This window comes from Punica granatum, chromosome 7, assembly GCF_007655135.1.
Source record: "Punica granatum isolate Tunisia-2019 chromosome 7, ASM765513v2, whole genome shotgun sequence".
NCBI lineage: Eukaryota > Viridiplantae > Streptophyta > Magnoliopsida > Myrtales > Lythraceae > Punica > Punica granatum.
This window is the reverse complement of record NC_045133.1, coordinates 9557205-9701383: the sequence shown is the minus strand read 5'-3', so window position 1 is coordinate 9701383 and position 144179 is coordinate 9557205. Positions and strand designations below refer to the sequence as shown.

At 38.4% G+C, this 144179-nt stretch overlaps 6 protein-coding genes and 1 pseudogene across 7 annotated transcripts; 3 read left to right on the top strand and 4 right to left on the bottom strand.

The window, feature by feature from the left end:
* Nucleotides 1-33015: 33015 nt before the first annotated feature.
* On the top strand, nt 33016-33768 carry LOC116214381 (secreted RxLR effector protein 161-like). Its single transcript, XM_031549795.1, has 2 exons — nt 33016-33180; nt 33298-33768. The coding sequence occupies exons 1-2, from the start codon at nt 33016-33018 to the stop codon at nt 33766-33768; spliced, it is 636 nt and encodes a 211-aa protein (XP_031405655.1).
* A 12056-nt stretch (nt 33769-45824) lies between these two features.
* LOC116214380 lies at nt 45825-48488 on the bottom strand (annotated as a pseudogene).
* A 34132-nt stretch (nt 48489-82620) lies between these two features.
* On the bottom strand, nt 82621-83052 carry LOC116214378 (antifungal protein ginkbilobin-like protein). The gene has a single exon (XM_031549794.1). It carries the CDS (start codon nt 83050-83052, stop codon nt 82621-82623), a length of 432 nt encoding a protein of 143 aa, XP_031405654.1.
* A 2842-nt stretch (nt 83053-85894) lies between these two features.
* On the top strand, nt 85895-88974 carry LOC116212776 (pentatricopeptide repeat-containing protein At1g06140, mitochondrial-like). Its single transcript, XM_031547463.1, has 2 exons — nt 85895-88374; nt 88459-88974. The coding sequence occupies exon 1, from the start codon at nt 85973-85975 to the stop codon at nt 88160-88162; it is 2190 nt and encodes a 729-aa protein (XP_031403323.1). The 5' UTR covers nt 85895-85972; the 3' UTR covers nt 88163-88374; nt 88459-88974.
* A 1514-nt stretch (nt 88975-90488) lies between these two features.
* Nucleotides 90489-93606, top strand: LOC116214245. 2 transcript variants are annotated; one of them, XM_031549621.1, is made up of 4 exons: nt 90489-90691; nt 92925-93037; nt 93189-93270; nt 93364-93606. In XM_031549621.1, the coding sequence occupies exons 1-3, from the start codon at nt 90565-90567 to the stop codon at nt 93267-93269; spliced, it is 321 nt and encodes a 106-aa protein (XP_031405481.1). In that variant the 5' UTR covers nt 90489-90564; the 3' UTR covers nt 93270; nt 93364-93606. The 2 variants fall into 2 exon arrangements, with proteins under 2 accessions (XP_031405481.1, XP_031405480.1); XM_031549620.1 differs by having other exon boundaries at nt 90490-90691; nt 93189-93606.
* A 542-nt stretch (nt 93607-94148) lies between these two features.
* LOC116214244 (endoplasmic reticulum oxidoreductin-2-like) lies at nt 94149-98015 on the bottom strand. Its single transcript, XM_031549619.1, has 9 exons — nt 97409-98015; nt 96787-96918; nt 96362-96620; nt 95959-96069; nt 95703-95821; nt 95465-95569; nt 95153-95355; nt 94850-94973; nt 94149-94593 (listed from the first exon to the last, which is right to left on the bottom strand). Exons 1-9 carry the CDS (start codon nt 97625-97627, stop codon nt 94408-94410), a joined length of 1458 nt encoding a protein of 485 aa, XP_031405479.1. The 5' UTR covers nt 97628-98015; the 3' UTR covers nt 94149-94407.
* A 12611-nt stretch (nt 98016-110626) lies between these two features.
* LOC116215328 (glutaredoxin-C9-like) lies at nt 110627-111376 on the bottom strand. Its single transcript, XM_031550999.1, has one exon. The coding sequence runs from the start codon at nt 111225-111227 to the stop codon at nt 110805-110807; it is 423 nt and encodes a 140-aa protein (XP_031406859.1). The 5' UTR covers nt 111228-111376; the 3' UTR covers nt 110627-110804.
* Nucleotides 111377-144179: the final 32803 nt, after the last annotated feature.

Below are 144179 nucleotides of genomic sequence, written 5' to 3'. Positions count from 1 at the left end.
AAATAAATGAAATACAAATTATAACAATTGGATCCCGGTCGGTTCGCATTCGGTTATTATTCCACTCGTGCTCACCGTGTGGTTTGAAAAGACTGAAATTGAAATTAAAGTGCGCACTCGGTGTATAAGGGCATTGGACCCCGTGATCGACGGTTATGGGCGTTGGACCCAATGTGAATCGAGTCCTAAAGGATCGGGCTCGATCCGCATAACAATCAAGTGCAAAAGATGTAACAAGCAAGCTCAAATAAACAATCAATGGGGTTTTGTTATCACCAAATTTACGTGGATTAATTGATTATTAACCGAGGTATCTTGGCATACAAATCCTACCCTAAAACAAGCAAAAAGCAAGAGGGGAATGGCATGTAGCATTCAGCATCATTTACCGGACCTGACAGACTGTGTGTGTCCGTGATCAAGTCTCGAATGTGTGGGTTGATTTTAAAATGTTATGTATCGTGACACTTTGATTATGATAGGTTATTATAGAATGTGGATTTTGACACGAGAATCCTACAGCCTAGTGCCTAGCCCGCTATCCCCATTCCGTTTTCTATTAGGCCGAGTATGCGATTAAGTCAAATGTTGGTATCTTAAACCGTTATTCCCGATCTAACTACCCAAGATCATGCATAGATAACAATAAATTGTAAATGCGCCTTTTTTGCCTTTGTATAGAAAATTTATTTTTGGAAAGAGAGAGACTGCGCAATGCGGGCCACCTCGACCTGTGACCGGCGTTGACTGATTCCCTGATTCTTCTAGGGTTATGCGAGAACCCCAAAAAGTCAAAGAAACGGTCAATCTATCCGGAAGTGATCTAAAAAGAACTTCCACACCCCGACTTGAGTTACCTAAAATTAGGAGGCCTCGAGACAAAACATGCAAGTTCTTCCCAGACGTCCATGTCACATCGGATCACGAGTCTCAGATTTTAGTATGAAATTTGCGAATTTTGAAAAGAAGGCGTCAACACGTATTTGCAATTTATCGACGCGTATTTTCGATTAATTACCAATTCGTGCAAAATTATTAAGGTCGAGTGAATTAATTAGTCAAATGAACGTCCCGTTTACCCGATTGGTGAAATCATTAAGTTTAATTAAAATCTGCTGAATGCTTTATTTTATTTTTTTTGGGTTTCAAGCCGTCGAAACGATCAATAATAGATCTCCCGATAAACTCTAATTTCCAGTCATCTCGAAAAATTTGCATAAAGATCGAACAACATAATGTAGAATAATAAAGACTGATAAAGTAACGGAAAAATGTCTCAAGGACTAAACTGAAACAAATCAAAAAATTTGGAGAATGATTTTTCTAAATTCTATAAAATTTAGAGAATGTTCGGGAAAGTATAAAATGGGCTAGGGTTTATTTAAAATTAATTTTTTTTTTGAAATTCAAGGCTGGTTTTAAAATGAATAAATGTTGCAGGGACAAAATTGAAAAGTTTACCGGGGTGATTTTAAATTCTGAAAAATTCGGAGGATGTGCTAGAAATAATGAAATAGCCCAGATTATGTTTGAAATGAATTTTGAAATTTAGGGCTGATTTTAAAAAATTAATAAATGCTCCAGGGACTGAATTGAAACAAATGCAAAAGTTTGCTGGAGCAGTATTTGATTCTGAAAAAATTAGGGACGTGATGAAAATATCGAAAATGTCATGGGACTGGTTTAAAATTGATTTGGGAATTTGGGCAGGATTGAAAAATATGAAAATTCGTTGCAGGACTAGAATGGAACATATTAGAAAGTTAGAATAATCGGATTCGGCATAATTTTGATAATCTATGCAACCAACATGCAATTATTTCATGTCATCATCATTCAAGCAAGCATGATATTTAATATAAAGCCCTAAACATGCCGCTAAGTTGAGATTTTACCTAACCCAAAAGTTTGGGGGCGTTTCTGTAATATACGAAAGCTGCCGGACGAACGGTCGGATCGGATCGGATCGGTCGGCCGGTCCGAAGGAGAAACCGCCCGAAAGGAGTGGGCTGGTCTGGAGCAACTCGGGCCGGACGAAGGCTTGGGCTGCGGAAGGATAGCTGGGCCGAGGTTGGCGGACTGGGTCGACTGGGCTGGTCCTGCAACAGAGAAATAATGGGCCGAAACCCGTCAGTGAGGAGCTCCGGAGGAGGGTGGTGCTGGCGGTGCCGATCGGCTGCGAGCAGCGGTTCCGGCTGTTGGATGCCGCGACGACGACGAGAAAAGGATCGGGTGAGGGGTCTGAGCACCGCCTGGGTCACGCCGGCTCCAATCTGGGCTTCACTGATGGCCGGGACGGTCGGAATCAAGGCGATTTCACAGTTTTCCGGCGTTGTTCCTATCGGGCAACGATTTGCCAAAATCCCGAAACGAGAGCCAATTTCTCCTTTTTTCTCCGTGGGTTCTGTTGTGTCCCTCCCGAATTCGATTTCTCCCCCTTTAATTGCAATTTTTGGTTGAGATTTCGGCCAATTTGGGGAGGAAATCGCGGAAATCCGCGATTTCCTGTTCTGGGCGGCCAGCCAGATCACGGGCAGTCGGTTGCCGTTGCCCGGCCTGCCCGGACTGCCCGGAACAGTAATTTTTTTTTTTTCAAATTAGGGCCGGTGGGTCACGGGCAGCCGGTCAACGCTGCCCGGCCCTGCCCGAGATTTTTTCTTTTCTTTCCTTCTTTCTTTTATTTATTTATTTATTTATTTATTTAATATTATTAATTAATTAATTAATTAATTAATTAATTTAATTTTTTTTTAAAAAAGGTGATAAATAGAAAAATGACAATTTTGCCCCCCCTGGAGCCGATGGACCGAAATTGGGTGCTGACAGCTTGCCCCTCTTTGGTTGCGTGCTCGGATAGAGGATGCAGCCAAAGACTATGAGAAGCACCTCGTTTGATCCTAGCGATCGTCTGGCCTGTTGCAAAATAGTACAAACCATAAATTAGTAAATGTAGACGCATACTTGAAGGACATTAAATGCGGACACGAAGTCTGAAAAGCAGTATATGCGGACACGAAATCCGGAAAGCAGTAAATGAGGACACGATGTCCGAAAAGCAGTAAATGATGACACAAAGTCCGGAATGCAGTGGACACGGACACGAAGTCCGGATTGCAATGAATGTGGATACGAAGTCCAAAATGCAATAGATGCGGACGCGAAGTCCAAAATGCAGTGAATGCGGACACGAAGTCCGGAAAGCAGTAAATGAGGACACAAAGTCCGGAATGCAGTAGACACGGACACGAAGTCCGGAATGCAATGAATGTGGACACAAAGCCCAAAAAGCAGTAAATGAGGACACGAAGTTCGGAATGCAGTAGACACGGACACGAAGTCCGGAATGCAATGAATGTGGACACGATGTCCAAAATGCAATAAGAGGCGGACGCGAAGTCCGAAAAGCAGTAAAGATGGACACGAAGTCCTGGACGCGAAGACCGAAAAGCGGTAAAGATGGACACGAAGTCCTGGACGCGGAGTCCGAAAAGTAGTAAATGTGGACACGAAATCCTGGACGCGAAGTCCGAAAAGCAATAAAGATGGACACTAAGTCCTGGACGCGAAGTCCGAAAAGCGGTAAAGATGGACACGAAGTCCTGGACGCGAAGTCCGAAAAGCGGTAAAGATGGACACGAAGTCCTGGACGCGAAGTCCAAAAAGCAGTAAATGTGGACACAAAGTCCTGGACGCGAAGTCCGAAAAACGGTAAAGGTGGACACGAAATCCTGGAGGCGAAGTCCGAAAAGCAGTAAATGTGGACATGAAGTCCTGGACGCGAAGTCCGAAAAGCGATAAAGATGGACACGAAGTCCGAAAAGCGTTAAAGATGGACACGAAGTCCTGGACGCGAAGTCCGAAAAGCAGTAAATGTGGACACGAAGTCCAGAATGCAGTAGATGCGGACACGAAGTCCGGAAAACAGTAAATAAGGACACGAAGTCCAAAGAACGGTGAATGCGAGAGTAAGAATCACTGTTATGAGGTAGCGTAGGGCTATCTGTTCGGTGTTAAGCCGGTATTGTGCTGAAATAATGCAGTGATAACTGCGCCCTGTCGCTGGTCATGCGCCCATGGGTTTGTCTGGCGGAGTTGACGTGTGCTCCTTTTTGGGTCCTTCACCCGAATAGGGACTGCGGCTTGTCGAACGAGACAGACATACGCCCGCTCGGGGGACACCTCCCGGGATCTATACACTCAGACCTGTATGCAGGAAAACGATAACCAACGATCGTTGTCAGTCGGGCAAAACTTGCTGAAATTGCGATATGTAAAGAAATCTATGTAATGATATTCCGGGAATTTAGATTCAGTGGCCGTTTGAGGGGTGACCGCGTCCCCGAGTATGACATGTATTTGACTTGAAGGAATGGCCTTTGCAAGACGGGCATGACCCGCAGAGTTTTTGCATGAAGGTAAAAGGAAGGATCTTTAGGAATCCTCTAAATCAAGGATACGACGATTCGAACTCATTTCGAGGCATGTCTTGAACCCGTAGAGTCGAAGAGAGTTTGCTTGCGCTGAAAACCGCTAAACCACTACTTGTCATAGCTCCACACGAGGTGTCGCAGCTCTTCGTGGTTGAACCGACAATTTCCCCTAATTTTTGCCCAGGCCGCAAAACGCGCAACGACCTGACGGGGTATTTTATTTTGACTTTTCTCTCATGAATGCTCTCCTTTTGCTACGACTGCCCAAGATAGGGTCCGATCGCACCTATCGGTTCCTTTAACTTTTGCCTAGACCGCCTTTTGTGGGTTTTCAGCCTAGCAAGGATATAACTCATGCTCTCCTTTTGCCACGGCTCCCCTTTGCGGGATTTTAAGTCGTGCCCCTCATTCCCTAATTTTTGCCTAGGTCGCCTCGGGGAGGTTTTCAACCTAGCGGGAAAATTATTCTTTTTCTCTCATAGATGTTCTTATATGGAAGGATTGGATGGAGATGGCATAAATGTTGATAACAGAAGATGCACTGAAGTAAAACGGGCGCGAAGCCTGAAGAATACGGAAGAAGGCAAGTGTTGGAAGTGTGAGTTGTAGCTGCGGGGACATGCAACGGCTGTAGAACGACGAAGCACCAAATTAGGGATAGTACTTCTTGAGGGCATCGGCGTTGACTGGGAGCGCATTTTCGGTCCCGTCCATGTCGCTTAAAATGATTGCCCCTCCGGAGAAGACTTCCTTGACGACAAAAGGCCCGTCGTACTTGTATGCGAACTTGCCCCGAAAATCAAGTGTAATATGTAAGACTTTCCGCAGGACGAGGTCACCGGGTTTGAACTCGCGGTGGCGGACTCTCGCATTGAACGCTCGGGCCATTCTCTGTTGGTAGCATTGACCGTGACAGAGTGCCGTTAGCCGCTTCTCGTCAATGAGATTGAGCTGTTCACAACGTTGCTTCGCCCATTCTGCTTCTTCAAGTTCGGTCTCGGCGAGGACCCTCATGGAAGGAATCTCCACTTCGATCGGGAGGACGGCCTCCATGTCGTAGACCAAAGAATACGGGGTTGCCCCGGTTGAAGAGCGGATAGATGTTCGGTATGCCAAGAGCGCGAAAGGAAGCATCTCGTGCCAATCTTTGTAAGTCACCGTCATTTTCTCGATGATTTTCTTGATATTTTTGTTTGCAGCCTCCACTGCACCGTTCATTTGGGGACGGTATGGAGTGGAGTTGCGGTGATGCACTTTGAATCGCTCACAAAGCTCGTCAATGACCCTGTTGTTCAGGTTCTTGGCATTGTCGGTGATGATCGTCTCGGGAACTCCGTATCGGGCGATGATGTCACGCTTGAGAAAACGTGCCACGGCATTTGCTGTGACTGAAGCAAGCGTTACGGCCTCGATCCACTTGGTAAAATAGTCTATCGCCACCAAAATGAATTGGTGTCCGTTGGATGCTTTGGGGTTGATAGGACCGATCATGTCGATACCCCACATTGAAAAGGGCCATGGGGCTGCCATCGGGTGCAACTCGTTAGGCGGTGCTTTGATCTGGTCGGCATACACTTGGCACAAGTGGCAGTGCTTGACGTGCTTGACGCAATCGGCTTCCATGGTGGACCAAAAGTAACCTAAACGCATGAGTTTCTTGGCAAGCATAAGCCCGCTCATGTGGGGTCCGCAGCTCCCTTCGTGTATCTCTCCCATGAGACGTTGTGCCTCGACTTCGTCAACACACCGGAGTAGTGTGGCGTCGAAAGAGTGGCGATAGAGAGTTTCTCCACTCAGGAAATAATGTGCTGCGAGTCGCCGAAGTGTTTTTCGATCACGACGGTTAGTGAATGTAGGGTATTAACCGGTTTGCAAGAAATGCTTAATGTCTTCGTACCATGGCTGCTCATCGGTCGCCTCGATTGCGTCGCAGTGAGCAGGGCCTTTGGCGATCTCGATCTCGAGTGGTTCAATGAGGTTTTCTTTCGTGATGCTCACCATGGATGCGAGCGTCGCGAGTGCATCTGCAAATTGGTTCTTGATGCGCGGCGTGTATGTGAATGAGACTTTCTCGAAGTTCTCCGCTAACTCCTCAAGATACTCGTGATATGGCACTAGTTTCTCGTCCTTCATCTTCCATTGCCCCAGAGTCTGGAAGATTGTAAGCATAGAATCTCCGAATACTTCCAATTCCTTCACCTTGAAGTCGATCGCCGCTTGCAGGCCAAGGATGCATGTCTCGTATTCGGCCACGTTGTTGGTGCAAGGAAAATCGACTTTTGCTGCAATCGGATAATAACGTCCGTAGGGGGATATCAGCACTGCGCCGATATCAGAACCGGTGGAATTCACTGCGCCGTCGAAATACATCTTCCATGCGAATTTGTTCTCCTCACTATCCACTTGGAGAATCCCTTCGTCCGGAAAATTAGAGTTGATTGGCGTATCGTCTTCGATTGGGAACTCCGCTAAGTGATATGCAATTGCCTGCCCCTTAACCGATGTACGGGGCACATATTCAATGTCATATTCTGTCAGCTGACATCGCCACTTTGAAATGTTCTTCATGGAAGATGGACTATCGAGCAAGTACTTCAGGGGATCCGCCTTTGACAATAAGCGGATAGTGTGGTAGAGCGTGTATTGTTGAAGTCTCTGCATAACCCACACTAGCGCGCAACATATCTTCTCAATCTCCGGGTAGTTAGACTCCCATTCGGTAAACTTCTTGCTCAAATAATAAATGGCGTGTTCTGTACGCGTGGACTCGTCTTCCTGCCCTAACATGCATCCTAGGGATTGCCGACGCACTGTCAAGTAAAGGATCAGCGGACGATCTGGTGTCGGCGGAACTAGCACTGGTGGCTGAGCCAAATATGCATTGATAGTATCGAAGGCCTTCTGACATTCCTCGTCCCACTCAATTGCCGCATTTTTACGAAGCAGACGAAAGAGTGGTTGACATTTGTCTGTCAGGTTTGCGATAAATCTTGCAATGTAATTCAACCGTCCCAAGAAACCTCGTACTTCGCGGGCCGTCGATGGCGGACGTAGCTCCCTGATTGCCTTCACCTTGTCCGGGTCAACCTCAATGCCTCGCTCACTGACCACAAATCCTAACAGTTTCCCTGACTTAGCGCCGAATGTGCACTTCGTCGGGTTGAGTCTGAGCTTGTACCTCTTGAGGCGGTCAAAAAGGCGTTTTAAATTAACCAGGTGGTCCTCTCCTTCTTTGGATTTGGCAATCATGTCGTCAACGTAGACCTCGATCTCTTTGTGCATCATGTCGTGGAATAGCGTGACCATCGCCCTCTGATATGTTGCCCCGGCATTTTTGAGGCCGAAGGGCATGACTCGGTAACAGAAAGTGCCCCACATTATGATGAACGTCGTCTTGATCTTGTCCTCTTCGGCCATCCGAATCTGGTTATATCCGGAGAAGCCATCCATGAAGGAAAACAACGTGTGGCGTGCTGTGTTGTCGACTAAAACGTCAATGTGAGGTAGGGGGAAATTATCTTTGGGACTGGCTTTGTTGAGGTCTCTGTAGTCGACGCAGACTCTAACTCTTCCATCCTTCTTCTCTATGGGCACGATATTCGCTACCCCTTCAGAATAATTGCAAACCTCCAGGAACCCTGCGTTGATCTGTTTAATAATCTCCTCTTTGATACGGAGGAGAAGGCCGGCACGTTGCCGCCGTAAGTGTTGTCTCTTGAGTGGAAACCTTTCTGTATCAAGCGGCAGGAAGTGCTTGACAATCGATGAATCTAAGCCCGGCATGTCAGCGTAGGACCAAGCGAAGACCTCTTGGTAGTCTTTTAGAAATTCGATCATCCTGGCTCATTGTATAGGGTCGAGACCTGTCCCGATCTTTAGGATGCGAGGTTCTTCTTCAGTACCCACATTGATCTCCTCTGTCGGCTCCACGGAAGTGAGTTGGCGGTTCTCAAGGCGGCGCAAACTCTCTTATATCTCGGGCACTCGACCATCCTCGTCGAGTCCTTCCCCGAAGTATATGGGTCGGGACTCTTCAAGGGGTTCCTCGGATGAATTCGAATCAACGCGTCGAAGACTCAGATTCGAGTGGAGCCTGGCGATTTAAATAAATTGTCTTAGAAAATTTGAAGTGCTGCGAATAAGTGAGAGAGAAAGAAAGAAGATAAGAGAATTCTGAAAAATGCATGTAGGGATTTTATTAATGATGAGGGCGGAATGCCATAACAAGAATCCCTCTTCCGTTGTGTGGCTTATGGCTATGCCGACACGCGGGGAATATCAAAACATAGATGGCCTTACACATCGGCGATTACAGCCGAGTAACGCGGGACTGAGGTCCAGTTGTTGAGTTCCTCATTTTCCTGCGCGAGGCGGATGTAAGCCCCTGGAGTTGTCTCCTCGATGACGGCGCATATGTTTGGCAGGTCAACAGGCTCGCTGTCTGAATCCGAGGAGAGACCGTCAAGTGTACCTCCGACGATGTGTGGAGGCCCAGCAAAAAAGTAGGAGAGCGGCTGAACCGGGATGCCCCTGTTGATCTTCCCATAGCGTGCAGCGAGACGGTGAAGGCGCTTGCCCCTGCGGGCCTCAATAATCTCGTGACAGGAAGGGCGAAAACCAAGTCCCCTCCTGTTCTTGTATTCTTCAACCTCGATGGGGCGGTTGATCCCTTGCCCATGTGCTCCAAGCCCGGAACCCGGGATGTAATTATGGTGCAGCAAAATCTTCCCCACCATGCGGTCAGCGTGGGTTGGACCGATCTCTCCGTAGTCTCGAATGACGGAGATGGTTTCAAATGAATGGAAGGGGAGATTTTGATCGTCCCCGATACTGATGTAGGGAACAGCTGTCTCCTTGTAAATGGCGTAATCCTCCTCACCCTTGACCGTGATAAGTCGATCTTCTGCGATGAATTTAATCTTTTGGTGTAGGGACGAAGGAACAGCGCCAGCCGCATGGATCCACGGTCTCCCGAGCAACAAGCTGAAAGCATTCGGAATGTCTAGGACTTGGAACGTAACAGCGAATGAGCAGGGACCCACCTCGATCACCAGGTCGATCTCTCCATTTACTTCCATCCGAGAGCCGTCGAAGGCTCGAACCGCAGTCTTGCTCGGACGGATACGGTTAAAGTCCACGTTCATATGCTTCAACGTGGAAACCGGGCAAACATTGAGTGCCGAGCCATTGTCGATCATGACCCGACCGATGATAAAGTTATTACACTTGCAGACAATGTGTAGTGCCCGCGAGTGTGCCCACCCTTCTGAGGGAAGTTCATCATCTGAGAATGAAATGTTGTTGAGAAGATCGAATTGGTAGTCTCCTCAATCCGCTCCGGAGCCGTCTCTTTGGGGATCTGCGCTGCTATTAGGACCCTCAGAAGCGCTTCACGATGTGGCTCTGAACCCAAGAGGAGGGCGAGTAGTGAAATGTGGGCTGGAGATTTGCCCATTTGTTCAACGACCTTGTACTCGCTTGCCTTGATAATCTTCATGAAGGCCTCAGCTTCTTCTTCAGTCACCTTCTTCTGGGGAATGGACGAGGCTTCCGGGGCGACTTCGGGCATTGCCAGGGCTTTCCCTTTGTTTGCGACCTTCGGATTTTCATAGACTCGACCCGAGCGTGTCACGCCCATGACGCTAAATTAACTCTCTTGGTTCCCAACACTTCCTTCGTAGGTCCACGGGACCTTGCTGTCTTGATATGGCTCTCGTGCGGGGACTTCTATCACGAATGGGGTGGGCGTGGCATCGAACCCTGCGTACCCTACACCAGCTTCTGCGGGAACATATTCGATCACAAACGGGGCCGGTGCCTCCAGTCCGGTCTCGTACTCCCCTATAGCGCAAACACCGATCACGTTAATGCTGGGTCCCGAGCTCGACCCGTGATCGGGAAGAGGATTTGATTGCACGTTCGGGGGTTTGACGGCGTTGAACGTGAGTTGCTTGTCATCAATCAACTGTTGGATCCTCTCTCGTAATTTCCAACAATTGTCAGTGGTGCGACCGGGTGCGCCCTGATGGTACTCGCAGCGCCGACTTTGATCTTGGATGGTTGGGTCGAAATCAGGGTTAGGTGTTATCGATCGGATCTTGTTACCCGCGAGGAGTTGCCGGTATATGTAGGAGAGCGGAGCCGGCAGAGGTGTGAACTGTTTACGCTGCCGATTTTGCGTTGCGCCACCTTGCTGACCTTGTGGGGCTGGCGCCTGTTGTGTCGGCTGAGGAGTTCTCGAAGCCGGAGGCCTGTATTGCGGGGTCTGAGGAGGAGCAGAAGCATAATTATGGGCGTATTGCTGCGGGACCGGCAATGGAAAGGAAGCCGGTGGGGCGGAATAGTAAGCTTGCTGCGCTGGGGGTTGTTGTTGATAATGTATCGAAGGTGGAGCATATGCTTGATTGGCTGGTGGTGCGGGCGTGTAGCTTATGGAATATTGCTGGGGGGCCTGACGCCCTGAGTTGACAGCATTGACGGACGTGTCTTTCCCTCTCCTGCTTCCCGTTGTCCCAGTGGCGGCCCTTTTCGAGGACTCTCCTTCCTTTTTCTCGGCCGGACCTTCTATCTTGCCGAGCTTAATGCCGATGTCGAGCTTCTTTCCGGCATCGATAAGGTTGGAGAATGACGACGTATGGGCCAACAAGTGCAAGTAGTAGGCACCTTTAAGAGTGGAGTGGAATAATTGGATCTGCTGTGCCTCACTGATCGGAGGGATATGTTTCGCCGCTCTAGCCCGCCACTTCACTGCATAGGCCTCGAAGCCCTGGTCACCGGTCATCTCCATCGTGCTGAGCTCCCGCAGAGTCGGGGGCGCCTCCGCACAGTACCTGTATTGGTCGATGAATTTACTCGAGAGGTCTGTCCATGTGGGGATATCCGCAGCTTTCAGTGACATTTACCAATCTAGAGCCGCTCCTGCCAAACTATCCTGGAACGTATGGATGACGAACTCTTCGTAGTCCCAGTACTGCAGCATTTTCCCCGGTAGTGACGGAGATGGTGACGAGGGTCGGTGGTGCCGTAGTACCTCTGAAATTCAGGTACCTTAATATTTGGGGGTAGCTGCATACTTGGGAAAAGACTCCAATCGCCGTCGCCGGCATCGAGGCGGGAGCCGCCTGATTGTAGGGCTCGGATATTCTCTTCCAACTTCTTCAATCTCTGTTCCTGTTCAGTCCCCGTTTCCGGGAGAAAATTTGTGGGTGGAGCTCTAGGGGCCGCGTGGTTCGGCGTGCCCGGTTCAGAGTAGGCTATATTTATGGGAGGTGGAGCTTGGTAAGAAAGGCCGATATAGGGTTGTGGAGCTTGGTATGGGGGAGGTTCAGCAGTGTGAGCAGGAGCCTGGGCAACATAGGCAGGAATATGATCGGCGGTGGGACAGCGGAAGTCGGAGCTGGGACCGACGCAGAGACCGGAATCGGGACTGATGTGGAGATCGGTGGAGGTATGAGCGTAGGTGGTTCCAATATCGTCGCTGAAGCAGGTGGTGCTGGAAGATTGTTAACTGGATGGGCCGTCGGCGCGTTCACTATCATTGGGGCAGACGTATCTCCATTATCGGGGATCAAGGTCGGCTGGGCCCATGGGCTTGGATCGACCGCTGGCCCGTACCCAGGAGGTGGGGTGAAGCTCGAAGAAGCACGATTTGGGCCTTTGAGTAGGGCCATGAGCTCGGCCATATTGGTGGCCATGGTGGCAGCCAGTTGATTGACCGTGCTCTCAAGTACTGCAATACGTGCACGATCATCAGCTGCGGAAGATGGCTGCCCTCCTGAATATGCCGGGTGTGGGCCCGAAGATACAGGTGGCGGAAGATGAGTTGGGGAAACTCCCCGATGTGCTGGTGGCACGCCTACAGGAGACACGTGTGGTGGTGGCGCATGCATAGTCGGCGCTTGAGAATGAATTGGGGTAATAGGCGTATCTTCCTCAAAGACAGCTAATTGATTTTCTTCTGCCATTCTTTGCTGGAAACGAGTGGGATATCGATGAGGTGCCGCCAGTTGTTAACACCTGGATTCCATAAGTGTGTGAGTTTAATGTAAGAAATTATCTCTAAAATAACATGCAAAGCAGTGAATAAAAGCAGAAATGCATGAGATGCATGAATTTTCAAAAACTAATGCTGTCATTCATATTAACTCTGAATGGTTCAAAGTGCAATACAAATTTTGAAAAGATAGTCCTAAGTCGGTCTTCCAGCGTGCTCGAGGTGCAAGCGACCGTCACCATGGAAAGCACCGGTGAGGGCCTGGTTGAGGTGTCTATCCTAGGATGTGCGTGGACCTACACAGGCCCTCTTCCTGACCCTTTCCAAGACAGCGTTCGCTTGCGCCAACTCCTGGTCACGCTTCTGGAGTTGAGCGCGGGTCTGTGCAAGTTCCTTCTGTAGTTGGTGCTGATCGCCCAGCTGCTCATTCTTCTCAGCGATCTCTCGGCGGAGGCGATCCCTTTCAACCCTGAGATTGGCGAGCTCGGCTTGGATGGTCATGTCCGGTACCGGTGCCCTGGATGATGCGCTACTTTCTACTGGAGGGGAATCTGTGAAATCGTCATTCTCTGATGGACCCCATCGATAAAAGCGAAGGATATATTCCTTCGTGGCTTGAAAGTCCCGTTCATCTTGGGTCGGGTGCTCGGGGAAGTAAAGATGTTCGATGACCGTAGTCCGCCACGCGGTCATAACCCGTTCGATTTCACTTAGGCGATCTATGGACGTCTGGTCCTCCCGCCAAGTATGTTCGAATTCGGTTCGCGCCGTACCTTTGGGAACTGTCTGTAAGCCACCTAACTGCCTCACTACTCGCGCCGGAAAATAGGTGATGGACCCCGCATGGCTCACGAGTGGTACTCCGTTAAAATCAGGACATTTAATGGTCATGGGTCCGGGTGGCATCCACGCGGCGCGCCATTTAAAACCCTTTGGTGCTATTTCGCCAAAAAATTTGATCCACTCGGAGACCTTGCGTTCTTCCACACGCAACAGAGGTAGTAACCGCGAAATGATAGACTCCGGACTTGTGAAAAACATAACTGGACGAACAAGGCCGAAGGGGTTTGCATGGCTTTGGAGCCAAATTTGCAAAAGGATTGGGGACCCTCTCAACCTTCGATCGGTCTTTCTTGTAACGCGATCAAGGGACCGTATGGTCTCGGCCAATAAGGCCACCTCGTATTCGCGGCCTCCCACCACTTGGAGGACAACGCTAGCTAAGGCTGCGTCAATGTGACCGGCCGAGCGAAGGAATAATAGAGTCCCGAAAATTAAAAATAAGATTGCATGACAAAAATTCTTTTGTAAAAGATCCCCTTGAACCTCGCGCGTTCGTATTTCAATAAAACGGAGTAGTTTCGCGGTGACTATCTCTGTGCCACCGCAATATGCAAGTTCGGCTTGTAGCTGAGACCTATGCACCCCGAGTAGACGCGATACCAAAACAAGTCGGGTGGTGTGGAAGTTAGGTTCCACAATGTCGCGGGTGGCTGCAACTCTTCCGACGAGAGTGCGATATTCCTCGATGGTAGGTGTGAGCTCGGTACCTTGGATGTTGAAAACGGCGTGGACTGGGTCCCAAAATGTCACCGCTGCTCCCAAGAAGTTCCAATCCACTCGGCACATAGCTAGCATTGGTATATCCCCAACAAAGGTACTGATGTAGTCGCGGTTGACCTGATGTAGATGAGCCCAGACGTGACTGATTTCCTCAAGTGGTGGCGTGACCCTGTCGAGGTGTGGAAAGGAGACCGAGCGCGCCATCTCTTACCAAGATGAAAGGAAAACCGATTTAGGACTAGTTAATATAAATGACGCCTAATTTTGAAATTAAATGATGCATGGGTACAGAAAATAAATGCCCACGGCTTAATGTATACAACGTACATCTCTCTCAAAAACAGAAAAGGACTCAAATGGCGCGCAGGCCGACTCGATGGACTGTTACTGAAGTCGGGTTGGAATATGGCGTGGAGCTCCTGCAGTATGCATGGTTTTGGCACTACAAGGACCGTGCTACCTAGGGATGGGGGCCCCCGACTCAAGGGTGTCAATTCCTTAAAATCGAGCGGGATTCTTTTCAAGGCCTAAGCGACAGTCGAACTGCGCGCCGTACCCCTACTTCGAACCCCTATCTAACCTATGCTCCTATTACCGGTCGTGGGACGCGACCCATAGGTACCTAGAAGTTAGTATGTTATGCAGTGCGTGTGCGGGAAATAAAAATGCATAAAGTAGATAAGCGAAAAATTGCGGAAAGCGATAAATAAACAAGCAAACAAAGCAAGCGGAAACGAGCCCGAACCCTCTAAGTGTCCCCAGTGGAGTCGCCAAACTGTGCGCACCCGAATTTCGTCTCGTCGGGTCACGCATGCGCGCCCCTAAATGCAACGCGGCTTGGGAGTATCCACCTTCCCGGGGACGCGCGACGGACGCACGTGAGAAGGAGTCGCCACTTGCCATTTTATGACCCGAAGGTCGAGGGCCGGCAAGTTACCCAGGTCTAGGGGTACGGAGTACACCTAATTGCTAAGGTATATGGTCTGCGAAACCCAAGGTTCCGAATTCGGGGGTTCTGTTACATGCGAGCCTATATCTCGCATGCCCTATCGGTACTCTAGCTTGTCTAGGCTTGCCATTTTATTTAATTACCGCTTAATTAAGTTCCGCTCATCTTACACGTTTTGACACCGTAAATTCGAAGAAACACTCCGACCGTCTGCTCTCCGACCGGGATTCTTACATGAATAAACATACAACATAAATCCTCACATTGTTCTCTCAAATAAATGAAATACAAATTATAACAATTGGATCCCGGTTGGTTCGCATTCGGTTATTATTCCACTCGTGCTCACCGTGTGGTTTGAAAAGACTGAAATTGAAATTAAAGTGCGCACTCGGTGTATAAGGGCATTGGACCCCGTGATCGACGGTTATGGACGTTGGACCCAATGTGAATCGAGTCCTAAAGGATCGGGCTCGATCCGCATAACAATCAAGTGCAAAAGATGTAACAAGCAAGCTCAAATAAACAATCAATGGGGTTTTGTTATCACCAAATTTACGTGGATTAATTGATTATTAACCGAGGTATCTTGGCATACAAATCCTACCCTAAAACAAGCAAAAAGCAAGAGGGGAATGGCATGTAGCATTCAGCATCATTTACCGGACCTGACAGACTGTGTGTGTCCGTGATCAAGTCTCGAATGTGTGGGTTGATTTTAAAATGTTATGTATCGTGACACTTTGATTATGATAGGTTATTATAGAATGTGGATTTTGACACGAGAATCCTACAGCCTAGTGCCTAGCCCGCTATCCCCATTCCGTTTTCTATTAGGCCGAGTATGCGATTAAGTCAAATGTTGGTATCTTAAACCGTTATTCCCGATCTAACTACCCAAGATCATGCATAGATAACAATAAATTGTAAATACGCCTTTTTTGCCTTTGTATAGAAAATTTATTTTTGAAAAGAGAGAGACTGCGCAATGCGGGCCACCTCGGCCTGTGACCGGCGTTGACTGATTCCCTGATTCTTCTAGGGTTATGCGAGAACCCTAAAAAGTCAAAGAAACGGTCAATCTATCCGGAAATAATCTAAAAAGAACTTCCACACCCCGACTTGAGTTACCGAAAATTAGGAGGCCTCGAGTCAAAACATGCAAGTTCTTCTCAGACGTCCATGTCACATCGGATCACGAGTCTCAGATTTTAGTATGAAATTTGCGAATTTTGAAAAGAATGCGTCAACACGTATTTGCAATTTATCGACGCGTATTTTCGATTAATTACCAATTCGTGCAAAATTATTAAGGTCGAGTGAATTAATTAGTCAAATGAACGTCCCGTTTACCCGATTGGTGAAATCATTAAGTTTAATTAAAATCTGATGAATGCTTTATTTTATTTTTTTTGGGTTTCAAGCCGTCGAAATGATCAATAATAGATCGCCCGATAAACTCTAATTTCCAGTCATCTCGAAAAATTTGCATAAAGATCGAACAACATAATGTAGAATAATAAAGACTGATAAAGTAACGGAAAAATGTCTCAAGGACTAAACTGAAACAAATCAAAAAATTTGGAGAATGATTTTTCTAAATTCTATAAAATTTGGAGAATGTTCGGGAAAGTATAAAATGGGCTAGGGTTTATTTAAAATTAATTTTTTTTGAAATTCAGGGCTGGTTTTAAAATGAATAAATGTTGCAGGGACAAAATTGAAAAGTTTAACGGGGTGATTTTAAATTCTGAAAAATTCGGAGGATGTGCTAGAAATAATGAAATAGCCCAGAGTATGTTTGAAATGAATTTTGAAATTTAGGGCTGATTTTAAAAAATTAATAAATGCTCCAGGGACTGAATTGAAACAAATGCAAAAGTTTGCTGGAGCAGTATTTGATTCTGAAAAAATTAGGGACGTGATGAAAATATCGAAAATGTCATGGGACTGGTTTAAAATTGATTTGGGAATTTGGGCAGGATTGAAAAATATGAAAATTCGTTGCAGGACTAGAATGGAACAAATTAGAAAGTTAGAATAATCGGATCGGCATAATTTTGATAATCTATGCACCAACAAGCAATTATTTCATGTCATCATCATTCAAGCAAGCATGATATTTAATATAAAGCCCTAAACATGCCGCTAAGTTGAGATTTTACCTAACCCAAAAGTTTGGGGGCGTTTCTGTAATATACGAAAGCTTCAGGACGAACCGGTCGGATCGGATCGGATCGGTCGGCCGGTCCGAAGGAGAAACCGCCCGAAAGGAGTGGGCTGGTCTGGAGCAACTCGGGCCGGACGAAGGCTTGGGCTGCGGAAGGATAGCTGGGCCGAGGTTGGCGGACTGGGCCGACTGGGTTGGTCCTGCAACAGAGAAATAATGGGCCAAAACCCGTCAGTGAGGAGCTCCGGAGGAGGGTGGTGCTGGCGGCGCCGATCGGCTGCGAGCAGCGGTTCCGGCTGTTGGATGCCGCGACGACGACGCGAAAAGGATCGGGTGAGGGGTCTGAGCACCGCCTGGGTCACGCCGGCTCCAATCTGGGCTTCACTGATGGCCGGGACGGTCGGAATCAAGGCGATTTCACAGTTTTCCGGCGTTGTTCCTATCGGGCAACGATTTGCCAAAATCCCGAAACGAGAGCCAATTTCTCCTTTTTTCTCTGTGGGTTCTGTTGTGTCCCTCCCGAATTCGATTTTCCCCCCCTTTAATTGCAATTTTTGGTTGAGATTTCAACCAATTTGGGGACCTGTTCTGGGCGGCCAGCCAGATCACGGGCAGCCGATTGCCGCTGCCCGGCCTGCCCGGACTGCCCGGAACAGTAAATTTTTTTTTTTCAAATTAGGGCCGGCGGGTCACGGGCAGCCGGTCAACGCTGCTCGGCCTTGCCCGGCCCTGCCCGAGATTTTTTCTTTTCTTTCCTTCTTTCTTTTTTTTAAAAAATTTATTTTTATTATTATTAGTTAATTAATTAATTATTTATTTATTTATTTTTTTTAAAAAAAGGTAATAAATAGAAAAATGACAATTTTGCCCCCCCTGGAGCCGATGGACCGAAATTGGGTGCTGACACGCGAGATTCAAAACATATGTAGTGCTAGATGTCAGATGTTCGAGTTGGATTCAAAGTATCATATAGAGGTACGAGAGAGATTAAAATAAAATGGAATTAACTTGATTTGCCTTTGAAAAATATATATAGGTAATTACAATTGTCTCAAATAAAAAATTCACTAGCAAACTTTGCTGTTATTTCTCTTTATTGGGGCAAATTTAATTAACACTAGTAGTACTAGTTAGTGGATTTTTTTTAATTGTTGCAAATTTGCCTCTATAAATTCAAAGCTATGCAAGTAAATTTTACTCATTTACCTTTTTTCAATTATTTTTTTCATTGTATCATGGTATCCGTAAGTTTAATAGGCCTTGACTTATTCAGTTGAGCCGGGTCAATCATTAAGGGTGAAGCTTTCCCACCCCTCTTCTTCTTCTTCTTCTTCCTTTTTTTTTTTGTAGAGGCAAATAAATATATTTAATAACTGAATTTCATTCTCTGGTAGGGATATTTCTTGTAGTGTGTCCTCGCTCAACCAGATCATAGAGAACCGGGAACTAGAAAGGCCTTATTAAGAACATCAAAAAAATGGTCTACTGAGCCAATAAATCGAATGATGAGCTACTTCTAAAAGACACGCTCCTAGACAAAGTGATAATCAATCCAATATACTCAATCCAACCATGAAAAGCTAGGTCTCTGTTAATGGCAAAGAGAGAAAAGTTCCCCTATTAGAGACTCGATCTGAATGATTTCAGCAATTCCGTTGCCTAAAATCTCGTATCCTAATTCTGTGCTAGATTGAGACAAAGTACGCTGCTTCTGGAGCTCCAAGAGATCAAATTTGGCCCAAGAAAGGAGGCAAACCAACTAATGGAACAACAATCATTTGGATTTCTAGTCTAGCCGGAGTAAAGAAAAAGGTGAAGAGAATATATTTATCACCTCCTCATGGAAGATCTTGATTAATTGTTACCTTCAAATAGTGCAAAATTCATTTTGCAGCTGGTCAGTAAATCGTGGATGTTTGATGGCTTGTCAAACTGATCTGCTTAAAATACAAAGAAAGAAACAGTGTTGGGTCACAAGTATTCCCTACGGATAATGATATAATTAATGCACAAAAGATCATAAAATTAAATGGGTGCATAATAATTTTAAATTTAATATTATAGTGATGCTCCAATTTTTTTTCCCTATTTTGATATGTGATTATATTATATAAAATCTGGCATTATTTAACTACGATCATAATAGGAGATTGTTCGCGGCCACTGACGATAAGGTCCTGAATCCAGGTAGGTAACTCCGGGTACACATAATGTACATCCTTATTATAAGCAAAGACACAATATCCGGTCATATAACAATCTACGAAATGGTAATATAGAAATCAGTTGGTATATCCAATCAAACAGAAAAAAACAACACGTTGATATATATATATATATATATATTTGTTTCAAGGAAGTTGCATGAATCTAATTCAATGAAATATAAATATTTAATATTTAATAATGCAGTATCAGGCATGTATCAGGCATGTATGGCCATGACTCGAATAGCAATATATATTCTATCATTTCCATTCATGGAATCGATCTTAGCATAACATATATATATGATATAACATCACACATGTGGAAAACAAGTGAGCAAAGACACCAAAGCATGTACAGTTGGTCAATTATTATGTATATGGATAATCAGCACCTATACACAGTAGAATGAGAAAAGTTGCAATTATTATGTGCACAAAGTCAGCATCTACCTCTACACAGTAGAATGAGAATAAGGCAACTACTAGACAATAACTATCTGTGATTTATTGGAGTACTCACTGAAACGATTGCTTTCGTACTTTTATTCGATTTAAATTTTGATTTTCATGGAAAGATTGTTTAGATTTATGAAAATTATAATTTATATTTTTGGATATTTAGTTGTCGTAAGTTGTAACTAATTAAGTAAAACTTGATATTTTTTAATGGAATGAAAGTGGCTGGATTTTTAAGAATTTTATTTCGTTTTTTCCGTTAAAATGGGAGAATAAGTTGGAATGAGTTTTTTTAGAATAAGACACTGTAGAAAAAAAATATAAACGGCTATAATATGAGACTTTTGTTTAAAAAATAATATAAGTATAAGATAATACAAGGTAAAAATAAGACAAATAGATATATTTAAGAAAGTAAAAAAGACAAATTAACGACCTTCTTTTGGCCAATAAATTAATGAGTTGAAAACGGACAAACCGTTCCTCCATTATTTATATTATCTTTTTTTCTTTGGCCAAATTATTTATACTTATCAGAAAATCCAATACTTGTATGTAAGAAGAAGTTATAAGACCTTTTTCTTGCAAATAAATATGAGATTAATAATAGAAATAATGGCCTATCTATCTATATATATATATATATATGAAACTTGGTTGTTTTCAGAGTACGTTGGGGAGAGTACGATTTTGATTTCCTATTCACATGATCGTGATTCATTTTAGTATTTTTTATTATATCTTTAATAAATTGATTTTACTTATAATATATTCTATTCGATTTTTGATGAATAAACGAACGAAAATAATGAGCGGTTCACATTATTATTTAGTTTTATTAGACAAATAAATTTCTTCACCATTAAGTAAATAATAAAATAATATATTAATATATACATTTGCTTAACGATGAAGTAAATAATATATTAATATGTACTAAGAGTACAATTCGAATTCTGTACTATCGCGACTATTATTCGTTTTCGTTTATTTTTTGTTATATTTTTAATAAATTGATTTTACGTATAATATATTATATTAGACTTTTGATGAATAAACGAACGAAAATTATGAGTGCATTGACATTACTATTTCGTTTTATTAGACAAATAAATTTCTTAAGTAAATAATAATATTATAAAATAATGCAATAACAAATATGATGCTTAATGATGAAGTAAATAATAATATATACGTTCACTTAACGATGAAGTGAAAAATATATCAACATGTATGTTTATTTTTCTATCGGTTTTACAACAAATTAAACTTCATGAATTTCATCGTAAAATTGATTGGTAGCATACTCGATCAAGCGAGTGATTTTCTACATACTACGGATCTCATTCTACCTTTTCCAGGGCAAGTATTCGAATCTATTATGACATAGTGTTTTAAGGTTTTAGAATTTTGAGTAGTATGAGTATTACGGATTCTATACTACCCATATTGTCATTTTTTTTAATATATTTCACTGGATAAAATAGTGAACTTTAATTGATTTTACTACATTTACTTAGTTGAAAGTTAAGTAATGTATACATTTCAAATTATTTTACACAAACACGTTTTGGTTTTGCTGCTTACCAAGCACATATTAACTCTCACATTATTCAAAGAGAAGGATTATCAACTTCATTAATTGAGCTATTTCGTGCGATATTTGGGAGAGTACGATTCGAACTTTATATTCTCACAATTGTGATTCGTTTTTGTTTATTTATTAATATATTTTAATTATAATATATATTCCATTCGACTTTTGATGAATAAGCAAACGAAATAAATAAATACGTTCACATTAGACTACAATTACATTTTTGTTTTTTTAGTATATCTTAATAAATTTATATTACTTATAATATATTATATTTGCCTTTCGATGAATAAAGAAAGGGAGAAATAAATGCGGTCACATTGCTATTTCCTTTTATTATGCAAATTATAATTTTCATTTTACAATATATAATTAATAATTTCCACAAAAATATTTATATAAAAGTATATACATTACTTAACAAGGAAGTAAATAATAAAATATAAAATAATATGATAATATATGTGTTTACTTAATTGTGAAGTAAATAATATTAATATATACGTTCATTTTTTCCTCAAAATCTTGCCTTATAAAATAATATATTATATTCGACTTTCGATTAATAAAAAAAAGAAGAAATAAATGCATTCACATTGCTATTTCTTTTTATTATGTAAATAATTTTTTTTATTTTAAAATATATAATTAATAATTTTCCCTATATTTTTTATATAAAAATATATATTACTTAACGAGGAAGTAAATAATAAAATATAAAATATTATATAATAATATATTTGGTTACTTAATTGTGAAGTGAACAATATTAATACATACGTTCATTTTTTCTCAAAATGTTAGGTATAAAATAATAAATTTGAATTAATTTCGTCACATTTAATTAATTTATAGTTAAGTAATATATAGATTTTAAATTACAAAGTAGAATATAATATATAATATTTAAAACAAATTTCTCTATAAAATGGACTGTCTTCTATGAACTGGTACTTTAAATTATATCCAAGTTGGATACATATTTTTTCTTAACAAAATATACCTGTCAATATGCATGAAGTTACTGTCATACAACCAATTGTATATTGATACTAGGCAGCCAAATATTTTTTTTTAACAAGTATAATCTTTATAATTTTACATCTCTATATATAGGCCTCACAACCAAATATGTTTCAATCTTTCATGTATTGTTATTGAGAAATTTTTCTTTATCCATTCTCATTATAATTTTTTCTTGACAACACAATTTTCTCTCACAGGCCATGATCAACGGTGTTCCTTCTACAAAGAGATTTGTGGAAAAAATCTCTACTAGTTTGGAACAAATTACGATCGTATTCAGAAAGAAGTCATGCAGCTCAAAAAACTATTACAGTATGTCAACGTCAAATGAATAAAGTAAGTATTTTTTTCATTTTTTAAATATAAGATATAATCACTATTTCAATGAATATATATCTATTATATGAATTTTTATATAAAATTTGATGACCTGCCATTACTTAATAATTAATAATAACTAAAAAAATATCATTCATATTTATATTTTACGATCTATAATTAGCGGGTATTGATGATCGTGCGTAACACGGGCCATCTCCCTAGTTAGAAGATATGGGGAAGACGACATGCATGTCAATGGACTAATCAACCAAATTATAATATATGAAACTTAAAGCGCAAAACATAGTAACTGCATATATCAAATAATTATATTTCTAGTAATCCTCAACTCTTTAAATGCAAAGTATTTATAGAGTAAGAGAATTCTTCAATAAATATCAAATAATTATTTTTCTTACACACACATGCCCGTACTCAGTATCATATCATAATATATACCGAGCCTAGATATAAGAATAGAAAATATGGTGTAGAGCAATAATTCAAATGACCCATTCAACTTTTTCTTGCAAACTCATTGCATCATCAGATTCTATGCACAAGAGGGAGGGTGACTTGACAAAAAACCAAATGAAAAAGAGAGTGAGCATGACTTTTCACCAAATCATTTAATTATACTAATGGATTGGACGAACTCTAAATAAAATATATATTATTTGAGAGCTCCATTGAAGATTACGTTTTTACTGTTGAAATTAGCACAAATACCAAAAGCACATGATGTTTTATATCCCTCTTTTCGAATATGTAAAAGTCAATGTTGGTTACAGTTGGTTGAAACATTAATTAGTTGGATAACATTTAAATAACGTATATCTTCTCATAACTCTAAAACATGTTTCCAATGTCAATGAACCCGTTAAATATCATCAACAGATTAACTGAAATTGATAAAATGTAATAATTTTATGAAGAAGGTGATAACTGATGATCAAACGGGCATGTTTGTTAGAAGAGAAGAAGAAAAATAGGTGGGAAAATTTGTAAAATTCGAATTTTTATTTTTATTTTTTATTACAAGGGAAGGTTATGAGTTTAAGTATAAGAAAATAGAAATTTAAATGGGCATGGATAGTTCTATTAGCAAGAATCGAATTTCAAACCTCTTGATTATTAGACTCATGTTCACGTAAAATTTGAAGTTCAATTTCTCTTCTACTTTTTTTTTTTGGGAATTCCAGACTCTAAAACAAAGGGCTCAGGTATAAAGGGCTGCTGAATATATAAAATAAAGAAATGATGACAAGAAATCGGTATCGTCGGAGGACAAGGAAGATCAGAGCTCATATGTCATTATCGTTCAATGGATTTTTTTTTTGGGATAAATGTGAAGCCCTATTGTTATCCATAAGGAATCTAGGATTGCCTTTTATCTGGAAATAATCTGGAAAAAAAAAAATAGGAGAAGGCCTATCCTATGTCCCTCGTAAATGATATGTAAAAAGTTGCCATATCTATCTATGTGGGTTGATTTCTTCGATTCTAAAATAAAGTCTCATAATTCCAATTTTTCTAAATAGAGAGAAAATCCAAGTCCGAGAAAAGCTCGAAATTGAATTAATCAGAGTGTCTATTAGGCTTTCAAGTTTAATGGTAGTGCCAAAAACAATTAACAAACCTCTTTCAAGCTATATCTTGAAGAGGTTTGTGAATTACTTGGTAGCCACATAAATACAATGTTAAACCATCCATATGATACATGGGATAGGAAAAAATTCAATACTATCCCCACTTGTGCGAGTATTGCGGGAAATCATATAAATAGAGAAACCCCAACTAATATTTCTGAACTACAGTAGCAAAATAAACTATAAAAAGTCGATATTTTAACGTGGATACCTCCTTGACGTGAAGTGTGAAATTACGGGCAAATTGGCACCAACGAATTAATCACCCAAACTACCAGCCAAATAATGAGAATACGAAAGGAGTTAGTTACAATCAATAACTAGAGGCATCACGAATAATTCAACTCAAATTTTACTCAATTAAAAACAACATTTCTGCTAGCCACAACGAATCAACAAAAATGTAACTATCAATTGATCAAAAAGATATCACCAAACTATGCTATCCAAAGACGGAGATGAATGAAGGTGCAGGCTACAAAGCTCCAAAGCAGAATTTCACCACTGGATTGAAGATCTTGAAATTAGAATCCAAGGGTGATCAACCTTCTGGTTGTCGAGTTGCCCGTAACTGTTTGAAAATAAAACCGGAGTGCTTATGTTATCGTATGTTTTTACTGATCTTTCATCTTTGATCTGCAGCAAGTGTTTGTCTGCACAAAACTTTTTTTTGTTGTCATGAAATGTGCCTCAAACTCCTTTGATTTGTGGGTGCTCTGAAAAAGGTCCATAGGTGACTTTTAAATGCTTACATCATCTAAGCAGATTTTCATCCTAGTGTGGTTGAGGCCTCCAAGTAGGAGGTAACCGGCCCAACAACATCATCGAGGTGCCATTAGTCCTCGAGATTTCTTCCAATGAGAATTTACGAACATTCCATTCGTAAAGCAGTTTGATATACATCTTCTGAACTGAAATCAAAGTCACATTAACTGAATTGAGAAATTATTGAGGGAAAAGTGTGTCGTTAACTCTAACACCTCAACATTTTACAGTGTTAACTGTAGATCCCAAGTTAACCGTGGCTGCAGTCGAAACGAAACTGTGGATAGGCTTTGTCATGCGCTTTGCCTTGGCCTTGGGCTTAGCTTATTATATAGCATATATCTGGGCTCAAATATTTTGTCCAGAACTATATATGGGCTTGATTTTTATTCTCTTTCTTGCAAATAAACTACCCTATATAGCAATATTATCAGAATCAGTCTGGATGTACCTAAAAGGGCATGAGTTCATGAATTTATGAGTCCAACCGGGGGTTTGATGGGTCGGACAACAAGTTTAATTAAAATAAAATAAATATTTATATCATTAAGAAAAATTGTGGAAATTATCGTAAAAGTATGAAAATTTCAAAGAATCACAAAAATTAATGAAAGAAATTGTATGTATTTGATTTTTCTTCCTCCAAATTAAATAAAGATGTTCGGATAAGTACATAAAAGTAGAGAAAAAGAACAACAAGAGAGTGGTGACTTGATTGGTAACATTCAAGTATAGAATACGCCGTTTCAATAGAATTGTGATTAAAAATCGGCCAGTTCCATGGGTTTGATGGCTCAACTCTGCAATTCCCCTCTTTTCTTTTTTGATTACAAAGGAGGCCCAAGGCCTGGTGTGATGAAAGATGAATCCTAAATAACTAATAAAGGGGCACGGGTAGTCTCACTAGGAATTGAACTTGCGACCTCTAGATCAACAGGCGAGAGTGTGCTACTACGCTACACCCTCTTTCTAGTCCCATTGGCACAATTTCTGTCTTTAGACAGTGGCTAACCAAACATAAATCCGGTCTCGATCCAACTATTCGAACCGACCGATTCAGGTCGGTTCTAATAACAGTGCTATATAGACTAGTCTATTGCTGTCCGTGCTTTTTCTTTTTCTTTTTTTTTTGGTGAAATGTTGTCCGTGCTCCAATTTGCTACTGGTGTACAGCACTATTTTTCCAGTTTATGTATGGATTTTATATTCACTACTTTTTATCTCATTAATTGGTGTACAACACTATGTATGGGCTTTATATTCTCTACATTTTATCTCATTAATTTATTGATCAAGCTCTTTGTTGTGGCATTCATTAAGTTTTTAGAAACTAGTGGTCAATTTTATCAGTGGTAGATGACAGAGAAAGAATAAATATAATGGTATCTAGAGAATCATGAAATTTCGGTCTCATCTAGCTACCAAAATACAAAAATGAATAATATTACATGCCGGTCCTTTGGAAATTCTGTAAAAGGTAATGAGGGAGATCGAATGCAAAAAGAAAAGGTAATGAGAGATCATTTTTGTTTTTATTTTTGTTTTTATTTTTTTTCGTATTAAATAGTATTTTTATTTTTATTTTTAAGTGGGCTAATAAAAAAAATACGAATATGGACGAAATTTGTTTCTTTTCTTATTTTATTTCACTGAATATTAAATAAAATATATAATACAATAAAAATATATATAATACAATAAATTAAATTATTAAAATAAATGAAATTAAAAGATGTTGCGGGAGTATGGAAAATTTTAGTATTTTCCTTAACGTTGTTCAAAAGTATGCAAATTTATATTTATTTTTAGATTTTAAAATTTTTTATAAATAGTCTCATCAAGAGCAACGTATCCAAGAAATTCCTAACCTACAACTTTAAGTATAGTATTCATGAGATGCTTGCACGTCCATCAGCATCATAAAGTAAAATAACCCTTCTACTGCGTTTTGGTCGACAATTTGGAAACACGAGGATTTTTTATTTTATTTTTGAAATCCTATCCTAACTTGTGTGTGATGGTGGATGGAGTACGGACTGGGATAACGGACCAAATTGGACAGGACATTTCTTTTTATTAAGTAATTGCACAAGATATTATCTGTTAAGTAATAAATGCTACTTAAGAAGTGAGACTGAGGCTGATTATTGGAGTGACAAAAATGTCCATAAGTTCTCTTTCCTACCCAATCTTGAAAGAAAAATAGAGTGGACGGAGGTGCCTGATACTGACCACCACCAGTCCTTGGAGGTCGTTGACGACCACAACTAAGTAATCGGAGTTGGCCCATTTCCACCGAAATTTCTCCCTCATCAAAGAGAGAGAGAGGAAATAGTAGTTCGACATGGACCAGGACTCACTCAGTTGAGTTATTTAGTGGCCTCAAAGATCACAAATGACCTTAATTAGGGTGGTGGTGGTCGTCCTCAACCACTATTGACCTTAATTACAATCACCGGCAACCTCAAAGCAGGAGGGATGGCTACCGGCAGTAAGACACACCCACTCCCTAGAATGGTGGGAGCCTAATTCGTCAAATATGGATCCCATGATTTGGGAGGAGGGGCCCTCGCTGGTGGCCACCCCCCCTTCAAGGTTGTCGGCTCCCAAGAGGGGTTGTCTTCGGCGAGGCTCTCGAGCGCTACCTCTCCTTCTCCAATCCCCCCTCCCTTTTTTAAATTATTATTTATAATTTTGAAAAAATAATTATTGATAAAAAATAATTTTTAAATATATATTTTTGGATGGAAAAGTACTGATTTAACAAAGAATTGGACGGTAATATTAAATCGAACAAATTGTGGAACAGTAAGAACAATATTGAATGAACAAAAAAGTTTTATGACAAAAGTGATTAAAGGTTGAAGACTAAAAATGACTTTCCCACCAAAGATTAATACAAAAAAAAAAAGTGGGATGGAGTCTGCCTTGTTGTAAGATCCAAAATTTTCATAAGATGAATACATATGAATTTCCTTAAATATAAATAGTATTTCAAAAATTACAATCTTAATTGAACGACTAAAAATACCACAAAAAGTCACGGTCCACCGCCATTTCGACTTGTAAAACACTGAGAATATATTTGAGGTGAGCTTGATGCCCAGTGAATAACCACAACCTAAATTAGACGGATCATAGCACAAGTTCAATAATATTATAAAAATATCGTCGAGACTTCTGGAACTCAAATCATCCATGTGCCCCTTCCTAGCTCTCGACCGCAATGGCTGCTCCACACTGGCAGCCTGTCTGGTCTAGGCAGCCCTTTCATACTGCTCGGCTTACGACCGACTCAGGGCGCCACATGACTCACTAACTCCAATCAATCTCAGTTGCACAATTCAAACCTCACTATCTCATTTCCAAATATCGTGATCGATCGTATAAAAATATATGCATGATTCGTGACACTGACAAAGTCATGACAATGCAGTTCTAAAAATACTAACAGAACGATAATAAAAATACTAGTTTAAGAATATGTTACTCACCTTGACAAGCCCTAATACTCCGAAACATCGAAGAACAATCGAATCATTAATTTTCTATAATAATAATATTTTTTTTCCAGTCAAGCTCCCTGCTCCTCTCCATCTCTCGACCTCTCTCTCAATCTCAATTTTTAAGAATGGCTTGAAATGAATGAACGAATGAATGAGGTCAATATAAAGAGCATAAAAGTATGGCAGTGAAATATGCTGATGAGGTGATGATTTTAAAAGCAATAGCGACACCTGTAAAGCTAAACATCAAGTCTATCTCATTAATCTTAATGATAAATACAAACTAATTATTTTAAATTGAAATATGTAATAAATTCGTATGTGTTCAAATAATATTTTTCATGAAACAATATCTTTACAAAGTCATATGATATAAGGAAATTTGAGATGTTACACTTGCTTAGTAGGGGTAGGTCGATCTAATCCAACCGTGAGAAGTAGCTTTGGTACCCTAACTATCGGTAGGTATTTCTAGTTCCTACTTTGTACATAAATAGAAAAGAAATTCAAGCGTGATAAAAAAAAAAAAGGAATGGAGCATACCTAGTAGAGTGGAAGGCAATCTAATCCAACGGTGAGTAGTAGTTTTGGTGCCCCAATAACCGATAGATGTCTCAGTTATGTTTCTTACGCAATAAAAAAAAAAAAACCAAGTAAGTGGGATGGAGCATGCCTTGCTTAGAAGGGGACAGATCAATTTAATCTAACGGTGGGAAGTGGTTTTGGTCAACTGATCCATTCGCTTGTCAAATTCTCTATTTTATTTTCTTAAATATGAAAATGCTAGAATAAGATATGGAATAATATAGGAAATTCTTATAATTTCATTATGCTAAGATGAAATATAGTAATAGTACTACAAAACAATGTTATCAAAATCGGACCGGTCGATGTATGGGTTCAAGGGTTTCGATGGGTCGGACTACACATTTCATTAAAACTTATATAATACATATATTACTAATAAAATTATGATTAATAATAATAATTGATGAGTATATAATAATTAGGAAGAAATAAATAAAAAAAAATAGAAAGAGAAAGTATCTTTGTCCACTTATTTGCTTTGCAAAACTTAATGAAATGGTTATAATCCATGTAAATGGTAACTTCATTGGAAAAGAAACTCATAGCTCAATGGTCAAGAGAATATATAACTTTATGTAAAGGGAGTGGGAGGTCTTGTATTCGACTTCCCCATGTGCCTTCAATTTTTCTGATTTAACACAAAATCTAGGGAACCAATTGAACCAGCCGGTTTTATGGGTTCATGAGTTTGAATGTGCATTTCAGTCTTTAAACAGAACCGGGCTGGTGGAAGTGTCGGTTCTCGGTCCAATCAGTTCAACCGGTCGATCCGGTTTGATTCTGATAATACTGCTACAAAATATAAAAAACACGCGGACTTACTTATATTTCTTATTTTATTTATGCAGCGAGTAGAAATTAGGAAATTTTTTTTTTTATCAATAGTTAGGGTGTTAAAGTCACTTCCCACCGTTAGATTATGGATTGAACTTCACCCTACCATTGCATTAGATTGAGCTGCCCCCTACCAAGCAAGGTAGGCTTTATTCGATGATTGAGGATTGCCAGATTCAGTATCATAAGAAACCTATTTAAAATTTCATATCGCTAGAGCATTGAATATCTATAAAATCGACTTAAAAATATTTTAGAATTTCAAGTAAGACTAATTCATAAATACATCTAGAAACAAATATACCTAGGAATTAAACAATCTCATCATTAAAAGGGATAAAAATACTTGAAACAATAAAAGGAGAAAAAAATTGTGATTTTATAAACAAATAAAAAAAATTGATGATTTAAAAAACTTAAAATGTTTGTGATTTTATAAAGACAAAAATGTTAAAAGTTAATTTGTAATTTTCAATAAAGTAAATTCTAGAGTTTCAAAAGTCTTTTCTGTCAAGTTAGTCTTAATGTGTCCAGAATTATGTTAGTGTCTTTAGTTAAGAGTACGTGTGTTTGATTTTAAAGTTAAGTAGAGTTGAGTTTTAATTTTAATTGGATTGTAATGATTGTGTTGTTAAATTATGTAAAAAAGTATAAAAAAATAATGAATAGTTAAGAGAAAGTGATAATTGTGTTGTTGAATTATTGAAAAAGTAATGAATAGTTGAGAGAATTTAATATTAAAAATTAAATTGAGTATAATGGAGTTGTATGTGGGTTTATATATGGGGTCAACCTTTTTGAATTGGAATAGTTAATTTTTATTGTGTAGTGAGTAAAGTTAAAGTTAGAGATAAAATTTTAAAATCATATTGCAAAACCAAATATGGTCTAAATATCTTAAGAGTTATATATATAGTGTAAGTATAACTGGTCTTTATAAAAAACGTAACTTGCAGCCCCCTTAATGAAAACTGAAAAAAAAAAAATCCATCCGCTAATTCCTCTCTGTATTCCTCCGTTGCATCCCCAACAAATTTGGTATGAGAGCGGATGTTCGATTAAAACTCTCAGAACAGACCGTGGAGGGGAGTTTATTTACAAGCCTTTTCTCGACTACTGCAAAGAGCACGAAATACAAAGGCAGCTCACAGTGCGGCACACTCCTTAGCAAAACGGAATGGCTGAGAGGAAAAACTAGGAGTGTGCACGAGTACCGGGTATACTCGGAACAGGTCGGAACTTACCCGTTAGGGTAGAGTCCGAGTAGCTCGTATTGAAAATACGGTAAGTTCCGGGTATTAAAATCATAAACCGGTGAAAATCGGTTTCAGTTCCGGTTCTTGCCTACAAGATACCCGAAACCGATTATTTATAAAAAAAAAGGAAATAGTAAAGTTATTGTCTTTTCTAATGAATTAGAACAGAGACACTTTGTTGTGTGAGATCGTATTATGGATGTTTAATTTTGTTGATGGATTGATGAGATATATTATTTTGTTGTTGTTGTGAATTAATCTAAATCTTTGTTAGTATTCTATTTGGCGTGATTATTGATTATGTATGTGATATTTTCGATTTTATTTAGAGAGAAAAAAATTTACAGGTTCTAATAGATACCCGGAACCTGTGGTGTAATACAGGTTTCAGGTAGGTTCCGATTCCAGGATTCAACATGGTAGGGTTCGGTTCCAAAATCTTGAAATATGTCCTTTACAGGGTAGGGTCCGGGTATCGTGAAAAGTACAAGGTACTCGGAACTGATCACCCCTAGGAAAAACCGAACTATCGAAGAAATGGCCACCGGCATGCTAAAGGGGAAAGGTCGTCCGAATAGTTTTTGGGCAGAAGCGGTGAATACGGCAGTATATATTCTGAATCGCTCTCCAACAAAGGTAGTTCTGGACAGGACTCCATTCGAAGCGTGGCATGGTCGAAGGCCGGTGATATCTCAACTCAAAGTTTTTGGGTGCATCGCTTAAAAAGGTGAAAATTTTATTTTTATTTGATACAGTGATGAGTCTAAAGGGTATCGTCTTTTTAACTCGATAACAAATCAACTGGCTCTCTCAAGGGATGTTATTTTCGATTAGTGTGCTGCCAGGAAATGGGAAAATAATGGTGTAGGTTGCTCCTGAACCTGGTGGTGTCGGGATAATCCAGCCAGTTGATGCCCCTTTGGAAACAACTGGACAGAGAGAGAAACTACGAGAGATGATTCTTCCAGTGACAGCTCGTATTCTGATTCTCCCAGGAGGTATCATTCCCTATCTGATATTTATGCTACAAGCAACTCTGTTTTGTTTGCAGAGAAACCACAGAATTATGAGGAGGCTGCGGAACAAGATGTTTGGAGAAAAGCCATGAAAGAGGAGATCAGAAGCATTGAAAAAAATCAGACTCAGGAGTTGGTCGATCTGCCAGAAGGGAAAGATGCAACTGGATTGAAATGGATTTTCAAAACCAAGTATAATGAAAATGGCAGCATTCAGAAGTATAAGGCTAGAGTGGTTGCAAAAGGCTACTCGCAGGTGCCAGGGGTCGATTTCAACGAGACCTTCGCACCGGTGGCTCGGAAAGAAATGATCAGAACTGTTCTTGCTTTGGCAGCCCAATTGGAGATGAAGGTGTTCCATCTCGATGTGAAGTCAGCTTTCTTGAATGGAGAGTTAGAAGAAGAGGCGAATGTGCACCAACTGGAAGGTTATGTTGTAAAGGGAATGGAAAGGCAAAGTTTATCGGCTCCGAAAAGCTCTCTACAGGTTAAAACAAGCCCCTCGAGCTTTGAACATCAATATTGACTCGTATGTTTATCACTGTGGTCTTCAAAGAAGTCAGAGCGAGCTATCCCTTTATGTGAAGGTTGGAGAAAACGGGAATTTTCTGATCGTCTGCTTGTATGTTGATGACTTAGTCTATGCAGGCACTAATTTGAGGATGGTTGAAAATTTTAAGAGGGCCATGATGGAAGAGTTCGAGATGACTGATCTTGGCCTCATGAAGTATATTCTCGGCTTTCAAGTGAAACAATCATGTGGTGAGATTTTTATTTCACAAGAAAAATATGCAGAGGACCTGCTGAAGAAGTTCCAGATGACGACCTGCAAACCAGTTCTAACACCAATGGCACTTAACGAGAAGCTACAGCAAGATGATGGAGCAGAGATGGCTGATGAGAAAATTTATTGAAGCTTAGCAGGATCTCTGATTTATCTCACTAATACGAGGCCTGATATATTGCAGGCTGTGAGGGCTATTCAGAGATTCATGAGCAAACCCAGCAAGATTCACTATGCTGCAGCAAAGAGATTTCTCAGGTACTTGCAGAGAACAAAAACTTTTGGGCTCAGATATGTCAAGAAATCGAGCAACAAGCTGGTTGGATTCGCGGATAGTGATTGGGCAAGTTCGATAGTTGATAGAAGAAGCACTTCGGGATATCTTTTTTGCTTGGGATCGAAGTTAATTTCCTGGAGCTCGAGGAAGCAAAATATTGTCGCTTTATCTTCTGCAGAAGCAGAATATGCAGCAGCAACAAGTGCAGCATGTGAAGCTGTTTGGCTAAGGGGAAACTTGACTGACCTGCAGCGGAAAGAAGAAGAGCCGACTGTCATTTTCTGCGACAATATGTCAGTAGCCATGACAAAAAGTCCCGTTTTTCATGCCAGGAGTAAGCATATTGAACTCCACCATCATTTATTCGCGACTTGGTGAACAAAGGAGAGATTTGCTTGGAGTTCATCGGAACCAATGAGCAGCCTGCAGATGTTCTTATGAAGCCAGTGTCTAAGGAGAAGTTCGAGAAGTTCAACGGCTTAATGAAAATCACAAATTAAGGGGGGGTGTTAAAAGGTTAATTTGTAATTTTCATTAAAGTAAATTCTAAAGTTTCAGGAGTCTTCTTGTCTAGGTAGTTTTAATGTGTCTAGAATTATGTTAGTGTCTTTAGTTAAGAGTCTAGAAATATTTTAAGAGTTATATATATATATATATAGTATAAGTACACATGGTCTTTGTAAAAAACGTAACTTGCAGCCCCTTTAATGAATTTTTTTTTTAAAATCCACCTGCTATAAAAAAAAACCCCTATCCCTCTCTTTATTCCTCTGTTTCATCCCCAACAAAAAAAAATGGCTACATAAAATTTCATTTGCCATGTGAGCGCCATTATTGTCCAAGTAAGCAAAAACTGTTAATTTTAGTACATGTGGTAATGAAGTAGAAGTGTGTGATTTTACTTATCAAAAAATAGAAAACTAGTAGATTTGAAAAGAACTTGAAAGTTTGTGATTTCTAGGTTAATAACTATAACTTGAAAGTGATGAATCTATTAAAATTAAGGTTTAGTGAAGAGGGTTGTTGCTTAGGTAAAATTTCTGAAAGATAATTCGGATTTTTATACCTACACCTGTGGAAATTGAATTTCCACAAATGGCTCTGATAATCGCGACAAGTGTCATAATTAACTCCAAAGATTGACACTGTTAGTTTTTGTTTCAATTATAATTTTTAAAAGTTACCTTATATACAACATTTGTTTCTTAAATAAATCACAACTTATTGAGAAATATATATATTTGTATAAATTGGGAAATAATTCGTCAAAATATGTAAAAAAAATGCATGAAATTATTTTATGGGAGGCCGGAACCTTGCACATTACAAACACTTTAAACAAAAATATCTCATTGAATTTTAGCACTTTGTACTTCTTAATAAGTGATAAAAAGATTTAATAATTTTAAGAAACATACATATCTATTGAATAGTTTAGAGTATTATAACAACGGTGATGGACAAATTTAAAACGATTAGTGCATTATACGAGATTACTGAAATTAAAGGCTCAATCTATCATTTCATATACGGCCATAACTAAATTACATGTTATTCTCTTCTTAAACTGAAAAGATCTGTTGTTTATGCTCAAAAGATTTGATTTTTTTTAGTTGTTTTATGAAGAATTTTAGGGACCAAAAAATTGGTCCAACTCATTCGGTTCGACTTACCGTCGTGGGCCCACATTGATACTATAAATTGGGTAACTAAATCTTATTGAGCATATTTCTCTACCTATATCTTTCAATATCTCTCATATTATCTCTAAAATATTCTCCTATATATATATATATATATATATTATAATATGATATATTATTCTATCTCTAACCACATATATGGCAAGTACATCTACTTATTATTTGTTATTAAATATTTTGCACAGATTACGATATCTCGATATAAATATCTAGAGACTCCAATAAATACCGATCATGTACTCCTAAACCTAAATTTAATTCTTCTACCTTTCTTCAATACATTCTCATTTAAGCATCGGAGAGGGAGATCAACACTCTCCCTTGATGCTCCCCTTTTTGCAGGTCATTCGAGACTTGTGGTCAGCACGTGATCAAGGTTCGAAAACCGAGATCCTAACAAAGAAGTACTAACATTTTGATCATTTAAGAATTTGTTGATGAACGCATAATTTAATCACCAAGGATAATCAATAGAAATAAAGAAATAAGAAGACCCAACTCCTAAGAAATTTTTCTTGTATAGTTGGCTTTTTCCCTGGTTCAAAATCTGCGGAGCATACAAAACTTTGGAGGAGAAAATGGAGATAAAGAACATCCAAGTTGACGAAGATTAAGAATAGGAAAGTTAGAAATTAATTTTTTGTACTCTGTACATATTGTGATAAATCATTTCTCCATTAGCTATAATTAATTTAGGAAATCAGTATAATATGTAAAGTAATTTTAGAACTTTTTTTTGGGTGAATGTAATTTTTAAAGTTTTAATTACAATTGAAATAATAACCAACAATGTTAACTTTTGGAGTTAACTAGGACACTCATCGCGATTATAGGAGCTGCCTAGGCAAAGTCGATTTCACAGGCGGTGTATGGTATAAAAATTCATATAATTATGCTGAATAATTATAGTAAGAATAACTTAAAGTGTTTGAAAAATAACAACTAGAAACTATTAAAACTTATAAACTCATGCCTCAAATAGATAATAACTAGAAATCATTTTTTTGGTAGATTAAGTAGAAATAATCTCCATAAAAACCTATGTAATCTGCTGGAGAAAAATCACATTTGCAATTACCAAAAGATTGCAAATCATGATTTGCAAAATTCTCACCAAACTCTACTTAAATCTTAACAAGCCGTTGTCTTAGCCTTATATCGTAGTGGATATTCACCTGCCTATAATGTCTTTTCTTTGCCGAGTTCCTGCCTATAATGTCAACATGTGAAATCTGACATGCCCGCTGAGTAATTAGAAAATTATCTTTCCTTTGATAATATTTTCATGCGTTTTATTTTTGGGTAGAATATCTTAATGCGTATTTTAAATATTAAACCATATTGGAATACGTAGAAATTGAAGATGAGAATCATAAGACCAGAAAGCAGGATAAGGGATGGAATTTGGGGACGGAAAAATCTCTCCCTAATATGAGACAGAATAGAGATAGGCAACGCGTCCATAAAGTTCTTTGTTTTTCTATTTGGGATGACTGGGGACGGAAAAAAATTCATTTGGAACGAATTAGGGAGGAAAATTCCATCCTAATATTTTTGGGGAAAAAAAAATTTGACACGGATTATATGTAGAAATCAAGAGGGCAAATTCCGCCGGCTAATTGGGTGTTTCAGTTGCTGTTAGGCGACATTGTAGGGGCCACCATGCCCCGCCTTATTCCTGTTTTGTTGTAATTTGGACATTGTCCCCGACTTTACCGGAAAAAAAAATTCCGCCGGCTCGCTATTAGATTTTGGGATTTGGCCTCATATTTCATAACCAAAAAAAGAAAAAAGGAAAAAGAAAAATACTGATGTAAACAAAAGTAAATTTAGGACTGAGAGTCTATGAACCAAGGAAAGTAATATGATTCAAGAAGAAAAATTCTCAACATTTGCAGAGGAAAGAGAAACTACAACATGCAGGTATATATGTCTGTCCACATATATAGCCAGTAGTCCCTCCCTCCGACCCTTTCTTATTCACATAGTCATAGCTAGCTTCCATATAATAAGGGGAGAACAAGATTTAATTAATCCGTACAAGTTCTCCTCCGAAGAGAATAAATCTTAACTCTCGAAGGGACATCTCGGAACTTCATTATAGAAGTAGCGAGAACCGACTGTAGTCATGGCAATACGTGAAGCTGAAGGAGAGTGCGATGGCGCTGACGACGACAGGGTAGAAGTGTTCTTCTGTGAAAAAGATGAAGAACGGTTCAAGGACTTAGAGTGGTCGCTCGAGGTAAACTCTCCGCGAGTCTCTTCCTCACTGATGGTGTCGAGCATCTTGGTTGTCCTGTGCCTCATCACGCTCACAAACTGCGGGGGCGCAGCCTCCATGACGAACCTCGCGAGCCTTGAATTAGCCATGTCCAACTCCCCTAATAAGACCGCTCTTGAAATTCTTCAACGAACTTGAGAAAAAGAAGATATACAGAGGGAAGGGGGGAGAAAGAGGGGGTGAGAGTTTGTTCTTCTCGGGGAAGGATGGATGGATAGATGTTAGGGCTTTGATGAGAGTGGATGAGAATGGCAGAACGGCCAAGGGATTTATAGAGCATGGCCTAAGGCTGAAATTAAGTCAACAGTCAATTCAAACTTCATAGGATAGTAACGACCCGTTTGATTTTAGGGTCAGTTTTTAAAATTTTAAATTTAACTTTAACTCTACTAACTACACAACAAAAGACAACAATACAATTATTACTTTTTCATTTTTCTTCAATTTTTAACAATTCAATTCAATTTTTAATATTAAATTATCTCAACTATTTATTACTTGTTCACACTTTTTCTCATAATTCAACAATACAATCATTACAAACAAATTAAAATCAAAACTCAACTCTAAAATCAAATATATCATAAATCACGGGACTTGACTGTGTTACATTTAACTAAAATGTTAGAAAAGGAGAAACTGATCTCACAATGAGTTCACATATTTTCACTGATAAATATTTTGATTGATTGTTACTCATTCGATATGAATAAGTAATGTTCAACTAATATATATATATATATATATTTAAATCACGACTATGTGGCTCACTAGCAAGTTGATTAGCTTCTATAATGGATGCACTGTATATGACAGTATGCTCCGTTTGGTTTTATAATCATGTTTTTAAAATTTTAACTATAATTTTAACTTTATTCATTACACAACAAAAATCAACACACACAACTATTACTTTTTCATTTTTCTTTAATTTTGTAATTATTCAATTTAATTTTTAATATTAAATTCTCTCAACTATATATTACTTTTTTTACAATTTAACAACACAATAATTACTTTTAATTATTTTTTCATATTTTTTCTCATAATTCAATAACACAATTATTACAGTCCAATTAAAATCAAAACCCAACTCTATTTAACTCTAAAACCAAACACACTATTTAAAATTTATGAAAAGAATTTCATGTCATGGGCAACTATACTCGAATGAGAATATCCCCACCACGTATGTAGACTGACGTTATCTCACGGTCTCATTGAGGGAAAAAAAACACCGTCTGTGATAATGTTGGATGAAAAATGTGATTTTTGTCGTAATTTTTAGCATCACAAAAGAAAAGCTGATGTGACTCTTTCAACCTGTGGTGCCGCCTTTGTCTTGTGTGTGGACTGATTAATTAATTGCGTGCGAAGGGGGAGATAGATTTTCGGGTACGTGGCAATTTATGAGTGGAAAGGTGGGATATTTCCATTACATATGGCTGTTGTGTGCATCGATGGCTACAAATTTGCACTTTTCAGAGGCTGTACTCGGTTTGTCACTCGGTGTCAGGTGGCAACGTTTCACCAGATTGGGACAATTCGGAAAGGGACAAAAATATGTAGTGGTTGATTCAGTAGGTTACCCCTTTAAAATTTCTGCAAAAAAACTCTGTGATACTATTTTAGAAAATTATTTATTCATCGTTTGAATAAATACAACCTTTTTTGGTATGTATTCTAATATCCTAAAGTCTACCGAGTTCTGATTAATTTAATTAGAATCGTGTCGGTTCACTATAATTAATTGCATATGAAAATCTGTTTGGCTTATTAACATTAATTTCTTTTTGTGAAAAGATAGTTTGTTGATTTTTACCCTTAGAATTATATTCCGCGAGCGACCTATTGCAATTTTATGATCATTTAGGTAATACATGGTATATTTTCAAGGATGTGGAGCATAAAAATCTCCTTACGTATGTCTAAGTTAATGTGTGTGTGATCATCTTTGAGGATAATCATTGGAGTCGGTGTTTTCGCTGGAGTTTTGAGTACGAGTCTGAAATGCTGGAAGAGTTGAACTCAATGCTCATTTCTTGCAAGATATTTCGAGAAGCACATGACAAGATTATTTGGAAACCTTCAATTGACGGTGAGTTCAAGATGAAATCATTTTGTAAGCCGCTCGCTAACCCTCCTTCGGAAAATTTGTTCTCCTCTTACTCGGTGGCTTGGTCTGGTTATGCCCCTCCTAAAGTCGAGTCCTTCACATGGCTGGCCCTTCACTGGAAAATTAATACTAAGGAAAATTTATTAGAAAATTACTAATTAATTTAGATCAGTTGAGCTGCATTTTTTGTGGACACGATCTTGAGTCGGGATCTCATCTTTTCTTGCACTAGTCACTGTCTTGGAATATTTGGAACTTTTTTCTATCTTGGTGGGGCTGCTCATGGGCTATTATAGATGATCTTCTAGCCCACTTTTTCCAGTGGTCACGGTGCGTTATCGGCAAATTTAAGGGAAAGGTGTGGACCATGCTTTCTTTTGCCATCATTTGGTCCATATGGCTTGCAAGAGTTGAGGTTGTTTTCAATGCTAAGGAAGCCGCAATCAACAATTTGATCCGTATGATTTGTACTTGACTTGTTATGTGGGTAAAAGCCATTGAGGATGATTTTCCTTATTCTGCTGCTAATCTTTATCGCTCATCGGAGGGTATTCGTAGCTGATGTAATATGAGGAAGAGTCGTCCTTAAATCTCTTGGTCAGCCCCACCTGCCGGCTGGTTCAAGTGGAATACTGATGGATCTTCTCTTGGCAAACCTAGTCCCGCGGGTATTAGAGATGTTCTCAGAGATTCAAAAGGCTTTATTATCTGTCTATTCTCTTCTTCTTCTAGCATTATAGATTCAAATCTTGCTGAGATGCTTGAAATTAGACGGCCAAATCTCTGCTTCGAACTTCATTTACCTTGGTTCCTCTCTCATCATCGAGTTAGATTCCAAGATTGTTTATCTTGGATTACTAAAGTTACCGGCTCACCATGAAAATATTGGAGCATATTCTTGGATATTTAGTTGTCTACTATGCACTTCACTTTAGTTCGGTACCAACACTCTTCTAGAGAATTCAATAATTTTGCGGACTGTTTAAGCCAAATCGGGTGTTGTAAGGCCTTCGGATTTTATTGCCTGATCGTAGAGGTTGTCTTGTATCTCTTTGTAAGTATCTCCTTGTACTTCCCCTTGTTTGTTGTTGTAGGGTTGTTTCTTATCCTTTTGTAAATCTCTTGTGATCTTCACCTTGTAAGATCACCTCTATTAATGAGATTTGAATGAATTATCATATATATATATATGTGTATATATTGTGTATGAAGATTGCTGCATTAGGATTTTTCTCATTCTTGTCAATTCTTCCTTTAATATTTTTTTTATTTTATATTAGATTCGCAAACAGAAATGGCTTCGAAATTATTCTGGTTTTTGGGCATTAGATCCACAATAAAGTTTATTTGGATAAATAATTTTCTCCTATAATTAATGTGTGTTTACGCAGTGATGCTGGTAATTTTTTTTTCTGTCGTATTAGGGATCCATAAACCTAATAGAACACAAAGAGGATAATATAAAAGAACAAATAAATAAATAACATCATATCTAACGAGATTAATCTTTTAGATTAGATAGTACAATTGTAATACTTCAAAATCTCACATGTTTGAGAGAAGTTTAAACCTTTTAGATTTGATAGATAAAAAGGATACAGACAGTAAGAATCAAATGTAAAACCTTTTGATTTCAAATTGAGAGTGATTGATGTTATTCCACAAAAATAAAAGGCCGGTGATGTTAGTCGATTACATGTGAGGGGTGAGTGGTGGGAAGAGATAGATAGTAACATTGATTCAATCAAAAACATGACAAGAAAGTTATGGATCTAACCTTTTGCCGTAGTTGATTGAATCTTCAATGTTGTTCCCGTGGATGATAAAATCTCCCATTAATGTTTTCTAGAAAACTAATAAGGACACTCACGGGAAAAAATCTCTTGTGATGACACCGAAAATCATAGGACTTGAGGCCAATGCATTGCATTGGTTTCCTACCTTCTACGCCGGAATTTCGAAGATCTGAATTTAATTTTCACCATTAATTTCTTCTTTATTATTTGTTTTACTTTTTCCTTCCATTGTCTCATTCTATTCCATATGGCCTCCCCAGCTTGCACCAAATAACTGATCGAAGATCTTCAGTGCAGCCTTTAATTAATTGTTATGCATGCACAATATGAAAGCACATTATAGATATAGTTTCGGGATCCATTTCCCATTGTCTTGGTTTATAGGTTCTATACTACAAATTAGAGAAAACTATCAAAATAGTCATTCAAAGATTTCAAAACTAACAAATTATTACTTGAAAGATATTTTGAAACAAAATGATCATTGAAAAACCAGAATCCATAACATTTTGGTACTTCCGTCAAAATTCCGTTAGTGCCGTTACGGGAAAATGACATGGATGCTTATATGGCATCTAGTAGCCAAACGGCGTCGATTGATAGTACATATCAGCACGTACGACGTCGTTTATGGCCTGAAGTTAAAAAAAAAAAACCTGGGCGAAACGACGCCGTCTCGCTGCCTCTCCCTCCCCCAACCGAACGGCATTGTTGCTACCTATCCCCTTCCTCCCGTCATCTGCAATCAAAATTAGGTCAACCCAAAGAACCTCCATCAAACCCGACGTCCTTCCTATCTCCTCCCCCCATCGAACTCGACGTGGCCCCCTCGGCGTCGTCCTTCCTATCTCCTCCCCCCACCGGTGTCGTCGCCCCGAAGGTTCGTGGACACACGGACTCGTCGAGCTTGAGTTCGACTCCGCTGGCAACTCTATACCGAGTCTCCATCTCCGACGGTCTCAACGAGGTGGATTTAATCGCAGGAGCTAATAGAGCTAATTGGTAAGTATGGGAAGTGTCTCTCAACTATAGATTGTCCGATTGAAATCCGATTAGAGTCCGATTTGCCAGCCCTAAGTCCGATTTGTGGTTTCGTACAACCCTAGCTGAAGATCATATACTGCCTCCATTGCAATCCGTCGTCTCTCTACTCTCCCTTCTCTGTTTCAGTCCGCTGTCACACTCAGAGTTGCTGTTGCGGTGCCCGTGCGGTCGTCGAACAAAAAGCAGACTCGACGAGTCCGTGTGTCCAACTGGTCTAGGTTTAACTGGCTGACGACGATGACTGCTTGAACTCAAGCTCGACGATGACTCTTATGATGGGGGGTTGCATCGGGTTCAATTGGTTTGGGTTTAACTGGCCGCGTCCATCAAGTTTGATGGGGGGTTGTGTCGGAGATAGGAAGGACGACGCCGGGGGGGCCACGTTGGGTTCGATGGGGGGAGGAAATAGGAAGGACGTCGGGTTTGATGGAGGTTTGTCGGGTTGACCTAATTTTGATTGCAGATGGCGAGAGGGAGGGGATAGGTAGCAACGAAGCCGTTCGGTTAGGGGAGGGAGAGGCAGCAAGAAGGCGTCGTTTCACCCAGGTTTCTTTTTTTTTTAAAAAAAAAAACTTCAGGCTATAAACGATGTCGTACGTGCTGATGTGCACTGTCAATCGGCGCCGTTTGGCTACTAGATGCTACATAAGTATCCATGTCATTTTTCCGTAACGGCACTAATGGAATTTTGACGGAAATACCAAAATATTATGGATTCTGGTCTTTCAATAATCATTTTAGTTCAAAATATCTTTCGAGTAGTAATTTGTTAGTTTTGAAATCTTTCAATTAACATTTTGATAGTTTTCTCTACAAATTAACTTAGGGCTCTCATTAATATATATGAAAGTACTCAGGCGCCCTCAATTTCTTTGGGGTTGTAGTCCAAACCGTGATCTGACCTCGCCGATGAGATATGGCCTCTAAGAAGCAATCTAGATGTGCCCGCAAACCTTCAGTTTAGTCGAGGTCTCAGAAGTGCTGAGTCGACTTACGAGCCTAGGGTCAGGTTTGCTCGAGGCTCTTAGCCTTTCATAGAGGCTAAGTCTCACCGAGAATGTCAAAATCATGTGCCCAGGAAAATGTCATCACATGTTGCCTAAAAGAAATGGTCATGACGATTTTGATCCCTCAACCGAACGAATATTTTCCACTCGTTCCGGCATAATATTAATCACATATCACACGTACTGATATTAATCACCCAGACACTCCTCTGTCAATTAGGAGGGGATTCCAACTGCACCATCTTCCATGTTAATTATATTCTTCAAAACCATTCATTAATCCATCTATGAATTTTCTCGATGCGGCATTTGCCCTACGGCGAATAATTTCCCCTAAAATGATGGATATTATAAAATAAATTACAAAGTTTTCCAAATCTAAGGGAGTTCAAATACGGGATTTCAGCTCTGCATTCTATGGAAGTTGACTTGAGCATCGAAGGGTGATCATGATTCATGGGAAAAGAGGACAATGATAGAATACGCGAGAGTGATAAGAGGGAATTCCTCCGAGAGCACATTAACACGTGAAGATTAAACGTTGATTTTTGGAATCTTGAATATTTTCCTACACCACTACATACTTATTTTTTACTCTATTATGCACCCCTAAGTTATTTAAATCGTCAATGCTACATGCCCCCACGAGTTTGAACTAACCTTGCTAAATGTCCTCGGGGATTGAAACTTTTTCAGTGTGTACCACCTAATATTTGGGAACCCAATAAGTCCCGACTAATCCGGATTAGAATCGGGTCGTCTATTAGATTAAACTCTCCTAATCGTGGATTTTCTTCGTATATAACACTTGAATAATGGACATTGATTAAGGAAGAAATGCAGCCAACCACATGGACCGATCCACTTCAGTAACCTCAAGGATGAAATTGAAGCGTGTTTGGAGTGGCATGCATAGACTGAATAATATGGATAGCCCATCGCCTCTTTAAGGATTGACGGCATGTGAGTTAAAGAGCGCATGCATGAGGCCATCTATGTACCAAGGCATGGTTGTCTTCTCCAGCCACCAGGCGTTTTTATATAATTTTACTTTGATATGATCGAGTTGGGATGTAAAGAAATCAAATAATACACGAAAGCATATAGTTTCCTTTTCCTTTTTTTTATTAGTGTATCATGGTATTCGGAAGCCTAATAGCTCATTACTAATTCAGTTCGAGTTGGATCGGCCCACTAAAAGAGTAAAACTCTCCCATCATAGATTTCTCAATTCATAATACTCGATCTTGAAACATTGTTTAAGTAAAATAATAAGTGTTAATAATTCGAACCAATCCACGTTAAATTCCTTTTTCTTGCTCCTTTTTCTTTTTATGGCAACAAAAAGTAGATTCGTAGTTATACAACTAGTATTCTTGTTTACGTCACACACGAATTTGTTTTCATATATCCAATAAACTGAGATAAAATAATCAGAATCAAAATTACTTATCACAAAAAAATCACAATCAAAATTGAGGCACTTACCACTAGGCTGAGGACCCTCTAAAAAAAAATTATTAAGTCTTTGAGCTTTTTTTCCCAATTCCCCGTTGTAGTTATGATTATTGCAATCATCGAAATTTTGAAACTAGAAGGGGGACTTAGAGATTATTAATGGCGTTTTTACAAAAGGTACGCCTTACGATGAGACGAAAGAAAAAGATGGGTCTGATCTGGTAAGAAAGTTTGAGGGCAAGGAGAGAGGAGAGACCAAATCAATGTAGACATTTGAATTTTTTTTTAGGTTAATTACCAAAACAAAATGTAAACTTTGCACATGTTATCAATACTTGTGTGATAGCACGTGCGTTGCACGTGCATTGGTTGCATTTGTTTTCTTGATTAAACTATTACACTTTTTACTAGGCAATTTTCTATTAATTAAATATATAGTTTAGCTTTGTCTTGCATAAAATAATATTATTTATTCGGTCGACCATGATGTGCGTGGATAATAATGTAAAACAAAGATTAAAATGAAATAGACATCGAGTCCTCAACACTACTATATTGTTATGTAAAAAAAAATATAATCATTATGCACTCTAATCCTTTTCACAGAATGATTTTCATCCTTTGCTTTCCATTCTTTTGTGGACAATGTATAGAATGCCCCAACGTCTCTGTCATGTAATCATCACAAAACGTTCCATTCTTTTGTGGACAATGTATAGAATGCCCCAACGTCTCTGTCATGTAATCATCACAAAACGATAGGGAAATTCTTAGGTCCCGTGACTGAAAATTCAGTCGCCCCACAAACCTCCGACAATTGTACAAAATTTGTTGGTTTTGTTAAAAAAAGAAAGTTTTTGTACAACTGTACAAAAAAAATTTCAAACAAAGGCATGGCCTTTGTCACTATATAAATCTTTGGGAATAATCCTCAAGAAATTTGTTCATGCATAATTATAGTGTAGAAAAAATAATAATTTTAAATTTTACTAAATCAGCAAATGCAACATGCTTGTTAGCTAGAAAAGATTGGCATTTTCAACCCAGTAGCTTATTTTTTACCTTCCATTAACGAAATTGAATGCTTGCAATGTTCACCAAAATTACATCAACCCCTCAAAAGCAAAAGAAAAAAGCGGAGGAAAAGAATTAGCTTTGACAGCAAAATTCAGCAATACAGAAACTCCTCTAATCTGCAGAACAATGCCATCAGCTTCAATACCCTCTTCCCTGGAAAGCTCTTTCTTTCCTGCCAAAATATATACCTATAGCAATTCAGAAACCATCTCAAGAGACTATCCCTTCCATTGTTTTTCAAACACGAACTCAGCTTCCCAGTCTCGAACATCTTTATAAATCAACATCATCTGCAAAATCTAAATTAAATTAGTTTTCTGAACTTCCATGAAACAATATATGATCTTGAGATTCCTCTTCCAAGCTCTGCAGATCATAGAACAACAGCTCTCTTAATCTATGCAACCCCAAGCAAATATATACAGATGTTCATGAGGCACTACATCAACTCCCTCAACTTCAAAGAGCCAGCTAAAGGACATAGAGCTGCCTTAGAAGCAAAAATAGGCAGAGAGGCTACTCTCACACTAACAAGACCAACAATTTGATGTGATTAAATCATTAACTCTGGCTTCCTTATTTTGATAAGTTCACTGGTTCCTCTCTTTCCAGCCAATATACGAATAATAAGTCCATGAAAGTTTCCTGATTGCTGCAACAAGAGACTTCCCATTCTATCGTTGTGCCGATAAAAGCTCCTCATCTCCACCTCCCACTGTCCTGTTTAACAGAAGCAATCCCAGCATTCAATTCTAGACTTCCTTTGAGAAAGGGAGGAGAAGAAGACATGACTTCTTAATTCCTCACTAACCTTACAGAGCACACACAAGTTCTCTTGTCCCAAGTAGCCCCAATTCTGCAGCCTGTCCGTTGTAGATAGCATATTTAGAATGTGGCCCGAGAACCAGATCAAAATATGCCATCATACTATATGGCTACCAGGACTGATATCTCTGCAAATTGATGGAATAGAAAACACCGATCTTGCATTCCATAGACAGCAATTAAACCAGGCAGGGAACAACGTGCCCGCAAAGAATAGAAGTGATGAACATAGAAAGTCATGTGATGGGGGAGGTTAAGAAAATTTGTGCATAGCGAACTCAGAGAATTTGAAATTATTTCAGAGATGTAACTTACAATAATAGTCTATACAGGCTACTACATTGCAGAATTTACCAGAGAGCAACGCTGTATAATAGATAGTAAACCATGCAGAGTAGTTTCAAGAAAGTACCTCCTTAAGAGTGGATCTTGAAAGGCATAGTCAGCAAGTGATTTGACAACCAGCAGCTTAAGTGATAACTTGTTATACAAAATTCTTATGCTGGGCTAGGATGACATAATAAATCACAAATAACAAAGAGGATGAAAATAGTTAAACCTGAACCCAGGGCGCAAAGAGAACAAAGTCATGAGATATTACCAAAAGAAGTGTCCACTGACTCAAAGCGAAAGGAAACATCAAGTGTGTGATTGAAAGGACAACAATCTAAAATCTACATGAGAGAACAGATGCACCATTAATCAGTGTTAGCAAATATTTTCACAATCATTCCAATATCTATAAGGTTAGTAAAGCAACATAAAAGGCTCAACACAACCAGAAAGCCTTCCTAAAACTTATTTGCTTTATATATAAGCTACATACGATATAACAGAAATCATTTGCATGCTCTAGAACTTATTAATCTAGCAAAGGAGATACCAGAGTACATATAGCAGTAGCCTTACTGGGGTAAACTAAGCACATTTTTAGATGCTAAAATACCACATGTGCAATTCAAATGCGATCTTGCAGCAGATGGAAAAAATAGAGTATGAAAACATAGCCAGAAAAATAGTGATCATTGTCAAAATAATTTTTTAGAGCCAAAGAGGGCAATGAGTTTCACAAAAGACACTTACGGGGATGAGAGACTCTCAAGCATTCCTCTTGGCATTGGTGGCAGATGAAGGTGCCAATAACCTCAGGCCAAGGCCATCACCTTTAAAGTACCTGTGGTTCACCACGTCGGCCCCACTGCTACGCAATATGTATTGAGAAGAGTCATGCAGCCCTTTCACCACCCCAGCCCTACACTTGCAAAATCAATGCACTGCATGACAAAGTAGTACACAGCCTGTGTCAAGCATAGCTTCCTTGCCAGTAATAGCCTGAATATAACTTGCCGGGTTTATGTATCCTTCTGTGGAAAGAACAAGAAGAAGAAGAAGAAGAAAACCCCTTGATGTCTGGGCAAAAAAGCAAAGATAAATAATGGCTGGTAATTTCCATTGTTTGTACTCACTTGAGATACCGGTGGTGCGGTAGACAAGGGCAAAGATCATGCCCCCAAATGCCCAAGCAACACCCCGAATACCCACTATGGTACACTTGGAACATGACTTGGAGACTCCCATCACAGTGAGGATGGTAATGCAGAGGAAAAAAAAAGGTGGCCATGAACTCAACAATCCCAGCTCTGTAGAACGACCACAAGGTCAGCTCTCTAGATCAAACACAGGTGCTGTTTGCAGCTCCCTGTGGTCCTAGTCCTTTTGGGCAGATGTACTGATGGGCTATCTTTCTGGAAACTTGTTGGTCCCGACCCAGACATCTTCCCTGCCCCTGCATATCCCGACTTAACAGTGAGGACGGGAATCAAATAAGAAATTCTGAAGGAAGCAAACAGAGAAGAGCTCTGCCATTGCTGAAGTTCGCTGTGAGGAAGAATGAACTACCAGCTCTTGCCTTTTACAGTAGGAAAATTAGAGTTGGTTCTCGAGCATTCATTTCTAACAGTTCAATCAACTGTCTTGACCCTGGTTCAATCATTCTTTTGAGCATTAACAGTTCGAGGCAGTGGTAGGCTTACAAGACAGAAATGTAATCCTTTTAGTGAAATGTAACAACAGAAGGTGCAAGCATTTCCCTTATTACTATAAAAGAAACAGATAACAATTTCAAATAGCCTACAAAAGGAACAACAGAAGCATTTTAACGAGCACTTATCATGCATAAGAATAAAGGAAAATTATTTTATACCCAAATCAATTATGTAAAAACACATGCCATACTCAAATGGATAACACGGGAAAAAAAAAAGAAAAAGAAAAGAAATTGCAGATGCAATCAATCGAGACTCAGATCACCTGTTTGGTGCAAAATTCAGTATCAGGACATCACATATATCACCATGGTGATTTGAGGGGCCCGTCAAAGATGTGGCCATTCAAAAGGATGGCATGTAAGAGAGGTACAGGTTAGGAGGAGGAAGAAGCAAACGAACTGTCAGGGGCATTTTACAGAATAGTTTGTGGGCGTAGGATTGGGGCTGGAATGCAAAAGAATTAGGAGGAGGAGGAAGGACGGACCAGGAGAAGAGTATTTCCGGTTATCTGAAGAGGAACAAACGGACAGCGGGCAGTATGATCTTTCGGAAGAGATGACCAACCAACGGAATGGCCAAGCAACTTCGGAGGTTGACCGCGAGGGCATCGACCGTTTGGACGCACCAGTGGGCGGTGGATCGAGTAGGAGGGGCCACGAGGCTGGCGCCAGCCCGCGAATCGACCGGGATCTCGAGTTCGAGATCCGATCGATTCGGGGGCAGGGGCTGCCAATCTGCTGCCTCGACCCCACCTCCACAGACGTCGGCATCCTCTATCTCTATCGGTGCATGTGACTTCGGTAGTGGGGTCGAGGTTGTTGGCCCCTTCCCTTTTTTTGTTTTTTTTGTTTTTGTCAATTTTAGGATCAAATTGAAAAAAGTTAAAAGTTTGAGGATAATAATAATAATAAAAATAAAAATTTGAGAATCAAAAGTGATGAAAAAATTAACGGTGTGATTTATTATGTCTCACAAAGTGTTATTTGTTCATAGACAAACCACATCTTTCAATTTGTCTTCAGTTCAAACCATATAGAGAAGTTTTTATACTTTTTCCTATTTTTTAAAGAGAGAGATTAACACATTTTGTATTTTTCATTTTATTTTATCTTAAATCTCTTAAGTTTTCTTTTGTGAAAAATTATTCATGAAAATATCGTAACATTACCATTTAATTCAATTTTGAATGGAAAAGTAACGATATGATGTGCAGTAAAAATTTTAAAAAATTTCGTGACATGTCGTTAATTTTTTTAAAAATATGATGTGTGGTGAAATTATTTTAGAAATCATAATGTATGGTGTGATTTTTTCCTTTTTTTTATTTACACAAAATATATTAACTTTCAATTTGACATCACATTTAGCACAATTTCGTTCTTGCCGTTAGTTTGGATAGATTTTGCTCACACACTTAACAATGCCATGTGGCTCAGAGTGACTAGGCAAGTGGGGCCAAAAAGGATTTTTTAAACAAAAATATATTTCGAAAATGTATAAAAAAAGAATATTAGAAAGCAAAAACCCTAATTACAGAAGAAGTTGTAAAGGAGGAGAGTCGACGAGCAATGCGGCCTCACCAGCAAGCTATGTTCCCCCAATCGGGGTTTTCGGCAACCTTATCGATTGTCGACTACTTTGAAAGGGATGGTGGCCTCAAGTGCAGCTCCATAGTCATACATTAAAAAAAAAAAGATAAAAAAAAATGGGAGAAACATGGGGCTAGCGGAGGGAGCCCCACTAGCGGCCATCACCCCCAATCTGACCATCGACCATCACATCCCAGTTGAGGTTGCCATTGTTGGCGACTCCCTAGCGACATCCGACTCTAGGGCAGTTTTGGGGCGAGTTGTGGAGGGGTTGGTATTGCCGGCCCCCCACTTTTGGCCTTGCTAAAGGCTACCACAACTCTTGTGGGGGTCTCTTTAGTGACCTCGATTTGGGGCAACGGCCGCCGACGAAGCCCCCATCACCGGCCGCCTCTGCTTCTAGCTTCGCTTCCCAATAACCCTATAGGGGCGGTGGGGGCCTTTGAGAGGCCACCACCGCTGGCCACTTCTCATCCCGTTCCACTTGGGATTTTGAATTTGCTTTTGCTTTTTTTTTTCTTTTAAGTTTTTTCTTTGATTCATGAGCTCAATATGTCAAATTTCATAAATAACAAGACACTTAACGATGCCATGTTAGAAAAATCCGTCCAAATTAACGAAGAAACTTATTCATATTTAACGTGGTACAAAATTGAAAAATGGCATAATTCTGTGTAAACAAAAAAGTTTGTGCTAACATTCATAAAATGAGCGAAGTTTAACGTTTTTCTTTGGTAGCTAATCCTTCACATATATATATATATATATAGTTGAACGTCAAAGGACTTTTGGCTCTCCCATTGCATGTTGTCATCATATATTATTAGCCTTGGCCAGCACCTTTATCATCGATCAAGGCTATTATTTATAAATAAATAGAGTCGGTTAATACTTTGGTCCTCCAATTTATTTGTTGCTTTCACTTCACTATCTGAATTAAATTTCCCATCAATTCGCTCCTCCAATTTCGATTCCGTCTAACACATTGGTCCGGCCGTCAACTCATTCAATAGAAGTTGAGTTGGATGCTTACGTGGTGCTAACCGCGTCAAATGTATTGTTTTTTAATAAAATTGAGCAAAAAGATGTTGTTTTAACAAAAAAAATAAATACATTATTTTTCTTTAAAATTTGGAAGCAGGGCGAAATAAAAAGCATGTGAAAGGAGTAGACTAGCTGGAGGCTCTCGGCCGACTGCCTCCCCCTCAAGCGAGGTCTCTAGAGGCGGAAGATGCCCCTAGCGACCTTGCCTGAGGGGGAGGCAGCCAATTAGAGAGCCCCCGGCGGGTCTACTCCCCTCTTTACACTCTTTGTTGGTGCTTAGAGAGGGGTAGACCGGCTAGGGAGCCTCCTACTTCGGCAAGGACGCTTGGGTCACCACTCGCCTCCGACTACCTACCTCTCCTGAGGGAGGTCGTGGTCGGGCAGGGAGCCCTTAGCCCAGTGTGCCCCGTCTCGATTCATCAAAAAAATATAAAAAAAGATTTTTTTTATACTTTTTTTGTTAATGCTATGCCATTTTGCTTAGTTTCAATGAACAATAATATATTTGACGTCGTTAGCGCCACATAAGCATTCACATTGGCATTCTGTTGAAAGAGTTGACTACCAAACCGAAGTGTTAGGCATAATCGAAATTAGGGGAACGAATCGCTAGCAAATTTAATTCAGGTGTTTAAGTGCTGACAATGAAATAATTAGAGGACCAAAGTGTTAACACGCTTAAATTAATAGACTTTAAGCATCAACTTAGGCTAGGACTTCGCTGACGCTTCGAAAGCGTCAGTTAAACTAGTTTTCTTTTTATAAAATTTTAATTGACCTTAGCCAACACAAAATAGCATCAGCCTAGGCATGGTTTTGGTTGAAGCTTTCGAAAGCATCGGCCAAGGTCAGACTTTAGCAGACACTTCTCTAAAAGCGACGCAAACCTGTGCCGATTGAATGTTAGGTGACGTTTCTAAAAGTGTCAGGAAAAAGTATTGGGAAACTTTTCTCAACATTTAGAAGTGTTGCCCAAAGTCCCAAAAAAGTCGCCAGAAGCCCATTTTCCTATGGTATTCCTACAGATGCATTTCATTGTATACCAGCATTTGAGAATTCCACAATTAAAAAAAGGATGAGGAAAGCAAATTCTAACCTTTTTCGTGTAAAATCCTCGAGTGGCATAGCAAAAATGAATATCCACAATCAAGAAAATTAAAAGAGTAAAATATGATCATCAAGTAGAGATGAAACTCATCCCGAACATATAGCCCTCCATGAGTTAATTACTTTGGGTTGGAAACTTTTGAATTTCCGCGAGTTATATGTGACTCTACGATTTCCATGAGTTAGAAACTTACATTAAATGATTTAGGGTTTTTTTTTGTCTGAACCATGGTATCCGAAATCTTTATGAGCTTAACTAATCCAATTCGAGCCGAGTTGGCCCACTAAAGGAATAAAGCTCTCTCAACATAAATTTTTTCCATTCACATCACTCGAATCCGAGACCTTACTCTAGGGGAATAAGCGCTAAACTGCTCGAATAAACCCATGATTAAATGACCATTGAGTTGAAAGTCGCTCAATAACCTAGATGCATTTTACATGGCACTCTCCTGCACATTCCACCTGCAATAATTATAGATATAATGTTACTAATTATATGGATATAATGATACTAATTATATTTAGAGTAGCTTTTGTATTTATTTTTTTAACACATGGAGCTAGATTTTCATTTATTTTTTGGTAAGTTATACAGGGAAAAGCCATACAAGAAAAAGAAAACAGAAACGGGGAGTAGCAACCTCCAAAACATCTCCCAACAACAAGTTGTCGAACCGTTAGGAACCGAAGATGAAACATGAACACCGAACAGGAGAGAAGTAGCCATTCGAGCCAACCATCCATTCACGAAACACATGATGAATTGAAAACTCCCAGTCCTAGGCAATCGGATTCCAGATATCATCCACTAGCCATTTGAGCATAGGGGAGCAACGCATCTTCCCTAGCATAAGATATCGGGCTACCATAGAGTCCATCTTGAGAGAGAAACGTCGGCATCCCAAATCCCAAGCATAACGAAGTCCCGAAAGAATTTTCGGTAATTCTGCCATCATCGAAGAAGTGATACGCAAATTCAGGGTGAAACCACTCAATTCATCACGAATAATACCACAGGCACCCACTAAACCTAGATTTCCACGTGAAGCACCATCAGTATTCAATTTGATGAAACCCCATGGTGGTTTATGCCATTGAATTAGCTGCCAAGACGGTCGAGAATCTGAGGAAGCCGGATATAGACGAGGTAAGGAGTAAGTTCTGCTCGTCACAAGCAGTTGGGAAACGGCATTGGAGGGCGGGGGAAAACCTTCTTGGAAAATCTCTTGATTGCCTCACTTCCACATAAGCCAACATCCAACACCAAAAATGGTCACCCAATCAATTTTAATATAAATGTCGATATATCAATATCAATATTAATATAGATATAGAACGTGAGAAAATTTAAAGGGAAACCAACCTTTCATGATGCTTTCATTGAAAAAGGGAAAGGATAATCATCCATATATAAGCCAAACAAATTTCCAAAAAAGGGCAAAGAAAAAGACATCGCATTATAATTTAAGGGGCTTTCCATGTGTTATTTTCTCTTTCCACACCACATGATACACACGATGTTTCCTTGCCCAATGGCTGAGATACAGCTTCCCCAAGAAAAGATGTAAGAGTAAGGATGACATTAGGAAGGTTTTGGGACAGCTATATCTATTTTATATCCTTATCCGTTAAGAAAAGTCAATCATAAATCATTTTCAAACCCTTTAAGATTGTAAATGAAAATTCCCAAACCCTTCCCACTAATTTAGCAAAGACCCATTGGGAATTCATTTTTTCTTACCAGTAAGTTTGTGAGAAAAGTTTGTATGAACTTATCATAATATCTGATTTATAGAAAATTATTTGATATAACAAAAAGTAATATAAATTTCAAGCAAATTATTGTACGAAAAAAAATAAATCACCATACTTATAGTCTCATAACATGTACGAGAAAATGAGCCACAACGCTATAACACTATACAACTATCACAAATACTAAAAATTAGAATTAAAATAAAAGAAAACAACAGAAAATAATGAATGCTATTTTTTCATTATGAGCAATATGGACCTTAATTTAGTAAATCTACGTTTGACGAGTTTGGGATGGATTTATAGGTAAAATTGTAGACCCTTTTCAAACCCTGCATGGTTTTTTACCTCAATTCCTAAATCCTTTCCCTGACCCAACGGGTAAAATCTGTTAATCAACTATCAGGATTTGAGACGGATGAAATATCCGTTTACATAAACCCATTGCCATCCCCATATGAGAGAGCCTCATGTGTTCTCTGGATCAAAACATAAAGAAATAATTAATTCATTTTGTTTTGCTGAGACAGTTAGAATGCTTAGAATTTTACCTGGCTAATTAGTACCCTACACTTGATACAAATAATTAAATTGCAAGTGTCAGAAGAATAAGTGTTAATTACGCGAATAAATAAATAAAAGTATATGATAACTATGTTAGATTTATAGAAGTTTGATTGATTCTTTATCGTAATACTTACTGGTATCTTGGAGAACCCCAAGATAATTCACAAACATTATCTAACAATATATATATATATATATATATAGCTACATAGAGATGAGAACAAGCATCTTCAACCATTTCAATGGTTTGATGCCCTTTCTACTCTCAAAGAAAATCTTAATCTCGACATCCTTCAGCAGTCGGAGAGCATGACATAAATTTTTTAGGCTGGAAACAAGCAATCGGGCCCTTCATGTTTCGAGGTTTTCCTGAAATTTGGGAAATTAATGAAAGTTGAGCTGGATGTTGTACATGTCTCACTAAAGAGAAGTAAAAAAATTCATATGGTCAAAAATCCAACGGAAGGAGAAAGAATTGTAACATTGTGTGATGGACTGAACCAACAGAGATGCAACCAAGAAGAAGAGAAGGCAGAAAGGAGGAAGAAGATCAGTGAGGAAGCAGAGAATTCAGAGGATAAGCAGGTAATCAACTTTCTTCATTCATAGATAGATTGTAGTGATTACATCAGTGACCCTTTATACTAGGAATTACTGACTCACGCTTCTCATGCCTCTCTTGTAACTAACTTGATCAGACTTTATGAAATATACCCCTATTCTTATATTTGTTATATTCTCGTCCCTCATTCTCTGTTTCTTATAATTTGATCCCTTTCTTCTCTTCCTCACCCTCAACATCCCTTTTATTACAACTAACTCCTTTTTCCCTTTCTAACCCGTGACATTCCCCTCCCCTTCAAAACCCTTGCACCCAAGGTCGAACCACGGGAAACACCACCGTAGCTCGTCGGCATACTCCAAGGTCGCCTTGGCCGGAGAGGTGTTGGTCCAGTGCACCAACACTTGAGCTGCCGCCTTATTTCCCCTCTTCACCATTTTTCGTTCCAGTATTGCTGCCGGTCTTCTTGTATGTTCTTCCAAGTGACCAGCCTCGGTTGAGCAATTAGCATCCCCGATAGCCTTCTTGAGTTGGGAGACGTGGAAAAACGAGGTGGATTTGTGCTGATGTTGATAGCTTGAGTTTGTAGGCCACCTTACCGATTCTATCTAGGATTTCGAAGGGGCCGAAGAATCGGGGAGAAAGCTTCTCCGAGGGTCTGTTGGCTACAGTCCCTTGTTTGTAAGGTTGTAGCTTTAGGTAGACCCACTCTCCCACTGAAAACTCTCTTTCGGTTCTCTTCTTGTTTGCTTGTGTCTTCATCCTGTCCTGAGCTCGCTTCAAGTGATGCTTGAGAACTTTGATCATATTTTCCCTATCTGTCATGTGGGTATCTACTATAGCTACTGTTGATTCATGAGGAAAGTAGGGTATATTTAACGGGGGTTGGAACCCGTATAGTGCTTCAAAGGGTGTCATCCATGTAGAACTGTGATAGGTAGTATTGTCCTACCATTCTGCCAATGGTACCCATTTAGCCCACATAGCTGGCTTATCTCCAGTCATACACCTTAGATAGGTCTCAAGACACTTGTTGACAGCCTCAGACTGCCCATCAGTTTGTTGGTGGTAAGCTGTGGATGCCAGCAGCTCTACTCCTTGTAATCTGAATAGGCCTTGCCAAAACTTGCTCAGAAATACAGGGTCCCGATCACTCACGATAGTTTCAGGCATCCTGTGTAGTTTAAAGACATTGTCCAAGAAAACTTGGGCCACCATAGAGGCTGAGTAAGGGTGAGGGAGTGTCATGAAATGAGCGTATTTGGTGCATCTGTCAACCACCACAAACACTACTTCCTTCCCCGTAGACTTAGGGAGGCCCTCGATAAAGTCCATGGTAATGTCAGTAAAGACTGACTTGGGCATTAGTAGGGGTTGGAGGAGTCCTGGATATGCTAGATGCTTGGCCTTGTTCTGTTGGCAGACTTTACATTCCCTCACAAACTGTCTGACTTGTTTCCAAATGCCCTTCTAATATAGTAAACTAGCAATTCTCTTAGTAGTAACCTGAGCTCCAGAATGTCCCCCTACTGAGCTCGAGTGGTAGGCCGTGATAATGTCCTGCTGTAGAGAATTGTCGCTTCCGACTACTAGCCTTCCCTTCCTCCTTAGTTGTTCATCCTTCCAAGTGAACTTTGGGTGAGACTTTGGATCCTTTCTTAGTTCCATAATGAGTTACTGAACCTTTGAATCCTTGTTCCAGCTTCCTTGAATCTTATCCAGAAAACTCGTGGAAACCACAGAAAGTGCCATATAATGAAGCTTTTGTCCCGATATACAAGAGAGAGCATCTGCCACTACATTCTCTTTACCCTTATTGTATCTTATATTGTAATCATATCCCAGCAATTTAGCTAGCCAGGTATGCTGGAGAGGGGTGTTGAGCCTCTGTTCCAGCAGATACTTTAGACTTTGGTGATCAGTTTTGATGATAAATCGCCTCCCATTTAGATAATGACTCCATTTTTTTTATTGCCTATAGAATAGCAAATAGCTCTCGTTCATAAACTGAGAGTGCTTGGTGTTGAGGGGATAGCACCTTACTGATAAATGCTATGGGGTGACCTTCTTGTTGCAACACAGCCCCAATTCCTACCCCCGAAGCATCAATCTCTATTACAAATTCCTTTGAGAAATCAGGGAGTGCTAGCACTGGTGTAGATGTCATGGCTTTTTTGAGTTTTTCGAAAGTTTCCTGAGCTGCTTCATTCCACAAAAAAGAGTCCTTCTTCAGGAGATCAGTAGGTGGTTTACTGATACTCCCATAACCTCTTACGAATCTTCTGTAATACCCAGTGAGGCCCAAAAAACCCCTCAGCTGCTTCACTGTCACTGGAGTGGGCTACTCTTGCACTACTCTTAGTTTCTTTGGGTCTGTTGATACCCTTGCAGCTAATACATAATGCCCCAAGTATTCCACCTTATCTTCCCAAAGCTACACTTGGTTAGTTTTGCAAATAGGGAGTTTTCCCTAAGCAGTGAGAAAACCTTTCTTAAGTGTTCCATGTGCTGATGCCAATCCTGGCTAAACACTAAGATACCATCAAAGAATACTCGGACAAATTTCCTAAGGTGAGGTCTGAATACCTCATTCATCAGGCCTTGAAAGGTTGAGGGTGTATTGGTGAGTCCAAAGGGCATCACTAGGAACTCGTAGTGTCCTTCGTGAGTCCTGAAAGCAGTCTTGTGGACATCTGCTTCATACATTTTGATTTGATGATAGCTTGATCTTAGATCAATCTTCGAAAATATGGATGACCCATGTAGCTCGTCTAGTAATTCTTCTACCAGAGGAATAGGGAACTTGTCTTTAATAGTCAAGTTGTTAAGACTCCTGTAATCCACGCACATCCTCCATGAACCATCTTTCTTCTTTACCAACACTATAGGGGATGAGAATGGGCTATGACTGGGTTGTATAATCCTTGACTCCATCATTTCCTTTGTCATATTCTCAATAACATCCTTCTGTAGTGCAGGGTACCTGTAGAGCCTGATGTTTACTGGCTGAGCCCCTTCCTTAAGTGGAATCCTGTGATCATGTGGTCTTTTGGGAGATAGGCCCTTAGGTTCCCTAAACATATCTTCAAATTCTCTTAGTAAGGGTCCCAGTTCAGGTGCCTTTTGGTGTTCTTTACTGTTGCTAAGTTGTACCTTGCTAGTACAGGCTAATTCCAACATGCAGAGTTGCACCCTGGTCAGTTGGTCCCTCTTTTGCAATAGTTTCTCCATTTGTTCCTCCTTGATGGTCTTGAGCTCTTCGGAATTACTCCCTTGCAGTACACTCTCCTTACCTCTTACCACAAACTTCATCTGCAAGTCTCTGAAATTCCACAATATGTCTCCTAAGGTAGATAGCCACTACACTCCTAGGACAATATCATAACTTTCCAGAGGAAGCAGTAGCATATCAACCTCATACTCTCTGCCCTACATCTTCCACCTGAACTTCTTGCACACTCTCTCGCATTTTAGTTCATTACCATTAGCCACTACCACTTTCACAGTCAGCATTGGCTCAGTTTGATATTCCAACTTCCCTCTTACCTCTTCATTCAAAAAATTGTGAGTACTATCAGAGTCCATCAAAATATGCTGCAATCATTTGCCCACAGTTCCCACTACCCTTATGGTTTGAAAACTTTGGGTACCCAGGAGGGCAGTTAGGGATATCTGAGGCGGTGGAATCTCCTCCAATTCTTCCTCTGCTGCCACTTCTTGATCCTCTTCGACCGCCTCAACTTCAATAAGGAAGGCCTGCCTTCTCGAACATTTATGCCCAAGTACGAATTTCTCCTCACACCAAAAACAAAGATTCTTAGCTCTTCTTTCATCCATCTCCTTCTGAGTCAGTGTTCTGTGGGGACAGTTGTGTAATGGTGGTGTATTTCTTTGAGGAGCATGGACTGGCACTGGCAGTGGCAGTAGGCCATTGCCTGTGCCCTTGTAGTTGTTTGTCACGGTGTTTCTGGAGGTGATAATTGCACTACTTTTAAGGGTGTTTGCTGGAATGTTTTGGGAGTGTGTGTGGTTGTTACTGGTGAAAGTATTATGTAGTTTTGGAATAGGAGAACCTGGTTTGTGTAGAACTGTATAGGTCGATTCTTGTAATTTGGCTAGGGAATAAGCTTGAGTTAGTGTGGTGGGGTAAAACATGCGAATGGGTAGCTGGATTTCACTTTTTAGTCCCCTCAGGAAATGGCTAAGGCCATCAGATTCAGTGATTGTAACCCTGCTTAGTAATGCATCAAATTCAGTCATGTAATCTTGCACAGATCTAACCTCTCTCAGGTTTTTTAGATCGGCCATAGGGTTCTCATACCCCGAATCACCAAACCTTGACACCACTGCTATCACATACTCACCCTAGCTCACCATCTTCCTTTCTACTCCCAGTGATTTCACATAAGCTTGGTGCCACTGCGGCGCCTTTCCCTCGAGGTGGATAGCCACCAATTTCATCTTAACATCATCAGGGGTCATATCTACTTCGAAAAATTGTTCGCACCGGTACAACCAGTCCCTAACCCCATCACCGCAGAACCTAGGAAATTCCAGCTTGCCAATTCTAGTAGTAATGGAATAACGCCCCTCTTCATTCCCAGCCGAGGATGGAGAAGGTGATTCAGGAGACTTACCCTACTGTAACTGTGTCATCAGTCAATTCTGCTGTAAGGTGAGTCCGCTAATCATCTCCATGAGTTGATCCATATGGCTGCTAGTGTGATTTCTGAGCTCCATCACTGCCTTGTCTTGTTCTTCCAGCGCAGAAGCTAGCTTGAGCATTTCCTGATTGCGAGTTCCTATCGCCATGGATTGCCAGGAAGGAGGCTCTAATACCAGTTGTGATGGACTGAACTAACAAAGATGCAACCAAGAAGAAGAGAAGGCAGAATGGAGGAAGAAGATCAATGAGGAAGCAGAGAATTCAAAGGATAAGCAGGTAATCAACTTTCTTCATTCATAGATAGATTGTAGTGATTACATCAGTGACCCTTTATAATAGGAATTACTGACTCACGATTTTCATGCCTCTCTTGTAACTAACTTGATAAGACTTTATGAAATATACCCCTATTCTTATATTTGTTATATTCTTGTCCCTCATTCTCTGTTTCTTATAATTTGATCCCTTTCTTCTCTTCCTCACCCGCAACATCCCTTTTATTACAACTGACTCCTTTTTCCCTTTCTAACCTGTGACACATTGAAGCAAGTCTAGACACGACCTATATAGAACAAACGTAATGTCATATTCGCTTGCTATTATTTCAATCAAAATTTTAGGGTTTATAACTTTCCTCGAGATATAACGTTCTTTTTGTCATGCTCTCACCGTTCAGCGAATCAAATAAGTCACGCGGTCCCTTTTCCTAGCTGCACCATCCATGTTAGATTACAATCTGATGGTCCCAATTCCTTTGTGTTGGATACCACGTGCGAAATTTTAGCATCACTTTTTTCACGTTCTTCGCATTGCCCTTCAATATTCACCGATGTTCTCGCAGGATCTATTGTCCCCTTTGAAAAAGTCAAACCATTCTGATGTAGCAATTTCCCCACCCCGAATTGGTCCAATCCTTCCAACCGTATCAACCTCGATTCTCTTCTCCCTCCTTCCGTAAATCACTCTATATATAAACCCCTCATCACCCTGAATATTGTCCCCCCAAGGAAGAAAATACACAAGGAAGAAAAACCACAAAAATCCCAGCCTTCACCATCCCAAAAGGAATTATATACATTCATGGCTGGGAGTATGATGAAGCGGTTTAAGTCGCAAAGGTACTATCCATGTGAAGTCGCACCATCGAAGATGATGTTGCAAAGGAGAAGCTCAAGTTGTCCAAAGTTGGAGACGATCTTTGAAGAAGGGACTTGCGAGAGCTTATTTGGAGACGAAACCACGATATTGCAAAAGAGAGCGGTCTATCTTCTTCCGGTGTTCTTGTCTTTTATATCTTATGTACTTTTGTATAGACTATGATCAATTGCCCGATTGATCCCTTTGTGGAGAAGCTAATGTTCGCTCGAAACAAAAAATTATTGATCCATTCAGTTTTGGTAATGAATAGCAATGAGTGTGGAAGTACTTGATAATTTGGTGCAGCTTTGAAACTTGCCGGAAGAGAAGATTTTTCTTTTGTAGATTCTCGATTTTTTTCCCAATTAAGACCTGGTACAAAGAAGTTAAAAGCTGTATAAATGAGCATATATAGTCCTACTAACGACAATCGAATGTAGAACTTCATGGTTCCCAGAGATGGCATGAAGATTCTTTTTTCGTATAACCACAAAACTAAGCTGTTCTTATTTAACATGTTGATTAAGCATTCCACCTCTTGTTTTATCTGGAATATTTATAGACGAATTAATAGAAGGACAATTCGTTTGACTTACATATTTGATTAAAGTAATAGTTTGGATTGAAACTCATACATATATTTGTATATTGGCATGAGCTCAATCGAACAACAGTTTTTCTGGACTAAATAAAATGTGCAAAATATATTTACACCTTGAATTATAGCAGAAGCTGTTTAAACATATAAAGCAATCAATAGAGCGACTGTTACATTGATTTAGAACACAAAGAGCATGAGAAAGATCAGGGGGGTTGTCGTGATTCATGAGTAATTGCGGGCGAATTGTCCCCGAAATTAAAGAGAGGGAAATGGTTTAGGTACTGAAAAATTTGGATACTGCTATTTCAGAAGGCAAAGTAAATCAATTGGGAGCTAGGTGCAGGTGATGGTGTCTATGGCAAAGATCAATATCTCTACTCTGTCTAATGCCTCAGTGAAATCTGTCCATTTACCTATTGTCAAAACTCTAGGCTTTTAAGTTGTTACCTTGCTGGTTTTTATATTGCTGTTGGATTTGTGGTACTCTCTACAGATTTTTCAAGCTACAAATAAGATTCTTTGATATCGTGCAAGTAAATAGAAAACCAATAATAAATGAACATGGAGAGTGACACATCACAAGAATTGAACCTAGAACTTCCAGATTATCAACAAATAAGAGTATGTTCACTACACTACACTCTCTTTCTTACTCTCTATACATAATTTTTGGATCAATAAATACACGGCTTATCCAAAAATAAATCGTACATATTTATTATATAATTAGTTTGCTAACGATGGTTAACTTATTAGGGCATAGGATAGACAAACCCTGTTAGTAAAATCATCTGGAAATTGAATACAGTACAATCATTTTCTAAATCGTTGGGATATGTTTATTCATTCATTCAGTCAGTCAATCATCAATATTGCAATTAAACGGAGTTTAATGCATTGGTACTTATCCCTTTATTTAGAATCAAGATACTTTTGGGTTAGATTATTAGTAGGAGTAATTGCTTCCCTTCATTTCCACTAACCTGATTCTATTATCAATGGCCCTCTTTTATGACAAATAGAAAGAAAAAGAATAAAAAAAGATATGAGATACAAGAGAAGAAGTACTAAGAGAAATTACTTAGGTCTTAAGTAAAGTCTCGGAATCGAGTCTTGTGAATGGAAAAAATCCATACTTTGAGAGTTTTACTACTTTAGTGGGCTGACTCGGCTTGAATTGGATTAGTCAGAACTAGTTGGACCAGGATACACACCGAAGAGAAATTACTTAGGCTTCATTCAACATGGAGAAATAGCAGTCGAGACAACATCATCTTCTTGTATCATTGACACTCTTTTCTTGAGCAGTGTACATAACTTCCTTGCATATAAGAAAATATAGTATCCTAATTGCATACTACTCGTCCAACTCATGCTTCTCATACCTCGCTCGACAATCCTGAAGTTGAATTTGGGCCCCCGTGCTCATGAAACAGTTGACTAATTCGCTCACAGCAGTATTCATGCATGAATTGCAATCTGCTTGTGTAACATGAGCATACACATATGTATATCTAGGTAGCCCAGGAGAAGCGACATAGTATAGTCGTATCAGAGCACTCAAGTGTCGGTTAGCAATCTGTCCAGCACATACTTGATACTGAAATCATCACAAATGCCATGATCATAATCATATTTTTCGCGGCTGCACATAGCATACACGATGGTTGTATCTGGCATACCATTAACAAATTTCACCTTATTGCAAATGAAGAACATCCCGATTGCCACAAGAAGAATAGATGTGATATTAAGAGAAGTAATACTGATCGTCCCTCTTTTTTTTTTCTTTCTTCTTCCTTTATTCCTCGAGAAAAATCGAAGCTTGGACTTTTTTCTAAGGTAGAAGAAGGGTAAGGCTGTACATATATATATATAACTATATATTATATATGTACATACATATATATGCGTGTGTTTTTTCGCCTTGTCAGTTCCTTTTATTATATTTCGTCATTGTGATTATCATGCCTTCTAAAATGGGGGAGTAATAATACATTACTACTACTAACTTTTCTAATTAAATAAAGTTTATATATGATTAACAATCAGACAAATCTATAGTCAACTTCTTTTCCAATTGTTCCGCAATGAAAGTAGGTAAGAAAAACCATGCTGGGTAGATTTACCTCTCAATAGTCCGAGCAAGCTTAGGATCTATTGGATTTTCAGATATTAGGGTATGCATCAAAAATAGTAGTTAGAGGAAATCTTAGTTGGTCCTAGATTGCCAAAAAAAATTGTGTCAGGCCTCCTTCTTTTGTTTTTATAGTTATTTTAAATAAATTTTTAAATGAATAACTTTATAATAGTGGTTGATAATATTTGTAAATTACGTATTGTATTATAAATTAATGAATTTGTTATTAATAGAGGTTCTTCATTTGCCATTTTCTGTTTATGTATATATAGGGAAACGAATAATAGATCAACCGAAGGCTACTATGAATTTGTTATTAGTGGAGGTTCTTCATATACACCAAGGAGAAAACTTTTCGGATTGTCGAGGAAGCCTACTTCTCTATTTGACGAACATGATTGAATGTGACATTTCGGGAGTGGGAGGTCATCAAGCTTCATTCTACCTTTACGCTTAAGGAGTTGATGATATGAAGCTCGTCCCCTTCTTTCAACTCGAGTCATTTCAATTTAGAGGAGCGAAAGGATCCCAGGCCGGTAATTCGAGTTGGGTTCCAGCGATACCTCCAAAAAGTGTAATATGTTCAAACCAAAATGTCCCTTTTCATTGAAAAAAGAAGACCCAAAAAGGCGGCATCTTCAAGGCCTATATTTGGGGTAAATGCAGGATGACAAATCCTTAATTAGATTGAGCTTATACCAAAAGAAATTGAGCAAGACTTGACATGTGAACAATAAATCATTCACGACCTGAAAATCTCTACCTATAGCTACGAATCTTCACCTCCCAGAAATCTAAGCGGCCAAAAAAATGGATTTGAAGAACATTGGCATCTCGGTATCGGGAATGCTCGAATTATGGTGTGTTAAGTCGGGACTAGAGCTTGCTTAGAGGATCGACATCCAGAGTTACTCGAGAAGTGGATTGACAAATTGTTTGTTGTTTCCTACATATGGGGAGTTCTGCTTCGGAATATCTCAATTGAGTGAGCCATTTCTCCCACGTGATATTGGGCAGCTCACTAACAGAGAACGGCATTTGATCGTGAAGTGTACTTATTGAGAGCGCAACATGGCCGCGAACTGGCTCACTACTTGGGCGCTCAAGTAATACCATTGGAGATTAATGTCTTGGACTCTAGAACATGTATATATCCGGTATGATTCGTATGGGTTGCTCCTTGCTGATGTTTCTAGTTAGGAGTCTCTTGTTAATGTTCTTATTTCTTTGGGGTTCGCCCCATTTCCAATGGAAAAATAAGACATTCTTTTGCATGCTAATATGATCATAAGATAAAATAAGAAATTTAAAGGAGTGAAGTACTCCAAGAATTTATAGTCTTTATTCGACACAATAATAGAAATGGTGGCTGCATCGATTTTGATTTCTAACCAACGTTCTTCCGAACACTCGTACAAAACTGAATTGTATATCAGAAAAAAGAAATTATAAGACTTACCTAAATTTTAATGATCAGAAAGGATAACTCTCATACCTCACAAAACAGTCTTGAAGTTGAACCTGGCCTCCTAAGCTCATGTAACAGTCGTTGACCAAGTGGGCAACTGCGACTCTAATGCAGGAATCGCAGTCTGTTTCTGTCAATTTGTTCTCGCAGACTCCACGAGCGTACACATAATCATATGTTGGTGGCCCAGGAGACGAGACATAGTAGTCGTAACTACGTGATGTGTCGGTTCTTAAACGACCCAAAACAAACCTCATGCCACGATCATATGTTCCATGATCATTATCGTACGTATCGGCACTGCAAAGTGTGCTCTGGATGGTCGTATCTGGCCTACCGTCAACAAATCTTATCCCGCAGCAAATAGAGAATATCCCAATTGCTACAACAATAATCTTCTTGATATTAAGAGAACCCATGTTGATCCTTCCTCTTATGTCACTCTCCTTGCTTATCCGTAGGAAATGCAAGCTCTGATTTGTTCATAAAGTACATGGCCATATATATAGGTGTTTCCGTTCGTGAGTTCCTTACTTTATTATTATATCATCTTTGTGATTATCATGCAGGCCAATGGGGGCAAATTCTTATCATATTTTATAGAGTTTATATACTATTGTTAAAATCTTTTTACTTAACTTTTCTACCAAGTGTACGGCAATGGTTTTTTTTTTTCCTTTTTTATGTCAAGGGTATTCACATTTCGCCCGATTAATTCCCTTGATCTGTGAACTCTCATACAGAGAACAGACGAGTAAACTAGACCAGATGGCTTGACAAGTGATCTCAAAGAGTTTCAAATCATGGTATTTAAGTAGTTTATGATGAGATTCGTCTGCTTGCGATTTGAGTCATTTCAATTTAGGAAAGAAAGGATCCTAGGATGTCAATTTGAAAAGTTGGGAACCGGCCCTCGAATACCTCTGAAGAAGAGAAATAAGCCAAAACTAGGTGTAGGCCCACACCTTATGCATATATTTTAAAAAATGAATAACATATAATTATTTTATATATAATAATTTCTCGAGATCATGTTATACTTTAAAAAAATTAATAAAAATTTTTAATTAAAAATAATTTGCAACTTTGTAAAAAATCTTTTAATATATATTTATAATTTTCAATATAAAATTAATTGTTATGATTGTATCAAATTTCAAATATTTAAATATATGAATCTCTTTTTGAAAAAATTAATTATTTAAGTGGTCTAGAACAGTGTTATCAGAATCGGACCGCATATCGAACCGGTCGAGGCATGGATTCACGGGTTTATGGGTTCAACCGGGGGTTCGATGAGTTAAACCGCACGTTTAATTAAAAAAATAAATAATAATATTACCAATAAAAATAATTATAATTTGTTAAATATGCAATAACTACAATATTACTAAGAAAAACAATTAAAATATGGTTTAGAAAAGACAATTATGAAGGTCATTGAGATAAATTATAAAGGAATGGTAGAAAGTGCACCACAAAAAGTTGATAGCTCAATGGATAAGTGGGTGAAGTAATAACTTGTAGGTTTCTAAGGTTCAATTCATTCTCCATTCATAGTATTTTGACAATTTTAAGGAATATAGAGAACCCATAGAACCGGCCGGTTCACATGGGTTTCCTTGAAAAACCGGCCAGTTCTTTGGGTTCATGGGTTTATTCGTGCACTTTGGGTTCACAGGAGAACCGGACCGGTCAAAGCGCCGATACCCGGTCCGACCGATCGAATAGTCCGGTTCCGTTCGGTTCTGATAATAGTGGTCGGGAAGACACTTAACTATGAGTTGAGGGTTAGCAATTGGAGCTCTTACGACTTGCGCTATATTCAACCACAAATTGAAAGTTATCAAATAGAGCTTCCACGTCTTGCGCTTCAACTTTTATATATTATAATGGATGATAGATGTCCCTTTTATTTTAAAAAAAAAGGAAAGAGAACGGCCGGAAGGCGGCATTTTTCAACCAATTTAAATGCAGGCTTCCAAAGCCTTAGACTGAGATTATATCAAACAAATCATTAAGCAGGACATAAACATGCGAATGAGGGTTAGTGACCAAGCTTGTGCTCGTTCTTAAAGAGGAGTGACAAGGTTCTGGATTTAATTATTACCAATGGAGCTTCTCCTGGCTCTTATTTCATTTTTTTCTATTCTTTTCTCGGTTTGAGCTTCCTTTGAAGCCAAAACAATATTAATACAGCAAAAGGAGTTGATATGAGACAGAATGAGGCAAAATCGGAAACGAAATGACTAATTTCCGTTTTTATTTGATTTATCACGGAATCAGAACTTGATCATTATTAGAATCGGAATCAACTTTAATACTTGAATTATTAAACGTAATAATCCGTATTGATTGATAACTATTTTCACGATTGGACAAGTTCACTACCAATAAGGTGAAAAAAGACAATCGAGCGATGTAGGTTTCGAAAGCTCTGTAGAACATTACCCATAAAATATTCTTAATAAGAAAAACTACATCATAATTCCCTTTATGCGTGTGTATATGTACTTATGGTCATATATGTATATTGCATGTTCATATACATATACTCTATTAATATATATATATATATATATGTATTTAATGAACATATGAGATGAGTCAGAAAGGAAAAAGAAAAAAACAGTGGCTGATCTGTCTTTCACGAGAAGAGAAAGAAAAAAAATTCGAAATTTCACTACGGGGCTCCCAACGGAATGGATGATTCTCCAATTTTGGGGAATCATTTCCAGAGTTTAGAGGAATCGGATTCTTACTCCTTTGAAATAAATATTGATAATCGGAATCAATCTTTTCGATTCCGATTTATAGCAATTTTCAATTTCGATTCAGTAGCAATTTTTTATGAACTAAACTTGTTCGCTCGCATGATCCATGTTTTAGAGAATTGAGAGTACATACCTAATTTCCCTGATAAAGAGAAGCTCGATGGACAAATATCATTTTGGGTGCGCAGTTATCGTGTCCATAACAACTGTTCAACATCTAAGAGCAAAGCAAATACTTGTATAGAATGTGTTTGGAATGTCTTACATATATCTTCATGCTCGTTGGTATTACAATTAATTTGCTTCGAATGTCCTACATATCGACTCATTGTTGAACTTGGGAGTAACATATTTCTGGATTCAATTATTATCAACAGCTTTTTGTGCCCCTTATTTTCCTATTTTCTATTTTCTCTCTCCATCCATGAGCTTTACTTATAACTAAAATAATACCAATTAACCCAACGTGACTTGATTCAAGCAGTACAATACTTGTACCCTTTAAATAAGGTCTCAGGTTCGAATATTGTGAATGGAGAAAATCCATACTGAGAGAGATTTATCCCTTAATAGATTGACTCAATTCGACTGAATTAGTTTCAGAATATTATGGTACAAAAAAAAACTAATTAATAGGAAAAAGGAATTGAGATGATCTGGATGCTCTTGATGGACAAACTTGGTAATTTTTGGGCAAGATTTGTTCGGAAATATATTATTGGGCTTTATCCCTTATGATTGTGACCTTACTAAAAGTAAAGTACGAAGAGGTTCTTTAAACTCGTTCAATTAGTTCGCATGATCTACGGATTAGAGCATCGAGAGTACATACCCTTTTCCTGATAAACAGAAAATCTCGATGGATATATGGATATCTTTCTGGTGCCATGTTGTCATACGTGTCCATAACAACTGTTCAGCATCTAAGAGCAAAGGAGATACTTGAAAAGAATATGATTCAAATGTGTTGAAAAAGAGGGTTGGAGAGTAGATCGGAAAGTGGGGTCAGAGGCATGAAGATCACTTTTCTTAAGGTGATTATCGCCTCCACTACGAAGAGTTTGTCACGTGAACCTTGATTGCAATATCATCTTTAGGATACAACACGGCCACTGAGATTTTCGTGCGACAAGAACGGAGATCTCTCCTTGAGATTTCTCTTAAGAGTATTGGGGAAAGAAGATCAGAGAGAATGACCGGAGAAAATGTGTTTGATATTGTTTTATTATATCTGTTCATACCTCAAAAGTTTATTTATAATAGGAGTTGTCCGTGTTCTTTCAAGAGGTCATGTCCTTGCAACCAATGTTCATAACTTTTGAATGATAACCGCCGCGTGCTGCAGCATCGATTTCGGTTTTGTATTGCTGACTAAACTGAAACATGGTAACAACTGCCGTACTATAGCATCAGTTTCGGTGCTGCGTCTTCGACTGATCTGAAAATCAATAGCAACTTCGGTGCTGCAGCACTGGAACTATAGTGTTGCGGCACCAAGTTATCTATTAGCTGCGCAATAAATTTTGATCGATTATTATTCTTTCATACGAACTCGGATTTGTATCCCGTTCGAAGCACTGGACTCCTAACTCGAAGCACTTTTCATTGAGGAATTAATTTCACGTATTTCTTCGATTCACTCCATACATGTTTCCTTTCACACGTCACAATCCACCTTTATAAATATACAATATTCCTCCACTTAGATTGTGACTTTGAGCAATATGACATTCTCATGCATACAAGAAGGTATCTTTCGATTTAAACCTCAAATTAGTGTAGGTATCTCAAAACCTTAATGAAATCAATGGTGGCTTTGTGCTGAAACCAAGATTCCTAATATCAAGACTGAAAATACCACACACAAGAAAAACCCATTTTCTATGAGAAGCTCATAAGTTATAGGGTAAAATGCAGTGACCTCCCCTAACGTTCGCGAAAATTGCACTCCCCCCATATCCCCTGACGTTTGAGCATTGTACATAACTTCCTTGCATATAAGAAAATATATTATCCTAATTGCGTACTACTCGTCAAACTCATACTTCTCATGCCTCGCTTGACAATCCTGAAGTTGAATTTGGGCCCCCGGGCTCATGAAACAGTTGACTAATTCGCTCGCAGCAGTATTCATGCACGAATTGCAATCTGCTTGTGTAAGTTCACCGTCGCAAACTCCATGAGCATACACACATGTATATCTAGGGGTAATTACACTGGTGGTCCAAAAAGTTTCACTAATGTATGAAGTTAGTCCAGAAAGTTTTTTTTGCCACTTGATGATACAAAATGTTTCAAAAGTGTAACATGATAGTGCAAATCGTTATCTCACCATTGATACCGTCAAGCAAAGCTGACGTGGCCGAAACGTGGCCGACACGTGGCTCTGATATGTTTTTAGGAGTTGGTGGAACGTTACATGATAGTTCAAACTCTTTTGAAGTTGTCACTTAATGGTCCAAAATGTTTTACAGATGTAACATAATGGTACAAAATATTTCTTTAATTAACTTAAAGGTCCACCTATGTCAATGGCGAGATGACGACGTCAATGGCGAGATAACGGTTTGTACTATCATGTTACAACTTTGAAACATTTTGTACAATCAAGTAGCAAAAAAAACCTTTTGGACCAACTTGATACATTAGTGAAACTTTTTGGACCACCAGTGTAATTACCCCTGTATATCTAGGTAGCCCGGGAGAGGCGATATAGTATAGTCATATCAGAGCACTGAAGTGTCGGTTAGCAATCTGTCTAGCACATACTTGATACTGAAATCATCACAAATGCCATGACCGTAATCATATTTCTCGCAGCTGCACATAGCGTACACGATGGTTGTATCTGGCGTACCGTTAACAAATTTCACCTCGTTGCAAATGAAGAACATCCCGATTGCCACAACAAGAATCATCTTGATATTAAGAGAAGTCATGCTGATCGTCCCTCTTCTTTTTTCATTCTTGTTCCTTTATTCCTCGAGAAAAATCGAAGCTTGGATTTGTTTCTAAGCTAGAAGAAGGGTATGGCTATACATATATAATTATATATTATATATACACATACATATATATGCGTGTGTTTTTTCCCCTTGTCAGTTCCTTTTATTATATTTCCTCATTGTGATTATCATGCCGGCTAACATGCCGGAGTAATACATTACTATTACTAACTTTTCTAATTAATAAAGTTTATATATGATTAACAATCAGACAAATCTATAGTCAACTTCTCTTTCCATTGTTCCGCAATGAAAGTAGGTAAGAAAAATCACGTTGGGAAAGATTTTCCCCTCAATAGCCCGACCAAGTTCATGGTCTATTGGACTTCCGAATACCATGATATATACCGAAAATAGTAGGTTAAATGAAATCTTAGTTAGTGCTAGATTGCCAAAAAAAAATTGTGTAAGTCCTCGTTCTTTTGTTTTTAGGGGTTTTTACTTAAAATGACTCATGGTTTGTCCGTTTTGTCAAATCTATCATATGCTTTTTTTTTTGGTCAAATCTATCCCATGGTTTACTTTTTGTATCAAATCTATCACGGCGTTATCTTTTCCGTTAACATCTAACGGTCGTGCTGACGTGGCACGTGGAGAGATAGTGGGCCACACTTGCCACATAGGCGTCACGTCAGCACTGCCGTTAGATGTCGACAGAAAAGATAACGCCGGGATAGATTTGATACAAAAAGTAAACCATGGGATAGATTTGACAAAAAAAATGATAGATTTGACAAAACGGACAAACCATGGGCCATTTTAGGTAAATACACCTTTGTTTTTATAGTTATTTTAAATAAATTTTTAAATGAATAACTTTATAATAGTGGTTGATAATACTTGTAAATTACGTATTGTATTATAAATTAATGAATTTATTATTGATAGAGGTTCTTCATTTGCCATTTTCTACTTATGTATATATAGGGAAACGAATAGTAGATCAACCAAAGGCTACTATGAATCTATTATTAGTGGAGGTTCTTCATATACACCAAGGAGAAAACTTTTCGAATTGTCGAAGAAGCCTACTTCTCTATTAGACAAACATGATTGAATATGACCTTTCGGGCATGGGAGGTCATCAAGCTTCATTCTACCTTTACGCTTAAGGAGTTGATGATATGAAGCTCGTCCCCTTCATTCAACTCGAGTCATTTCAATTTAGACAAGCGAACGGATCCCAGGCCGGTAATTCGAGTTGGGTTCCGTCGATACCTCCGAAGAAGTGTAATATGTTCAAACCAAAATGTCCCTTTTCATTGAAAAAAGAAGACCCAAAAAGGCGGTATCTTCAAGGCCAATATTTCGGGTAAATGCAGGATAACAAATCCTTAATTAGATATAGCTTATACCAAAAGAAATTGAGCAAGACTTAACATGTGAACAATAAATCATTCTCGACCTATAGCTACGAATCTTCCCCTCCCAGAAAGCTAAGAGGCCAAAAACATTGATTTGTAGAACATTGGCATCTCGATATCGGGAATGCTCGAATATGGTGTGTTAAGTCGGGACTGGAGCTTGTTTAGAGGATGGGCATCCAGAGTTACTGGAGAAGTGGATTGACAGATCATTTGTTGTTTCCTACATATAAGGAGTTCTGCTTCGGAATATCTCAATTGAGTGAGCCATTTCTCCCACGTGATATTGGGCAGCTCACTAACAGAGAATGGCATGTGATCGTGAGGTGTACTTATCGACAGCTCAATTGATGTTGTTTTTTTATATCTGTTCATACCTCAGAAGTTTATTTATAATAGGAGTTATCGTGTTCTTTCGAACGGTCATGTCCTTGCAGCCAACGTTCATAATTTTTGAATGGTAACTGCCGCTGTGCTGCAGCATCAATTTCGGTGTTGTAGTGCCGATTAAACTGAAACGTGGTAACAGCCGCCGTACTATAGCATCGGTTTCGGTGCTGCGTCATCGACTGATCTAAAAATCAATAGCAACTTCGATGTTGCAGCACTGGAACTATAGTGCTGCGGCATTAAGTTATCTATTAGATGCGCAATAAATTTTGATCGATAATTATTCTTTCATACGAACTCCGATTTGTATCATGTTTGAAGCATTGGACTCCTAACTCGAAGCGCTTTTCATTGAGGAATTAATTTCACGTATTTTTTCGAGTCACTCCATGCATGTTTCCTCTCACAAGTAACAATCTACCTTTATAAATTTACAACATTCCTCCACTTAGATTTTGACTTTGAGCAATATGACATTCTCATGCATACAAGAAAGTATCTTTCGATTTAAATCTCAAATTAGTGTAGGTATCTCAAAACCTCAATGAAATCAATGGTGGCTTTGTGTTGAAACCAAGATTCCTAGTATCAAGACCGGAAATACCATACACACAAGAAAGCCCGTTTTCTATGAGAAGCTCATAAATTATAGGGTAAAATGCAGGGACCTCCCTGACATTTGCGAAAATTGCACTCTCCCCATTTGTTGACAAAATATGCAGATAACCCCCGTTGACCTAATTTATTTTCTTTTTCTTTTTTAAATTAAGTTGTAAACATATTTGATGAATGCTACTAATTCATATGAGCTGTATTAATAGGGATGGATGGTTGTCACCTCAAGGAAAGTTTTGGAGGAGTGTTGCTTGCCGTTGTTTCACTTGATGGGAATAATGGAACTTTCCCGCTAGCATTTGCTATAGTGGAAGTAGAAAATACGAATAGATGGACTTTCTTTTTGGAGAATCTAGAAACAATGATCGACGCTCAAATGAAGAACAAGCCCTTGGTCTTTATGACAGACAGACAAAAGGTACTAGTTTTAGAAAAGTGATAGATAATCTCCAAAACCTTTATTTAATATATGTAACCTCATTTTACTAGATCGACTACTTATTTAATTAGTAATTAGTAATTGTTTATGTATAGGGCCTTGACCAAGCAATAGCTGAAATATTCCCTGACCCAACATAGATGGTGTTGCAGACATCTTTACAATAATTTCAAAGCAAGTTGTTCTAATAAGTTGCTTGGAGACTTATTTCGGAAGGATGTAAATGCATATTGTGAATGGGAATTTAAAGAAGCAATTGCTGATATTAAGGCTGTGAAAGAAGAAGCATTCAAGTAGCTAGTAGATATACCTCATATAACGTGGTCAAGGCATGCCTTTGATCCTCAGGTTAAGAGTGACCATATCACAAATAATGTGTTGGAGAGTTTTAACCAGTGGGTTGGACTGCTAAGAGGCGAGCCTGTGTTGAATTTACTTGACTCATTTGTTGTTAAGTTAATGGGAAAAACGAACGAGAGGTATGAGGAAGGTTATGTGTGGGAGCATAGTTGGACTCCTAAAGTCTTGAAGAAGCTTGATTTTTTGAATAATAGGACTAATAGATGCAATGTAGCTCCTGCTGGACTGGTGGAATTTCTCGTGAGCGACAATTGTCGAAGATATCTCGTAGAATTAAACAAAAGAACATGCCCGTGCAAGTATTAAGCGGTTTTAGGATTACCCTGTAAGGATGCTATATTCTGTATTGTCTACATAAGGGCTAAGTTGGATGATTACTCTGATCTAACTTACACTAAGGGCTATTATCTGAAGACATATTGTTCACCCAATACCAAACATGAATGTTGTAGTCCCTCCGCCTCTAAAGAGACTTCTTGGGAGACCTAGAAAGAGTAGAACAAGAGATCCTAGTGAAGCACCTGCTACTAAAAGATTTGCAACAGTTCGATGTGGCACTTGCAAGCAATTCGAGCATAATAAATTAACTTGTCAAAGAGCCCCAGTAGCTACCAGAAGAGGATCTGCGAGAATGGTTCTAATTTATTTTGATGTTCTTTATAATGTTTTATATTCTTAATAATTTATATACTTATCTAGTGCTTGGTTGTATATATTTAATGTGAGAGGGTAGAATAGCCGATGTCATAATTCAAGAGCATACTGAGACAAACTTATGTGGCCCACATGTATAGAGTCAAGTTTCAAGTGCAGGTAGAATGTTCAAGGCAAATGATAGAGGAAAGGGAAAAGCTGTGAGCAAATGTAATAGGTCTACTTAAGCTAAAAGTTGATAACTCTAACTCCATTTATTGCTTGTTTGTTGGCTTGAGCACTTTTATGAATGAGTAAAATTCACATTTTCGTTCCTAAATACTTATGATGTATCGGTGATCCAGTGGAAAAGTCCCAGACCAAAACCATTATATTTGGGCCCTAAGATCAGTTTCTTTCTTTGTTGAATGCAGGAAACTTATCGGGAGTTCACGTGGATTTGGATTAGGGACATGTTTCGAGAAACTAATGGAGTTGTAGATGAACGTACTTTCTAAGCCAAGAATTTTGGATTGGGAACTTTTGTTATGACTGTATTATGATCGACCACCATCCAATATGGTTTCTAATTTATGTTTGATATTTTAGGGTGTCTGTTATGACTGCATTTTGCTGATCTCGTGTTGACTATGTTTGGAATGATGCATTTGATGGAGTTTGTTTTTCAGTTGAATTTCTATGATTAGCATTTCTCGTATTGACTCAATTATTTTTTGTTATAACTGTATATTTTTTATAAGTAAAAAATTACTTTTGTTATGACTATTTTTCTTTTGTTGTAATTGCATTTTATTGATCTCAAAAAGATGTTATTTTGTTTTTGCCAGGAAATTTACTCCCAGAGACTGAATAAAAGAAGTGGAGGCTAACATTTGTTTAACTTCCGTTTGGTCAAAATGGTCAAACGGCGTTTTGTGCATATTTATCTAACAAATGGGGGTGAGTGCAATTTCACCAAACCTCGAGGGAGGTTGCTGCTTTTTACCCTAAATTATACTTAGCACTTTCCTGGCCATGTGCTTCATTCTAGTTTTCATGAACATTTACAAAAGTAAAGCACAACTTTTCCTAGAAGCAGCACCACTTCCAATGTCCATATAGGTGACGTTCATGGGTTACGCCCCTATTACTGAGGTAAAAAAATTATTTCAATCTCACTAGGTGTACATCTACTCATCCTTCCTTAACCATAACAGTCAATCCAGTCACGTGTTGGTAGCTTGATATTACCCATTAAACTTTTAAACAAGTTGTAGTGCTCGAGAAAAGGTCGAGTTCCCATTACCAGTGACCCTTCAAAATATGGGTTTTTATCCCATTCCATCCGAGGTAGATCTTATCATGTCTCTTCCAAGACCCTTTATAAACGAATCCGTCAAATTCCTACATGATCTAACATACACGATTGTGATTACCCCATCGGACAGTAACTGCCTAATATATGCTTGTTTTAGGCTTATACGTCTAGATTTTTTTCATTATAGATCTTGCTTAACGCCCTAGACATTGTAACTTCGCTGTCACAATTCAATGAGATGGCCAACATTGGTTGTGGCCACAACTCAATATCAAATAATAAATTCCTCAGCCATTCTGCTTCTTTACACGCTGCAGCAAGATCTACAAACTCTAATTCCATTGTCGAATGCATAATACACGTCTATTTCTTCAATGCCTATGACACTGCCCCACCTCTTAGGGTGAACACCCATCTAGACATTGACTTATCATTATTAGCACTAGTTATCCAACTAGAATTAGTGTATCCTTCCAATACCGTTGGAAAATTACCATAGAAAAGTCATATATTCATGGTTCTTTTCAAATAACCAAGTACCCACCCAATGGCCTTTCAATGTGTGTTACCTGGGTTACTCGTAAACCTTGAAAGTTTGCAAACCGCAAATGCTATATCAAGGCTTGTGTAATGGATTGCATACTTTAAACTTCCTATAATATTTGCATATTCCAACTAAGAAGTTGACCGACCCTCATTAATTATTAATTTACATGAGACATTAAATGGGGTATTTGCTTCGTTGATTCCCAAATGCTTATATTTGCTCAATAATTTCTCTATATATTTGCTTTTACAAAGGGAATAACCCCCATTATGTTTCCTAGCTTTAGTCCCCAAAATAGTGTTTACTTCTCCATGATTCTTTATTTGAATCTTTGAAATTAGACACTTCTTAGTTGTCTCTATGTCCTTCATGTTAGTACCAAATATAAGCAAATCATTTGCATATAGCCATATAATCACTCCGTAGTCCTTAGTGAACTCAAAGTAAACACATTTATCAGCAGCGTTATACCTAAAACCATTTGATAAAATAACCAAATCAAATTTTTCATGCCATTGTTTTGGTACTTGTTTCAGTCCGTACAAGGACTTATTTAACTTGCAAACTTTCTTTTTATTTCCAAACAAAATAAAACCTTTCGGTTGATCCATATAGACTTCTTTATCCAAATCACCATTCAAAAAGATTGTTTTCACATTCATTTGGTGCATTTCCAACTGGTATATATATGTTAATGCAAACAACACTCTAATGGATATCATCCGAGCTATCGATGCATTCAAAGTAATCCATTCCTTCTTTCTGTCTAAATCCTTGAGCGACCAATCTAGCCTTAAAAGTACGAATGGATCCATCAAAATTAAACTTTCTCCTAAACACCTACTTACATCTAATAGGCTTTGACTCGAGAGGCAATTCAACTAATGTTCAAGTTTTATTAGACAACATTCAATCTATTTCTTCGTTAATTACCTCTTTCTAAAAGGTCGGATCTCTTGATGCTAATGCCTCCCTCAAAGTCGTTGGATAATCATTTGAATTTAAGTAGATTGGTATTTATTTGTTACTGAATTTTTATCGCCTTCAACAAGAAAAATTATAGAATCAAGAGATACAAAATCTGGATTCAAACTTTTTTCTTTCCTTTCCCTCTTGCTTCTCCTTGTTTCACTAGAAGATTCGAGGATTTTTCTTTTCCTGAGTGGAGCTTCTAGGTTAGGATCATTGGGTTACACATCGTGATGTGACTCAGAGTTAATAAATTTATATTTTAAGAATTCCACATACGTTGATTCGACAATTACATTTGAATCTAAATCCAAAAGCATGTATACCTTCAAATTTTCTGCATAACCCACAAAAACACTTCTTAGAGCTTTCGGTCCTAACTTTGTTCTTATAGAATCCAGAACTTTATAGTATGCTAGACATCCCCATACTCTAAGATAACTTAGGTTAGGTTTTCTCGCTCTTCATAATTCATAAGTAGAAACTTTTGATTTCCTTGGAAGGATTCGATTGTGCACATAAAAAGTAGTGAGAAGAGCCTCGCCCCACAAATTTATTGGAAGATTTGCATTTACAGTCATAGCCCACCAGTGTTTGATTTTTTTTTCTACTAGACCATTTTGTTTAGGAGTATATGGAGCACTTGTTTGATGAATAATTACATTTTTCACAAAATGAAGAAAACTCCATGGAGAAATACTCTCCACCTCTATCACTCCTCAAAATTTTAATTTTCTTCCCGATTTGATTTTTAACAGATGATTTGAAATCTTTAAACATTTCAAATCCTGATTTTTATGTTTCATCAAATAAACAAATGTATACCACCTTTAGTTCTCGACTCAAACATGGAGAACCCATCTTCAGCACAAGTATTACGAAGCTCTTCTTCAAGCGTGAAATGGTATAATTTATCATTCATGAGTTAGGGCCTTTTTTACTCTCAGCTGCCCTAGATGAAATCTGTAAGCACATGATATCCCAAGCAGCAAAGATGCAATGGATCTTGGTAGTATATCATCCGTTCAACATCCTCATGCTTCACAAATAAAGTTGTCAATGAATGTAATAAAGTATCTATTTCCTCCTCTAGTTAACATACCATTTAGATCACAAATATCTTAATGAATTAATTCAAGTAACTTGTTATCTCCTTCAGACTTAAGAAATGGTTTTCTTGTCATTTTTGCTTAAATACGAATTTCACATTTTTTATCATCAAACTTATCACAAGAAATTGATCTATTCTTTGGCATAAACTTTAATGATCCGAAAATAACATGCGCTAGTCTATTATGCCAAAGTGTGAAAGATAAATCAACAATACAAGCGGAAATGAGATTATTACATTATTATTATAGCACATACATAACTTAAACATCTCATCACAACAGTACCATTTCCCAACAAAAGTCTCATTCTTAGACAATATCAACTTGTTGGATTCTAACATAGCCATGGCACATTTTTTAGACAATAGAGAAGCGAAAACTAGATTCTTTCAAATTTCCGAGACATATAGTACATTAACAAGCATAATTGCTTCCTGGAAGTAAATTGAAGTTCTATAGTTCGTTTGCTGAGAACTTTTGCAGTATCTTGATTTCTCATCATCGCAATATCATTTTCGACAGTGTCTACTAGCTCCTTGAATTGAGATTTGTCTTTGCCGACATGAACGAATGCGCTTAAATCATACCACCAGTCTGAGGATTTCATTCCGGCCATATGGACTTCACTTATCATGCTAATATGCACTTGAGAAATCATAGCAACAATTTCCTCCATGTCTTGTTCGACATTGTTGACATTATTATTGTTGCCATTTTGCCCTCTCTTTGCCTCCAAGAATCTGATCCCTTTTAAGATGACCTTTCTTGGAACAGTGATAGCATGTCAATCCTTTCTTCTTCTTGGAATTATTGTCATTGCTTTTGTTGGGTTCACTGTTGTCGACCTCAGAAAACTTTCTCTTTTTCTTCGACTTGTGGGAGTTATTTCCCGAAGATACCAAATTCACTTTAGAGTTAGAGGTTTCGTTGCTTTTCCTCTGGAAATTGCGAGTTTACTCCTCAATTCACAGATTTTTAAGAATCCACTCTACAGTGAACTCTTTGGTGGTGTGCAACAGTTTATTTTTGTAATCATGCCAATCAGAAGGCAACTTCTCAATTATTGTTCCCACTTGCATTGATTCAAAAACATCCACTTTCGCATCTTTTAATTTGGACACAAGCGCGAGTAAATCGTGCACTTGGTCCATCACAAACAAATGATCTGCCATTTTAAAGTCAAAGAACTTCATCATCATAAATTTATCTGCACCTTGCTTCTCAATTTTGTACTTATTTTCAAGCCCTTGTCAAATCTCCTTCGAGGATTTCGGTGTCATTGTCTTGCGGGGTAGGAACATCCGGTAGAGATGGATCTAGCACATAGGAAATCGTCCATGTAATGAGAAAGAACATCATCTTGTCCTTCTAATGAGAATAGTTCGTCCCATCAAATTGATCCAACTTGATGACTGGTTCATCATCTTGAAAGCGGTTTCCAATCCGGTCTCCATTGCCATAATCACCTTAAGATTGTTGAAGAAGAGGATCGGAGAGTAGATCGAAAAGTGTGGTCAAAAGCATGAAGATCACGTTCCTTAAGGTGATTATCGCTCCCACTACGAAGAGTTTATCGCAGGAACCTTGGTTGCAATATCACCTCTAGGATACAACACGACCATGGAGATCTTCATGTGACAAGAACATAGATCTCTCCTTGAGACTTCTCTTAAGAGTACTGGAAAAAAATGTATTTGATGTTTTGTCGTTATGTTTGTTCATCCCTCAAAAGTTTATTTATAATAGGAGTAGTTGTGTTCTTTCGAACAGTCATGTCCTTACAGCCAACGTTCACAACTTTTAAATGGTAATCGCTGCCAGTGCTGCAGTGCTGACTGAACTGAAACATGGTAACCGCCGCCATGCTGCAACATCGGTTTTGGTGCTGCGACATTGACTAATCTAGAAATCAATAGCAATTTCGGTGCTGCAGCACTGGAACTATAGTGCTGCAGCACCAAGTTATCTATTAGTTGTGCAATAAATTTTGACCAATTATTATTCTTTCATACGAACTCCGCTTCATATCCCACGCGAACTCCTATTCATATCTCGTTCGAAACATTGATAATGTTATTGAGAATTAATTTAACATATTTCTTCGAGTCACTCCATACATATTTCCTCTCACAAGTCACAATCGACCTTTATAAATTTACAACAGAATCTCCTATATGTCTACTTATTTAGTTGGTATTACAAAGAAATGATCACCTAACTCCATTTACTGTAGAAAATGATAATGTTATCTACTGTAAATTAGTACTTGTACCACAATGGGCCATATCCCAAAAGCACTGGCTTAAAGTACCACTGGGAGTTGGGATTAGGAGGCTTTCCAAATACTAGGTACAGCCTCGGCACTGCGCGGGTATGTAACTGCATGGAAGCACTAATTGATCTTGGAAATTAATCACTCCAAATTTAAATTTATTAATTATATTTATTAACATAAAATTAATAGCTTATCATAGCTTTTATAATTGTTAGTTCATACAAATAATTTATTGCTAATTATTAAATAATTATTTAAATTAAATATAATTAAATTGGGCTCGAGTGGTAGTGGGATTGGGGCTGGGCCAGAGGGTTTGACGGGGAAGAAAAGGGCGTGTTGGGAGGAGATAGTTTGGGGCGACCCTTCATGCCCGTTCGTGCATCCTTACTAGGGAGCTGTAAATTACTGAACTAGTCAATGCTAGGTTGTGTTTGTCTATAAGTTAATGAAATATCTGCTTAAGAATTAATTACAGGTTAGTCATACGAAAAAAATGTATAGGACAGAGAGAACATGAAAGATAGTGGTCTAATCTATTCAATCTTAGAGTAAAATAAAAGTTTGATTTAACGAAACAAGTCATTTTCGCTTATGAATACTCTTTTTTTCTCACAAAATATTTTCTCATCATTATCATTCCTATCCTCATCTTATACATTTATTCCCTTAACTAACTTAGTGTTTAATTTTTAAGCACTTAATTTGTCAAACACTACTTGAGACTCGTAACGCATTATTGAGTGTAAGTTGAAATCAATTGAAGGATGTTACTGAAAATGCGTTTCTTTGAAAATAAAAAAAAACATTGCATCCTCTAGTTGGTTCCAAAATCTCTACCTATAGATACAAATTTTTACCTCCCAGAAATCTAAGAGGCAAAAAGAAAAATGGATTTGAGCAACATTGGAATCTTGATATCGGAGATGCTTGAATTACGGTGTATGTTAGCCAGTTCTAGAACTTGTTTGGAGCGTGGGCGTCCAAAGTGTTACTTTAGCAGTGGACTCACAAATAATTTGTCGTTTCCTACATAGAGGGAGTTCTGATATGAATTATCTCAATTGAGTGAACCATTTCTCAGACGTGATACTGGTCATCTCGCCCGCTAATAGAGAAAACGACATGTAATCGTGAAGCATACTCATTGAGAGGGTAACCAGTTGATGAACCGGCGTAGTAATTGCAGACTCAAGCAACCATTGGAGATTCATGTCCTGGACCCTGGAGCACGCATATAGATCCTGCATGATTTGTACTGCTTGCTTCTTGATAAGGAGGGAAGTGCTCCGTCAAATGAAGTACGCAAGTCTTTTATTTGACAGATGAATATAAATTGTGGGTATATCATTTTGATGTCTAACTGACGCTCTTCCGTCGAACGCTGGTACAAAACTTACTGCGCATAAGAAATTTATAAGACTTACCTAATCTTTTAATGATCAAAAGGATAATCCTCATACCTCACGTAACAGTCTCCAAGTTGAATTTGGGCCCCTGTGCTCATGTAACAGTAGTTGACCACGTTGGCAACAGCAACACGCATACATGAATCGCAGTATTCTTGCGTCAATTTATCCTCGCAAACTCCACGAGCATACACATAATCATATATTGGTGGCCCTGGAGAGGCGATGTAGTAGTCGTAACCGACGTGTGATGTGTCGGTTGTCAAACGACCCAGAACAAACCTCATGCCACGGTCATAAGTACCGTGATCATTATCATATTTATCGGCACTGCAAATGGTGCTCTTAATGGTCGTATCAAGCTTACCGTTAACAAAAATTACCCCACTGCCAATAGAGAATATCCCAATTGCAACGATAATAATCTTCTTGATATAATTATGAGAAGCCGTGCCCATCCCTCTTCTTTTGTTACTCTTCTTGCTTTTATCCCTTAGGAGAATTGCAAGTTTTGATTTGTTCATAAGGTATGAGAAGCTTATGCTTATATATATGGGTGTTTCCTTTTGTCAGTTCCTTACTTTATTAATATTTCTTCTTTGTGATGCAGGCCCATAGGGGCAATAATTCTTAATATTCTTTTCTTGTTTTTTCATAGATCATTTATGATTACAATTTTCAAAGCTCTTCTATTTAACTTTTTTATCAAGTGTTCGGCAAGGGAAGTAGTGTCTTTTCCCTATGGCCAAAAGTGCGAAAGGTTGATGACCAAAAATCTATTTTCTCTATTATTTACTCCCACATATGTATGTTTTAATGGAGTAACTCCTTGCAATAATTATGACATTATTTCCAAGAGGCAATTGGAGGGAGTGTGCTCTCCCTTGTTTGGGAAAGTTGCTTGAGGAAGGAGGAAGAGGAAGGGAGAGACTCCCCTCCATTTTTCTGCATTATTAAGGAATTTCTAATCCTTGAAATTGAGGAATTGGAAGAACTAATATGTTGTTTTAAACTCTCTTCTACTTAACTTTCTTATATTATATTCTTTTAAAAAAATTACACTAATATTCTCTTCTCTTCACTCCCATCTTCTTCTCTCCTCTCATCTCCCTTGTTAATTACTCTCGAATAAAGGAGACAACTCGCCTCTTATTTCCCTCCATTTCCTCTTCTCTCTTCTCCTTCCTTCTCCTCACTGCCCCTCCCCTCCCCTCCCCTCCAGTCTCCTCTCCTCTCCCTCCCTGAGAGACTTCTAAACACAACTAGTATGGAATTTATCCTTATCATGTCTTCTCCTTTTTGAAACAGTATTGAAATTTAAATTTCATTTAAAATGTGAGAAGTCTTATAATAAGTCATTGAGTGGAAAGAAAAACAAATACTTCTTAAAAGTTGAAATTATGCATGGAACAGAATAAGAGCAAACTTTCAGAAAATGTACCCGATTTTTGGGGGCAGTTGAGAATTTCCCCTCAACCTTGAAAGTTTGCACAGTGCTTCCGACCTAAGCGAAAAGTAAGCGAAGTGCGCCCTCACATCTAGTGCAACCGGACACTTTTTCGTCTACCATAAGGGGGTAAAAATGTCATTTTGCGTCTTATTCTTTTCCTACGTTGCTCTCTCTGCTCAGACCTTCGACTGGGATGTCTTTAGTGTCTTTGGAAGACTTGTACAAAGAGTAACCAATTAGAATAACTGGAAGTTGGAAATAATACAAAATGACTTCCAAAAAAAAAAAAGATCGAAATTTGAATTTTGTCACAATATGGGGAGCTCTACAAAGCAATAACTCTTAAACTGCTTTGCGAAATTGAGTTCTGTATAGATTTCTTACATCCTCTAGAGTCTAAACATATAAAGGGACGAGAGCAAAAACGTCAGAAAATTATCATTGATCGCCAACTTTGAGCCGTTTTTCTCTATTATAACTAATGCAAATTTTGTTTTGAAGACATAATACCCTCGAAGATCCTTTTACTTTTTGAATCATGGCTTTGCTATTTTAGCAAAAGAAAGCTCGAAATGAAGCATCAATGTCGGGTCTCTAACATGTTGTTTTCAATCTTAAATTTTTATGTCATTAGACTACAGAGGCCGCAACAAAATTGTCTTTACAGCAATCGATTTCTTCGAGAATCACAGCTTTGTACAGTTACCAATATTGTGACAAAATTAGAATTTCTATCTCTTCTTTTATGGCATTTATTATTATTTCTAACTTTGATTATCTATAAATTGTAATTCTCCGCATAAAGTACTAAGAGAACCATCAAGAGAACAAATAGCACAATGGTGCACCACTCACCTGGTGACCAAGATGTCTCAGATTCGATACCCAGTGGGACTACCTGTGCCCCTTTATTAGATATTTATGATTTATATTTCAATACACTAGGTCATGGGCTTCTCTTGTAATCGAAAAAAAAGTACTAAGAGAACCCAAAATTGGTGTGCTCATAGAGTAGGACTATGCATAGATACCGGATATACCCGGAACCGGTTTGAACCCTAAACTGAGTAGATCCAATTAGAAATTGAATAGGGTTCGGATAATAATTTAAGGAACCGGTAAAAAACGGTTCCGCTTTCGGTTCCAATATATAGGGTACTCAAAAATCGGAATTGGAACTAGCACCCAGAACTTGTTCCCCTTTTTTTTTCCTATTGTTTCTTATCATTTATATTTTGATAATATAATAAATTTACTAAAAGTAAAAAAGAAAACAAAAACCAAAATCTAACTCATTTTTTTCCCTTCAAAATTGAATAGAGTTTAGTAGAACCGTGATTTGCCGAAATCACACTAAGCGGGGACGAGTTGCCAAAATTCATCCTCTAAGAAATAAAACGCAAATTCATCCTCTAATTTGAGGGGATGAATTGATTTGAAAAAAAAAAGGGGTTTTACCCATATATCCAATTATTTCACCGTTTTTTTCAAATCTATCATATGCTTTTAAAATTATCAAAAATATCATATCGATTACATTTTTTTCAAATATATCCCGGTGTTATATTTTCCGTTAATGAAACGTAAGTACGCTTCAAATATATTCCATGGTTTTAATTTTTTTCTCAAATCTATTCCAGGTAAAGGGCTGTAGTGACAATACCGTTAAATGTTGACGGAAGATATAACGGTGGGATAAATTTGGAAAAAATGTAAATCATGAGATATTTTTATTAATTTTAAAAATATATGATAGATTTAAAAAAACAAAGTGAAATCATGGATATGCGTAATTTGCCTAAAAGAAAATGATATATTGAGGGGGACAATATTGCACCCGCGCCCAAAGTTCAGGGCCTTTATGGCTCATGACTCCTTAAAATCACTGTAAGAGACGGCGCAAAGCTCCGTGAGTCTTCAAAGCACCGATGCTCCATTTCCAACGGTCATCTTTCCCTCCCTTTCTTCTTCTTCTTGGTCGTCATCGTCGTCTTCTTCTTCCTCTGCGCTATCCCGTCGCCCAACCGAGGCAGCTCACCACTCTCACCTCCCTCTTTAACCTCTGCACCAGCCCAAAACACCTCCAGCAGGTCCACACCAGGTTCATCCTCCATGGCCTTCACCAGAACCCATCTGTCTGTTCCGAGCTCATCAACTGCTACGCCAGCCTCGGCCTCCTCGAGACCTCCGAGAAGGTCTTCGGGTCGATCATCGGTAGCCCAAGTGCTAATATTTATGGTGCCATGATAAGGAATTTGCCAAAAAGCGGTGAATTTGAGAGAATCCTTCTGCTTTACCGAGAATTGGTGCAGAACGGGATGTTATTGGACGAAGGTTCATACCCTTTTGTGTTGCATTCGTGTTCTTGCTTGTCGGATGTTGGAAGTGGGATGGGAATTCATGGGCAGCTAATGAAATTGGGTCTTGATTCGACTGACTCTGTCGCCACGGGTTTGCTGGAAATGTACAGAAACTGGGGTCGTCTCGGCATCGTCGAGCAAGTTGATGTCGATATAAGCCCCATCAGGGGTCTCAAGAACGATTGGAATTCTTTAATTTATGATGCTTCTCGGAGTGGAAATCCTGAGGCTGTATTTAGCATTTTCAGCAGAATGAGGGCGGCGGGTGCCAGGATCGATTCCGGCAGTGTAGTCAACTTGTTGAGGTCTTGTGTTGATTCGAGCTCATTGGGACGGGGCAGACTTGTTCATTCGCTCGCTGTTGTCAGCGGTTTAAGTGGAAATCTGTCGGTGAATACTGCTCTGCTGTACGTGTACGCAAAACTGGGAAGTCTAGACAGCGTCCAGTTGTTGTTTGATAAAATGCCTGACAGGAATTGCGTCGTGTGGAATATCACCATATCAGCTTTTACACAAAAAGGTTACCCAAAGAAATCCATGGATCTATTGCGCTCAATGGTTGGATCGAGGCTTCGGCCCGATTTATTTACTGTGATGGCTTTTGTTCCTGCAGTTTCGCAGCTGAAATCCATTAACCACGGAAAAGAATTGCACACCTACATTATTAGGAATTGCTTAGGCTATCAAGTCTCGGTTGATAACTCTATGATTGGCATGTACTGTGAATGTAATCACTTGGACTATGCTCTAAAGGTCTTCGATGTGTTGGCAGAAAAGAAGACTGAGGTTTCTTGGAGCACTATGATTAAAGGGTATGTAGCAAACGATCAAGCTCTGGATGCTCTGTCTCTCTTCTCGAAGATGAGATCAGAGGGAGTGGAAGTTGATTTTGTGACAGTTATCAACATCTTGCCTGCATATGTGAACATCGGAGCCTTGGAACAAGTGAGGTATCTCCACAGCTATACAATAAAGTCAGGTCTCGTGTCACTTCCATCAGTTAGGACTGCCATTCTTGTTAGCTACGCAAAGTGCGGGTCTATAGATATCGCAAAGGAGCTTTTTGATGGGGAGGAAGACATCGGCAGCTGCAAAGATGTAATTTCATGGAACGCCATGATTAGTGCATATGCTAGGCACGGGAACTGGCCCGAGTGTTTTGATCTGTATGATAGAATGAAGCGATCAGAGCTGAGTCCCGACCACATGACCTTCCTTGGGCTGCTCACAGCCTGTGTAAATTCAGGGCGAGTGGAAGAAGGGAAGGAGCATTTTAGGGATATGACCACAGCTTACGGGCTTGTGCCGGGCCAAGAACACTATGCCAGCATGGTGGATCTCTTGGGCCGTTCAGGGAGAATCAGTGAGGCAAAGGAGCTCATAAGCTCCATGCCTTTTGAGCCCGATGCTCGGGTGTGGGGACCGTTGCTGAGTGCCTGTAGGGCCCACTCAGAGACTCAACTAGCAGAGTTAGCAGCTGAAAAGCTGATAGGAATGGAGCCTGAGAATGCGGGGAACTATGTTCTGTTATCAAATGTTTATGCAGCCTCCGGGAAGTGGGAGGAAGTTGCTAAGATGAGGAGGTTTTTGAGGGACAAGTGCTTGAAGAAAAACCTAGGATGCAGTTGGGTGGAGATTAACGGGACAATGAATGAGTTTCAAGTAGCTGATCGGTCCCATGAGAAATGGGAGGATATATATGGAATGTTAGAGAACTTGGAGTTGGAAAGCAAGGGGCAAGAAGGGGAAGTTCTATAATTAGTAGCATCTCACCTTTTAGATACTGAGGGAGCTTCTCGAATGACCAATACTTTGCCTCGATAGACTAGTGTGTCACGGGCTGGCAGTCCGGACTCTGCCCAAGCACATTGATAAGATGGCTCTAAGTTGTGTACTTGTACCCTTTAAGAAGGCGAGCTAACATGGGCATTCAATGCATATCCGAGCTACAAGGGGCGTCCATTTTTGAGGTACGTAATAATCTCAAAGTTTCCGTGAGTAGCCTCATTCTCTATATATTGAATAGCTTGACAGTCTTGAGAGGGATGACCTAGGGCCCTGAAATGAGGAGTTCCGGGCGCTGCAAATGAAGATCGGTCCTTGTTTCAGGGAACTTGTGTTTGAGACATGAGAGAAACAAGCCTCTTGGGCTGTTTAGTCCAAAAGGAAAGATATTGGCAGATACAATGGGACTGTCTTCAAAGAATTCAAGGGGAATTAACACGGAGCAGGTACTCATTTTTGTAGACGAGATAACGGAGTACCTGTTCTTGTTGGTGGCTTGAAGAAGATTGAGATGAAATCTTTTCAGGAATGGAACTTTTAAGGCCAAGAAGACCGTTGAAGGCAAGAGGAGCCAATTGGTCATGTAACATGGAAGACAAAATCAGAATTGATGATAGTTAGTTTGTAATTTCTTTTATTAAAGAATTACAAAGTTATCCTTTTCTCGATTCAATAGCGTCAATAGTTTATGTATATGTCTCCGATATTGATAGTTTTACGAACAAGATAAAATTAGCGAATGTGTTTCATATATAATTGACGAGAAGTGATGTTACCCTTGTCAAGTGGAGTGCGAAAGCAACGATGAGATTGCAGAATGGGACTCCCACTCCTATTTGTAGGTTTTTCCAATCGCCATAATAACTGAGTTTCATACCTCTGTTGAGAGACGAGGTAGTGGCAGGAGGGCAGTTATTGATAGCGGTTATGGCTCTATTTGCTAGCAGTCGTAAAGTTTAGGCCCCTTTTATACCGCATTTTGAGTTATGAGCGCGAAGGATGCAGGTTCGAGCCCAGAGAAACGCCGTTCAGCATTTATTTTTATCTTAGAATTTGAATTATCAGAACATGTCAAAACACACAATAAAATCAAAGATGACGCAACGCAGTGATGCACATTCTCGCATGTTAATTGAGAAGTTTCATCTTTGATAGTCAAGTGGAGTTACTCGGATTTCTTTATTAGATGTTAATTAGGATTTCTGTTTTACCATATAAAGCCCAAGGGCCTCCATCATAACCCGAGAAAAAAAAAGGTGTGTTAGCTGATTGGTAAACAATTTCAATCGTGTGAGGAGGAGAATATAAATTCGAGATTTAGGAAGCACACTTGTTCGTAGAAGGAATAACATTTAGTGATCGATCTTCTAAAATTACGAGAGCAATATCTTGTACATTTACTTAAATAAGGTTTTTCAGCAAAGTTATCGAGGGAAACTCGGATTCCTAAAGTTTATTTATTTTCTTATTTTTTTAATTGTTATTTTATTTCATGCTATAATTGAGAAAAAGTAGAAAGTTCAGTTTACGTCATTTACCCATTATTTTTTGAACTTCCAAGCGGCACGTGACTATCATGGAGCTAGATTTGATGCTAAAGTAATACTTTGTGATTTTATATGTAATTTTTATACATTATGAGGGAGGGAGAAAGATATCGGTAACACATTATTAGGGAGTGAGGGAGAAAGATAAACCGTCTAGATTCCATAAACCATTTAGTTTAAGACTATCAGAAACTCTTGCCTGAAGTGGACCTGAAATGCTATTTCGAAGCGACGCCTTGTTCAACCAACAATTTTTCCAAAGGTCAATGTTCTTGCCATTTCCAAAGAGAGCATAACTGGGAACCAGCTAACAATGCAGCTCGATTAAGGGAGCTCGAGGTTTTCAAAGAGGCCCAGCCATAAATGTATGTATGCTTCAGGATTCGAGCCCATGGCCGGTTGGGATTTGAGCTTCGGGATTCGAGCTTCAGGACTCAAGCCCCTGGACGGCTGGGTTTCAACTCGGTTGGGTTGACCATTTAAGGAAGTTTTGGCCTGTTTGTTTTCGGGTTAAAATCAAAAAAATTTTAACTTTTAACTTTAATTCAACGCACTATACAATAAAAATACACATTTCCCAAATGAAAAATTTTAACTTTTAACTATAACTCAACACACTACACAACATTTATTCTTTTCCACAATCAAAATTAAAATTACTTTAACTCTGAAACCAAACGCACCGTTAGCAACTTATGAAATTGGCGCTTAAAATTGGGTTTCAAAGCAACCCTATAAATAAATTTCCCGCAACTTGCCATTTACCAGAACTTCTGCACGCAGCGGAACAGACTGAGATTTGATCGGACCCACAGCTTCTGGTCTCAGATGGCCGAGCATCCGGAACCGCCGGCTGCACAACCTTCGTCGCCGACTCCCGATGGGGCCGATCGCTCCCCCTCCGCCCCAGCTGACCCGCCAACGCCCCCCCTGCTGGCGTTCGATCCCAGTCGAAGTAACTCCTCTCTCTCTCTCTCTCTCTCTCTCTGTCTGCTCGTGTTGTATGGTTTTGCTTTGATCTCGTTTCTCCGGTGGCCGAATTTGAGTTTACACTGAGGACCCTTTGGATTTGAGGACATGTAGTACGCTGCAGTAATGGTTTATAGTGCATCGGTCTCTTAAGGTTCAATTCTGCAAATTAGCGTTTGTTAATTAGGTTAATCACTACTCCATTAATGCAGTTGTCTCTCTGTCTTTCGCTTTCACTGTGAGTCCCATCTTTTAGTTTAATTTTCAGGGAGTTTGATGGATACAAAATATGAAGAGAATGAAGCAATTGTGTGGATAGCTCTTCTATGTGGAAACCCTGCTGAACTTTTTTGCCCGGAAATGCAGCCCTCAGAACAACTATGCAAGAAACTAGAGAAGAATTTTGAGGAAAACAATTGGGTTATAGACTTGTTGTGAAGTCATCTTCTTTGCAATAAAGAGGAAGAGACTGCAAAGATTTTCCGCGAATCATATCAGTGACCAAGTGTAGCCCCTAGTAGAACATCTTCATTTTAGTGACTTGTTACCGACAATTGTTCAACACTACAAGAAGCTTTTACTGGCAATCATACTTGGAAAGTGGGACCATTGAAATCCATACTCTGGGCACAATTTCCTCGTTCCGCCAGCAACCCGATCAGCTCAAGCATTAGCCTCCCTCTTCACCAAAGAAAGTGACTTAGCGTCAAAGAATCAAAATACCACTTTTATGATCCCTTGTGCTTGCCGTGGGGCTTCCTGTTGCAATCTGTGATGCTGGGAAATGCATCCTTGCAATCAATTTCAATTTCCCTCTTTCACCTCCTTTCTCTAGCTACTTCAATTGCCTATCTTACTGCCATAGCTTCAACAACTTCAACACTATCACCGGTGACCAAGCTTATAGTCTTGAGGGATGTTACAGTAGAGATGTTGGACATGGCTATTATAAAGAGACTAAGCTTAGTCTCGAGGGATGTCACAGTACAGATTTTAGACATGACTATCATGCGATATGGAAGGCAAGGAAGTAGACATGCCAGAGTTGGGGGTTGCTGCTGAGGGTTATTTTTATCTAATGATGTAAAACCAGTGAAGATCGCGCTGGGTGGTTCCAACAGAGTTGACATTAAGAGCAGCTGAAAGATGAGTTTTCTATCATAGGGTGAAGGAAAGAGGTTTACAAAAGGATCAGAGGGGGGCAGGGCCCAGTGGTTTCTATCATCTGAAACAAAGCCCTTACATCTGAAGTCAATCCTTCTCGATATGTGTCTCTCTGTCTGGGTTTCTTTTACTATTTCTCTTTAGCACAATTTGAGGTCACATGGGATATGATAAGTAGCATCGGAGGAATTCTTCATGCACCCAAGAAAAACGGAAGAGTGGATGGATGGTTGAGCAGCTTAATCTTGACAAAACTGAAGAACCTATATCAGAACTATGTCGTTTGTACAGGATTTTGTGGGTGAAAAATGTCTAGATGTTATTTGCACCACAAAAACAAGATCAGAACTTAGATGAAATAGAGTATCTACTGATTCCCGGTCTGTTGAGAGTTCATATCCCTGGCAATCAAGTGAAAGTTGCCGCTATGAGTGATTTTGTTGCAATTCCACCAATACACCGTTGAACCATAAGGTAGGTAACCCCAGGAGGCAGGATTCACATGAGAAAAAAGTGGTGCTGTGGGAGATTATGAGGATAATATGCCTCATTTAGGAAAGCTAAATAATCGACATTTTATGCAATCATTATATATCACTTTTCTGTATCATGTCTAATTAAATCTAAGCATAAACTCATACTCTGTTAATGATGTTTGTATAGCCTAGGCCGTGCTCTTTTGTAACGTCGGTCTTTTTCCTTTCATAAATGCATGGTACTAGATTCAGGACAGCAGAAAGCGTAGTAAACCTGGCGGCAAAACAGAGTTCTAGAAGTAATTAATCCTAAACTAGTTTTTTGTGTAGCCAAGACTGCAAATAGGATTTCAAATTTTAAACTTTTTCTTGTATATCACACTCTTAAGGGTCGACTTTTTGTTGTTTAGCACTTGTAAAAGAGCAGCAAAAGGAACAGTACTAACGTGTAGTGGATTGTTTAGTGCTTATTTTTAGGTGTTTTGTTGCAAATCTAAAAGAAAAGGAGAGAGAGAGAGTGTAAAGGATCGATTAATTGACTTCGAATAGGAATGTGATGGCTGCTTAAATTGCATGCAGTGATCGGCATAATCAGAAGGAAAGCCATGGTAAAGGACTTAGCTGCAGCGTACCATGCAGAATGTCTTGCATCTTGCCAAGAACTCTCGGAGCTTCAGAAGAAATGGGATGAGGTCAGTGAACAAAATGAATCAACTTCAGTAGTCTCTTTTACGGTTCATGATTTTTTATTTTTTTTTCGATTAACATTTTTAAGGTTTCATATGAGAAAGTAGCAGCTGTTTGACTTGATTCATGAATTTTGTGTAAATATAATTTGTGCAGCCTTACATAGAGCTAAAACCTCCTGAGGAGAACCGGAAAGAACCGTCGAGACATTCCAAACGCCAGAAGAAATCTCGTTAGGGTATATATTTTAGCATCAACATGCCTTGGCCCCTGAAACTAGATATATCAATGGCGTACATAATATTCTTATGGATTTTGGTTTGTATACAAGGTTTCGGAGCTCTTATATTTGTCAGGAGCAATCATGGAGGTGTTGCTCTGGTGGAAGTCCTTTTTCCCTACTTTAGAGCCTTAATTCTCAGGAAAACATAGCGAATTCTCGGAATCTTTTTGGCAGTTTGTTGTTTCTGGTTTTCTGCAAACTGCAGACCTTTGCAATCGGAGATCTGTGGAACTCTTGCTATCATTGACAAGAAATGAGAGTGACAAAATATAAAGAAGATTTCAGAAGGAATTCGTTGTGTTGTTACAATTTCCATCTATAATTATGTGGAGAATAACGTGAAAAGAAATTGAAATTCCCATGAATTACATTCATCTGCTGATCGATTGAATTACATTAACCATTATCATTCATCTGCTTGTTAAGAGCTGAGCAAAATACATCTCAGTAATGCCCGATTCTTACCGTAATATGTGGATTTATAGAATAAAATTGGTGCATATCAAAATGGACTGAGATTCAGACCGGTGAGAATTAGAACTAAGAATTCAGACATTATATCAGTTATTTGGTTGGGGTATAAGAAAAACTGTTTTCCATAAGTTCCTTGGTCCTTTGAGTTACCTATGGAGTCTAGACGTGACAGTGACAGGCCTAGGGTGACCCTAAGGCTCGTGATCGAAGCCATGCGCTCTCACAAGAAGCAAGGTCGAATCTAGTGGCTCCTTCAATATTCTCCACCAGGTAAAAGGCTCCATCGAGCATTCTAAAACACCATAGATTAAACCTTAAGCCAAAAACCTTTTAGTTTAACGGAACTTCAGCAAGAGCCATTTTCTCGGTCTCCAATGGACGTGCTCTTCCATTACCGAATGCTATAATTACTTGAAAAAAGGCCTAAAGAAAGCACAGGCCTGGCTCACCTTTTCTCTGTTAGTGTTCAATTCCTTCATACATGATATGATTCCTTCCTTGCAAATGTATAACTTTTTAAGTACAAAAAAGAACCTCTCTGTGTAAAAATTGTGTTTGCTCCATTTTGTAAGGAACAAGGTATGCATACCACTCCCTAAGCTGTATCTGATGATCCAACTACCTCATTTTAAGTGAGGACCACATCCGGTGGAGCGGGCAACTCTGCTTGTCCAGCAAATGAGGTTTGTCGCCTCCGCAAATGGCTTCAGCTGTTGGGCCCATCTCCCTCACGAATTTGACGGATTCCGATAGTCGATTGAGAAGGTTCATCAGGGCTATCAGTTCGTTCCTCTGCAACTGCAGCTGAAGGGCACAGAAACAAGAAAACCGTAAGATACGTCGTAACTAAATACGTGGAACACATGCATCTTGTCCTCTGAAAACCCAAGCAGGAATCTCATATACTCAATTGTTGTGCGAACACATTTGATGATCGTTTTGGTACCTGCTGTTCCTCAATAACATGCGTAATCTTGTTATCGGAATTGTTCTTAGTGCTTAATTAATGCCGACAACGTTCATAGGCTAACAAAGAACTCAAGTTTACGAAGATACTTACAGCATGACCTGATTGCTCCTGGACATCAACAGAGAAGAGAATCTTCAATGCAGTCCCAAGACCAAGGACCTGAAGTTTTCCCCAAAGCCGACACTTTTCACATCCCACACAGTCCATTATCGCGCTGCAAATGTATTCAAGAGTTTAGAATGTTTATATTACAGCACAAATACTAGAAAATTTCCAGCCAATCAACATTATTCTTGACCAACCAACAAAATTCTACCAACTGGGCATGAAAACAACTTGCCTGATGACTCGAAAAAACTCAGTAAAAATAATGTAAAGTGAAGGGAGAACTACCTGATGTTTCTGAACTGCTTCTGTATCCTCTGCTTCAGCTCGGGCCCGCTCTGTCCTTTCCAAAGCTTCGCTTCATCAAAGGGGATTGGGCATGCAGATTGAAGGGTCGGATTATAAAGCAGCTGTCTCATCAGTGAGTGAGCCTTCAGGTCCTCATCAGGATTTCCAGTACGGTAGTCGGCATGTTCCAAATAGTCCGCAGCCTACAAGAAGATACATATGGGAGATCCCAGCGTGACATCAATGAAAAGATTTCATGCAGTGATATACCGTTATATAACAATTACAAACTCACTGGGTTTTAATACTAACCTTAGTCACAGCTCGGAGGACAAAAAGGAAAGTGAAGTACAAGTTTCGGACACGATCTGGGTATTTTAAGACTCGATCATAGAGCAATGTGAGATTTTGGCCCCACTGACGAGAAAAAGAAGGCAAGAATTAGAAGATGTGGTCATCTAACTTCAGATTGAAGCACAGGGTTGTGCAGAATATTCATTAGAACAATTTACTATCTTTACTATATAAAGGAGATGTGAAGGACTAGTACCGTGTTTGTGGCCTCATCAAGCAGATAGTCTGAGGCGATGTGAACAGATATGGAAGAATGAAGACCTGATATCAGTTTGTACAATATTCTTTCCTCTTGGCACAATTCCTTGGATGGATCTGAGAAGACATACAACACCGACGGAACGAATCAGTACCCCAAAAAAAACCAGAAACCTATTGACTTTTCAAGGAGGCAACATAAGAGCAGAGAAAGACATTTTAGCTTAGTAACTTAAAAGGGAAGGGTGCCTCACATTTGGGACAGTTTTCAGAGTAAATAGCATCCCATATTCTTCTAGCAGAAGGGCCAGAGTAACCCGTATAGCGCTCAGGATTCAGTAGAAGATTCACATAGGTCATCTCAGCTGCATATAATTGAAGGGAGAAAACAAAAAAGCAATCAATAAATGTAACTTTAATTATCAGAACAATTCAAGCAAAAGCAACACCCAATCAACTTCAACTCCATAATTCAGTTGAAACAACATTTTGTCGGCCCAATTTACCAACCCCACAGCAAATGGTCAAATTTCAAGTGCAGTTTAATTGTTTCACTTATGCTATTGCAATATACAAGTTCGACTTTCCTCATAATCAAACAGGTTCAGTCAGCTAAACTTTAAGAATTATGCAACAGAAGAATGATAAACTACAAACCGTTGTCCGTTTCATCGTCATTTGTCCAAGGATTATCCGTCTCTGACCATCCCCTGAAAGTATTTTTATCAAGCGTGCGATCTACAGCAGCCTGAGGCTTTCCTTCTTGACACATGAGATCATCAGAAGAAAGGACACGATGTGAGGGGTGTTTAAGTGATTCAGGGAACTCATTCTCAGGGCACTCACAGACACTACAATCCCTCAACCGGCACATTCCATCATCAAGCCAGAATGGGCAGTCACACCATAACTTGACCTGCCACCATAGCAGACAAATTGACGAGTTTCAGAAATGACACAATAATCTTAGCTCAGCAGAATTGTCATATCAAGCAACATCAACATCTTCAGAGGCGAGCACAACAAGATAAATAGCAAGGTATAGAAAAATAGCCCACAAAAGGAGGTACATCCTTGCTGACCTTGAAATACCGGAAAAATGGTGTCTTGACGAGCTCTTGGAGAAGAGGATGCAAGAGATCCTCGTTGAGATGGTCTACAGTTTCATATTCACAACAACAGTCCTCAACTACACCACTATATTTGTGTGTGCCCTGCCCAACGTTAAAGGAATTTGTTATGATAAGCCACAGACAATTACCAAAGATCCAAAGTCAATCAAGAAACTTGATCACCCCAAAGGGAACATTCCATGGTATAACTCAGACTGTATCAACACAATCATGACAGATCAGGGTTGAGTGCATGCCGAGCCTAGAATATAAGCTAAAGCAAAGATCAAGCAACCAATCACCCAGTACCACTGATACAACGTTGGAATTAATCTGAGAATCAACTGAGAAATCAGATTCCATATTTTAGTCCGGAGACCAAATGTGGGTTTTTTCCTTAAAAACCCAAAAACCTACTGAAACTAAAGCAATGATCAAATCAGTATTAGGAATGCACAAAAAACAGGCATCTCCATTCATTTGAACTGAAAGGCAGGACATGATATCAACCCAATTGCAGGAATTCTCTCCTATCTCACTGCAGAGATTCCTCAGCAAAACATAAACATGGAAAAACAAAAGCAATTGTTACCTTAGCACAGTTACAGGGCTTGTTAGTATAATCACCATGATTCTCGGTGACCCCAAAGGAATCGATCCTTGAATCAGCTCCCCACCTCACCGCCACCGCCACCGCCAGCAACACAACACAGACGGCCCCAACTGCCCATAAACCCCATTGTCGCGTCGGGCCTTGCTCCTTAACAGCCTTCTTCTTCTGCTGCTGCTGATCATTAATCTCCTCCACCATCACTGCAGAGTCCCAAAACCTCTGCCCTCGTCCCCAACAAAACCACCAACGACAAAAGGGTCTCTGATAAAGAAACCGAGTCCTCGGCTGGCGTTACTTTCGAGGGGATTGGATCAAAAGGCGCAAGTTTGACGAGGTGGGTCGATCAATTTTGGACTCAAGAAAGGTTCTTGCTGGAAATCTTGTGCTGTGCATTAGCAATTGATCTTTATATACAGGCCGGGAAAGACTGCAATAACTAGAAAAACGTAATCTTTACAGTCAATTTTGAGGAAAGGAATCGAAAATGGAGGGCGGTGTTGATGGTTTCCTTAGCATTGGTGTCTGTCTGTGTTCGGATCCTTCCACGAGACCGCGGGCTGAGAGAAGGATCTTACCATGCGAAAAAAAATTCATTTTTGTCAAACGGTTTAATGTGAAATTAATTGCCTTTTAAGAACAGTCAACAATTCTTCGGGGAGAATATAAAATACACCCCTGAAGTATTTAAGTTTGACATACTGCCCCATGCTCTTTCTGTTATTTTCAGTCACACCCGCCTTTACTCTTTTCGATTCTAACTTGGTCAACGGTGGGGCGTCAATTGTTAGGTCTAGCTTAAGAGAAATTCTTAAATGATGGAACCAGCCGACCAAAGTAGTAGTCATCAGCTTTGAAAAATTGCCTGTTCAATACGTAGAAATTATCTCCGTCTGTTTACATTTTGGGAACGATAAATTTCAAAATTTAGAAAGCAATCATCTAAATTAATAATCATTTATTATGTTCTATATATATGAGTTGAATTGCGAAACCTCCTTCTCAAGGAAAAAAAAAATTGTGAAACCTCCTCTACGTAATTGTTACATTCTTTTGGAAAAAAGAACAGTAAAAGATTCTAAAGTTGACCATGTAATGCCTAGGGAATATTTAATGCATTCCTAAATTTTTAATTTGAGAACAAATAATTAATGAGGTAGCACCATCTGCTGAGTGCTGTCGAAGTGGCACATAATTTCTTTCACAATTTTAGTTTGTGTTATATATAATTATATTATTTTATATATTTTTATTCTTTATTTTTCTTTTAATTATTATACAATGAGTAGGAAATTTATATACATTAATTGCATTTATTAAAGATTTTTAGTTATTATCTTTGCTCCTTAATTTTTCTAATTTTCATATTTTGGAAATTTCTTTTAAGCATTTATTACGCACCCAGGTAAATTTTAGTTATATGTTTATCGGTATCATTATATTATTGAAAATAAAAGTTCTCAAAAAACAATTCTCAAAAATAAAATTTCAATAGAGTCGCATGAATGCTTTTGAATAGTTCAATTACAATTTTACAATTAATGTTCTTATTATGTCCTACAAATTTATTTAATTTCTTTCACAATTTTAGATTGTGTTATGTATAATTATATTATTTTATATATTGTTATTATTTTTTAAATTATTATATAGTGAGTAGGAAATTTATATACATTAATTGTATTTATTAAAAAAATTTAATTATTATCTTTGTTTTTAAATTTTTTAAGCATTTATTATGCATCCAATCTCATTTATTATGCACTTATATATAGATTCAGCATAATTGTACCAAAAAATATTATTAGGTATAAGTAAAACTAGTTAGTTTTGGTACGATTTTACAAAATTATTCCCATTTTTCTTTTATTCTATTCGGCAAAATATATGGTTATAACAATCTTCTATTTTATAATTCCGTATGTGTAAAATGCTATTATAATAAATGATCTTACTATTATACGTAATTGTTAAATGGGTTTTTCTATTCTATGCCCTAAGGGCATATAGGATAAGCTAACTCAAATTACCAATTTTAAATTTCAAATCATTAACGCCAAGATTCTTTATTTTTTGTGCCTAATTTACCCTTATTCTATTTTATCTAATTAATTATAATTTCTTTTTACTACATAATCTCTAGCATTTTTAGGTTTTTAGAGTTTTAGGTTTTAGGGTTTTAGGATTTGAGGGTTTTAGGGTTTTTTGGGTTTTTTGGTTTTTGAGTTTTTAGGGTTTTAGGATTTTTTAGGGTTTTAGGGTTTTATGATGACCAATAAGTTACTGAAAAATATTTTGTCTCTTTGCGAAACCATATATGGATAGAAAGATCCTATATGGATGTTTTGAATCCTATTAAAAATGCCAGAGATTATATGGTAAAAGGAAATTATAATTAATTGGGTAAGATAGAAAAAGGGTAAATTAGGCACAAAAAATAAAGAATTTTGGCATTAATGATTTAGAGTGCTTATCTTAAATGCCCTTAGGGCATAGAATAAAAAAGCCCTTTTTAAATTTAATATGAAGTGGTTTTTTTTATATATTTTTATAAAAATAAATTGCATGCAAGAATTATGTCTATTATGAAGACTGTCGTCTCTAACGCGTTGGCGCCTCTACCAAGAAACGCCCAAGTAGCCAATTATGGGTTGTCGCGTGGCAACCCAGAACCCGCACGGTAGCCTATGCCCTTTTTATTTTTTTATTTTTTAATATTGTCATTGCCCCCTTTCTTTCTTTCTTTCTCTTCCTTTGATTGCCATCCTCTGCTTCGCAGCAACCCCATCATTGACACCCAGCCCCGGAGCCACCATCCCCATTGATCTTAGCGAGATTGGAAGAAGAAGGAGGAGGAAGGAAATGGGATTCTGGGTTCGATTTGATTTGGATAGTTAGGGTTTTTGGAATTAGCCGTAGGGCCCTCGATTCAGTGAAGAAATTTGACTAAGCAAGCTGGGTTAGTTAATGGAAATAGGTGGGTTTGTGTCTTCACAGCCGTCCTCCCGCAAGCTGCTGTGAGCCTCCATTCCTTCGCGAATGAGCTTTTGGTTCTCAAAACCCCTGAACCCACTCTTGCTCGTGAACCTTCAACCCATTGCTCAATCCATCTTCCCGAAGAAGACACAAGGAGGAAGGAGATAGAGAAGGAGATGGAGGAAGGAGATGGAGGAAGAAAACAAACAGGAATGATGCTCCATGTTGTTATGCCGACAGTAGGGGAAAGAGATGGAAAATTAAATATTATTTTTTTAACTATAACTATTATTTATATATATTAATAGTAATTTAATTAATATAATGTATATGTGGATCCGGATCAAAGACACCAAAATCGGAGACCCATTGGAATGGATCTCTCTTTTTTTAGAGTTTGTCTTTATTTGATGTAACCCAATGTGGTAAAGTTGGGCCCAATTCAGAAACTCCAAAATAAGAGACTATTGGAGATAATCTAAAGACTACTCTCTATCTCGTCCTTCCATTTCTTCCGTCAATAGCTCATCAAATACTTCTCTTTGATTACCCATCGAGCTTAAAGAATGCAAATGCCCATTTTCTTCTTCTCTTTCAACCAGGTCTTCAAATCTCGACTCCCTCTGACTCCTTACTTGATTGACATGATTCTCATTATCAGTAAAGAAACAAACCTGAGCATCATCTTTCTTTCCCATATCATTCATCTGTAAAAATGGAAACTCCCTCTCGCAAAACCAAACATTTCTAGTCACAAATATCTCATTCTTCTCAAGATCGTAAACTCTCCAACCCTTTTTGCCATACGGATAACCGACGAACATACATCGTCAAGAACGAGGTTTGAACTTATCATTGTCCCTCGGTCTATCATGTGCATAACATAAGCATCCAAACACCCTCAAATTAGAATAATTCATTGGCCTTTCAAACAAGACTTCGTATGGACTTTTACCTTCCATAAGTGATGTGGGAGTTACATTAATCAAGTGTGCCGCTGTGGTAACACATTCTCCCCATAATTCAGTCGGAAGTCCAGCCTGAAAAAGTAACGATTGTGCAACATTCAATATATGCCTATGCTTCTGCTCGACGTGTTCATTTTGTTGGGGCATGTATGCGCAAGATCCTTGGTGAATGATCCCTTTGGTAGAGAAATAATTCTGTAAATCTCGCACAACAAATTCCTTCCCATTGTCACTTCGCACTATTTTCACAATGTGATTAAACTGATTCTTCACCAACTTGCAACAACTCCGATTTCTCCCGCAATAGCCATATGGCACGACTATAATCATCCACAATCGTCAAAAAATAGCGAGCACTAGAAATAGACACCACTGTATAGGGCCCCCATAAATCATAGTGAATCAGTTGAAACGGAAAAACAGTTTTATTCATACTTAGGTCAAAACTTGACCGAGTCCGTTTTGCACGGAGACTAACATCACATTCCTTACTCATAGATGTATTCAATTCTAAATTGATACCATTAAACTTGATGCGTCGTGATGAATGTCTAAGTCGCATATGCCACAAATCACCCATCTCGTCAATGATGACCCGATTAGCCTACTCTTGGATAGCCACACGCCGAAGATAATACACACCCCCTTGAAGTTCACCCACTCCAATCGTCTTCCTCATGGTGCGGTCCTGTATCAAACAAAAGTCAGTGTAGAATATCACACAGCAATCTAGATCCTTTGATAACTGAGATGCGAAAATGAGATTGCAATTAAATTATGGGACCAATAAAACATTTGAGGGGACAAGAGGGCCTATATGAATCCATCTAGTTCTGCTAGCAACAGAGACCCCCCCCCACCACATTCGGTATGTGAATTTTCGGCCTCTCGGTAAGTGGTCGCGACTCAACAAACAAGTCTGCATGTCTCGTCATGTGCCTAGAATCTCCGCTATCAATTATCCAATCATGCCCAAAATAAAATTTTTACCAGAGGCTGGGTGCACGTTGTCATCATTTGGACCCAAAAAATTGAGTAGCTTTTGCAACGCTGTGTCCAAAATTTGAGACAATATGTTCAGCCCACTTCTCAGTTGCCCAAATGGCGCCTAATGGGTCTACTGCCTACCCATCGGATTCGGGCCTAAGCTGGATTGCCCAACCTGAGCCTGATGGGCCTGCAGTCCACCAAATTGGCCCGACCCCGAATTAAAAGACCCAACTTGTGTCCAATGGGCTTGCAGCCCACTGGATTGGCCCGAGCCCAAGCCTATCCGCTGTTGCCCTGCCATCATCGTCTCCCCGATTCTCCTTCATGTAAACTCTCATTTCACCTTCTCCTTCCTCAAATCCCAGTTGGCCGGGAAGCCATAGAGCTGCCAGCAAGAGCTCTTGAGGTGGCCGACACGGCCACAGTGGTAACAAGCCTTGCTCGTCCCTCCTTTTCCTCCTATCGATCCTCCGTAACCCGAACTCCCGCCACTGCCCTGCATCTCTGGCTTGTTTCCTGTCGCCCTACTCAGAAAAATCGCGCCATCCGGTGCAGTATTCTCATGAGATAACGCCACCGTGTTCTCTTTCTTCATGCATGATTAGGGCATGCACTTTGTTTAGGGAATGGACGGGTTCATGGCTGAGGATATTGGACCTCACCGTGCCATATTCAGACCTTAAGCCCATCAGAAATTAGTGAATCTTCTCCCGTTCTCTATGAGCCGCATAGGTCCTGGCCGCCGAACAAGTGCACGCCATAATTTCGAGGTAATTATCTAGCTCATCCCAAAGTGTCTTCAGTCGAGAGTAATACTTCGGGATTGACACGCTTCTTGCTTCAATTTACCGATTTATGCCTTTAATTGATAAATTCTTGTGTCATTCCCTTGTGAATACCTCTCACGAAGATCCTCCCACAAATTCCGAGCCACAATCGCACAAGCAACGCTGGATTGCAGCTCCGAGTCCAGCGTATTGAAGATCTAGGATATCACCAAAGCATTGCAGATGTCCCACTTCGCCCGATTTAGGTCTCCTTCTGGTGGTCTTGGCACTAATCCATCAATCATCCCGACCTTGTTCTTTGATGTCAGTGCAGTCAACATGGCCCTCGACCATGTCCGGTAATTCAATCCATTTAACGTATAATTGATCAGACTAACTCCAGTGTAGTCCGATGGATTAACAGTGAACACTGACAGCCAGTCAGCCTCCACGCCCCCTGAAGCCTTTTCTGAAGTTTCTACCCCCTTCTCCATCTCTGGCTTCGCTCACAACCAACCAAGAAAAACTAAACCAGAGAAAGTAACACTCTCCCAGAATTCAAATGCTCTGATACCATGATAATTACTGAGCTGAAAAACTTGATCATGTACATATACTGCTGATTACAAGGAAAAATAGGAAAGAATTATAAGATATCTATTGCCTAATATGTATGTAACTAATAAGGCTAGTTAATATACAAGGGTACATCATATCTTCGCTAATCCCGGCAAGATATACTCCGTAATATAATACAAAGTGGAATATATCATTATATATGCAAAAGGAATAAATATATACATGTAATCTATATTAAAGTATAACCACTCAACTCAAAGCTTATAGAAAAAAAATCTTCAACGGAAAAGAATGAAAGAAAAATAAAACAAAACAAGTGTTACAATTAAGGAGCTGTGAAAATTGTCAATTTCAACATTATGCGGTGTATAAATAGATTATAATATGTGAAACCATAAAATGTTAATTGATTATATCTACTAAAATATTTCTTTAACAATATGTATACTATGTATCCAAGAAAATTATATAATGAAATAACTCATATTAATAAAGATACATATCCATTATATCATTTGAATATGGAGGAAAATTTCAAGAAAGTCCAAAAAATTAAATATTTTTTGAATTCTCAAGATGAAAGTAAATGTTAATGGAGCAACGATGCAAAAGTTATTGTCTAAAAACATAAATATAATTAAAATCTAACTTGTCCAACAAAAAAATCTAACTTTAGAAAAAGATTTTCTTGAGTTCTAAAGAAAAAGTATCATCCTACAAAAAAATTGAATAATTATAAAACTATGTTGTAAATCTCTTAGTAAAAATTAAAAGTAGATTAATAAAGAGTCATATAGATATAATGAAATAGGTTTTGTTTTGCAAATCTGTAAAGTAAATCTAAAGTAATCACCAAGTATCAAAATGTTAAAGATAAGTAAGAGAAAGTATTGCTTAATTATGGATCTTGCAATAAAATTTAAAAGTTAGAGAGAATTACAATGGAGAAAACTTTGATAGATTTAAATGCATCACTGGATAATAAAAGAAGTTCAGAAAAGATTCGCCTCTTTATATTCCATAAGTGAAGATAGGAAGGAGGTCATATATATATATATATAATTGAAGCAACACCATCCAAACACAATAAAAGGAACATAATATTGTAAATACTATAGAAGAATATTAAATTGAGAATGTATACATGCAGTATGTTTAAATAAAGAATATATATTAGATACACTAATATAACAAATAAGATATAAATTATATAAATAAAAATATATCAAGATACTATGAAGAGAATGCAGTAGATAATATATTAGGCAGAGATTTATATTGACATTCCTCCTTAGAGTATCTTGAATATCTTGATAAAATGTAATTACCACTAATAAGTTTTCATAGACATTGACATGCCTTTTTGAATTATGTGGAATATCTTTTAAATGGAATGAAATTATATTACTTGAATATATATTACTTATTTAAATTATTTTGAATATTATCTAGTTTACATAATTAAAAGGTTTACATGTTTAGGTTAAATATGTAAAAACTTCCTGGTATTATATGATGATGTGACAATACGAGAGAGCTCCGTTTTATAATTTTTATGATGCGGCAGCCTGAGAATTAAGCTCGGATGTGGTGACATGAGAATTCAACACTTTGTTTTCATATATATTTAGATTTTAAATTTTTTTTAAAAGCCCAGTTATGTAAAATTAAAGATGGAACATAACACTTGGGCTTCAGCCACCATTTCACCCAAAAAAAAATTATGGAACACAACGATAAAAGTACAAAAGCAAAGTTTTAGATGACATTTTTTCTGTTATTTATGTCTCACGACGGGAGTATTAAAATCTTGTATATACTAAAGTAGAACTAGAGGTTCATTACAACCATACGGGGATAACAAACACCCCTATCATCATTAGGTAACAGATCCAAAAGAAAATGAGGAGTCTCCAGATCAGTAAAGTTCCAAGGTTGCTCACCACCAAATCTCAACTGATTTGATGCAGCAACAGCAGTATATTGGGAAAACAAAACTCTAGATTTACTATAGTTGATTCTCATTCCAGATTCTCTAAAGAAATTTTGTAAGATCCCGAGAACGGCTTGCTTAGTTGACAGGCTTGTATATCCCATTAAGACGATGTCATCCGCAAATAATAGTTGAGAAATCGGGAAGCATCCTCGAGCTGGCTTAACTCCACCCCAAGTCCGGTTATCCACAACTTCTTCAACCATGTTAACGAGATACTCGATACACAGTAAAATATGTAAGGATAAATCGGATCTCCTTGTCTGATAGCCCTCAAGGGAGTAAAAAGGCTTCGTGCAGCCCCCCTTTAAAAAGGATCGAGATGGAGAGAGATGAGATACAGATCAAGACCCAGTTGATCCAGCACTCCAGAAATACAAAGAAATGAAGGACCCTCTCAACAAAACTCCACGCGAGCCGGTCATAGGCCTTTTCTAGATCGAGTTTCAAAATAAAACCCCCTTTCTCATTCCTTCTAGTCCGGAAGTGTTGAGTTATTTCCCGTAAAATGATCGCACTGTCTATTGCTCTACGACCAGGCATGAAACTGCTTTGAAAGGGTGAGATGAGGTCCTTGAGCACTCATCGGAGTCTATTTACCAACACCTTAGAGATCACCTTATAAATCGTGTTGCACAGATTGATGGGCCGGAATTGTGGTATTATTTCGGGGGCAGCCACCTTCAGAATAAGAGACACTAGAGTGTTGTCAGGGAGCACTGATTTATTAAAGAAAACCGAAACCGCATTGCAAACTGAGGGCCCGGCAGCATCTCGGAGCCTCTGATAAAAGCACAGATGTAGTCCATCTGGACGAGGTGCCTCATATGGCTTGAGAGAGAAGAAAGCATCCCGAATTTATCATCTAATAGTGGACGAACCAAGGCATCTGCTAATTCATATGGAATCGGCCACCTCCAAACAGGTCCTGTGTCTATAACTCGAGCAGAGCTTAATTCCATGTAGAAGAGATTTTTGAAGGGAACCTGGATACATAGAGTTCTTAATGACTTCCAAATCGTAGCACCTATCCCCAACCGAATCTCTAAGGGCCAGAACTTTGTTACGCTATTAATGATGGTCGACAGATGAAAGTATCGTGTCTCCTGTCTCCCTCAGTGATCAAATTAGTCCTCGCCTTGAGAGCCGACAACTCCTCTTCCTGCGCGAGAATCTGATCATATACTCCTTTTTCGAACATCCTTCTCTAAACTAGTGAGAAAGGCACTACAACGTAGGGATAAAAAACTCTGGAATCCCCAGAGTCGAGCCAAGCAAAGTCTTTCTTTGGGCAAATACATTCCCAAACACCGTCTTATTCCACTCCGATGCCTTAGACTTAAAATTTGCACATCTAAGGCATGCATATTCTCAGCTTCGTGCCACGACTCCTTGACCAAACCCCGAAAGTCTCCATGCGATAACCAAATACTCTCGAATCTAAACGGCCTAGGGAATCTCATAGAGAGCAGGTGCGTTACCGCTGCTTATGGGAAAACTAATCTCTAGGATGGGTTGGCCAACACACAATCTAATCTCTCTTGAATCAAATCTCGTAGATGACCGAATATCAGACCAAGTAAACCGAGAACCCCAACTTAGATAAAGCGCAATCATTAAGCAATTTATTAAAAGAATTCGACCTATTTGAGCTCTAACTGGTCTACCCCCGAATTTTTCACTACCTGAGGCCACCTCATTGAAGTCTCCCATCAAAACCCATGGCATCCGACAAGATTCAGCCACACAATGCATGTTATCTCATAGAGCACCGTCTTTCATGAAAGTAACCAGCTAAGATGGAGTGACAAATTCGGAGTGTCTGTGGATTAACCAAAAATAAATAATGATAACATGATATTATCTTTAAGTGAATGAAGTACAATCTCCATGAAAACTCTGAAATGAAAATATAAGTAGTCTAAAGCGAGGGCTTGCAAACCTAATTGTTATGGACCAGGAGATGTTCCGTGAAGCACCACGAGCTTCAATCCTAAATTCGATGAATCCTTCGTGAAGTCCTTCCGATTTCTTTGGTCTAACAGAGCTTCAAAAAGGTCCCGGAAGATTTTTGTACTTTCTCTATATAAAATAGAGGAGGGAGGCTATCTAGTCAGAATTTTAATCTAATTGGTCGATTACGAAAACCAAAGCAATTCTAAATTCGCTTCACATTTGTGGAACTTTCTATACATTTTAAATTTTCCTATTCTATCTGCCCCTTCTAAACTCGTAGGTCTCGTTTGTAATCAGCAAAAATATATATATATATATATATAATAAATGAATATCCTTGTAATTTGTCAGGTATAGCATATCTGAACTGCACTTACTAGTTACTATCAACCGGGGGCTATCGTTGTCTGAAATATTATTTATTTATTTCGATGATGTTATTCTATTATTTAATCTAAGTATATATGTTATCAATCAGATATTTATATGGAATATTACTGAAGCTTTTTTTTTTTGTGCAAGGGAGGTCCATGAGTCTAATACCGAACTAAGTACTACTCCAATAACACATGTCATTTAATAACATCGCGACATTTGGATATGTGTCATCTTGTTCATTATCATGTCCAAATTATTAGTACCATATTTTAATCCGACACTAACATATAGAAGACAATAATGCCACAATTCATATAATTGCTCAAATATTTCGCCTTCAACGGCAGTAGGCACAATCACATGGATCAATTGGACTGCACTGCAGGAAACAAATAGAATTTTTTTTTTCTGTATTCGGTGTTTTTTTTTTGGGTAATCAAAATGATATGCAGCCTCAGAAGAGGACCATCATATATCCTTCGACTGAGAAGCTGAGCTCACAAAAACAAAACTTCAGAGCTCTCTCTCTCTCTCTCTCTGCGCTTTCTCGGCCATAATATCTCAAAACTGAACCCTTTTTTTTTAATATATATTTTTTAATTTCTTTTTTTTTTGGGTGTGTCTCCCCCGTACCACATGGAAACCGCCATATGAAAAGGTTTCATGAATATCACCATCACCATCAGTAATAGAAAAACTGCCATCTGCAAAAGAAGGCCTCTAGGAGAAAGAAACAACCGATCATAAGCATGAGTAATAATTAAAATACGTACAATGTATATATATACACACATATATATATCTCTGTGTACGTAACGGTCAAAGGCGGTCAAAAGGAGGCTGACGCAAATTGTCAGTTTGGCCAGTGATAATGAAAAAAAAAAAAAAAGATTCACACCTTGTTTAAATAGATAATGTCATGTCTTCTTTGTTCCCAGGAATAAGGAGAAACATGAAATGATAATTTGAAAATTATGAAGCTGATCGAGTTTTTTTTTTTTAATTCTTTTTGGGTAATATGAAGCTGATCACTTTAATCGATCATTTACCCGGCTCTCTGAACGATATGGTTTGAGGAATATGATCGACATGGGATCATTTGGTGTATCGTCCATTAGTTGGTATCATTTTGCCCCGAAATGTGAACTTATTGAAATGTTCAGCACTAAATGCTTTTCACGTACATATGGTTATTATATATATAAGATCATGCGGAACTCATCGAATCAGAACTATGGCCCTCATTATATGATATATATAACATAACTTGCTAAGATAATATCAGAATAACTGTTCATGTACTAGTATATCATCATAGCATGCATATGATATGAAACTATCTAGGCATCGGTACGCAGCTAAGAACTTAGCTTTCGATCGTTTGAAACATGTTCTGTCAGGACGTTCCTCTTGCTCAATGCCACATTTTTTTTTCGGTAGGAACCTTGATATCTGGAAACTCAATTGGTTCCCGATTAATTCAGTCGAACCGGATCAGTTCACTAAAGGGTAAAGCTCTTTCAGTGTGGATTTTCTGCATTCACAATGGCTCGAACCCAAGACGTTACTTAAGCGGAACAAGCGCCGAACCGTTTAAACCAACCCACGTTGATTGCTCAATGCCACATTACGTTCATGACAATTGACAGCTACTCTACCACCGCGACTACCAACTTATGCAAGAACTGTGGAACCGATTTCACCTCCTCCTATTATATCCCCATTAAACTCGTGGTCATCCATATTAAAGAAAACCGTTCATAATAAGAAGGGGATAGCTAATATGAGATAGGCAGTCAGAGAAGACGTTATTGCATGACAATTTCGTTGGAGAGGGATTTTTTACCCTAATCATTAGCGTGGGGGTCCTTGACGTGTCCTGTTTTGATTTTGCGCAGTACAAAAACCATCTCACGCGTACATCTCTAGTAACTGTTTTTTGTTCCTTCCCCAATTTTTTTCGGGCCAGAGAAAACTATTCAAAGCATATATCCCTTTTGGCTAACATAAATTCTAATATCTTTTTTCGGTGTACCGTAAAATTCTTTTTATTTTTTTTGTGGTTACTTAGATTCAATATATGCGAAAGATAAATTAATAAGGGCCTTTGGCCCCCTAATTCACCAAAAAATAAATAAATTCAGACAACATTAATATGATTCCGATTGACTACTTACCTAATTACGTAGAAAAAAGAGATTACGTACTATTCATGCGTACTTAATTAACTTACAATATGAATTAAGCTGTCGGCTACTGATGGCATGACTAGTGACTGTGATATACATGTTTTTTGGTCATTTCTGAGAAGATAAAAGGCTAAAATGTGTTATATAATTTTTCTTTAGTAAGCATATTTTTCAAGGTGAGAGCTCAAACTAGCAAAAGATAGCTCTTTTTTATTTTTTTCTTTTTTTTGGCGAATAGCAAAAGATAACATAAACTTGCGCTTCATCGGAAAGATGAACGTGCATATGCCATAGCATATGAATCTATTAGCTGTAACTATATATTCTTTGTAGACATAAAGGAGAGTTCGCATGTGTCACAAGATGGTAAATCATTTTCCTAACGTAAGTGCATATGTAGTAAATCCTGCGAATTAGGTATTCTATAAGCCTTTCCCTGTGATCCTATGACAGCCATGGTATATTGATCAACAATAATCCATTCATCAACCTATATTAACTACACTGTTGATTTCCAAATATGTAAAGTCAGATGGAGATAAGGTATCCTAACTACGAGAGAGTTAGGCTGAACTGAGTTCATCACAGCCAAAGCGCACCGGCGTCCTTGAGGAGAGGGATGAGGGTTCCGTTGATGTGGCAGGCCATGAGGGTCTCGATGCCGCCCAAGTACTTGCCGCCCACGAACATGGTGGGGATCGTCTGCTGGCCCTCGGCAGCAAGCTGTTTGAGGACTGCTTGGATATCACCACTGGCACTGCCTCCACCGACATCAAGCTCGTCCAGCTCGATGATGGTCGGCCCGACTCCGAGGCCAAAAAGCAGGCGCTTGGCCACAGTGCACATGCAGCACCCGCTCATGCTGAACACCACCACAGCTTTTCCACTCGCTAGCCGCCTGACTAACTCGTACGAGTCCTCAAGCTTCCTTGTCCCTGCCTCTCCATTCACTGCGATTGGGCCACCCAGTGGGACGATCTCGGTTGTCTTCGCTGCTACTTGCATTGCAGTTGATTCCTCTGTGTAGTTGAGCTGTGGATATGTGTGTGTATATATATTGGACAGTAATTATGAAAGGAGAGAGGAACTGAATTAAGAGGATGTAGGGAGAAAGAAAGCAGGAACTGCGATGGAAAGAGCCCAAAAAGATTGGAGCTGGTCCTTTTCAATTTGCTAGACTACCTCCATATATATATATATATACACACACCATATACGCATGTATGCGTACCATATATATGTGCGTATATCTGGTATATTTTATAAAGGTAATTTTCTAGGCTGAGCAGTCAAAAAAGAGAGGGGTGTGTGTGAGGAGAAGATATTACAGAGAAGTTGATGTAATAGGTATATCACGCGACGCTGTATCATTAAACATATAAATTTTTAATTTTTGTCAATAGTAAATTTTTTTGTGATATTTCTAAAAATTAATCAATATTGAGAAAATATTACTGACTTGTAACATTAACAAATGGTATACTTGTTACATATAAGACTTTTTTGTATGTGAAAGAGCTTCTCCTTTTACTGAGATAGTGAAAAAAAAATATATATATATATATATATACATATAATATAATAATTATATGCTGAGATTCGATTCTCTTGTAGACATGCAGCTTTTATCACCAACAAGGTAAACTGGCCATATTAAATGCAGTTCAAAACTAATTGAGAATATATGTCTCTTTCGGGGGAATTTTACACTGTATTTTCTTGTCATGTTTGAGGCCATTAGCAGCGAAAATTTTCCACAGAAAATAAAATTTTGCTTGTACACTATATAAGTCAAGGCCGGTTTCATATTATAGGGCCCATTTTTTTTAAAGGTGAGAATTGAGGATGAAATGCAATAAGAAATTAAAATAGATTGATATGTTTACAAGAATAAAAAACCAATACAAATTAAAGGGGTGTAATATAGTGACGCATGCCAATTAATTAAGATGAAATCATAACGGTTGCTCGAATGCATAATTAGTAAGCTAATTAATCCAATATAAGCCTATAGGACATAGGCTTATATATATGTATTGCTGCTTGCTCTCGAATGTCTACTAAGCAAGTTTTCGCTGTCTACATGGTTTTAAGTTCGAAATATCGACTAGGTACGAATGATCACATGCACACAATATACGACGATCAAAAAACTCACAATTAAAATTAACTCTTTTTATAAGAATATTAAACAATTAACATGGATGAGGATGACCAAAGAGGATCAAAAGACAAAGAAAAGAAAAACAATACTATTATGTTAGCCGGCAATGTTCTGACTAGCACTGCAATTTTTTCCACAAGCTGTACGACCGAAAACCTAATCATCCAACCTTTAATGGCATCGCATGGCATGGCATGGCATGCCCTCTCTTTTTTGACGTTACAGTCATCCGCAGATTTTCAGAAGGGCAGTCCGCGGGAAGACAGACAGAGATTCTTAATAATTTTATTCTTTTTTTTACTCTAAAAGTGATACTGCAAGCGACATATATATCAGTTAACTTTTGTGGAAATTTTATCGGTTTTATTAGGGGTGATCGATTCTGAATACTCTGTATTTTTTATAATACCCGGATTCTACCCTGTAAGGGACAGATTTCAAGATTTCAGAATCGGACCCTATCATGTTGAATCATGGAACCGAAATCTACCCGGAACCTATATTATACCACAGGTTTCGAATACCCCATTGGAACCTGTAAATTTTTTTATCTCGCTAAATAAAATCGAAAATGTCACATACATAATCAGTAATCATGCCAAATAGAATATCAATAAAATTTAGATTAATCCACAACAATGAAATAATAATATGTCTCATCAATCCATCGACAAAATTGAACATCCATAATACGATCTCACACAAAAAATTGCATATGTTCTGATTCATTAGAGAAGATAGTAACTTTACTCTTTTCTCTTCTTTTTTTTTTAATAAATGACCGGTTCCGGGTACCCTGTAAGCAGGAACCGAAGCCGGAACCGATTTTTACAGGTTCTTAATTTTAATACCCGGAACCTATCATATTTTAATATGAGCTACCCGGACCCTACCCGTTAAGGTAGATTTCAATCGGTTCCGGGTATACCCGGTACCTGTGCACACCCCTGGATCTTACAAGCGGTTCAACCCACATTCATCAGAAAAGTTTGTACCGTTGATGAAGGAACTTGTGGCCGGAAAGAAACTTGGATGTGATTAACGCCTGCCTCGGGACAATTACCTTAAGCGAAATTTGCCCCTACTCATTTCGAGTTTGTTGATGGGTTGCGATGGCAAATCACTCCATGATACTATAACCACCGACATTTATAGACAGCAATTATGAAAAATCTTACTCGAACTCTCTACGAAACTAATTATTTTTGACTGAATTTCCCTTATTTACAGACTCTCCATGGAAAAGACACATCTATTAGAGAATGAATGTGTCCATTGATTTATAACTAATTTGGCCTCAACGGATACATCTGTTGGCCAAATGAGATGTATGTTACGTTAGAATATCAATTCAATTAATGGGCTATAATCTAATGTATACAAATATACCAACCCAATACTAAGTTAACTTGGGAGAAACTATACATGTATTATATATATATATATATATATATATGTATATACTCATCTTGTAATAAAAATGTAACAGATTTGTACATTTGGCAAGGGGGGCAAGGAATTCATGCAGAATCTTATGGTACGTTGCACCGTTACAACTTACAAGGCGTTAATAAGCACAAACACATGGAATTACATAATATCATATCATAGCATATCTGTATGTACTGGTTTTCGTCCTTTTAAGCGTGAGCCCTCCCCGTACAGTAACCCCTTCAACGACCTTGCATTGCAAATTTTTATTTTCTTTCTTTTTCTTTCGTCCCTTTTTTACTTCTTTTCTTTTTTCTCATTTTAATTTTCAGTCCACGAGATAGGAAAAGAGAAATTATTAATTAATTAGAGGGTTCTACATACAGTGCTCTCAATTGACATGTGACAAGTCGCAAGCAAGAATGAGTAATTGCTCTGCGTCCTGATCTTTGAAAACTTATCATGTGAATTTAGATTATCATGTCACCTACGAATTAAATTAACGGTTTTCATTTTTACATTATTCTGATACAAATCCATTTTCTGAAAATATGTCAGTAAGTAAATGTCGCAAAATAATTTAACACTTTCACCTATGTGAACATCCATTAATTAGTTTATATGCGACATGGTGGAATGAGTTCACCCGGTGATATACTCACCTGGTGGTCTGCTCACTTGATAAGTTAAGGCTCCATTTAATATGTGTGAATTATTCAAAGATTCATGTGCAGTTAGGTCCTTGTGATTTTTATTGTGTACTCCAACATTTTCTGTCTTTGTCAGGGCTTGTTAGCCTTCATCATAGAGAATTTTTCACTATCAGGAAAAAAAAATTCTGCTAAAAACGCAAAAATTGCAAAAAAGCATGTTTACATAGTGAAAAATAATGAATTTTTTAAGAAAAAATTTATCCACTTCTCTAATAAATGAGAAATTCTTCAATCCTACTTAACCATGTAACATGAGAACACACCTTTTAAATTAAATTACATGGAATAGAAAAATGAGTATTAATCACTCAAATAATTAATGTAATTCTTCTTAATCTATGAAATTATATTGAATCTTTCTCACTACATTTATGAAATAGGACCACTTAAAATATTTTTTCCTAATATAATCATCACTTAGAAAAATATAAGGCACGACCGACAAAAGGAAAACTATTAATTTTGCATTGTTTGCTTTCAAATATTGGAGAACTATTATTAATTTTAGAAAATCTATCTATCTATTATATCTATTATATATTGTCTATCTATCATATGTATAGCGGAAGCATTTCGGAAGCCCTTGTGGAGAGTACGATCGATTTTCATACTTCGGCAAATGGATTTGATCTTTTTCTTAAAAAAGTCATACATAAAATAATAATATATATAATTACTTAACCATAAAGTAAATTTTACTTAACTACGAAGTAACTTTTGCTTAGCTATGAAGACAATAAAAAAAGAGTATAATTTGACTTCTAGAATTAATGAGGCGGTGTGAAATTTTATCCAATGTAATTCAATCTTTATATTGTGCTAGAAAAATATTTAAACAGGAAGTACTACTTATATGTGTCCAAATGTGACAAATGAATAAATTAAAATAATAGTGAAAATAATATTAAAATGAATATTATAAACTTAAATTAACATAAACATAAATAAATTAAAATTAAAATATTAGAATTAAAATTACAAGTTATTTAAACTATCAAATAAAATAAATGAAAAATGAAAAATGAAATTAAAGAGAGAGGACAAAGTTGATAAGAGAAGAGGGTGGAGATGCCCTTTGTCAACCAGCCTCTCCATATGAGTCACGTTCTCAAAACTTGACATATCATTAGTTGTGAAGGAGTCACGTTAGCAAAATTAACGGTGTTAACTCGAAATGAATAGTTTGTTTAATATTTGAAAAATTGAAAAATTATGTAAAAAAGTTATTACAATTTTAGTTTTCATACAAAAGTGTTACCTTTTTTTACCACATACAAAAATGTTAGTTTAATCAAAGATCTTGTACTAACTATGTCATTTAATTTCCCTTATGTCAGCATACTTTTTATTCAATTTGCTTTTATAATATTTTAAAGATCCCCATGCATGCACGAGTTTCGACTATTGTAAATGGAAATTGACGAGAAAGAAGTAAGAAAAGTCGATGGTATTAATATAATTTCAAAAACATATTTTGAGGATATTTTGTTATAATCTTTTTTCTGGTGCTCACCTTAGTATTAGGAAACTCAATTGAGCTCTGAATAATCCAGTTTGAATCATGTTAGCCCATTAAAGGTAAATCTCTTTCAGCGTGAATTTTCTCAATTTACAATAATCGAACCCGAAATCTTTTTATGGGGGATTAACACCGAATCAATTGAATCAATCCATTTCAGTTTATTTTGCTATAGTCTTTGATCTGAGCAGATTCCCCACATTTGTTATATTCTTTTAAGATTATTGACATACACTATTATTTATATATCGGCCTACTAAAGGGTAAAACTCTCCCAGCGTGAATTTTCTGCATTCACAAGAACTCGAACCCAAGACCTTACTTGAGCAGAACAAGCGCCGAACTACTTGAACCAACTTACGTTGGTTGGTTTATGCTTCTTTATCATTTTAAAGATATAGCACTCATATTGCAATTAGGAAATATTATTCTTGCTTTCTCGACTTTATGAAAAGTTTATTGCTTGAAATTTGTAAACACATGTTGTACTAGCTCTTCTGAAAGTGAATTTAAAGAAGCAGTTGAAAAATTAAAGAAAAGTAAAAACGAAAAATTAGGCAGGTTTACTTGTAGAGAAGTCTTTTTTACTCTTCTTTTTCACGTCTTCCACTTTTCTAAATTTATTCCTCAACAAATGAAAAATCATATTTACAAGCTTAAAATTGAGAATTTTCAAGTAGAATTTCAGACCTGAATAACATATATACTAAGTTAGTATAAGTTATCTTATTTATGATAGAGGTTAAGGTTAAAGTTATTTCAAAGAAAAGTTTCATTAAATTATAGCGTAAAAAATTTGGTATATGTGAACAGTCATATGATTATAAACGACTATTGTCAAAATGACATTTAGATAGCAGTATTGAACTTCTATTCAAAGTCTAAGAACACATGGAAACTTTCAATTAAAGGGAGAAGAATTTATATAACTAAAAAAGAAAAAAGATAATTGATATATAATCTTTTAATTAGAGGGAAGAAAATCGAAAAATTATTAAATGTTCATTTCTAAATTGCTATGAATACGAGGAATTAAAAATTTAATTTTTCTTAAATAAGGGATCTTCATTTTAAATAATTAAACACATATTTGACAGTTTTTCATTGTTTATGAAAATGTTTCAAAAAGTTAAAAAAATTTCTCAAAGGAAATAGAGCCATAACTCTCCGAACAAAAACAGGTCCTCAAATGCTCCAAACACATTTTCCATTGCATTTAGAAAACGCCTTATGAAATGAAAGATGTAATGTATTATTACCTCCTGATGAGTCGAGCAGAGTATCAACGACATCCTCTAGCTCGGCCTGACTCAAAACTCAAGGGCCTGAATCTTCGAATTGAATCTCGATCAAGAGCACCAATTTAAACCCAAGCTGCTGCTTGTACCCAGAGGCTCGTATCAGCTCGAGTTAGCCGACCTTGCTAACTAAGTTCACTTTGGGCCCAAAATATAATATAATTGTAGCCCAAAGGATCAGAGCAGATGTGCATTGCGTTTCTCCCATCGGCCGTATGCCAAAAGACGAGTTTTCTCGGTCATAAAAGAGGCCATGAACTTACTACAATGAAATGAAAATCCTATCATAACTAATAGAAAGACAACGGGTAGTCCCACCATGCGAATTGAACTTACAAACCTCTTGGTTGTCAGACAAAGGCATGAGTCATTGCGCTGCACTCTTATTCTCTAAAAATCGAGTTTTTGCCCACAGTAGACGTTCATTTTCTTCTGACGACCCACAAAATTCTTCCTCAAAATATTTTATTCCATGTGCACCTTGATATATATTCGAAAGCCTAATCGATCACGACTGATTTAGTTCGAATTGGGTCAGCCCGCTAAAAGATAAAGTTAACTTTATCCATTCACTATATTCGAACCTGAAGCCTTATTTAAGGGAAACAAGTGTCAAACCGCTTAAATCGATCCACATTAGTATAGAAATTATTTTTTGAACCAGACATCTAGGTGAAAATTCTTTTTCAAATTAGCCCATATCTTTAAAAACTTTTAGAAGTGCCTCTAAAGAGAGAACCCTAGCTACAACTGCTCTTACAAGGTTGCCGACGACCTCACCAGCGGAGTTGGTAATTAGGATAGGGCCTTTAATCGCCTCGTTTTTCCCGTGGTCTCTCCCTGTGACGTGCAAGTGCTAGTGACCATCCTATATTAAGCATCCAATTTGAGGTCGCCAATAATCCTCGAGGGAAATATAGGCCGTTTGGATTCAGAGTTAAAGTTATTTTGATTTTGATTTTGATTGTGGAAAAGGACAAATGAGATGTAGTTATAAATTTGACTTGGGAAACGTGTGTTTTTATTGTGTAGTGTGTTGAGTTAAAATTAAAGTTAAAGTTAAAATCAAATTCTTTGAAAACAAACAGGCTTAAGAATCTATAGGTACACCAGCTACTTCAATGTTACTATTTAGTCGTTATGAAACAAATTGTAATCGTTACGGATTGATGGTTCCGACCCTTCCCTAGTGACGGTAGGAATTTTTTAAGCTGTGTGTAGACTTCTTTAATGTACGCGGGTTAATTAATATGAACTATTGTATCGAAGTACGTATTCGGAGTGTCTTTGTCGAATCTCAAAATATTTATTGAGTAGGTTGCTAACTATGGCTGACTTTGCACCTAGTGATGTCTAGGTTCTTGGGAAGCAGGCTGATTTTGGAATCTAAGCCTGCAATAATCCTGAAAGAAGAATGAGCAACAAGTCTTTTTGTACGTACCACAATTAAGGGTCTTAAATCAGTCACATTTATTTCATAACAAAAAAAAAAAAAACTCCCGGCGGAATTTTCTATCATAAATTTGCGACAAATTGCCAATGGGAATTCCGCTGACGCTGAAAAGATTCCCAATAAATTAGCATCGGAAAATTTTCCATTGGTTTCCGACGAACTTCCAACATAGTATTCTTCTGAAAAAAAAATGATATCATTTCATACATAATTTATAAGGGAACTTCCATAAAAAATATTTAAGAGAAACATCTCCTGACTGTATTTATAAATTTTTTAATCCAATTTATGAAAAACAAATACCATTTTTAAAATAAAAAATTCATTAACACGATAATAAGAATTCTGATTAATATTCAGAAAGAAAAAAAAAAGAATTTTGATTAATGTGTTTCTTTTTTTCTTTTTCTGTTTTTTGGGGCTCCAGCTGAAAAAGATATGGCTTAATTTCCCCGGATTGGATCTGCAGTCCGCGTGCACGAATATTTCATCCGCGGGCTGGCCCGATGGGCCTGCTGACTGGCCTGGTTCTCCCGGAGTGGGTCCCGCCTGTACTTAATTTATTAATTTTCTTTTTATTTAATTTTCGAAAAAAAAGAGAGTACAAAATGCCAAAGAAACATCTAGCCGAGAAAGATTCGGACAAAGGTTTCTCCGACGGATTGTTTGCATCAGAAAGCACGAAACACTAAATTATCTGGATACGATGAAGGCTCATAGAGATGAAAATAAACGAGCATCAATTAGAAACTGCAGTCAACGTGAGTTAACAATTGCCATATTATTGTCCATGTAACCACAAATCATTAAGGAAATAATTCCATTAACAATTGTTTCTCAATTGACGAACCTTGGGCAAGCTCATAAATAGTGATGATATATAGCTACGATGATTATATAGCAAATAGCAAGGGATAGGAATGATAAATACATACGAATATATTGACATATTTGCCCAATTCCTCATCATTGAGAGGCAGCTAAAATTTGATCATTAAGAGCAAAATCATCACTTCATTACGTTTGTCTTTATTTGCCACCGTTTTGCTTCCTATAATATGTGATCTCAAAGGAAAAGGGCCTCGAGGTAAAAACAACACCCTAATCCTGAAAAAAGATAATAGAAGTAAAAGAACAATAAAAGTAAATAAAATTAAGTTCCATCTCAATGCAATTGATTTTCCAAGATCATACTACTCTTCCTACGACACTAGCTAAAAGCTGGCACATTCGGCAAAAGAACATGCGAATCGGGTCGTAAACCTGCCATAAGGGCCACGCCCATGCCCTCTCCCGCACCTTCATCCAAAAGATAGTGAGAGAATTCCGGTTTTGATTCACCGGTACCACTGCCGACTGCAGGTATACCGAGGCGGCCCGCCTGAGGAGGTGGTTTCGGATTGATATGGTCGAGGAGGAATACCGTTCCAGCTCATGGATCGAACCGCCCTCGTGGTGGCACGGGGAGTGGGACCCTATACATGGGGGCGAGTTCAATATAATATCCTTGAGGCTTGTATACCGAGAATCGACACCGTCGATACTGTCAGGATCGGCGACGATTTCCGCGCTGCTTCTCCACTTCCAGGAGGATGCATTATGGAGCTTGTGGTCATGGTTGTGATCTTGTTCCTCTTGAACCATTTCCGGCAGGCCATTAGAGGAAAATTAATTGGTTTTGGCCATTAAAACTTTGGTTTGAGCTTTTCATTTGAGAGTGTAAGGGGTGAATAACTGAATATTGTTTGGTTGAAATGTTAACAAAACAGAGAGAGAGAGAGAGAGAGAGAGAGAGAGAGAGAGAGAGATTGTATGAAGAGGAAGGGCTGGAAACCACTATTTTCATGGGTTCAACATTGATATAGGGGTCCGATGTGTGGATAATAGTGAATTTCGAGATTCGGGTTTACCAATTCATAGAATATTGCAATTTCTCGTCCTTCTTTATTTCTCTTTCCCTATTTTACATTGCGAAAAAATGTTAAATATTCATCTATTTATTAGAATCTTGTTGCTACTATATTTCTTCACATAGTGAAATAAAATTACCAAAAATTTTTCCTTACTAAAATCATGAACCTATATATGAAATAAAAAATGAAATTATTTGTCCCACTAACAGTGAGAATTTAATAAAGTAATAATTAATTGAAAATTATAGAAAATATTACCCTCGCAATTTCAGGAGATTGAATATTAAAAATGATTTTTTTTTCCATAATTTCCTTTACTCCCCTCCCAGCCCACCCAACGAATTTCCTCATATGTCACTATGAATTTATATATTTTTTCAATTATAAGGGAAGTCAATGGATTTAATACTACGAATTTATATTTGTTGTTATGTCATTTGCATTGAGAAAAATATGAAGTTTCTAAGCTCTTAATCATGAAAATACAAAAGTGAACTAAAAGGGAAGATAACAATATGGGTATTCCCTCCGCAATAAATGAACCGAGTTTAAGGAGCAGGTTGGTGCTCCGGGCTGATGCAATATACTGCGACTCGAGTGGCGTCTTTTTCCAAAAAAAGATGAAAAAACAAGGTTCATTCCATGAAAATCTAAATTATAGTACAGAAACGAGGCGTAGTACAATATCACATACCCTAAAAATTTTAAGGTTCGATTTTTGCTAGTGAAGCTATCCTTTTATTTTAATTTCCATTTTCTAGTATTATACTAATGGGTCTCATTTGTAATCGAAAAGAAAAGAAAAACTGTGACTCCGTTATAAATAGTTTTCAAAGGAAAAATTATTTACATGAAAAATAATTTTCGAAAAATTAATTTATTTTCCCATGTTTGGAGGATATTAATGAAATCATTTTCATGTAGTTGGAGAGATGTGCCAAGTGACCCCAGGTAAGAGAGAAAAAGATTAATGCAGCCCGGGAAATGAATTCAAATTTTTTTTACTTGAATTCATTTTCCTCATTTTTGCCATTAGTGGGTAGATTGGCCGAAAACACTTTCCTTTTGAATAAAGGATTTTTTGTTACCAAATATAGAAAAATGAAGAATTCACTTTCGAGTAAATTATTTTCCTTTTCCCAGTCCGAAACAAACGGAGCCAACTGCGCCCATTCTTGCTGGGCTTGATGGGACAAGGAAGGGCCTTTCTTCGCTGGGCTTGACGACAAAACCTGGGCTCTTAAGCCCACAAACTACCATTTCGACTCCCTCCGGTCGGTCTTATTTTTGAATTATCAGCAGGGATATGACGAGGAGAAAACGCTCATGTTATCATGTTTGAAATTTGTTTCTAGATGAAATTCCAACTTAAAGAAGACCGTTGGAGTTTTGAAATAAAGTCACCAGGGCTTTAAGCTACCTTAAAAGAATATAATGTCATCAAGGATACCACAACACCACTGGACCCTCGGAAGATATGCAATATGTGTTGGCCAACTTAAATCATGGAATCATCCAAAACGGCACAACAGTCATTTTTCGATTCTTCGACGGCAATATATGATGCCGATTCTCGTCCACTTTAGATGGTTAAAGTCGCTAACTGATGGTGCAATTTATTGACTACGCCGCAATTCGTGGTTAAAGTGAACTTTAACTAAATGCGACTCTTGGGACATAACCTTATTTTTGTTAAGAAAATTGGGGTCTTGAGAAGTTTGTATTTTGATTTTCTGGAATTGCATATTTTCATTTATTTAGAATTCTATTACTGTGTACTAGTCTCATGAAATTATTTTGTACCACAAAGGAAAAAAATATATATGCTACACATGAGCATTTTAGGAAACCAAAAATGAGACAAAATGGCCTTCAACTTTTATATAGTATTAATAAAGAAGAAAAGAGAAGATACATATAGAACTATAATCTAGTCCGAGCTGAGTGGTTCACTAAGGGGTGAAAGTCTTTTGACATGAATTTTCTTCATTCACAAGACTCGAATTTAAAATTTTATTTAAAGAGATTAAGTGTTGAACCGTTTGGACCTACCATGATGATGATAATATCCATATATCATATTTCTTCTTTTTCTGATTACATGGATTATAAGCGAAGATGGAAAAGTTTCACCAAAAATTTGAGATTATCCATATTGACCTCAATTGGAGATTCCACTCGCGGCACCGTCCCTACATCTAATTAGTTTTGCAATAGACGTTGAAGGAATGATCGGTGTAACAGTAATTATGAATTAACTTCGACTAAGTCAGGATTATGTCAGAATTATGCTTAGATAGATTATACTAGACTCTCGCGCGCAGCGCACAACTGTAAAGATGTTTCAATAACCTCGTGAATAGATTGATTGATTTGAAAGGAAAAATTAATGGTGAACAAGATAATATGACATAAGGTAGAATTGAAAGGCTTTGAGAAAATAGAATTAAATAAGGAGAGAAACGGTTGTGAGAAAATAAAATTAAATAAGGAGAGAAAGTGGGAGAAAAGAGAAGGATAATATTGTCTTACAGTTACTATATTCTATTTTAAATTATATGATATTTTTAATCTTTGAATTATTCTAAAAGTGAAAAGATAGTTATGAAATCGAGCTCTTACTTAAATAATAATATATGATATGATAAGATAAAATATAGATTCGACAACTGCCATCGGATCGAAATCTGAAAAATCTTGGAACATCCAAGCGATTGCCAAAGAACAAGATATATATTGAGGGGCGTTGGGACCAAATTGTGGATGACAAAATTGGGTTAAAGATGCATGAGGCAGAAAAGTCAACCTCATGAGGGGCTTGTTTCATTACTAATTATAATTCCTCGGTTTTTCCTTATCAGAACATATATATCTTCCACGTCCGGTCTAAGCAAGCAGGCACGTACGCCGGCTGGTGTAGCTCTTTATTCATGTCTTCTCACGGATTTCCGATGAAACTTAGATCGAGACCTCAAGGAAATGAGCATATTTCGTTTATCATCCGATCATTTGTTGGTATCGGGAAGATATCTGTTTAATTATACACATAGAAGTAGAACTATATTATTTCGGCCAAATCTTTCTAGATGAAGAAATTACTTTTCTTGGGGAAAATAGTTTCTTTATCAGATTTTTGCATATCGAAGGAAAGGGAGATGTGGAGAGGGTAAGGACCACTTTAACTGTGAAGAATTGACTTGATCGCCTGTTCGAGCCCAATAATAACATTTTGGAACATCCGGGGAGAATATATGTCTGTCGTTTAGAAAAAGATATAATATATATATATATATATATTATACACGTGCTTCTTTCCTTACATATGATTGGAATTAGGTCTTTTTCCAAAATCTCACAATGATCCTCCCATACTTTAACTATGTTTTAATTTCCATAGTTAAAAGATATTTGGATTTGTATACAATAGAAATACAGCCATCCACACATCTTATTTTAGCAATAAGGAGAGAAGCACGTGCGTCACACGTGATGCACATATCAAGAATTTATTTTTTTAGAAATAAGGATATAATTACAAACCCCAAAAAAAAAATGATAGATGATACATAAATGAAGGAGCACAGAGCCTAGTTCTAAAAGCGCTTCGATAGGGGTAGTACTGGCCCACCATGACGACAGACGTGAAGGAACCGGTGCAGAAGTGCTAACATTGTCAGGAATTCGATAATGCCACTCATCAGCCATCTACTAAGCAAGTTGCCATAATTTCACCTTGGCCCTTCACTTAGTGGGGCATTGATATAGTGGGACCTCTCTCTCCGACACCAAGCTAAAAGAGATTCCTCATGGTGGCTGTCGATTATTTCTCAAAATGGGTCGAAGCAGAAACGGTTACCTCAATCACCCTGAAGGTAATGAGAAGTTCGTTAAGCATAACATCGTATGCCAGTTTGGAATACCTCACACACTCATCTCTGATAATGGCACCCAGTTCAATTCGAAAGCGATTAGAGAGTTCTGCAAAGGGCTCAACATAGAACAGTAGTTCTTCGCAGCCGTACACCCCCATCCAATGGACAAACTGAGGTGCCCAGTAGGACGTTCCTACATAGTATTCGAACCAGAGTACATTTGTTATAAGGAAATTAGGCAGAACAACTCCACAATGTGCTCCGGTCCTACAAGACTACGCCTCAGAGGGGGACATGACAGACTCCTTTCAGTCTAGTTTATGGCTTTGAGGTTGTCATTCCAATTGACATTTGCCTGAGGACATGTAGGATCCAGAGCTTTGACGAAGAGGATACTACAGGTCGGAAACTCACCTTAGACTGCATTGAGGAAAAGCACTTGGAAGCTGACGCCAGGATTATGAAGGCAAAGAAATGGGCTGCTCACTATTTCAACAAGCGAGTGAAGCACAGGCGATTCGTCCTAGGAGATTCAGTGTTGAGGAAAAATATCTTTTTGAGAAGGGCTAGCAATAAGCTAAGTCCAAAGTGCGAAGGTCCATACCAAGTTGTCAAAGTCTATGGCCCAGGAAATTACTCGCCAAAGAACATGAAAGGCAGGATACTACCATACCCTTTTAATGCCGAGCATCTTCGCAGGTATTATCAGTAACAAGGTACCCGCAGGCTTTTGTTTTCAAGTATTAGGTTTATTTCCAGTATTTTACATTTTCCAGTCATGATCATGTTTGGCTCTTCATCGAGCTAATCTAGTATTGTTATTCAATGAAGTGCACGCCTTTTTTCTCAAATACTATTGATTGTTTGATTATATACACACTATCTTTAAAACAATCGTCAATTACCTCGGCTTCGACCATCAGACTAGCCAAGATGGAGCGTCCAAGCTCTACTAGCCTCCAATCATTCCATTGAGCTAGTGGAGATGGAGCGTCCGAGCTCCACTAGCCTCCAGTCATTCGGACTGTCTGAGATGAAGCATCCAAGCTCCATTCACCTCCAGTCATTCTATCAGACTGGTTGAAGTTATGCGACTAACATCCACTCACCTCCAATCATTCTATTGGACTGGCCGAGATGGAGCGGTCAAGCTCTACTCGCTTTCAGTCATTCGAACTGGCCGAAGTGGAGTGACTAACATCCACTCTCTTCCAGTCATTCTATCAGACTGGACGAACTAGAGTGTCCAAAGCTCTACTCTCCCGATCATATTTACTGACTTTCACTAGCTTTAGTCAACACTTGAGAGTGACAAAATGGCTAAAGGACTTGGCCAAATTTAGGACAATAAATCCCATCTATTGTTAATAAATAAATCAACTTCATTTTGTTATTGTCCATTTAAAGCGACAAACAATGACAATTCCAAATTCAATGATATGCTCATATTATCTCATTCAATTGAAGTGACAAGTGACAATGACTATGACTTGTGACAATTACAGTCACGTTCTAATCTCTACATAAATCGATCAAATTGACACGAACCAGCTTATGTGTTATAAGATCCCATAGTAGGGATGACTCTTTCAGTTCTACCTCAACAATGAAGCCCGGAAATTAGTTGCAGTGACAATCAGGGAGTAAAGGTAAACGAGATACTCAGATATCAAGACTTGAAAACGTTAAATATGATAAGTCTGAGATCAAATTACATCATAACCCCCAACTATGTCATGCGAGGGGCAAAAAAGAAAGAAAATGCAATCAAGTGTCAACACGAGGCTCTTCACTCGCCTTAGTATTCTCGCCTTCACTTAGAGCCATAAGGGTCGATTGGGTAACTAGGGTAGAAGAAAACGCGGCCAGACGCGTCTCTAGCCAGATAGATTTTTCAGGTGGGATGTTGAGACGCTTCTCCAATCGAGGGATGGCGTCAAACAAACTTTTATCCCACTATAGTCTTGGCCATGATTCTTGAGTAGTTTCTCTCTCGGAGCACTAAGCCTTCGGTATAAGGACTAGGCACCCTGCAAATGCAATTTATGTTTATGTTCGCCCTTAAACACGTTGATTTCCTATGCCTTCTGCTCATCGGCCTCACTTAGAGCAACAAGCCTATCTCTTTCGTTGTTGCTCAGGGCCTTCTACATTTACTCCACTTCTTTCTAGAGATTGTTGCATTCCACTTCAAACAAGGCTTGGTCTTTGATGCACTTTTCAAGTTCTTGTTTCTCAACGGATAGAACCTCGTCGAGTTCTTTCTTCTCCAATAGGACTATGTTCAGACGTTCCTAAGCCTTAACAACCAGCCTGGCAGCTTAAACGAGCGACTGTTTCATAGCCCTTCTCTCCCCTCCTTTCTCCTCTACCTCCTTCTCGAGCGATTAGATCATGTCGCTTAGCTTTCCCATGTCGTCGCGTAGGCCTTGGATGACCAGGCCATCAATCCCATACTGCTGTACGATTTGGAAGATGGTAGAACCAAGGTTTTCATAATCGTGATTCTACCTAGAATCGGTCGAGGGTTGTAGAATCGTGAATCGCGATTCGAATCGTGAATCGTAAGATTCTACTTATAATTCAAAAAATAATATATATATATATATATATATATAGCATACTTTTCTGATAAAAAAAATCAATCCTTATTCAAATAAAGACCACAAATCATGGATACTAGAGCATGATTAAGATTTCGGCGTTAACTTCACCTATTCTATCTTATAATGGTTTAATCACAAGAAAGGTTTTTCTCCTCAGAAATATACAGGAAGATATTTCAATTGATTCAGATTGGGCAGAGGCAAAGCAAGCAAGTTGGAGCAACTGAGCTGTTCTGGTCGAAGCTTGGGAGGTCGAAGCTCAGGCAGATCAACTCTACTCTTCCCGATTCTTTTCTTTTCTTTCCTTTCTCTTTCTTTTCTTTCCTCTACCGACTCTGCAACCCTCCCTTTCTCGATTGACTGACTGTCCTTATGTGTTGCTTTCTTTTTTTCTTCTCTTTTCCCTCATTCTTCTCCAGGCAAGTTTGTACTACACCAATCCTTTGATCATCCACCTGCAACTTCTAATCTGCAAGCTGGCCGAGGCATGCCCATCCCTGCAAGCCCGTGATGCAACCTGAAACTCCTTCCTCTCCACGCCAACTCTTTCTGCAGCTTTATCAAGCATTACTACAGAGACTTCCTTGAAAAAAAAAAAAAGAGGGATCAGCTTCCCTCCTCCTCGGCTTCCTCTGGAGTCTGGGCGCAATCACCCGCTCTGCAAGAAGCTTGGACTCTGCCTCCAATCTTTCAAAACCGGGAAAGAAGGGAGGGGATACGCAAAAGGAATCTCATCGGAACCAGAAGGAATCGGCACTGGTAGAGCAAGAACTTCAAGAAGAAGTGCCGAACAAGAAGAAATCGCGGAAGCTGGGAGCCTGGGACCGTCGAAGACTCGGAGGATTAGCTGATTAGGGCACAGTCAGGGACTCGGGGAGAAAGGGGGAATGCTGGAGAAGAAGAAGAAGAAGAAGAAGAAAGGGAAAAGAGGAAAGGAAAAAAAAAAGGAGTCGGGCTCAGGACCAATGGGCTGGGCTTCGGCCCGACTCTGGCCCGGCCTTCGTCCTCGGACCCGAATCACGGCTGGGCTTCGCCCGAGTCTGGGCTGAATCCAGAATCGCAGAATCGGCCCGATTCCACGATTCCGCGATTCAGCCCACGATTCACCTACGATTTTGCATTTTCCGACTCACCCACCTGAATCGGAATCGTAGAACCCCTCTTGAATCGTAGAATCGTACGATTCTACGATTCGAATCACGATTCTGACAACCATGGGTAGAACATTACTGCGACAAGGGCCAAAATACAGTGTTATTCGTGTTACACGTGGATATAATTTCAAAAGGAGATAAGGAGAGGAGTGGATACTTATGCTTTTGCAGTCCACGTGAGAATGCGCACCACCTCCTCACTGTGTCTCTAATCCTGTCAATAATGTTGTCGGGGAGGATGGTGAAGCGCAGTAGCTAAGTAGAGATTTCAGGATCCCCGGAGTCGCTCTTGTTAGCAACGTTCCAATTCAGGGGGAGTTCAAGATGCTTTCCTGCACCAGTGCCATCTGGCACAACATCTTTTCTAGTCGCGCGTCTTGAATTACTTGGTGCGGTAAGTTTAATTGGTTGAGGAACATAAGAGGTCTCGTCACCTTCGAGATGAACTACCTCCTTGTTCGTGCACGACTCATAGGCAGTAGGAGTAGTCGCTCTACTTGGGGCAGTTGCAGCAACCTCGCCCTTAGCTTGAAAATTGAACTCTTTAGCCATGTGCAAACTTTACCTTGGCCTGGTTATCATCGTCATGGAATCAACCAATCAGTACCCGAATACATAGTTGTCGAGATGCTCTAAAATTAAAAATTGGAAAAGAGTTAATGCATACCCAATCAATATCACTTGCAAAGATGAGTCCAGCCTCGCTTAGTTAGACTGGTTCACCCAAGTCGCTAGATTAAAGGGATGAAGCCCTCGGGGAAGCGTCTTTCCCAGTCTGCGACTTCATGAGGAGGAAGGCTCAGTGGATTGTCATTAACTAAACCTCTCCTCCAAGGCCAGCCCTTTCTCGAAATAAAGAAATAAATCTTCTTGTAGTCAAAGTTTCACTTTTTATCCGTCGTGATAATAGAGGAGCCCTGTATTTTTGTGCATGCTTTGAAGAAGTATATGGCTTCTGTCAGCACCACATTTTGGCCCATTCACTCTAACAGAGGACAGCAATAGCCACCCTAACCACAGCCTAACAAGCATAATAAAAGAAAGCCCAGCAGAAGCACGGGTCACTTTTCACACTCGAGTCAGCGGGGGCAAACACACACTCAAGGGGCAAAGGCTGCAGAAGAGAAGCAAGGGCCAACAGAAAAGTCATAGCGAGAAACCTGAGAAGCTAAGCACGCATCAAACATCGGGGTGGCAGAAACCGACACTACAACACTATACATCGCTAAATCGCTGGAGTATCAGAAGGTACCCAATATAGGGTTCTAAAAATACCTCATCTTGCCAAAACGACCAATGACATCTCCAGGCGCATTTCGGGAATCATCTGCTTGAGCCGAGACACCCTCAAACGGTCACAGATAGTCATTCTAATGGAGCTAATGGGGCTCTCACTCCACAGACAAATCAACGGCACCCGAAGACAGGCTTAGCCACACTCAAGGGTTACCAAGACCAGGGAATGAGCTTTAGACTGTTTTTCAGAAATCATCTGGATCTCTCGAGTGGATCCTGACCTGGGAAAAATGGGCCCTTTCTACAAAAAAAAATAGTCGGCGACCCTTTTAATGAATCGTCGGTGCACGAAATCCGCGCTAATCAATCCCAAGGACCTCAAGGGCCAGGGAAATAAACCTTAATCGCACTGCACGAGTCATTTAGGTTTCCCGAGTACCGTTCAGGTGGAAAAATGGCCCTTTTCAAGCGGAATCTCGCGCTCATAGCTTATTCTACGAAATGTTAATGTTCGAGCTCTGCACCACCCATTCCTAATAACCCCCAGGGGCCCGGAAAATCATTTCGGCTCGGACCACGCAACTTGCCAAGGTCTCCCGAGTAGCGTTAAAATGGTCTCAAATGTCCCCCGGCAAACATTTGGGGCTCGTTTTCGACAAACGGAGATCGCAGCGGTCTCCGGACACATCAGAACACTCGGTGAGCACTGAGAGAACTCCGATTGTGGATTCCCGGGACGTCTCCGATTCCCAATCTTCAGTCGAGGTCGATGAGCCAAATATTCCGCCCAAGGCATAAAGCGCGCCAATGCATGCAGTAGATCACGCAAACACACGATTGGGCAACGGAAACGACTAACTTCGCTTCGAGCATCCAAATCGAGCAAAACCGGCTTTCGAGCCTTCGGGCCACATGAGTATTCATCTAAGCAAAGGATGGCAATATTAGGCTCACTGCAATCGCATTCGTACGCACATTGATAATTCGTCGCTCAAGCAAGTCGCAGAGGTCGAACGCACGACCAATCGAGACCCGAGCTTCTCCCGGCCTTTCCCCAAGCCAAGTAGGACCCATGGCTAAGCCAAACCAGCCAAGCTGCCGAGCCAAGCCCAAGCCATGGCTCCTCTTTAGAGATGGCTCAAATGGCCCCCATCCACACATTCAAAATATCCCTTACACCTCTCCCATCAACTCCCATCTTTCCATTAACTTCCATACATCTCTTTTGCTCAAAACCCTACCATAATCATCTCTCAAATTCGGCCAACCCTTTGATCCTTTCTTAAGTGCACTTAAACTCACTGATTTTGCCTCATTAGTGCACCTATATAGCCCTAAACTCAAGCAACCTTAATACTTCCTTCTTGCATCCTCTCTCTAGCACTTTATCACTCAAAAACTCTCTCAACTCTAATTCAAACTCCAAATTTCGTTCAACATACACCAGCTACAGAACAAGGCCAAGCAAGATCGTTTTTGCCAGTAAAACACTCGTTTTCCGACGACCACCCACCCGACTTGCCCGAGTTTCAAACAAACTACATATCCCACACGTATTTGACCTCTCAAGTCCATTGGTAGTATTAGTCTTGCCATTTGGAGTCATCTAGGCACCGTTCCAGCCCAGTCCAGGTTCGGGTCCCTCTAAGCGTTTCCCAAATTCTAGGCGAGTTCTTCCTTCCCGACTTGCCCGAGTACTAAACAAACCACATACCCCACACGTATTCAACCTCCCGAATCCATTTCTGGTGTTAGCTTTCTCATTTGGAGCTCCCAACATCCCGAACCAGAAATGACCAGAACCGGGCCAGTTTTGCTTCCTTTGGGCTCGGGTTCCATTTTCTCACGACTTAGGCGAGTCATGCCATCATTTTTCGACGGGTCACACACGACCTTCACTCTCCCTGTGACAAGGCGATCACGTCCCGAGGGTCGTACCACCTCTCGAAGCCGCTCCATTTCTTTTTTTCCTCCTCTCGGGTCGGATTCTGTAATTTCTGCAAATTCTTCTTCTATTTTTCTATGTTGTACGGGTCGGGTTAGGTTCTTGCATGCCTCCAGCTACCCATAGGCGTGATCCTCAATCTCTTGGGAGTCCAACACAACCGGCCCGACACGCAGAAGCCACCCCGATCAACCGGAGCAGCCCCGACAAGCCAAGCTGCCTGTCGGGTCAGTGGCATCAACTCGGGTTTGTTGCTCCAGATGACAAACCCGACTTCCAGAATCCGATTTTTCGACTTTCCTCGACCTCTCCTCGAGCTCCAGAGTTAGGTATAACCATTCCCGACTTAGAGAAATTAGGTATTTTACGTTTTCTTTACATTTATGGGGCGATAAGGCTATCCATGACCGATTTGCATGAAAGTTATCATTTTTATGCGTTTTTATACCGTATTATGCATGTCTTCTTCGTATAATATGCTAGCATGGCGGAAAAGGGTTTGAATCGGAGTCGAGGAGACCGGTTTGGCTCGGGTTAGTCAAGGGAACTTCTCGGCCTTACTCCAAGGGAGGTGGCCGAGAACTCATCCTGGCTTTTCCTAGGCCATGGACGGCAACATTGCCCCGATTTAAGTCGTTTATCGAGTTTTTACATTTTCTCGCTTCCATAGGTCAGTGCCGTTTTATCGATTCCGTTAAATATCGTGTTTGTGCATGTTTATATGTTTGCATGTGCTTTCCAATAGCATGGTGGCACCGATTTTGTAAAATACACGTCTTTATCGTATTTGACGTTTTATGCATGCGGAAAGCGATTAGAATCGAGCGTGGAGATCGCTCAAGACCCGAGTCGGGTCAAGGCAACTCACAGCTACCCCCTTAAGGATTGTGCCCGAGAGTCCTTGACCTTTCTCAAGTCAAGGGTGGTCTCCTCTTTCGGTTTAATATCGATTCTCGAAATTGTTTGTAATCGTGCTTTTTACTTTATCGTTAATTAGGCAATAATTGCATGTTAAACGCATTAGTTTCAAGCAATTGCATGGATTTGGGTATCGGTGATTATCTCGGGCCCTCGAGAGTCAAAGAGTACTTTGGCCATGTTTGACTGTGTGTTCTTAGCCTTCGGGGACCCGCCCTAATTCCCGAGCCACGAATCGATTCCGTTAACCCGTAATGTTCAAGGCTCAAGGCCATAACCACTAATAATTTCACACATGGGAAAATGTGACATATCATTCGGCTAAATAAACCATTCGACTTAAAAGAAATCGCATGAATCGGATATTAACTTGTAATTGTGTTGACGAGTCAGGAACTGTCGGAAATGCCCTTTCCAAACTCACAATTTCAAAGCACCGAAAACACTTAACGCTCGTAGCATGGGCATCTAGGGAATGCTCGCGCACCTTGACTTGAGTCTATGCCCAATTTGAGGCGGCTCAGGTCGGGGTGTACAAACCTTCCTTAGACCACTCCCGGTCGGAACGATCGTTTTCTCGGCTCTTTCGAGGTCGGCATGACCCCGATAGTTCAAGGAATCGATCGGCACCGGCTACCGACTTTTGATAATCCGTGTCACTTGATCTTAATTTTGCACGAGTACTTTACACATTTTACACTTCAAGGACTCCTACTACCGGTGGGTTGACGGCTTGTTTTGGGATGTTGGGGGATATCATTATTGCCGAACCTAATGCCTACATTGCATTCGTTGGTAAAAGAGTAATTGAACAAACATTGAATAAGACAATACCTGAAGGTTCACAAGCGGCTGAATATTTATTCCATAAGGGCTTATTCGATCCAATCGTACCACGTAATCCTTTAAAGGGTGTTTTGAGTGAGTTATTGAAGCTTCACGCTTTTTTTCCTTTGAATTCAAATTCCATTAAGTAGTAAGTAGCGCCTTAAGTTCAATTATTTTATTTGGAGTTTCCTGACTTGCCGACACCCTAGGCATTAGGGTGATTGAAACACTTCGATTCACGGTTGAAGGTGGGCAACCCGTTCGGGTGCAAGTCTCATTTGCATAACCCTTTTCATCCAATTTAGGTGTTTCTGTCATCCTACCGTAGATAAGGGTACTTAGATCTGTATCTCCGTCATAAAACATGCAAAATCTGATTAACCATTCATTCAACTTAACCGAACATTAGATAATGGTTAGTTGGAACTCTAGGTTCCAAATCTAAGGTCAAAACACGTGTTTGGCATAATCAGTGAAGCCGTATTGTCGCTATACATAACAAAAATTAAAACGAACTCATACACGCATAGCCGAATTAGAATCGCATTCTAGCATGTTTTTCTTCTTTGTCTAGGCTAGAAAATTGCTTGCCAATTAACCCTGGGTCATAATTGGATAAATCACGTAAATTCGGCCTAACACACAGCTCGTATGTACTTGTCTATATTTATTAGTTTTTATTTGTTTTCATCTGTTTCTATCAGTTTTCCTCTGTTTTCTGTTAGTACTTGCTAGTTTGTTGTGGTTCGAGCCCGAGCTCATAGGTCACGCTTTGCATGGGGTACAATGCCCCAAACCATCGATCATGGGGTCCAAGTCCAACGCCCCCCTATGCACACCGAGCGCGCGCGACTCGACGGAATATGGTCTAGTCCCGAGTTACCGCCTCACTCCGAGAAATGTCTATGTGGAAGATGACTTGGATCGGGTGTGTGAATCATGGTTGGGCATTGCCCAGGAGCTCGACCGATCCAACAGTCATCTCGAGAATCAATCGATTCTCTTGTCACCCGTTGGTCCGATCAGACCCGACCCCTAGCACTTTGAGCCTGCATTGCTTTAATTTACTTGTCGGTGGTTCAAAATCGCGTAGTGAGCCGAAGCAGAATATTGGCCTAATGCAAACCGATCGGGATCCATGTACATTTTTTTGTATTATGTAATTATTCGAGAATACATTTGTAAGGATTTTATTTGTACATTTATTCGTTCATTGTAAGGATCTTCGGTCGACGAGCAAGATGTTCGAGCGTAGAATTGGTCGAGTCGATCCACTAACCCGAAGACAAGTAGATTCGATGCCTCGCAGTTTCGGTTCGCGCGGGGAGTCGACCACCATGGTCCGATGAACCATAGAGCGAGGTTAGCAAACTGATTCCTCGACGTGCGAGTTTACTCTTCTCTCGGGTTCTTGACCCGAATTGATCGTTTCATCGAATTTATAGTGTCAAAACGGGCAATGAGAGCGTAAACTAATCACTGTAAATAAACGAAATGGCAAGCCCTAGGCAAACAGAGTACCAAAAGGGCGGGCGGGATTTAACCCAGTACGTAACGGAACCCCCGATTCTGGAATCTCCGATTCCGCAAAGATCAATGCCTTAGCAACTAGGTGTACCCAATAACCCTAGACCCCAGCAACTCACCGGCCCTCGATCCTCAGGTCGTAAACAGGTAGTGACGACTCATTCTCACGTGTGTCCGTCACGCTTCCCTAGGAAGATGGACACTCCTAAATCGTGCGCATAGGCACCTGCATGCGGGCCCCGACGAGACGAAATTCGAGTCCACACATCGTCGTCGCGAGCCCCAACATTCATCAGCCTAAAGTAGCATCAAAACGCGACAAACGAATACTCGTAGCTACGACGCTTACAGTAGATGAAAAATGCAAACCAGACCTTGAGAGCATGAGGGGTCAATTGCGTAGGGCAATCCGATTAGGCCTTGCGACTTTGAGAATAAAATCGTGGAAGGGCCATTGCAACCTAGCCCTGATCTGATCAGGGTACACGATGACCTGATCGTCCCTAGTGCTGGTCAAGGTCGCATGTTGACTAGGCAAATGAAGCTCGTAGTCGTGGTGGAGCATCCACTCCTGTACGACTTCAAAACATGACAGTCTTCAAATCCAATTCAATGGAGTTGAGGGCTCATGCGAAGCAACAATCTTACCCTTGGCTCTAGAAGACGATCCTTCTACCATGGTAGTGATGATGAAAGCAGTGGAAATGGTGGTGAGAGGATGCTCCCAATGGAGAGAGAGACGGAGAAATCTTAAAGTGGGAAGGGATGAGACCAGGGTTCACAAAGAAGAATGGAGGAAGAAAACGATTTAAAAGGAAGGTGGAGGACAATGAAACGACGAAACACGCTAGGGGCAATAATGATACCCTAGACCCTGCATGAGTAGCTTCAGAGCTAAGATGGCGGTTGCTGACGTCACATGTCAGAAGTTAAGGCAACACAACTATCCAACGGTAAAGTGGCATGTCCGTTGTGCTTCTCGTGGGGTCAATCTATGGGCATAGCACGCCATGTCGACGCTCTTGTCAGTAACCATGTGCTCGCTAATCGACCACTTGTGTGCCGACACATCTCTAGTTGTTTGCTTCCTGGACAAGCCAAAAACCAAACAAGGGGCAAATGATGGACTCAAAGCTCAACGACCCGAGTCTAGGCCAATTAAGTTGGTCCATTGTGCTAGCCCATTACGCCAAGACCTAGTGATGAGGCTCAATAGGCCTAAGCCCGTGACTAAGCCAGGTCCAGTCGAGTATTTACAGGATAAGTGATATGATCTTCTCTATTTCCTTATTTAGAGTGGCTCATATCATCAAATATTCACAAAATATATTTACACTTGGGTATCTCGAAAATATCGCAATATATCATCCCTCATACATAAACATGTCGGTACGTTATTTATAATGACTTTCTACAGTTTGAAAACCCTAGACTGACTTAAGCATTAGAGGGGGAAATCGAGGAGCAACCTCGATGTCCCTTCGTGCAGGTTAGATTGGAGTATTGTACATGCGAATCCGACTGTAAAGACCGTCAAGACCTGAAGCTCGAATCCTAATTTCATCAACAAGCAAGAAGGCAAAGAATGACATTTTATTGAAATGGAAAGATATATAATTTGATAAGATATATAATTTGATCTAAGAGGGCGCGAATAGTATCATGTGAAAACACACTATTCATGGTATTTATAGAAATATAGTTGTGAAAAGGAACAAGAGAGGGTGGTTATTAAGAGAAAATGTATTTATTTTATAATTGTACAATTGTAATAAAAGTGAAATTTGTCCAGATATACTAAAAGGGCAAAATATATATTTTAAAATATCTCTATATACGTAGAAGGGTAAAATTGAAATTTCAAAAAATCGAGAAACATTTTTGTCAACTTCACACTTTCATATATGCTATATATACACACACTATTATTCAAGAGAATTCTTGATTTTGTAACTATCTCTCTATGTTCTTGAATTTACCTTTATTATAAATACGATTCATTTATTATTTTCCTACTTTTTAGAAAAAAATTTAAAAATTTAAAAAGAAAAATATATACATATCCTCTTTGACTTCTCGTCGACATCTTTTTAAAATTTATTATCTTTTTTATTATTTATATAAAAAATCATAAAATTCAAATATAATATCATATTACATCATATTATATTATTTATATTATATATTATATAGAGCATATAAAACTGGTCCATAAGATGGTGGCACTTAAAGCCTACTATAACCAAACTCACTTTAGTAAAAGTCTATTATCACTAATTTAAATAGTCTCTTTTTATTTATTATGTTAAATACGTCTCTTTTTTATAATGAAATGTAAGGTTATACCAACATATTGACTAACGTTAATTCTCACTTGGGTATTGACTTGGCTGTGGATACAATGTGCTTTTAATGAATATCAATTCCCTACTGCACGTAAAGTTTGTCCATTTAAAATTAGAGGGAAACTTAAGACTTATCATAATGTGATCATGTTTTTTAATTAAAAAATTGAAAATTTAAATTAAGATTAATAGGGTGATATATTAGTTTTTATATCTTATTAAATATTAGTTATTATAATCTTTTGAAATATCATATCGAGTACTAGCAATCGATAGTTTATAAGTTCTACCCATAACTATGTTTAATCACTAGCTTCAATTAAGCTCTTTATTAATTATCACATAAATCATTATGATATTAAAAGAATTGATGAAAACTTTTTCAGTCTGCGGCATCATGCCGATGAACCCTAGTTTATTTTATAATACGGAACCTCCGGGAAGAATATTTTGTGTAGAAAAGAAATATATATTTATAAAGAAATATTATATATATATATATACACTATTATAAAATCTAAATACTTCATCTCATTTTTTCAGTGTGAATTTTAATATTCCGAAACTCCAACTATTCGAATTCGAGCCAAGCCTCGACCCAATGAGGAGTAAAACTCTCCATCATTAATTTTCTAAATTTCACTTTCGCATTTCAAAGTTGCCCATACCACATAATAATTTAACTAATTACAACCACAGAAATTAAAGAAAGTTGGTAAATTTATCAAATAACTACCATACACTCACACAGTTTTCACTCCCTATTTTTCTCCCTTTCCCTTTCATTTTTTCGCGTCTGTTTTTTCATGAAAGATTTGAAATTTCAAACCTCCTCCCATTCTTTTTCCTTTTTTTCTTGGAATAAATATAGTAGAAGTTCTAAAAATTTGTCCTTTTTATTGGTCAAGACTTAAATGTTTTATTTTGATTAAATCAGTCCTATAACATTTAGCTACATACTTTCAATCCAAACTGTGACTGCGAACTAACTGATAATCGACAAAAACGGCAAAATTTCAATAAATTTCAAAATTACAACATTACTAAAATATCATTGCCCATTTCAAGAATAACATGAGAGTATATATTATATCATCCGTGGATAGCACAGTGAACCTCTAGCAATATATTGGTGCAATTACAATTTATTGGAATCAAGACTTTTTCCAAAATTTCGAAATCTTCTCCTCATCATTTGATTATGTTTCATTTTCCATATACCTAAGACTGATGGAAATATATAAGATAAATATGTTCTACACATGTATGTAGACAATAGCAATGGTATCCATATAATTTATCAGAAATATTTTCGTTCTTTTCTTTTCTTTTTCTGGTGAACTACTGTCATTTTTTTCTATTTTTATCTTTCTAACATCCGAGAGCAGAAAAAAAAAAAAGAGAGGAGGAAAGTAAGGGTAACTTGTACGTTCCAATCCTACTCAACAGGATAAGTTTGTACTACAAATGTGCGTTGAGCTTGAAGTGCAAAATAATGATATATTTCACCATGACAAAGAAGTCATAATTTTTCCACACAGCCAGACGCACAGATCCATATACAAGTATATAATATATCCGCATCTATACTTGAATGAATTATTTTGTTATGCGTTTCAGCCACAAAATTTGTTATATTGTACTTTTCTTCATTTTCATTAATGAACGTCAACACACACACGGAGATATATATTAAAATAAACCAAGCCTATTGGCTAGTGACTGTGCAAGAAAGAAAATGAAATTAAAAGTTGTAACAGCAAGAGACAATATATTATTTAAATGACAAGTCATATTCATGCATTTATGTATTATTCAAATGACAAGTCATTTTCATACATGTATATATGTGAAATCATTTTTTGATTAATAAAATAAAGTGGACCTGGTTAATTATAATTAAGTTATAAATTTTACCAATATAATAAGTCATAAAAGTATTATCACTATATATTGGGTATTACATAGATATATTATTTTAAAAATACTTTAATAAACCAGTCGGTTGTTGCATTTGAGGTTGGTCTGTTACTATGCAATTACTGTTCGGGTGGTCTCTTTCACCTTTGTTATAGTTTACCTTGGAGGATCCCTCCAATATCTATTTCTGTAATTTTTCGTTGAACTATACTTATTTTTCAGCAAATTCTCGTTACTTATCGAGGAATTTTTTTTTTCATTTTGTTATTTTTTTTTTTCTAACTCTTACCTAAAGAATTGATACATTCAGATCTCCCCATGTGTCAACCCGCCGCCACCACCACTTCGTGTGGAACCAAAAATAGAGGAAAGCCTAGAAGTTAGGTTTTTGCCAACTTTATTTAATCATGTAAAAATAGACTTTTTGCCCCTCAAAAAGATCACTTAATTTTAATTAAAGAAAGCCATATAATTAAAGAGAGCACACTATCAGACGAAGATGATTATAATATTATCAACCAATGCTCATGATTTAAGGCACTAAATCCCCACCCCAAGTCGAAGCATAAGATGATGGGGGACTCATTATTTTTTATAAGCATTATTTAATTAAATCAGAGCTGGCACATGCATATGTGAAATGTCCACATAATCAAATAAAAACAACATTGTTGTTTGATTGAAAACGATGGGAAATTTCGATTATATATAAAACATATATAGTTCTATTTGATGCAATTTGAGATGCATCAATAAGTGTGGGACCAGGAATGAAAATAATAGAGGTCTCACAATCAAATAACTGAGGTCTCGATTATGGGTGCTATTTCGAGTCCCTGCCCAGAATATTACAAATTTACCCAAAAAAAAGGGATTGAGCATTTGGGTCCTCATTGATTAAGTTTCGACAATTGGGTGTACGAAATTAATATCTACGTATATGGATTTTGTAATTTACAGTAACAAGATTGAATTTAAAAGTACTGATAAAGTGATTATAGTTTTTTGTTGAGATATATAAGATAGTTCTACAAAGATATTATAGTTCATCTCTAAACTTCAATGCTTCACGGTTCATATTTTAAATTTTCAGGTCTTATAGTGACTTCTGAATCTTAAGATGATAATCAAAGTTTTCATACAAGTCATAAATTGTGAAAATTTTCATCATTAAATTGAACTTGTCCTTCTCATACCCAATATGTCCAAATTAATTAATGTCAACTCATCTGGATAGTTTTGTCGCTTCCTTCCCCCTTGATTCAGTACATATTTGTCCGAAAGGATAAACTATCACATATATCATTTTCTTTGAACTAATTTATCGAATATGGAAAGATTCTTCAGCATCGGGGCACCGCGGGGGGGGGGGGGGGGGGGGGGGGGGGGGGGGGGGGGGGGGGGAGTTGTCCTGCATAATTTCAAATTTAATCTATAAGATAAGATTATATTATATGAACTCGAGTTAAAGAAAATGGAGAAAGGAACCAACATGCAAGTGTTACATCTAAGGGCATATCCTCGAAATTCCATGCCCAATCAGTTGCCGGGCAGTAAGAGGTCAACAATAAAATATTATCCATCCACTCCAATTTCTCCATTAAGATAACACAGCAAACAGGGAAAAAAAAAGGACAAAGAAAATAGAAACTTGTAGTACAAGTGCCGTTCGCTTTTTTTTTTTTTTCCTTTTGTTTTTTCTTTACGTATAGTCCCTTTTCATCCTCCCAAATTCATTCCACTCCATTTTTACATACCAAACATGATCTTAAAAGTCTAAATCTTGTGTCAGGATATGTCAGGATACATAGACCATGGGACAGTAAAAAAAAGTTTAGTTCCCTTAATTACATTTTCACATTTTTTCTATATCACTATTTTTCTCTAAGTATTAAATTTCACTCTATCACATTCATTCAATTTTTCATTTCTGCATACTAAACAGAGTAAATAGGTATTTGGTCCTTGACTTTCAACGGTTAAGTCAATTTAATTCTTGACTTATTTTTTACATTAATTTAGTCTTTAAGTTTGTCAATTTGCATCAATTTGATTCTTGTTATATCATTTAGATCATTCACTTAACAAAATTGCATCAATTTAGTCTTTATTATATCAGTTGGGTCCCTCACTTAAGAAAATTGCATCAATTTGGTGCTCTGGCTATATCAATTTGGTCATTTATCACATCTTTTAAGTCCTCCATAGCATTATGTTAATGGTTGGTGCTGACGCTGTTAAATGAGGGGTCACTATCAGATCAATTTAGTCTAACGTTACACCAAATAAGTCTTTCTTCATTTTCTTTTCTTTTTTCCTTTTTCACCCAAATTAAAGAAGGGGGAGGAGGAGGGCGCTACCCAGCCTTGACGCGCCACTATCACATTCTGGAGTTCTCCATTTTGCTTCTCTCTTGAGCACATTCTAGTGCCTCTCATAAGTGAAATTCTTTCCCTTGTTCTTTTCTAGCCATAGTGTATGAGCCATCTCCATTACATTACCATCATTCATACCACTTTGCCGATAATGAGTTGCTTGAGTATAGAATCCGTTGAAACTTTTAACAGTAGCGTCGATCTTGTACCGTCATTTCTTTATCGCGTTTACTGGTTTGTTGATCAACCCCGATTTGCTTTCTTTGCAATAGTTCTGATCCGTTTCCCGAACACGGAGCCTTTTTGGTAGGTGTCGAAAATAGGATATAGCCATGCACTAAGTAGCAGCACATATTCTTCCCATCTCCTAAATTAATTATTGCAACAACCTTCTTCTACTTCATCCACGCTATGTGTCAAGCATGATCTTAAAAGTCTAAATCTTGTGTTAGGATATGTCAGGATACATAGGCCATGGGGCAGTAAAAAAAAGTTCAGTTTTCTTAATTACACTTTCACATTTTTTTCTAAATTCAAACTAGAAATCATTATTTTTATGTAAGTACTAAATTTCACTCTATCACATTAATTCAATTTTTCATTCATGCATACTAAACAGAGTAAATAAATAATTTGGTCTGATGGTTACGTCAATTTAACTCTTGACTTATTTTTTACCTCAATTTGGTTCTTAAGTTAGTCAATTCGCATCAATTTTGGTCTCTATTGCATCATTTAGGCCTTTCACTTAACAAAATTGTATCAATCTGGTTCTTATTACATCAGTTGACTCCCTCACTTAAGAAAATTGCATCAATTTGGTCCTCTGGCTACATCAATTTGATCATTGGTCACATAGTTTAGGTTCTCCATAGCATTCCGTTAACTGTAGGTGTTGACGCCGTTAAATGAGGGGTCACTATTGCATCAATTTAGTCTAACATTACATCAAATAAGTCTTTCTTCATTTTCTTTTTCTTTTTTTTCTTTTTCACCCAAATAATTAAAAAAAAAGGAGGAAGAAGAAGGAAGACAGTGCGCGAGCTACGATAAGGCGCTCCCTCGGGAGCCCTTTTTTGAAGATCTCCCACTATTTTTCTTCTTCTTCTTTTCTCTATTTTTTTTATCTTGGTTGAAAAAAGGAAAAAAAAAAGAAAAGGACAAGGAAAATAAATAATATACTGCTTTGAGAGACATATTTGATATAGCACCCAAATGGTGACCTGACATATTAAATTGGACCCTCAAAACTTAACGGAAGTTAGATACCGTTAAGCCAATGACGCCGGTCCGAATTGGAGGGATCCACTTGATGTTACATTGACCTATTTGATGTACAATCTTATTTTTAGGGACTAGATTTATGCAAAATGGGAAAGTGAGGGACCTAACTGATATTACAAGAACTTAATTGATGCAATTTCAAAAAGTGAGGACTAAATTAATGCAAAAAATAATTTAGGGACCAAATTTACATAACCGTCGAAAGTTAAGGACGAAATTGCCTATTTACTCTACTAAATATGACCTAAAGCCTAAGAGTATCTACAATAGGAGGCATCCATTTGAGTGCCATTTGGACCTCATCCAATGCCACATTAGCGCCATATTAAAAAGTAGGCTTTTTTTTATTTATAGAGTAAATCATACTCCATTTTACTTTTTCTTCAATTCAATAACACAATTATTACCTTTTATCTTTTTTTTCAATTTAATAATAAATTTTCTCACATACTTTTTCTTAATTATTATTATAATTAATTTTTAATAACAAATTCTTCCAACTATTCATTACTTTTCCCTCAATTGACCAATAAAATCATTACTTTTTATCTTCTTCTTTAATTTAATAATAAATTCTCTTAAATATTTTTTCTTAACCATTATTATAACAAATATTTTAATAATAAATTCCCCCAAATGGTGCCTATACACTTTTTATATTAAAAATGAATAAGCATAATATTACATAATAAAAATAATTTATTTGAATAATAAAAATATCTTGAATTAGATAGAAACATAATTATTGAAATTAACTTAACTAATTGAATTTGAGGAACGTACTTACATTAATTAAAAAAATCAAAATTAATTATATCAATATTTATATAATCCAACCATTAAATTAATTATCTTCTTTAATTTAATAATAAATTCTCTCAAATATTTTTTCTTAACCATTATTATAACAAATCTTTTAATAATAAATTCCCCCAAATGGTGCCTATACACTTTTTATATTAAAAATGAATAAGCATAATATTACATAATACAAATAATTTATTTGAATAATAAAAATATCTTGAATTAGATAGAAACATAATTATTGAAATTAACTTAACTAATTGAATTTGAGGAACGTACTTACATTAATTAAAAAAAATCAAAATTAATTATATCAATATTTATATAATCCAACCATTAAATTATAATGAAACTAACATTAAGTGCACTTGAGCATAATTTTTTTGACCATCTTCTCATGGCATGCTCGTTGTGTCTCAGACACTACAAAGGTGTTTGTAGTGATAATTTGCATCTCTCATTCTTGTCACTTTAGCCCAATCTCCTTCTTCATGACGCTCCTCAACCCTCGATGAGAGATATTCTTCTTGCTGCTTCACATTTGAGTGGTTCCACCTCCTCGGTGAAATAAAGTCCAACAGCTGCTTTCGATTTTCCCTTGTGCTTCCTCTTGAATGCGTTGGTGCCTTTTGGGCGCACTAGAGACTCCACA

Bases quoted from the DNA above. Each gene is read 5' to 3' on its own strand.
- LOC116214381 (XM_031549795.1), top strand. From the start codon at position 33,016: ATGATGGAAGAGTTCGAGATGACTGATCTTGGCCTCATGAAGTATATT. The intron at 33,181-33,297 runs GCACTTAACGAG...GATATATTGCAG, and splicing joins AACCAGTTCTAACACCAATG to GCTGTGAGGGCTATTCAGAG.
- LOC116214378 (XM_031549794.1), bottom strand. From the start codon at position 83,052: ATGGGCACGGCTTCTCATAATTATATCAAGAAGATTATTATCGTTGCA.
- LOC116212776 (XM_031547463.1), top strand. From the start codon at position 85,973: ATGCTCCATTTCCAACGGTCATCTTTCCCTCCCTTTCTTCTTCTTCTT.
- LOC116214245 (XM_031549621.1), top strand. From the start codon at position 90,565: ATGGCCGAGCATCCGGAACCGCCGGCTGCACAACCTTCGTCGCCGACT. The intron at 90,692-92,924 runs GTAACTCCTCTC...AATTGCATGCAG, and splicing joins GGCGTTCGATCCCAGTCGAA to TGATCGGCATAATCAGAAGG. The intron at 93,038-93,188 runs GTCAGTGAACAA...TAATTTGTGCAG, and splicing joins TTCAGAAGAAATGGGATGAG to CCTTACATAGAGCTAAAACC.
- LOC116214244 (XM_031549619.1), bottom strand. From the start codon at position 97,627: ATGGTGGAGGAGATTAATGATCAGCAGCAGCAGAAGAAGAAGGCTGTT. The intron at 96,621-96,786 runs GTCAGCAAGGAT...CTATGGTGGCAG, and splicing joins CATTTTTCCGGTATTTCAAG to GTCAAGTTATGGTGTGACTG. The intron at 94,974-95,152 runs GTAGTTCTCCCT...ATACATTTGCAG, and splicing joins AAGCAGTTCAGAAACATCAG to CGCGATAATGGACTGTGTGG.
- LOC116215328 (XM_031550999.1), bottom strand. From the start codon at position 111,227: ATGCAAGTAGCAGCGAAGACAACCGAGATCGTCCCACTGGGTGGCCCA.